The 106,580-nt window shown below is 44.2% G+C and overlaps 5 protein-coding genes across 8 annotated transcripts; all 5 read left to right on the top strand.

The window, feature by feature from the left end:
* The first annotated feature begins 5,486 nt into the window (after positions 1-5,486).
* LOC123755375 (uncharacterized) lies at positions 5,487-12,893 on the top strand. Its single transcript, XM_045737938.2, has 5 exons — positions 5,487-6,422; positions 7,936-8,132; positions 9,809-9,947; positions 11,104-11,328; positions 11,643-12,893. The coding sequence occupies exons 1-5, from the start codon at positions 6,350-6,352 to the stop codon at positions 12,098-12,100; spliced, it is 1,092 nt and encodes a 363-aa protein (XP_045593894.2). The 5' UTR covers positions 5,487-6,349; the 3' UTR covers positions 12,101-12,893.
* A 4,817-nt stretch (positions 12,894-17,710) lies between these two features.
* LOC123755377 (serine-rich adhesin for platelets) lies at positions 17,711-24,907 on the top strand. Of its 2 annotated transcripts, none has more exons than XM_045737945.2 (5): positions 17,711-18,215; positions 19,744-19,940; positions 21,339-21,468; positions 23,045-23,443; positions 24,226-24,907. In XM_045737945.2, exons 1-5 carry the CDS (start codon positions 18,158-18,160, stop codon positions 24,624-24,626), a joined length of 1,185 nt encoding a protein of 394 aa, XP_045593901.2. In that variant the 5' UTR covers positions 17,711-18,157; the 3' UTR covers positions 24,627-24,907. The 2 variants fall into 2 exon arrangements, with proteins under 2 accessions (XP_045593901.2, XP_045593899.2); XM_045737943.2 differs by having other exon boundaries at positions 18,058-18,215; positions 24,223-24,764.
* Positions 24,908-25,715: 808 nt separating this feature from the next.
* LOC123755376 (uncharacterized) lies at positions 25,716-37,204 on the top strand. 2 transcript variants are annotated; one of them, XM_045737942.2, is made up of 4 exons: positions 25,724-27,443; positions 30,312-30,401; positions 31,276-31,712; positions 36,696-37,204. In XM_045737942.2, the coding sequence occupies exons 1-4, from the start codon at positions 26,653-26,655 to the stop codon at positions 37,046-37,048; spliced, it is 1,671 nt and encodes a 556-aa protein (XP_045593898.2). In that variant the 5' UTR covers positions 25,724-26,652; the 3' UTR covers positions 37,049-37,204. The 2 variants fall into 2 exon arrangements, with proteins under 2 accessions (XP_069183751.1, XP_045593898.2); XM_069327650.1 differs by lacking the exon at positions 30,312-30,401 and having other exon boundaries at positions 25,716-27,443.
* Positions 37,205-50,693: 13,489 nt separating this feature from the next.
* On the top strand, positions 50,694-102,043 carry LOC123755378 (opsin, ultraviolet-sensitive). 2 transcript variants are annotated; one of them, XR_006772504.2, is made up of 10 exons: positions 50,694-51,957; positions 76,049-76,099; positions 81,048-81,387; positions 83,321-83,451; positions 89,682-89,827; positions 92,957-93,035; positions 95,183-95,360; positions 96,814-97,720; positions 98,821-99,205; positions 100,334-102,043. XR_006772504.2 is itself a non-coding variant. In XM_045737946.2 (9 exons), the coding sequence occupies exons 3-9, from the start codon at positions 81,059-81,061 to the stop codon at positions 98,974-98,976; spliced, it is 1,926 nt and encodes a 641-aa protein (XP_045593902.1). In that variant the 5' UTR covers positions 50,694-51,957; positions 76,049-76,099; positions 81,048-81,058; the 3' UTR covers positions 98,977-102,043. The 2 variants fall into 2 exon arrangements, 1 of the variants encoding a protein (XP_045593902.1); XM_045737946.2 differs by having other exon boundaries at positions 98,821-102,043.
* LOC138366744 (putative per-hexamer repeat protein 5) lies at positions 58,522-62,165 on the top strand. Its single transcript, XM_069328021.1, has 3 exons — positions 58,522-58,587; positions 60,151-60,787; positions 61,852-62,165. The coding sequence occupies exons 1-3, from the start codon at positions 58,522-58,524 to the stop codon at positions 62,163-62,165; spliced, it is 1,017 nt and encodes a 338-aa protein (XP_069184122.1).
* Positions 102,044-106,580: the final 4,537 nt, after the last annotated feature.

The raw sequence follows: 106,580 nt of genomic DNA on the forward strand, positions 1-106,580 counted from the left end.
TAGAAGGTTACACTTTGAAAACAAAAGAAACATGCATATCTTACCACGTCCTTTTCAGAATAGTTCAACCCTACTTCAGTATGTCTTAAGTTTTGAACTTGACGTAGCTATGTCCAAAGTCCACCTGTCACGCCGACAACAGTTACAACGACACTTGCTGTGTTACATCATCATCTGCCACTTGGGAACTGTCATATTACACCTTCTGTCACGTCACACCGTCTTGTGTCACGTCACACCTCCTTCTGTCACGTCACACCGCCTACTGTGTGGATTGAAGGATTAGGACAGAGGACTGCTTGAGTCTTCAAGAAGACCTGGACAAACTGAAGGAATAGTCGAGCAAATGGTTGTTAGAGTTTAATCCAAGCAAATGTAATGTAATGAAGAAAGGTGTAGGGAACAGGAGGCCAGATACAAGGTATCATTTAGGAGATGAAATTCTTCAAGAATCAGAGAGAAAGACTTGGGGGGTTGATATCACGCCAGACCTGTCCCCTGAAGCCCATATCAAGAGGATAACATTAGCGGCATATGCCAGGTTGGCTAACATAAGAACGGCCTTTACAAACTTGTGTAAGGAATCATTCAGAACTTTGTATACCACATATGTCAGACCAATCCTGGAGTATGCAGCTCCAGCATGGAGTCCATGTCTTGTCAAGCATAAGACTAAACTGAAAAAGGCTCAAAGGTTTGCCACCAGACTAGTACCCGAACTGAGGGGTATGAGCTACGAGGAGAGACTACGGGAATTAAACCTCACGTCGCTGGAAGACAGAAGAGTTAGGGGGGGGGGGACATGATCACCACATACAAGACAGAACACGAAACAATGAGTATAAATTAGATAAGTTTAGATTTCGGAAACACCTGGATAAATACTGGTTCGGTAACAGGGTTGTTGATTTGTGGAACAAACTACCGAGTAACGTAGTGGAGGTAGGGTCCCATGACTGTTTCAAGCGTGGGTTGGACATGTATATGAGTGGGATTGGGTGGTTATAAATAGGAGCTGCCTCGTATGGGCCAATAAGCCTTCCGCAGTTGCCTTCATTCTTATGTTCATTCATCCACTTGTACACCTCTATCATGTCACGCCTAATTCTTCGCCTTTCTAGCGAATGTAATTTAAGCTTTGTCAATCTTTCTTCATATGACAGGTTTCTAATTTGCGGGATTAACTTCGTCATCCTACGCAGGACGCGTTCTAGTGAATTTTTATACATTCTACAGTATGGCGGCCAAAACTGAATTGCATAATCTAAATGGGGCCTAACAAGAGCAGGATATAGCTGAAGAACAACACCAGGGGTCTTATTTCTAACGCTTCGATAAATATATACCAGTGTCCTATTTGCTTTATTACGAACATTTATGCATTGATTTTTTTGGTTTTAAATTCTTCCTTATCGTAACTCCCTTTCGCAATCCGATTTCGCAATCTCAACACCATCTAGCTCGTATCTTGTAACTATATCGTCATTACCTAGCCTCAAAAACCTTACATTTGTCAGCATTAAATTGTATCTGCCAATCTTTTGGCCATTTCAAAACCCTATTTAGATCATCTTGAAGTGATAAGAGTCTTTATTCGTGTCTATTTCCCCTCCCGATTTTTGTATCATCGGCAAATTTGCAAATATTGTTGCTCAAACCTGAATCTAAATCATTTATACATATTATAAATAACAGAGGTCCCAGGACAGAGCCTTGAGGTACTCCACTTACAGTGAGGCAGTGAAGTTCCTGAGTGCAGTGCAGCAAATTGTCTACTGACAGCAGTATGGTGCGGTAGCAGAAGCCTGGTGAGCCTGTGTGAAGGGACACTGCATAGTAGTTGAGAATCAGTGACGTTCTGATATCGTTTAACTCCCCTTTCGGAATAATACATCGCATTTTAACGCATAACTTCCCTAAGGCTAAGGCTGATGTTCTAATAATCATAGCGGCTTGCAGAATTGACGTGATGTCCGTTTTTTCGTAGGTCCTCGGTTAGGTTCAGGTAATTTTGTACATCGGTTTAGTGACGTTGTGAATGTTCGAGAGGGCAAGCTAGTTTCCTGTAGGGCGAGCGAAAGTTTTTAACTCAATTGAGTGGAATAGTGCAACATCCTGAGTTAGTGTTTGAGGAGTGAAAGAATGGATCACAGTTGTTGGTAGCCACGATTTAAAATTTTCCCCGCAGAAAAACAGTTTCGACGGCAGCCTCATGTTAAGGAGGGCCAGGAACTGTCTGCAGTCAGTCCTCACTATTACTCGGCCGCTAGTAGAAGCAGCGTGTGGACAAGAGCGTAAGTACGAGGCCGAAGCTTCAAGATGAATTCCTTGCAAGACACAAGGAACGGAGGAACAGGTGAGGAGCAGGTAGATGAGATGCAGGTCTACATTGTATAATTCTGAAGGAAGCGAGCAACGGCGGCAGAGCGCCAGTTGTAAAACCTGCTTGATTAAATTTATCCTACTCTCCTTACATAGTTGTAGGCTGCTCCAAAGCACATATAGAAGTTTAGTGTCTTGTGATCATGTATATGCTTTAAGCGACATTGTAAGGTGATTTTCCTGATTACGATATTTCTTTGCAAATGCTACAATTTGTGAGATTAATTTTAGGGAAATAACGTTTTGAGGCCTAATCACTCGTGGAGCAACCCGTCCTCTGAAATAAAATATCGCATTTTGACGTACAAATCCCCTAAGGCCAAAAACTGATGTATTATAAATCACAGTGGCGCGCAAAATTCATGTAATATCCCATTATACTTTTGTAAGTCTTCGGTTAGGTTAGGTTCGGGCAATTTATACATTAGTTTAGTGACGTTGAAAATGCTTGAGAGAACGTGGCGAGCCTTGTGATAAATATTGATGTAAAGAAGTTAAAAGGTTGTCTCAACATTTTGTAGTAGCCTACGCTTTGAGCCGGTTTTAATTAAATTTCACTGGTCGAGTAGAATTCCATGATGCTCTGAAGGAGACTGGCTACTTAAATATGACCAGATTGATTTAGATTGACCCTTTTGGCCGTCACTCGCTAGTGAGGAATTCCTCCCCCCCCCCCATGTATAAAGTATGTTTCATTATTAAAATATTGTATACGCTAGTGTATTTCTGTTCTTCATGCTCTCTGGATGCCTGCCTAGCTCTTGAATTCAAACTTAATACACAGTTTGTATTCAAGAGTATACACTCAAACTGAATACACATTATAAACACTAGTTGTGGTAAACAATTATTCATATATATTGGTTTGGATGAGGCTATCAACCGAAATTGAGATACTAGGCTCCGTCGAGTGCAACAAACAGATCCAAGTAGCATGGGCTATGGTGAGCCCGTAGTGGACTTACCTGGCACAGGAGCGGGGCTGTGATGGCAACGGGAGGAGCCTAGGCGATGTACGTATGACCGGGTTGTTTGTCGTTGTTTAAGATTCGCTACTTGAAACAAAATGTTCCAAGTAGCACGGGCTATGGTGAGCCAGTTGTGGACTTACCTGGCACAGGAGCGGGGCTGTAACTCGGTATGGCCGGGACCTGATCCACGAGGTCAGGCGGGGACCATTCCCGCTCCGACGCTGACAACGTGACCTGAAGCCAGGGCCTCGGGTCACGTGTGGTTTATGTGGTAAGATTTGCCTACGGTGACTGAAATCGCAGGCCACTAATAGCCACCAAATCATATGTAACGCTCACCAACCCATCCTAGATATTATGTTTGTAACTATTTAGACCATATGCAGGCGATGAGTCACAATAACGTGGCTAAAGTATGATGACCAGACCACACACACTAGAAGGTGAAGGGACGACGACGTTTCGGTCCGTCCTGGCCCATTCTCGAATCGACTTGAGAATGGTCCAGGACGGACCGAAACGTCGTCGTCCCTTCACCTTCTAGTGTGTGGTCTGGTCATTATTTAGACCATTGTACACATATTGAAGTAATGGATAATTAGATAGTAGAATTTAGTACTATTCGCTTTATGGAGTCCGGGAAAATTAAGCTCAAACACAAACTTATACATTCCTAGACCTTGTATAGCACATATATGTACTATATTAAGCCTCAGATAGCGTTTATTAGGCCTATGATTGTTAGATTAGGTTTTATTAGCAACATATATACACAACTTTTTCTGTTTGTTCAAATTCATTAGTACCAAATTTTACTTTGAAATTGTCCACTACGTCAATATATGTACAATCGTCCACATCGTACTAAATTAACAGGAGGATGGTCTGAGCTCATTGTCTAGACATGAAAGTAACATGTAGACCGTAGAGGCAATACAAACAAACTCAAGAGTTACCCCACAAATACCGTTTTCTATGAAAGAAACAGCGCTTTAAATATAGAAGAACGCGTCCGTTGGGGGGACTTAAGGATGTCCACAGGTGGTTCCCAGTATAGTTCTTAGGGACTATCATTAAGATAGCGCCCATCCTCCTAAAATGAAAGTACTTATAGTGACTATTTCGTCGAAAGTCCCATTTATGTAGTGATGGACTAGCAAGAAGTTGACCTCTGTATTAATGAATTTACTGTGAATTTAATTTACTGTAAATTTAATCTGTGAATTTACAGAGCTTTAAATTTGCTTTGTATCTAGTGTACTCCAATCTCCCAATCTTTATGTACTTAATCGAAACAACTTTATTATTGTGTTCATTGCTGTCTTGTTTTGTGTGCTAGCTATATGTAAAGTAAAGAAATATGTAATTATTGGGATGGAGAAGTGATCATGTAGTACAGACACACACACACACATATATTATATATATATATATATATATATATATATATATATATATATATATATATATATATATATATATATATATATATATATATATGAAGAACACACAGAGAACATTTATGTATCTACATCCTTACTGTTGCACTTCTCAGAACAACACTTGTCTTTGTGGTTCACATCTCAGTATGTACTTTGTCTTAGTGGTTCACTTCTGAGTATATTCTGTGCCTTGGGCAGAGAAAAAGTCACACTACCTTGACTGAAAATAACTAACTCGACCCAGTCATATGAAAAGATAGTGACACCGTCCGGCCGTCCTGAACTTTAGTTAATTCGCTGCTAAGGAGATGTATACAGAAGGACGAGAGAGAGAGAGAGAGAGAGAGAGAGAGAGAGAGAGAGAGAGAGAGAGAGAGAGAGAGAGAGAGAGAGAGAGAGAGAGAGAGAGAGAGAGAGAGAGAGAGAGAGAGAGAGAGAGAGAGAGAGAGAGAGAGAGAGAGATTGAGAGTGTATAGCCTATAAATATGATGTATAGTATTTGTATAACTATGTATATGTATTTAAGTAGCTACGCATACACAAATCCAATATTCTTGACTAATTCGTCTACTCTACACTGCACAATTTCTCTACACTATAAAATTCCATTACATAAACAATACCCAAGAAATCCCAGTCACAACACTGACGTCAGAAGCCAAGATAAAAGCAGAGATCTTCCTAAGATACAAGGGACTCCTTCCGAAGACACAAGGGACTCCTTCCAAGACACAGGGGGAGTCCTTCGAAAGACACAGGGGAGTCCTTCGAAAGACACAGGGGAGTCCTTTCAAAGACAAAAGAGTGTCTTTCCCAAGATACAAGAGAGTCCTTCTAAGATACAAAGGGAGTCCTCGAGTATTTTGTTATCTGCTAGGCCCTACAGGTGGGAACAGCAGCAGCGGTAGTAAAATCATCAGTAACAGGAACAGTGTTATTTGTAACAGTAGCAGTAGAACACTGGTAGCATCATCAACTAGAAAAGGACAAACAGCAGCGCCACACCCTCCCCACAGGATATCCTCGACGTGTGGGGGGGGGGGGGGGAGCGTGTTTCAGTAAACATGATGCGAGGCTCTCTGGTCTACGGATATCCACACGGTCCTCTCCTGGTCACACAGAACCTCGGTGCTGGTCCTAAATAGTGTCTCCGAGAGCGTTCCTTCGAGAGGTGATGCTTGCACATCAGCTGGTGAAAATTCTTGCAATTCGTGCAGGGAAAGGAAAATATCTTGTAGAAATAACCTGAGGAGGAACAATCCTTTTTCAGAAAAAAGAACCAGGACTTTTTTTTGAGAATAGAACTTCTAACGGGGTCCTTAGTGAGAACACCTGTGGAGTGAACACGATTACATATACTAGAGTTTCAAGCACCAATAGAGGAGAGCGCTCCCTGAAGGCATTCTGTGGATTTACAAGACCAGTGATGTGTTGAACTAGAAAACGGTGCTGAAACCAGAAGTGGTGGTCAGTGTCGTCAGGTCTCATTACAAGGAGACCTCCAACACCTACAATATCTCCAAAAGTGCGACAAGAAAGAGAAAAACATAGAAAATGGTGTCCTTAATCTACCTAGCACCTGTCTTCCTGTCACTCACCATCAACCTCGTCATAACAACGCAACAAGGTGACAGGGTCGTTTAATCCTCTCATTCATCCAAGGATGTCAAGCAATTTGTATTTTTGAGATTATAGGTTATTTATCTTGTAGATATTTAGTGTTTATATAATTTTAAGATATTTAGGCGTCTTATCAATGTACATATTTAGGGGTTTAAATAGTTTTGAGATACTGTATTTAGTTTTTTATAATTTGGTCTAACGTATAAAAATGGACTGTTGCAGCCATTTTCACATTTGGATTATTAAGTTTGTAGAGGGAACGGAAAAAGCCAAAAAAACAATTTTAAACATTGTACTAAATTCGGCCTAAGATAGCCTATGATAGGCCTTGAATTGCTGGGACAGGTTAGGTTAGGCTCTTGAGTTAAATTTCCAGTTTTTTAGTGTAATTTGGGCTAATTTAAAAATACAATACGTGAACCTTTTTTTTCGGTCCAATAGTCAATTTGTTTACGTTTGACTAAATGGTTGCTATAAATACTATGGTTTTAGGATGGGCTGGGGTTAACTAGTAGGGTTAGATCAGACAAAACCTAACCCAGTTAAACCTAACCTTACCTGACGACGTTCCGTTCCGTCGACGATGACGACGTTCCGTTCCGTCGACGATGACGACGTTCCGTTCTGTCGACGATGACGTTCCGTTCCATACCATTATCACGTCGACATTATCAAGTCGTGATAAATAACCACTTAAAAGTGATTTCATTATGTCTATCAACGGTAAATAGTCTATCTTACCATACCATCACATCCGATAGGGTAATTAGACGCAAAATATAACAAAAAGACGTTTGGTTCATCGGTCGGTGGACCGACCATGTTTTGATCCGTTTACTTATTTGTGTGTTTAGCACTGTATGCAGCAAGTGACCCAACCACGTGGCTGAAGCAAGTGACCCAACCACGTGACTGAAGCAAGTGACCCAACCACGTGACTGAAGCAAGTGACCCAACCACGTGGCTGAAGCACCTAACCCAACCACGTGGCTGAAGCAACTAATCCAACCACGTGGCTGAAGCAACTAACCCAGCCACGTGGCTGAAGCAACTAATCCAACCACGTGGCTGAAGCAACTAATCCAACCACGTGGCTGAAGCAACTAATCCAACCACGTGGCTGAAGCAACTAACCCAGCCACGTGGCTGAAGCAACTAATCCAACCACGTGGCTGAAGCAACTAATCCAACCACGTGGCTGAAGCAACTAATCCAACCACATGGCTGAAGCAAGAAGCCCAACCATGTACAATGAAAATAACATTTCTGAAAACAAAATATACACGATAAAATCTTGCCGCGTCCCTACAGGAGGTAATTAATTAAAACATGCAGCTAAAACTTAGCCAACGGGAGCAGAAGTAAGAACACATATACACACAAACATTCAACTTACCTGTTACTATAAAATGGGATTAATCACCTAGCTCTGGACTTGCTTGGGAAGTCCAGAGACGCAGGTTCGATCCTACTGTATGACCATAATAATTTCTTACCTGTTCTATTTCTCCTTGCAGACGGTTCAGTGATGACACGTCCAGGATCAGCGATTAAATACAGACTCAATGAGGCAGTAGATGAATACAACATCTACTTCTGGACTCACTATCCCAATACCAATGTCAGTCTACAGTTCACCAGCATGATGAACTACCTGGCCAACTTCACCATCACTCAGCCCGATGTGTGGCATGTTGGCTACCTTTCTCAACCGGTGAGGACTATGGGAGAGGTTGTGGGGGTGTGGGAGAGGCTGTGGGGGTGTGGGAGAGGCTGTGGGGGTGTGGGAGAGGCTGTGGGGGTGTAGGGATGAGGCTGTGGGGGTGTGGGAGAGGCTGTGGGGGTGTGGGAGAGGCTGTGGGGGTGTGGGAGAGGCTGTGGGGGTGTGGGAGAGGCTGTGGAGGTGTGGGAGAGGCTGTGGGGGTGTGGGAGAGGCTGTGGGGGGTGTGGGAGAGGCTGTGGGGGTGTGGGGGAGGCTGTGGGTGTGTGGGAGAGGCTGTGGGGGGTGTGGTAGAGGCTGTGGGGGTGTGGGAGAGGCTGTGGGTGTGTAGGGATGAGGCTGTAGGGGTGTGGGAGAGGCTGTGGGGGTGTAGGGATGAGGCTGTGGGGGTGTGGGAGAGGCTGTGGGGGTGTAGGGATGAGGCTGTAGGGGTGTGGGAGGCTGTGGGGGTGTGAGGTGAGGCTGTGGGGGTGTGGGTGAGGCTGTGGGGGGTGTGGGTGAGGCTGTGGGGGTGTGGGTGAGGCTGTGGGTGTGTGGGAGAGGCTGTGGGGGTGTGGGAGAGGCTGTGATGGGTATGGGAGAGGCTGTGGGGGTGTGGGGGAGGCTATGGGGGTGTGGGAGAGGCTGTAGGGTGTGGGAGAGGCTGTGGGGGTGTGGGAGAGGTTGTGGGGGTGTGGGTGAGGTTGTGGGGGTATGGGAGAGGCTGTGGGGGTGTGGGGGAGGCTGTGGGGGTGTGGGAGAGGTTGTGGGGGTGTGGGTGTGTGGGAGAGGCTGTGGGGGTGTGGGGGAGGCTGTGGGTGTGTGGGAGAGGCTGTGGGGGTGTGGGAGAGGCTGTGGGGGTGTGGGAGAGGCTGTGGGGTTGTGGGAGAGGCTGTGGGGGTGTGGGAGAGGCTGTGGGGGGTGTGGGAGAGGCTGTGGGGGTGTGGGGGAGGCTGTGGGTGTGTGGGAGAGGCTGTGGGGGGTGGTGTGGGAGAGGCTGTGGGTGTGTGGGAGAGGCTGTGGGGGTGTGGGAGAGGCTGTGGGGGTGTGGGTGAGGCTGTGGGGGTGTGGGAGAAGATATGGAAGAGGCTATATGATGCAATATAGCGTGATGTGAAAAATAATATTTATCTGAATTTACCTGAGGGCCACTAACACTCTAGTGGCCTCGACGAGGACAGGAAGCCGGCGGCCTGTCCAAGGTCTCCATATATGGACGAGAGGTTCAGTTAGCAGTAAATAAACACCTGGGAGTACCTGTACTCTAATGGGATGCACCTTGGTAGAAATAGTCAGCCATTGGCTAGAGAGACCTCGACAAGCCTAGCGGGCTTTCAATCCGTGGAAGATGATGTGGGTGGAGGAGACATGGAGTATGGCATGGCTTCATGGAGGCATCCTTTCATGCTCTCCCATGTCATAGGAGACGTGGGAGAGGATGAAAGGCTTGCATGGGAGAGTGTATCAGTGTGGCTGGGTGCGAGGTGTTGAGGATAGTTCGTAGATATTAACTGAACATTTGATCAACGTTACACTACACTTCTTCCTCTACAGTACTTCCATGTGACCTTGATCTTCCTAGATTTAAAAAGAGTCAGGAAGAGCGGGCCGTCTATGTACAAAAGTGAACATTTGCTATAGACATCTATGTCATATGTGCCGTAATAACAGCCTCTGTCTTCCTCCCGTAGGTGGCAAAGACAGCGGTAAACATCATGATACCGCACGGTAAGGTCTTTGTCAACTTAGACCTCACCAGAGTAAGCAAGGTCACACTCTCCAGCCAGAACCTCGTCTACTGGACCTTCTGCAAGAACCGAGGCATCTGTGGTAAGTCTCTGTCTGTTCGAGGGAATGACTGTCTGACGGGATGGCTGTCTGTCTGTCTAAAGGGATGGCTGTATGTCTGTCTAAAGGGATGGCTGTATGTCTGTCTGAAGGGATGGCTGTCTGTCTGTCTGAGGGGATGGCTGTCTGTGAACAAAGAACACAACTCACAATTTTCTAAAGACAAAAGCAATGAAATTTTTCACTAAAGACGACTCAGCTTTGCAGGCAGAACCAACAAATTTTAACTTTATGTGAGTAGTGTTATTTTCTGACTGCCTGTGCCTTCAAAGTATAGAAATTGGCAATTTCCATCAAACATTTTTTTTTAACTTTGTCTAAGACGTCTTCCCCTAACCTGCCTGAGGCAAAGTTCAAAACAAAGTTTGAGGGAAATAATATCCATTTTCTATACTTTCGAGGCATCAGCAATCAGAAAATAAAACTTCCAAACCTGTTATATCATGAATCGAAATTGGCGCTTCTCCAAATGGGCGACTTTAATAAACTCAAAGTAGGTTACCAGAGATATAAAACTCGTCTGAACTTCACAATTCCAAAATTTTGGAGGTGATTTCAGAAGTGCAATCAACTAAGATGGGTGAGAGTCGGTGAGTGTGAGAGCAAGTGGGTGAGAGGCAGGTGGGTGAGAGAGAGTAGGTGGGTGAGAGAGAGTAGGTGGGTGAGAGGCAGGTGAGTGAGAGAGAGTCGGTGGGTGAGAGAGAGTAGGTGGGTGAGAGGCAGGTGGGTGAGAGAGAGTAGGTGGGTGAGAGGCAGGTGGGTGAGAGAGAGTAGGTGGGTGAGAGGCAGGTGGGTGAGAGGCAGGTGGGTGAGAGAGAGCAGGTGGGTGAGAGAGAGCAGGTGGGTGAGAGAGAGAGTAGGTGGGTGAGAGGCAGGTGGGTGAGAGAGAGTAGGTGGGTGAGAGAGCAGGTGGGTGAGAGGCAGGTGGGTGAGAGAGAGTAGGTGGGTGAGAGGCAGGTGGGTGAGAGAGAGTAGGTGGGTGAGAGAGAGCAGGTGGGTTGAAGATAACCAAAAGAGGAGCCTGTCAAAGCCTCCTCTATATCTAATGTCAAATGCTTCTCAATATAAATAATTTGTAAATCAATTCTAAAATTCCTAATCATTTGCAATAAAAGCGCACTTCTCCACACCTCTGCAGCCCTGACCATCCCTGACGGCAGACACTCGGGCACATATGAATCAGCAGACAATGCCACCAGCACCAACACGACCACCATCGACAACACCACCTACGGCAGGTCTCAGTACCTGCTGGTGGGTCTGCTGATCGTCTGCTTCCTGCTGGGGGTCGTTGTGGTCGTCCTAAGCGTGTTTCTTTGCCGAGGGAGGCGAAGCCAGCTCTTCCACGTATATGAAAAGCCTAGTAAGTTGATTCTTATCGGTCAGCTGCTTTTTAAGAGGCTGGAATGATGGTTTTATTGATAATAAACTGAAAGCTATATTAGTTTCAATTACAAAAGTGTATAAATGACTATATTATATAAATTTTTTAAAATTTATACGATTTTATTCGCATCTTACTGAAAGTTTTGAATTTTTTTTTTTAGCAAGAGGCTCTCTAAAAGGAATTTGTTTACGATGTTAAGTAAAAGGATGATAACATTCTTATATTTATCTCAAAAGACATGAACACGACGTATATAGTTTTGTGCTTAATTCTGTTTCGTTTTTTCTTAGTTCACCCGCCGCTGCCGCCACCAATCCTTCCTCGTATTGTCATACAGAGTGAGAACGACAGCCGTGAGACGCGCGACACCAGCGTCAACGACTCGGACGACGGAGACTACGACCTCCCTTACGACCAGCTGCAACACCACCCCATCAACCTACACCTTCAGCACCAACACGACCGTCGTCTGCAGCAGAGAGACCTCCAGCGCTCCCACCACCACCACGACACCCCTCAACTCCACAGTCAAAGGAAACGTCACCTCAACCAACACGACAACACCCCAAAAATGATCACACGCAAACATGACCTGAACGAAAACGACAACACTCAGGGAAACGACAACACACAGAAAAACGACAACACACAGAAAACCGACACAAGCAACCGTGATGATCTCAACCAGGAACGCGATACGGACGACCCCGAAAGCCTCAACAACCTTTACTGTGTAATTTTAGAGTAAATTTTGTTCTCCGTGAATCAAATTCTGTGACACAGGCACTGATGTGTCCACCCATGATGACGTCACTGCTCACGCCCACCAGACAAGTTGCCAACCACACCCATGTGTGTGTGCGTGTGTGTGTGTGTGTGTGTGTGTGTGTGTGTGTGTGTGTGTGTGTGTGTGTGTGTGTGTGTGTGAGTGTGTGTGTGAGTGTGTGTGTGAGTGTGTGTGTGAGTGTGTGTGTGAGTGTTTGTGGAAGCTGGTCAAAATTGTATTTCACCTTTGTAAACCCACATTAATGAAACTATGTAAAAATACACCTCGAACACTGTTTATGTAGGACATACGTAAATCTGTGTATGTATGTAGGTTAGATTAGCATTTTAAAAGTACTACAACCATCTTCTGTGGTTGATGGTTCAATAAATCACTTAACCATATGTTTAACAGATAACAGATCTCTCACCCTGTACATGGAGGACATAAGAAAATGTATATATGCTGGTTAGCATTGTAAATGTGTGGCCACGTCTGTGGTAAAAATAATAAAATAACATTACACCATTAATGACATCACTGCTGACGCCCGCTAATGTTAGACATAATATAATGGTTTTATGTTATCTAAACATAACATAATGTAGACATAGTGTTAGACATAACATAATGGTATTATGTTATTTAGACATAACATAATGTAGACATAGTGTTAGACATAACATAATGGTATTATGTTATCTAGACATAACATAATGTAGACATAGTGTTAGACATAACATAATGGTATTTAAATATATTGATATGAGTAACATTTTTATTTCATTTAATAATGTTTGAGTTGAATTTTGAGTTACAGTGTATTGTTAAGTTTATATTAAGGGGTGAACTTACACACAGGAAAATGTCTGTGTGTGTGTGTGTCGTTTTTTTTTTTTTTTTTTTTTTTTTTGGTAGGGACGCGAGTCTTATTTTCCTCGGCGTCACCCCTTTTATAATTTAAACTTACACACAGGAAAATGTCTGAGAAGGTAAGCACTCTACCGCTCTGGACGGTAGAGCGACGGTCTCGCTTCATGCAGGTCGGTGTTCAATCCCCGACCGTCCAAGAGATTGGGCACCATTCCCTTCCACCCGTCCCATCCCCAACCCTTATCCTGACCCCTTCCAAGTGCTATATAGTCGTAATGGCTTGGCGCTTTCCCTTGATAGTTCCTTCCTTCCTTTCTACGTGTTCTTAGTTATCAGTGTTTCGTGTTCTGAAGAATGAGTGACTCTCCCTGCGTCTGGGACAGGAAGACTGCACACATTCTTATTAAGGTTTCCGCTAAGTCAACTACTGAACTTTCCCCAGGATGCACTCCACACATAAACAAAGGCCAAAGTCCATTCCATGCACCCGCCAAACCCCCCAGTTTATGAGTGAAAAACGGTTTACACACGACTCACAACTGATGACGTTCGAACACTTCCGGAACAAGTGCTTCGCTGACGACTTTTTGTTCGAACTACAACGCTGTAAATGCTTCACCCACGTACTACAAATACAAATAATCGCCAACAGAAGCCTAAACACCTAACCTAACCTAACCTAACCAATGCCTAAATATGCACAAGTATAATGTATATTAATTTATAATATACATTATAAGTGTATAATAATACTAATTGTGTATTAATAATATTAATACAGTGTATAATATATTAATGTATTATGTATTAATATGTACACATATTAATACACATAATGTATTGTGTATTAATAATATTAATACAGTGTATACTAATATTAATTTATATTTGAGAAAATCCAGTTTTGAAGAACAGCATGTTAAAATTGATGAATGCGTCTTGGGGGTCGACCGCTGGATGGAATGGACTTGATCTGGGGACGGGAGTCCCTTGAGTTACAGTTAGCTGTAACTGTCCCTTGAGGGACAGTTAGTCAGCTGTCACGGACTGCTTCCTGGGGGTGGAGGCCTGGTCGAGGACCGGGCCGCTGGGACACTAAAGCCCCGAAATCAACTCAATTCAAGATAACGGGTTGGCCCACAACAACTGCCTAACTCCCGGGTACCCATTTTACTGCTAGGTGAACGTGACCAATCATTTCTGTCCTGTCCAGGGACAGAACCCAGATCCCTAGGTTGTGAGCACAAGACGTAGACTACTGTGCTACAGGACCAACTAATACTCTGGACTGACCCTGTGGTCAGATGTGGTATATAAACACCTTTAGCCCGCACTACTTCACGGGCTCACCAAAGCCCGTGCTACATGGACACTTCGTTCTGAGTAGCTAAATCTGAAACAACAATAGCAACAGACTGCGTGATCAGCAATTATGGGATATTCATGCCCGTGCCACCTCTTGAAGTGGCTTAATCTTCATCAATCAATCAACTGCGAGGGACGTCACCTCCCCTCAACACAGGGAACCTCTACTGTCTCATATGCTGAATTGTGTCCATTTTCATTCTGCCTCCGAAGATGCTGAAGAAAATGTTATCGAAATGCCTTATTTACGACATGCGTCATGCCCAATAAGATCATAAAAAGACCTTTGGAGAGTTAATTTTTTCAATTACTTCCCAAGAGATGAAAAATATTAGACATATACAGGCGATGAGTCACAATAACGTGGCTAAAGTAAGTTGACCAAACCACACACTAGAAATTGAAGGGACGACGACGTTTCGGTCCGTCCTGGACCATTCACAAGTCGATTGTGAGCCATTCTCACAATCGACTTGAGAATGGTCCAGGACGGACCGAAACGTCGTCGTCCCTTCACCTTCTAATGTGTGGTCTGGTCAACTATTAGACATATAGAGAAGAGTCATGCCTGAATCATTGATCTAACCCTTTCGGTGATATTCAATAAAAGCAAACACACAGACACACACACACACACACACACACACACACACACACACACACACACACACACACACACACACACACACACACACACACACACACACATACACACACACACACACACACACACACACACACGTAGGAAGTTCATAAGAAGTGTCAGAGCGAAGTCATCCTGGAAAAAGGTGGAGAGAAAGCGTGTGTGAACAAGCCCTTGTGACGCGTCCCACTCCGGTCACAAGCTCAACACATCCGGGAGCGCGATGACGACCACTCACCAAGGTTTTTCCACATTTTGAAATAGATCTCAGTTGTTTCTGCATAAAGAAAACTATTCCGGACGTTGCTAGTCTCTGAGGAAGGAGCTGCTTCCTCAGAGAAGAATTGCACGGAATTTGAATTCCGAAAGAATTTTGAATTCCGAATCAAATTTGAAGAAAGAATTTGAATTGCACGGTGCAATTTCTTCATTTGGACTTTGCAAGATTGAAGCGTTCTCATCTTGCTTCACCTAGTTGCACACTCACCTTGAGGGGGTTGAGCTTCGGCTCTTTGGTCCCGCCTCTCAACTGTCAACTGGTGTACAGGTTCCTCAACCATTTGGGCTCTTATCATTATCTACATTTCAAACTGTGTCTGGGGTCTGCCACCACCACATCACTGCCTCATGCATTCAACTTGTTAACACTGACACTGAAAACATTATTTCTATGTGGCTGTGGTGTTCTTTCCTGTGATGAAGACACCTTGGTCAGTGCTTTGACAATATTGTTGAGGTCTCTTTGCCTTGATTGGACTGTTACATCTGCAGCCTTCAGCCTGGTCTAGTGTTCAGTGTTCTTGATCTTAGAGCCCTTCACCAGGCTCTAAAAACAGGGAGGTTGTTAGAGTGAAGCACCACCCTCCTTCCCCTGGCTCTAACTTCAAGGGGCTCTAACTTCAAGGGACTCTAACTTCAAGGGGGGAGTGTGGGACTCCCTTGCGCGCGAATAGTGGGAAAATATCCGCCAGGAGAGACTTTACGGAGGCTGTGCATCATACACTATAAATAATGATAGGGCAGCAGATAGGGGCCAATGGAATACTTGCTTTTAAGAGGTGTTGGTGGTGGCTCAGTAGGTAGATCGGCTGACTATTTCAGTGATATATATATGGTCGGCGGTTCGAGGTTCCAAGTCTCCAGGTGAATGAAATGATATTATCTAAAATATGTATATATATATATATATATATATACATATATATATATATATATATATATATATATATATATATATATATATATTCAGTTGCATATTGTCCTGGGGACCATTCAGGCTTGTTCGCATATATATATATATATATATATATATATATATAATCAAGAAAATATGTACATGTTTAGTGGGTCACAACATTTAGGTGGTACAATAAACCAGGTCTAAGATCTTTTACTGACTTTCATTGAATCTGGTGTACTGAACAACATCTCAACAATTCATCCTGAACAATTTTCTTGTTCATTTTAAAGAATGAAGAACAATTTTATTTATATTATTTTGAAGCTGCATCTCTTATGAACCCCTCCCTGCCCTTGAGTGGCAGTGTACAATAGAAAGTTGCATTTACATACTTGTACATTGAATTGAATTATCAAGGGAAAGCGCAAAGCCATTACGACTATATAGCACTTGGAAGAGATCAGGATAAGGATTTGGGATGGGACTGGGGGGAAGGAATGGTGCCCAACCACTTGTGGACGGTCGGGGATTGAACGCCGACCTGCTTGAAGCAAGGTCGCACTACACTTTAGACCTATTGTCTTGTGTATAACCCTCTGTCCTGTGTAACAGTGAATACCAGCATTATCCTCACTCTAATAAGACTTAATTGAATTAAGATTAGGCAAAATTGTAATTAATATTTGTAAATAAAGATGTTAATAATAATAATAATAATAATAACACCTAGGTACTCAAGGGGTAATTACCACTATGCCACTCAGAAATTAGATCTATCACTGAGCACTAATCAGTAACTTTATCTTCCTAATCATTGTCTTATCCACAAGCCAATTTAACTCGACAAGCCAATTTAAGGAACCCGTCTCAGTGCGGTGTATACAAAATTTACAAGATTTCTTCCTCAAACTTATTCCTCTCCACAACTTCCCTCGTCAAGGATGATCCACTAAACAAAAGGTAGGAAATTGATCTACATCCTCGGCCAACAAATTCCGATCCCAGGGTTCGATCCTCGAGCGAGACAGAAACGTTTGTTCACGATTTTTTTCATCCGATACCTTTGTGATCCAACCACTTGGGCTGGACGGTAGAGCGACGGTCTCGCTTCATGCAGGTCCGTGTTCAATCCCCGAGCGTCTAAGTGGCTGGGCACCATTCCTTTCCCCGCGTCCCATCCCAAATCCTTATCCTGACCCCTTCCTAGTGCTATATAGTCGTAATAGCTCGGTGCTTTCCCCTGATAATTCCCTCCAATACCTCTGTTCACCTTCTAGTAAACAGTTACACGTTAGTCAGCCAACTGTTGTGGGTTGCCTAGTGCCTGGGGGGTGCCAGGGGCTAACTGAGGGTGGCAGTGACTCAGAGTGCCAGGGTAGGAGTCACAGCAGGATATCAGGGCCTCCTCACCTCCGGTCCTGTGAGCTGGCAAGCCCGAGTGACGCTCTTACTCCTGTCACTTCACAGGAATTTGTCTAAGCGTGAGGACAGGATGTTGTAATATACACAATACATAGGTTGGTCAAAGATCAGTCGAGTACTGAGCCAGAATTAGTAAACAGCTCGCGAGTCGAGGAAAGAAAAGTACACAAACGCATGTGTACTTCACTACTAAATACGTACACGTGTGTACGTATTTTTCTTACGAGAAAAGGCGCTTATAATCACATGTGGCATTCCGTGGGTTACTGAGAAGTGTGACAGCAACATACTTGAAATTACACGTCGTCTATTGGCTCAACTTAATCGAAAACCACGTGGCTTCGTGTGGGATATGTGGACTGGTTCGTGATATTATGGAACGCTGAAATATGAGGAACTTCAAGCCGTCGAAGAGTCCAGGTGTACTGGAGGAACTGTTATTTCTGAAGTGTGGCAAGCCAAGAGTGAAGGACGACTTAGGGGGGAAGAGGGGGAAGGGGGCAGGGGGACGTTGTGAGTGGCTGGCGGGACATTGAAGGTGGCTCTATACACTGAGATGAGGTTGTCGACGGTCGTGGTGGTGGTGGTGGTGTTTGTAGCTCTCACCAGGGCAGGTTAGTACGTCAAACATCCATGTTTCTCCTACACCTCTCGTGTGTGTGTGTGTGTGTGTGTGTGTGTGTGTGTGTGTGTGTGTGTGTGTGTGTGTGTGTGTGTGTGTGTGTGTGTGTGTGTGTGTGTGTGTGTGTATATGTGTGTGTATGTGTGTGTGTGTGTGTGTGTGTGTGTGTGTATGTGTGTGTATGTGTGTGTGTGTGTGTGTGTGTGTGTGTATATGTGTGTGTATGTGTGTGTGTGTGTATATGTGTGTGTATGTGTGTGTGTGTGTGTGTGTGTGTGTGTGTGTGTGTGTGTGTGTGTGTGTGTGTGTGTGTGTGTGTATGTGTGTGTGTGTGTGTGTGTGTGTGTATATGTGTGTGTATGTGTGTGTGTGTGTGTGTGTGTGTGTGTGTGTGTGTGTGTGTGTGTGTGTGTGTGTGTGTGTGTGTGTGTGTGTGTGTGTGTGTGTGTGTTCACCTAAATCTATCTACAGGATCGAGCTAGGCTCGAAGCCCCGCCTTCCGAACGTTCTTAGATTAAGGCAATGACTCATTTCTCACGCTTTTATTGTATTTACATTTACAACTTTGAATCCAATTGAGCTTCAACATGTACATCTAACTTATTCCATTTATTGACAGCTCTAACACTGAAAAGTTCTTTCTGATGTTTCTATGACTCATTTGAATTTCCAGTTTCCACTTCGATCCCTTGTGCTAGTTTCCACTTCGATCCCTTGTGCTAGTTTCCACTTCGATCCCTTGTGCTAGTTTCCACTTCGATCCCTTGTGACATTTCGATCTCTGTTCCTAGCTTTGAACAACGCTGCTTTCTCTACTTTGTCAATCCTTAACATGTCCCTCCAATCTCTCTTTTGCTCCAGTGTGGTAAAGTCCAGTTCTCTCAATATTTCCTCATAGCTCAGGAGTAAATGCCACTATGTGATGGAGTGCGAAAAGATACGTGAATTCAGAGAAAATTCAATAACAAATGCTCAAGAGATGTGTAAACATTTCATTCAAAATGATCTGCTGACAGAAGTCTTGGCCAAATATTCCCAGTTTATTAACTGTAGGTAGTAACTGAGTGAAAAATTGATTGTTACCTATCCACCGCTTCCCACTGGATAGGGGGGGGAGGGGGGGTTCAGGACAAACATATCAATTGTGACACTAGCTCACCTTATATGCCAGTTGCTTAATTTAGAAACTGTACTTGTGTTCGGTCTCGAGCCCATTGTTGATGTGAACGTTGTGTATTGAATTGTGTAACTAGCTCATCAAGATTGTAACTTGCTTAGCTAAATGAACTGTGGGGTTCAGTCCCTGAGCCCATTATGTGCCTCTGTAACCCTTTCCACTACCGCCCTCAAGATGGGTATGGGGTGCATAATAAATGAACTAAACTAACACACACACACACATCTCCATGATGCAGGATCTTGCAGACACAGATAGTACATACACACGCACACATCAACATGCCATCATTCCCTGGCCATTACCTAACAATAACTGCTTCTACCTCTCCCGGTACTACCAGAGCGGACGTCAGAGTGGCATCCTATCATCTTCAACGTGCCGTTCGGTCAGGCAATCTCCCGGCTGCTGGTGTCGACCCAGGCGCCCTCCGCAGCCGCCTACGTCGCCTTCTTCGTCAATGGTCACGGGTGGACGTTTTATAAATACTTCACCATTGCTGGAGGTCACGACTGGCACATCATCGATATAGTCCAGCCGGTAAGCTGACCAACTCAGAGGCCTGAGTTAATGGTGTAATTGATGCTGCTATTGATGCTGCTACGGTTAAAGCCACATAATGGCTTTTACAGTAACCTTCCACTACAATAAGGTCAGAATGGGATGAAATTCATACTATTTTGACCTTTATTTTACCTGCTACTGACCTCTCTCCTCACTCTCTTATCTTATATATTTGCCTGTACCTTCCTCTCTTCTTTACGGGCTCACCATAGCCCGTGCTACATGGACATTTCATTCTAAGTAGCTAAATCTAAAACAACAACAACAAATCCTCTCTTCTGTTACACGACTTGATACTGGTCCGAAACGTCGTCATTTCTTCACTTTCAGGCGGTTTGGTCATCATAAGGTCTAGGGCTTTTCATTTTCTAGTTGGTTCTACTATTTGCTGGCTTAAGGCAAATCTGTCACACATCTGCAAGAGGTCATTTGTGTGTGACTGTTTATAGAGATTGCTTCCTGGGAGTCTCTCCCTCTGGTATAACTATATTTGACACAGCCTTCCATTTTAGGATACCGTAGGTTGAAGTCACCAGGCAAGATGATGTTCTGGGCTGGGTTTGTGAGGTTTCTAAGCTGTATTCTATTTTCATAAATTGGTCTTTGAACTGCCTAGGATTTGCATCTGGTGACTTATATACAAGGACAATAACCACACTTAGGATCTCTATTTTGATTATCAGAACTTCCACCATATCATTCGTGGAGTTTAGCAACTCAATGCAGATGAGTGTATCCTTAATGTTCAGGCTGAGCCCCACCCTGTAGCCTGTGTTTCCTATCACATCTCAAAAGATTGAATTCTGGTATCCATATCTCAATGTTATAATTGTCCTTTGTGTGTTTCAGTTAAAGTTGCAAACATTTCATTTGCCTCATTTAAGAGACCAGTTATAAAGTGAACTTTGCTTTGCGTGTTGTGATACTTTGTTGGTAATATGAAAGATGTTATATGTGTGTGCAGGTTATGTAAATCACTGATTTGATATCATTTAATTTAGGTAATAATGAAATAATTTTGGTTTATTATGGTCAAAATAGACCTGCTTATAGTTAATTTTTAATTTAAACATCTTAAAATAAATAACTAATGACACGTATGGTATTCAATAGCATATAGGAAAAATAATAATTTTACCGTAATTTAAAGGTGAACGATTAATCCGCATTACCACAGACAACCTGGAAAATAATATGTGTACTAATAATAATAATAATAATAATAATAATAAATAATATGATCATAAAAATAATGACAGAAACCCAGATAATTACAGTAATAACAATTCTTACTTTTGTTTTTCTTCATATACATAACACCATTTCTTTTGACCTTTCTCTTGCACCATTTCCCAACTTCGTCCCTTGGAGTAGAAGAACTCAGCGACGGTGGTGATGGGTCCTGTAGCGGGTATCAACGAGGAACTCAAGCCTGGAAGACTTGCCCATGTGGCCGTCAAGAGCCGGGAGCCTGTGCACTGGGTCTTCTGTTCCTACTCCTGCAGTAAGTGGGTCTCCGGCAGCAGGTGGGTGGGTCTCTCCTGCAGTAGGTGAGTCTCTCCTGCAGTAGGTGGGTCTCTCCTGCAGTAGGTGGGTCTCTCCTGCAGTAGGTGAGTCTCTCCTGCAGTAGGTGGGTCTCTCCTGCAGTAGGTGGGTCTCTTCTGCAGTAGGTGGGTCTCTCCTGCAGTAGGTGGGTCTCTCCTGCAGTAGGTGGGTCTCTCCTGCAGTAGGTGAGTCTCTCCTGCAGTAGGTGGGTCTCTCCTGCAGTAGGTGAGTCTCTCCTGCAGTAGGTGAGTCTCTCCTGCAGTAGGTGGGTCTCTCCTGCAGTAGGTGGGTCTCTCCTGCAGTAGGTGGGTCTCTCCTACAGTAGGTGAGTCTCTCCTGCAGTAGGTGGGTCTCTCCTGCAGTAGGTGAGTCTCTCCTGCAGTAGGTGAGTCTCTCCTACAGTAGGTGAGTCTCTCCTGCAGTAGGTGGGTCTCTCCTGCAGTAGGTGAGTCTCTCCTGCAGTAGGTGAGTCTCTCCTGCAGTAGGTGGGTCTCTCCTGCAGTAGGTGAATCTCTCCTGCAGTAGGTGAGTCTCTCCTGCAGTAGGTGGGTCTCTCCTGCAGTAGGTGAGTCTCTCCTGCAGTAGGTGAGTCTCTCCTGCAGTAGGTGGGTCTCTCCTGCAGTAGGTGAGTCTCTCCTGCAGTAGGTGAGTCTCTCCTGCAGTAGGTGAGTCTCTCCTGCAGTAGGTGAGTCTCCTCCTGGTCTATGTATCACATAACTTGGTGGGACATAGTACTGACCCATGTGGGACTGACCCCTGTGGGACTGACCCCTGTGGGACTGACCCCTGTGGGACTGACCCCTGTGGGACTGGCCCAGGTGGTACTGACCCCTGTGGGACTGACCTCTGTGGGACTGACCCCTGTGGGACTGGCCCAGGTGGTACTGACCCCTGTGGTACTGACCCCTGTGGGACCGGAGCTCCTTTTCTCAATTTCTTCGTAAAAGAAAAGCAATTGTTTTGCCTAACCAGAAACGTACGAACCCAACCAACCCACCTAACCTATCGAGGCCGATTCACAGACCACGTCAATAATACGATTCTTCCATTTTTACAAGTACGTCGCATTTGTTAACGGATTGGTCGATTCCGTAAAGAAATGCGACGTATTAGCCAGAGAGAGAAAAAAGGGTCGAGTGTTCACACATGTCGCCATTGATGTGTTTATTAATATATGAATGTGTTTATTTCCTCACAATTGCATGCAATCAATTAATAATTAAAACACATTCTGCATTGGAGAAGTTTACTACAATTCCATTGTGTTTGAAGGTGAAGAAAGGACCCGATACTTGTGTAAGTTTACTATTAAACCGACTATTTACTAGTTTACTATTTTCGGATGAACCTGCATCCCTATCAGTGTTTACACCACCTAGGTAAAGGATGGAGGTTTATCCGAAAATTCGGTTTAATAATACTTATACAGGTATTGGGTTCTTTTGTTCGCCTTCCTATTCTGGATGTTATTAATGGAATTACAGCCTGGATAATTATGGTGTGTTATATGGTATGTTGTCTTGGTGTTGGTACAGCTCTACCACCACTACCACCATCACCGGCGGCGCTGTGCCCCACCACCACCACCACCAGTGGGGGGAACTCACTGCTTATAGCCACAACCGCAAGCAGCACCAGCGTCAGCAGCAGCACCAACAGCAGTAGCAGCAGCAGCGTCAGCAGCAGCATCAACAGCAGTAGCAGCAGCAGCGTCAGCAGTAGCAGCATCAACAGCAGTAGCAGCAGCAGCGTTAGCAGTAGCAGCACGATCGTCAGCAGTAGCCGCACCAGCAACAGCAGCGTCAGCAGCAGCAGCACCATCACGGCACTAGGAGTGCTGTGTGTCCTCCTGGCCCTCACAACAATAACTCTCGTCGTCTATATCTGCTATTTCGGCGGAAACACACCAAAGACCCAGCAACACCGCCTCACCGGTGAGTTGAGCAACGTCGTGAAACACTTAATATAAACAACACCTTCTGGCCTCGAACCCGCCACCAACATGTGTCTCAATGCTTATTTATGTCTGCAATTTCGAATAATAGCATTGTATTCCTTCAAGTGTGTGAGGGCATGTAAGAGAGTTCACATATAAGTACTTGCAGGGCGAGGTTCAGCTCCTGGGCCTTGCCTTTCTGTAGCCGGTCTATTACAATGGCTCACTATATAAGTCCCAGTTAGCGTATCTCTTTTTGAAAATATGGATAGAGTTAGCTTCAACTCACACCCTTGCTCACTCTACTTCTTTAGTGTTAGAGTAGTGAAGAAGTGTGTCGAGACATTCTTACGGTTATCTAAATTTCTGCTTTTCATCCATGTTCTCTGGTCCTCCGCCTTTTCACGCTCTGCCTTATATTCTCGAAGTTGCATTTTATCCTTCTCTCTTCAAGCGTAGTGAGATCTAATTCCTTCAGCTCTCCCTTGTACTCAATGAGTTCTGGGACCTGTCCTGTAGTTAATCTTTAGATTCCTCTAGTATAAGTTTGGTATTTAAGTGGAGCTTGTAGACTGGGGGTTGTAGACTGGGGCTTGTAGACTGGGGTTTCTACACAGGGGGTTTGTCATTGGGGCTTCTACACTGGAGCTTCTACACTGGAGGCTTCTACATTGAGGTTTCTGCTATAGCCGTTCCTTCCTCATCCTCCATTCCCTTTCTGTCTTCCCCTCTCTGCTCTCCCCTTACTACCATCTTCACAATATCTTTCTCATCCAGCAGATTCTCCAAGAGGGGTAACTTCCCAAGACTCAAGACATCCCCTCAGACAGAAGCACTACTCCGGAGGAGAAGGTCTGGGAGCTAACTCTGGTCAAGGAACTAAAAGTTGCCAAGGCGAACATGAAACAAATAATGTCTACAGCCAATATACCGAACTAGGAGCTACTTGTGCGAACAGTGAAGTAGAAAGAGGGTACTTCAACCGAGCAATAAATGAAGGCGATGATGACATCAGAAGGACTGATCACGGCCTCCGTGGAAAAGAGGAAAGCAGCAGTAAGCTTGGAGAGGAAGAGGGCGGAACGGAAGGCTGCGACAACCATGGAACAGTAGCGAGATACTCGAAAAGAAGTTCTCTCCGTGGGAGCGCTGACAGTGTGTACGATGTTGCCTTTCATTGAGGTCTCATGCTATCTCTCTCTCTCTCTCTCTCTCTCTCTCTCTCATCGACATGTGTACCTGCGGCTACAGCTGTATTCGAAGCTGTAGCTCAAAGTGACTGTAAATTCCTCAGTTGCTTACGAACCTGCGTCTCATGAACCTCTAACTCCTAACTGATCTTGTGCATCTATGACGACGCTAACATTTATCTGGGCTTCACAAAACAACGAATTACTAATATATTATAGCTTAATTACACTAAGAAAACGTTTTTAACTGTTTAATAAAAAGAAAAGAAAAATTATTTCTTAATTTGTCCTCCTTTTTCTTACATTTTTAAATTAGATAAATTTAAGGCCGTATTTTTTTCGAATTCTGGATGAAATATGATGCTTTACTAGTATATATATATATATATATATATATATATATTATATATATATATATATATATTATATATATATATATATATATATATATATATATATATATATATATATATATATATATATATATATATGTCGTACCTAATAGCCAGAACGCACTTCTCAGCCTACTATTCAAGGCCCGATTTGCCTAATAAGCCAAGTTTTCATGAATTAATGTTTTTTCGTCTACCTAACCTACCTAACCTAACCTAACCTAGCTTTTTTTGGCTACCTAACCTAACTTTACCTATAAATATAGGTTAGGTTAGGTTAGGTAGGGTTGGTTAGGTTCGGTCATATATCTACGTTAATTTTAACTCCAATAAAAAAAAATTGACCTCATACATAGAGAAAAGGGTTGCTTTATCATTTCATAAGAAAAAAATTATAGTAAATATATTAATTCAGGAAAACTTGGCTTATTAGGCAAATCGGGCCTTGAATAGTAGGCTGAGAAGTGAGTTCTGGCTACTAGGTACGACATATATATATATATATATATATATATATATATATATATATATATATATATATATATGTGTGTGTGTGTGTGTGAGAGAGAGAGAGAGAGAGAGAGAGAGAGAGAGAGAGAGAGAGAGAGAGAGAGAGAGAGAGAGAGAGAGAGAGAGAGAGAGAGAGAGAGAGAGAGAGAGAGAGAGAGAGAGAGAGAGATTTTTTACATTCTGAATTATTTTATACTCAAACAATATTTATGTGAGGAAAATATAATAAAAAGAGAATATCCCTACAATAGAACTTTTCGGTCAACAAAAGGGAGAAAGAAGCAGTAGCAACAAGCACCTTAACAAATGATAACATGATAACTTTATCAGTAAAGAGGTCCACAGATACTTTCCGCCCTTTATCAATGTGTTATCAGTAATTGCGGAGGGCATCGTCCATACCCCAACCCCCCTCCTCTACACCCTTGCAGCGGACAGTGGTGGTTGAGAAGTGAGGTGGCGACGACTTACTGGCGCTTGGAGCCTGTAGCTACCCTGTAACTACGGCTATAATTAGTGTTAGTTGGAATCTGGAACACTTCCTCGCCTGTGTATCGTTCTGTGTTTCGTTTAATAAATGACACAAAGGTATATTGTAGCAGTGAGCTTTTTTCTGGGCAGTCTAAGGCCTTGATCTAGCCTGAACCAGGAGCAATACATAGCACTCCTCTCAGACTCACTGTAGCAGTATTGCTTGGCCCGGCGTAGACCAGCAATGGACAGTTTATTGGGATTTATAGTGCCTCTAGACAAGCCTGAACCTTCTGTGTGTCGAAGGAAGTTCTCCTTGCCATACGTCTCACCGCCTCGTCCTGAACATGATGCATACATGAACCTGAGTCTTGAAGGACAATGGATCTTCCTCCTCAGTTGTTCCTGGAATTCATGTTCATGGTGCTACACTTCCTAAGATGGCAACTAAGTGCAGTAAAGTTAAACGGATTCGAGTGATATTAAGTACATACTGGTTGACAAGTGCACTCAGGCAGTGGGCACTGAGGAAGACCAGTCTCTGCGTTAAATATTTATATATAGTGTCTAGCGTTGGTTGCGGTGACGTCTTCCGATAATAGCATGATAGGAAACATTATCTTGGGATTCTTGCAGCATCGAAGATGGACGTAGTGTTAATTTTTTATTTTACCAACACCACAATTGTGCCTATGAGAACAGTTTATGATTTCATGTCCAAGAAAAGATCTGAACGATGTTTTGGAATTACAGCAGATCATAATTTAAATATTTATTCAATCCAATCTGAAGAAATTCTAATTCAACTCGCATGGCCCTCAAAGGCACGACAAACGAAGGTTACAAGCCTGACGCATGTCACTCCAGAGTCCAGTCTGGCGACGAGTATGCTTGGTACGACGCCGAGGCCGGACCTTGGGATACTGCAAATAGCGCGGGGAATCTTCGCGGGAGGAGGATGGCGCCAGACGCTCGGCGCAACGTCGAGGCAGGACCCTGAGACTCTGTACATGACGACCATCTCGTCCTTCAGGGACGTCGCCGCTCAGACGGATGAAGTCCCTCGTACCCTCAGTTCCTGGAAAATCCTGAAGACGGAGACCTCCAGTGACATGAGTACTTCGGTGTCCTCGGCTATATCAGACTACATCATCATTGAGACTCGCTCCACGGGGTTCGACGCCTCGACGCAAACTCGAGACGCGCACTTATTCCGGTACACCGATGCCCAGGTGTCTGATATGGTGATGGCGTGGAGGATGCTGACCATCTTCATGCCCTGTACGTGGTACTTGATCATGTACGTGGTCGACCAGTTGACCACGGTGATAGTGGCTGTGGATTTCTGCTCTACGGGCCAGAATTGGTGGTGTGGTCTGACGGTGTCATTCCTCATCCTTCCTAGCTTGATTATCAATGCTTACGCCTACGAGCAGTGAGTATACATTAGTTCTCTCATGTTGTGAGAGTCTGTGTAGTTCTTGTGTTGGGTTTAAGGCCTGCCAGTTTCTGGAAGGTGATTAAGGTTTACCACAATTCCTTACTGACCAATCAGCAGGTATACTTTGGACCTCAACATAATCAGGACTCAATCACCTGTATATATACACCGAGAAGCTGGGTACACTTTGGTATTTATATATAATCACAATATTAAATATTATTAATAGGAAGCTAGTGGTAAGCAGGTACCGTGGTGCCCTGGGTCCGTAGTACCTTGGTACCTTTATACCTCCGGTAATATGGTACCCTGGTATTACAAGACCCTGACACCATGTACCCTGGTACTCCAGTACCCAGTATCCTCAGGGTATCCCTGTACCCCTGGTACTTCGAGATTCTGGCACCTTGGTGGGCTGAGGAGATAAATATGAGATAAGACTAAGATATACATCATCAGTGAGCAATGTCCGGAAATTGCCGCCAATAACAGCATCTACGAATTTCTCTGTCTGTCTACCTGTCTGTCTGTCTGTCTGTCTGTCTGTCTGTCTGTCTGTCTGTCTGTCTGTCTGTCTGTCTGTCTGTCTGTCTGTCTGTCTGTCTCTCTCTCTCTCTCTCTCTCTCTCTCTCTCTCTCTCTCTCTCTCTCTTTCTCTCTCTCTCTCTCTCTCTCTCTCTCTCTCTCTCTCTCTCTCTCTCTCTCTCTCTCTCTCTCTCTTTTAAATAAGACTAGGGTCCGTTAGAAATGTCAGGGAATATTCCTCATGAAACTACAAGCAGGAGCTGTTAACTCACATCTGCCCATCTGAAGCCTGCCCCGAGAGACTCATTTACTTCACGAGACTATTATTTGAATCCATTAGGAATAAACTAGCTTTAATGCTCAGTAACTGTCATACAAGGAACAGGTTAAACCAGGAACCACCGGTGTAGCAGATCTTTCATATGCTCACTTGGCTTGATTTCATCTGTATTAACGTGTTGAGCGAATAAGTTCCAGATGTGAGTTGTGAGCCCCTTGAAGGATGTGTATGTAATAAGAGAGGGGGAAGGGGAATTTTCAGGGGGGAAAACGCCAAGCCATTACGACTATATAGCACTGGGAAGGGGTCAGGATATGGATTTGGGATGGAACGGGAGAAAGGAATGGTGCCCAACCTTCTTGGACAGTCGGGGATTGAACGCCGACCTGCATGAAGCGAGACCATCGCTCTACCGTCCAGCCCAAATGGTTGGTGGGCAGAGCTACTCAGTTCACTTGGGATGTATATTGCTATCTTATTAAGCTAACTTGAGTCAGCCTAGGAATGAGTGATCGCTGATGGAGAGAGATTATTGAGAAAGCATTTCCAATAAATGGTTGATGGCTGAGCGCCTTGTGTTATGGGTGCCTACTTGTGGCTGTCAGTGAAGATGGGCCAGGTCTTGCAGCTGTTGGCACTGATGTTCTGACCAGTGCAACCAGAATGCATTAAGACTAGAGACAGCCTTCTTGCACGTTTCTCAACGTTGTCCAAAATTCTGATGAATGATGGGGAGGGGAAGAGAGGGGCTGGTATTCTAGGATAGCAGTGCAGACTCAAGATACATCATGTAAGGGCTTGCAACCCCTGCTGTCGTGAAGGTCTGAACTTCAACATAAGACTGTAAATCTCTTGGCTGCCTTGCTTGCTAGGCTGAGCACGTGCCTTTTCATGGTCACTGAAGCGTCAAATATCATTCCCAATATGTCGACTTTATCACTAACCACTAGGCTTTTGCCACACATTTTATGCTCGTTCGGTTTACAGTATCATGTTTTTTTTGTTACGTCAACTGTGATTCCTCAGTTGCAAATGTGACCGCCATTATTCATAGAAGATATTCCTGAAAGTTTGTGATTAATGACCTTAATATCACTCGGTATTTTTTATTTTCCACATATAGAGGTTAGAATCCAATCATCAGCATAGGCTTGACCTTCAGGAATGAGGTGTAACAGATCATTAAAAGAGGTATTACACAGGAAAGGACCAAGCACACTACCCTGTGGTACGCTGGCACCAATTGAATGGCTTTCAGATTCTATCCCATTGAGGACTTCTCTTGATATCCGTTCTTGAAGGTAGTTCTTTATTAGCTGTAAAATGGGGCCTGAGATGCATTTTGCTTGTAGCTTTGCTAATAATCCAGAGTGCTATATCCGATCAAAGGCATAGACAATGTTCAGTGCATCTGCACAGCTGATCCAGCGACTGATGCCGCTCAGTGAAGAGATTTACCAAGATATTAACAGCAATCCTTCCCCCTCTCTCAGTCTCTATCTGTCTCTCTCTCCCTTCTATTCTTCTCTGCTCTCTCTCTCTCTCTTCTTCCTTGCACAGGAGTCAAGAAGAAACACAGATGTCAATGAGAGACAGGTATTTAGGTCACGTACAGGTGTTAAGAAGTACAGGTGTCAATGAGAAGTACATGTTTATAGAACATGTATCAAGAACACATATATCACCAGACCGACCCCTAACCTATGTCACCGACAAGTTAATTCGTAGTCAACAGTTGTCGCCACAATGACCTCAAGTTATATGTGTCAGTAGGCTGACTTTCGTCTACTTTGATCGCTAGAGTGACACTAAGCGCTATATGGTTATAACCTAACCTAATCTAGTTGCATCTGAACTTAGTTACAACCTAACCTAGTTGCAACATAATCTAGTTGCAACTTAACCTAGTTACAACCTAACCTAACCTAACCTAATTACAGCGTAACCTAACCTAATTACAGCGTAACCTAACCTAAGTTACAACCTAATCTAACCTAACCTCAAGATAACCTCAAGATAACTTTGTTACAACCTAACTTAAGCCATAACTCTCGCCAGACTGACCCGGCCAGACATCGCCAGCGTGGCTCCTCTCAACAAATGGCTAGCCAGGGTACTGTTCCTGGGCCAAGTCGCTCCCCACTACCTGTAAGTAACCCAACAACTTGTGCTACTGAGTGCTCCATGTCTGTGTTGTGTCCCACTACCTGTTGTTGTTTTAGATTCAGCTACTGGGAACCAAAAGTTGCAAGTAGCACGGGCTATGGTGAGCCCGTAGTGGACTTACCTGGCACAGGAGCGGGGCTGTAACTCTGGCACTACCTGATTGTTGATTGATGAAGATTAAGCCACCCAAGAGGTGGCACGGGCATGAATAGCCCGTTAGGGTACTACCTGTGATACAAGGGTTGAGAATCACTGTTCTAAACTGACATAAGTTATGACCTCCCCGTTTGACTTCAAGTGACACACTGACGTCTAGCCGGGCTGAGGAGCACCATTCCGGTGCCTCAAGCCTGTCACGTGACCCCAAGTCACACACCGATTGGTCATTCCCGGGCTGCAAGCAGCCAGTCATCTGCCCTTATCACATCCGGGATACATGCAAACCCTAGCATGACTGTTGGCGCCAAACTCGCTCACGTGTAACGACTTTTCTCAGTCGTCATGCTAGATATGGTCGACAAGGCTTCTACCTTCCTTTTCACAAAAGATACATTATTCAACACATTTAAAACTAGACATTCTTCCTTCGCCTTCCCTCCCAACACATTCCCGTCCCTCCTCATAGAATACATCACCTCCTTTACTGCAACACAAACCTCTCCCTCCCCACAATATACACCCCTTCCTCCCCACAACATACACTCCTCCCTCACTCGTGGCACTGAACAGTTTCCCAGCAGATCTGTATGGCAGTAACTGCTAGGCCACAGAGGGGCAGTGAACTCAATGCAAAATGAAACCTGTGTGATTTACCCAACAAAGGGATAGTTTTCATTTCTGTTTAATCTTTTCCCAGAATCAGCCGGAAAGTGACTTGGTGTTTCCGTGCCTGGCGAGCCCAGAGCTGGCAGCAGAGGAAGCAGCTTCATCGACATCGGAATCAACAGCAGCAGCAACAACAGCAGCAGCAGCAGCAACAACAGCAGCAGCAGCAACAGCAGCTTCATGATAATGTACTGCAGCAGCAACATCAGCAGCTTCATCAAAATGAACAACAGCAGCAACAACAACAGCAGCAGCAGGAACAGCAGCAGCAGCAGCAGCAGCAACAGCAGCAGCAGGAACAACAGCGGCCCTTAACGTTACGAAAGTCTCCCAAAGTGTTGTGGGAGCAAGCGATGGCCGACACCGAACCAGCAACAGTGAAATGGTTCCACTCCTTGCTGGAGTCGGTGCCTCAGCTCGGCATTCAGTCCTACATAATGATGGCAACACTGCAATCGAGCACGCTAGGTAACTCACTATTCCTTGATTCTGGAAGCGATGGTTATGCTCCGCGTCACTCTATTTTCACTATAGGGCATCATGAGTGTTGGGTAGAGCAGCAGGTGGGTCGTACAGTGAGTCACTATACTCCAGAGGTTCAAGAACAGTTCTTGGACACTATAATGATGGTGAGAGAGATATTTTCACCATAACTCCACTATTCCCTGAGATTATGTAGTCACTATCACCTGACAAGGAGGAGGGGGGGGGGAGACGTCAGCACCTCAGTATCTATCAGCAAATATGATAATGTTTTATTTACAATGATCAAATAATTCATGAGCTCACTAGCACTACGAGGTTGTTTATGACAAACAATAACCTTTGGGTTGTGAAGCTGGAAGATGTACAGGTTTCGTAAATGGCCGAGTTAATGCTTGATAAATCCTGGCCGTGATCTCTCTGCACATACACACTTCACACAGGTCTTGTGACGCTTGGAAGATAAATAAGGTTTACATTGAAATGGAAAATAGGGATCAAAACTGTATATTTAGAGCTGAGGTGAAAGACCTCGCGAACACTGGGACTTCTAGACGACTGATATTAGGGGTTGATGCACGAAAATAATATTATTTGCTTGAAAAATTCATTGTTCCTGTATCAAACCGCGAGCTAGAGAGAGAGAGAGAGAGAGAGAGAGAGAGAGAGAGAGAGAGAGAGAGAGAGAGAGAGAGAGAGAGAGAGAGAGAGAGAGAGAGAGAGAGAGAGAGAGAGAGAGATTATCGACAAACAGAAATAGAGAGAGAGATTATCGACAAACAGAAATAGAGAGAGAGAGATTATCGACAAACAGAAATAGAGAGAGAGAGATTATCGACAAACAGAAATAGAGAGAAAGAGACATAGAAACAGAAAGAGACAAAGAAACAGACATAAATGAGGGTAAAAGCACACACACACACACACACAGTAACTTACTTAACTTACCTTGTAAGTTACAGTGTTGGTACAACGGAGGCCTCGCCTCATGCAGGTCGGCGTTCAATCCTCGAAGGAGCCTTGTCCTGATATTCTCTTCCAATTGTTATTTTTGAGGGAGCCGGTCGGCCGAGCTGACAGCACACTGGAATTGTGATCCTGTGGTCCCGGGTTCGATCTCGGGCGCTGGCGAGAAACAATGGGCAGCGTTTTTGTACAGTCAGTATGGTCTAGTTGGTATAGTACTGGATACGCTAAGGTTCATGGAGCCCTGACTGTCTGGTTTCGAATCCTACAGGGGTGAGAGGTTTGCGGCTATATATATTTTTAGAAGGTGGTGGAGGCCAAGACCGTCAGTAGTTTCAAAGCATTATATGACAAAGAGTGCTGGGAAGACGGGACACCACGAGCGTAGCTCTCATCCTGTAACTACACTTAGGTAATTACACTTAGGTAATTACACACACACACACACACACACACACACACACACACACACACACACACACACACACACACACACACACACACACACACACACTCACACACTCACACATACAAAACAAAGACAAAACCATAGTGACAGAGCCAGATGCCTTGAAATTCTATTTGACGACAGTCAGACTTGACAAATACACAAGCCGAGGATCCTCTTAAATGTTGAATGGTTTACTCTCGAAAATATTTCACGTGTTTTATTTTGATGTACCATGAAAACATCTGAGATACCTCGGGTGTATTTTGAAAGGGAAGGGGGGAAGGAAGGGAAGGAAGGGAAGGGAAGGGAAGGGAAGGGAAGGGAAGGGAAGGGAAGGCGAGAAACATTTCTAGCATAAGAGAAACTATCTAGGTGATTGTTGTAATGCTATCCAGGTGATTGTTGTAATGCTATCCAGGTGATTGTTGTAATGCTATCCAGGTGATTGTTGTAATGCTATCCAGGTGATTGTTGTAATGCTATCTAGGTGATTGTTGTAATGCTATCTAGATGATTGTTGTGAAGCTAACTACGTGATTGATGGAACACTATCCAGGTGATTGTTGGAACGCTCTCTAGGTGATTGTTGGGACGTTATCCCACTGATTGTTGGTGTCAAACCGTTAGTGACAACTGTGTCTCCGTAAGTATAGTGACTATGGTGTCACTATCGGCACTGCAGCTTGTATTTCGAGAAGCATGACAGCGATGGTGTACCACAGTGTATAGTGACCATGGTGCCTACGAAGGCAAGGTGGCTATGGTACCTCTCCACGTATGGTGATCTGGGAAGTGACTATATGATGTCTCGACGGGACGGATGAGTATGGTGAGCTAGACCTCACTATCGCGTAGTCACTGATAGGTAAAGTAAGGTCACCCAAGAGGTGGCATGGGCATGAATAGCCCGTGAGGCAGGCAAGTATGGTGTGTCTCTTCCAGGTATAGTGATTATGGTGTTTCCCCCCCCCCGCAGGTTCGTGGCAATGCTGCCTTAGCAGCCAGTGTGGTGCTCAGTCTGACGTCTGCTTCATCTGGTCTGGCGTCTGTGCTGAGTGACAGGGCGTGGGAACGCGTGGCAGCATCCATGGCTATCTTCCTCACGCTGGGTGAGTCTGGTGAGGGAGCAGACGAGGAGTCACACTAACGTGGCTGAAATATGTTGACCAAACCACACACTAGAAAGTGAAGAGACGACGACGTGTTTCGGTCCGTCCGGGAAACATTCTCAAGTCGATTGTGATAGGATTGATTAGCATAGTCGATTGAATGACAGGATTGATAATCAACTAGAGAATGGTTCAGGACGGACCGAAACGTCGTTGTCCCTTCACTTTCTAGTGGCTGGTGAGTGTGTATGTGTGTGTGTGTGTGTGTGTGTGTGTGTGTGTGTGTGTGTGTGTGTGTGTGTGTGTGTGTGTGTGTACTCACTTCACCTAGCTGTGCTTGCGAGGGGGGGGGAGGGGGTTGAGCTTCGGCTCTTTGGTCCCGCCTCTCAACTGTCAATTTTCTGGTGTACAGATTCAAGAGCTTCTCGAGCTCTATCATATCTACATTTGAAACTGTGTATGGAGTCAGCCTCCACCAGCCTCCTCCACTGCCTAGGTATGTGTGTGTGTGAGCATTGAGATATTCCGTTTTATTTACCTTATATAGTCTTAATATCTGCAGGAAATAATACCTTTATCTACATAGTATAACACCTTTATCTACATAGTTATTATATATCTTATTCTGCACACAATAGAATCAAAACAACGTGATATATATGTATGATCATAATCTTTGAATTTCAACTGTCTTGTTCCGTATAAAGATTAAAGCTAAATTATTAAATTATTTCAAGTTGCAACAAAATTTCTTTGTGAATGTATGCTGCATATAATGATATGTACATACGGTGTTCAATGCATGACTTCTCGCATGTGAGTATGCGTATATTTACATATGATGATGTGATATACGAGTTTAGTGCTCCAGCAGACTCATCATTATTGAAACATTTATGTTTCATTACCTACGACTATACAACTCATTGGAGGGATATCAAGATAGGAAAGTAGCTCCCAGCTACTTGTCCTCATATCCAAGCTCATTATTTTTTTCATATCCCAGTTCCTTGTCCTCATATCCCAGCTCATTAATTGTTCTCATATCCAAGCTCATTAATTTTTCATCTCATTGTACCCATATCCGTTCCATATACTGTATAGCCATATTGGCTAAGCATTTTCTAGGCATATTGCTAAGCATATATATATATATATATATATATATATATATATATATATATATATATATATATATATATATATATATATATATATATATATATATATATATATATTATTAAATATGACCGAAAAAGTAAGATTAATAATTCTAACACGAATTTTCTCAATCTTTCGTACATTTCTTTTCACTGTTGGAGGTAAATCAAAAATCAATTCTCCAAAATTCATTTTTATTTCTAGTCTGACGCGACACGAGCGCGTTTCGTAAAACTTATTACATTTTCAAAGACTTTAGTTCACAAATACACAACTGAATAGAACTTACGCATCTCCGATTTTATATCTACATTTGAGTGAGGTGGAATGGGTGATGTGGCATTAACACAAGACAGAACAAGATGTGGCATTAATAGGGTATTCATTTCATCAACACAAGACAGAACAAGAGTATTAATAGGGTATTAATTTCATCAACACAAGACAGAACACGAAACAATGGATATTGAATAGAAGTGTTTGTAGAAAGCCTATTGGTCCATATTTCTTGATGCTTCTATATTGGAGCGGAGTCTTGAGGTGGGTAGAATATAGTTGTGCAATAATTGGCTGTTGATTGCTGGTGTTGACTTCTTGATGTGTAGTGCCTCGCAAACGTCAAGCCGCCTGCTATCGCTGTATCTATCGATGATTTCTGTGTTGTTTACTAGGATTTCTCTGGCGATGGTTTGGTTGTGGGAAGAGATTATATGTTCCTTAATGGAGCCCTGTTGCTTATGCATAAGCAACAGGGCTCCACCTCACTCAAATGTAGATATAAAATCGGAGATGCGTAAGTTCTATTCAGTTGTGTATTTGTGAACTAAAGTCTTTGAAAATGTAATAAGTTTTACGAAACGCGCTCGTGTCGCGTCAGACTAGAAATAAAAATGAATTTTGGAGAATTGATTTTTGATTTACCTCCAACAGTGAAAAGAAATGTACGAAAGATTGAGAAAATTCGTGTTAGAATTATTAATCTTACTTTTTCGGTCATATTTAATAATATATGTCTACAGGAAAGACTGCTACCAAAATATACTAATATATATATATATATATATATATATATATATATATATATATATATATATATATATATATATATATATATATATAATGGATGACTCTAGCACATACATCTCCGCATTCTTTTCTCTCTCTGTCTTGTTTCTATATTCATCACATGTTCTCAAATACTTCCTCTCTACTCCACCCCTTCCCCCTGCACACCACCACCACCTTCACCACCTACGTCATATATTTCCTCCCTCCCCGCAGGTTCCCGGGTGCTGGTGTGTGGCGGAGTGGGCACCATCCACCCGGCCCTCTGGTTCGCCCCGGTAGCCTCCGCCACGCTGCTGGGCTTCGTCACCAAGATCTCGGAGTCCAAGGAGGTCACCCTCGCCGCCATCGTCACCAAGATGCACAAATACGCCTTCGAGGCCTTCGTGATGGCGGCGGTGTGTCCGCCCTTCAACGCCGTGGGGCTGTTCGCCTCGGCTCCCTACGTGCTGGCTGGGCTCTGCTTCCTCCTCCTGGAGCCCGGAGAGTTTGTCAACATTACTGTGTTCATATTTTCTATCCTCGGCCAGAGTATCTGGCTCGTTGTTGGCTTTTTCGTTACCAATTGATATTTTGCTCTCATCCGTTTTTATGGCTTTAAAGCTAAATCAATGTTTTTTTTTTTGTATTCCTGTTTGCTATATATAAATAAAACGTGTTCTTGTTAGCAATTTAACCGTCTCGAACTCTTCGTAAATACTATTAAACTATTTTTCAGCTAAAAATTGGTTTTTATAATAATATTCTTATATTTTAAACAAAAGTGGTCCACTGATTTAGTATCTTGCAAATATAATCTATATCTATAAAACAGACTGAATGTCTGTTTTATATCTAAAGCTCGAGGCCTGACGCTTGGAGCTAGCTTCACCCAGGTTCCCCAGGGTAATTGATGACGGGTATGTGACCAACATGGGCGGATTGAGGTTGACCCTTACTAACCTACTAAAAGTAGGGGGGGGGGGCTACCATGGTTGACCACCACGAGATCGGTGAAAAGTGGCTGCTCGAGTCTCCTAGAATTCATATTCTTTTACTTATAATAAGTAAATAGGTTCTAAGTTCTTTTACTTATAAAACAACACATAAGGTGTGTTGCCAATAGCTACACCCAGGGTTTACTTTGCGGGTATGTTGATGGCTACAACCAAGGTTTACAGTATTGCTATATTACCAGCTACAACTAAAGTTTACTTTAAAGCTATACTACTGGCTACGAGGAAAGTTTACTGTATGCCACTGCCACTGCCTACAAGCAGCCACTTTAATATGTAAAAAATATGCATAAATTGCATGAAATGTATGAAATCAATATGTGCAGGAAATGAACGGGTTGCAGGCCCGGATCACACGAGCCAAAACTGAAAAAATATTGCAACATGCAAATCCAGCAGTGCAGTGACCACCTTCCGAGCAAGAAGGACAACCCAAAACTCTGCAGCAAGAAGGTTCATGCATCAGAAAGGTCACCACAGGCAAGACGATCATGGAAGACGGTAAAATAAAAAAAAGGAATTCAGTTTAAAATGTAGGAATACATTTTAAAAAAGTTCAAGGAAACGTCTTAAATATAGAAACATTATCGTAAATATAGGAATATAGTCTTAAGAATAGAAATACAGTCCACATTTAGAAATACAAAGATACAGTTAGCGTGTCAGAAATGCAGTCTGACCCTCTAAAATCACTAATGTCTAAAATGATGAAATACAAATACTGGGGGGGTGTCAATCACTCAAACACCCAGCAGTAACTGCCGAGTGTACTTGGTGATTGTAAGTGATTAAGAACATAAGAACAAAGGTAACTGCAGAAGGCCTATTGGCCCATACGAGGCAGCTCCTATCTATAACCACCCAATCCCACTCATATACTTGTCCAACCCGCGCTTGAAACAATCGAGGGACCCCACCTCCACCACGTTACGCGGCAATTGGCTCCACAAATCAACAACCCTGTTACTGAACCAGTATTTACCCAAGTCTTTCCTAAATCTAAACTTATCATATTTATACCCATTGTTCGGTTGATTGTAACTGTCCACTAACTCACTCCATTCCTCTGCTTTTCTCCTGTCTGCAAATTTACATATTTACAGATACAGAGCATTGCAAACCCATATTGATTCCGCAAGTAAATAAGCCTTTTTGAATAAAACAGAATTCACAGATGATTATAAACTCATTACAGTTAGTGTCGTATTAATTCGTCGAGGCCTCAAAGGTATAATCAACAAATTGCTAACTCCTGGGATTGCAGCTATGATAATCACATGCTTTCATTACAGAAAAATACTGCTATGTTGTTCAAAGTGAAAGCCCAGGTTATGCTGAGCAGGATAATGCTCTTGTGAAGCCCGGCTGGACGGCAGCAGGCCAGGACGGACTGCAGCAGGCCATGGTGGCCGGCAGCAGGCCAGGACGGACTGCAGCAGGCCATGATGGCCGGCAGCAGGCCAGGACGGACTGCAGCAGGCCAGAATAGACTGTAGCAGGCCATGGTGGCCGGCAGCAGGCCAGGACGGACTGCAGCAGGCCATGGTGGCCGGCAGCAGGCCATGGTGGCCGGCAGCAGGCCATGGACGGACTGCAGCAGGCCAGGACGGACTGCAGCAGGCCAGAACGGCCGGCAGCAGGCCAGGACGGACTGCAGCAGGCCAGAATAGACTGTAGCAGGCCAGAGTGAAAGGCAGCTCAATGTGTTTTTCATTTACAACAAAGGAAGGGGGGGAGGGGGAATGTTGGCGATTGAATTAACGAGCAATTAGCCATTGTCTACAACCCTCCCAAGCAAATCTGTGCTTTAACTGCCGCCGATGTGATTGGCAATAACGTGGGTGAAGACATGATGACCAAACCACTCACAACAAGATGCACGGGCTCACCATAGCCCGTGCTACTTGGAACTTTTTGTTCCAGGTAGTGAATCTTAAACAACAACAACCACAAGATGGAGAGACGACGACGTTTCGGTCCGTCCTGAACCACTGTCAAGTAGGGTGATGGAACGTAGAGTGGAAGAGACAAATTTAATTGATTTTTCTTCCTTTTTTTTAACTTTTTCTTATCCTATTTTTATCTTTTTCTCATCCTATTCCTCTTCCTTTTTTTCCTTAATTCTTATCTTTACTTTACCCAAGTTTCTTACTCTTTCCCCTTTTCTTTTAGTCTTACCTTCCCCCTTGTTCTTACCTTCTTATTCTTTCCTTTCAAATGCCCAACCACTTGGGCTGGACGGTGGAGCGACGGTCTCGCGTCATACCGGTCAGTGTTCAATCCCCGACCGTCCTACAAGTGGTTGGGCATCCATTCCTTTCTCACCCGTCCCATCCCAAATCCTTATCCTGACTCCCTTCCCAGTGCTGTATAGTCGTAATGGCTTGGCGCTTCTTGGTTACAAGTGCTGCTGGGAGGTAATAAACCCAATAGTTAAAGAATGTCATATCTGTGGTACAGAAGCAGAGGCGCCACTATTACACTACTTACTGGAATGTGAAGCTTACTGAAGCCCTGCGCATCAAACTACAACATTAATCCAACGACATGTCGAATGCTGTCATTAGCAGCATGCTGCTAATGATAGCAGCCTGTGGAATGTGCTGGCTGCACATTCCACAGCCACTACAATGATTAGAAAAGCTGTTGAAGAATGGGATTCACTAGTGAACATTCTGAACCTACATCCGCCATCAAGATAATGTTATTAAAACAAGAATAAAACAGAAGCGAAAAAGAAACAGGGAAAAAGGAGGAAACCCCACCTCCATTTAATACTTTAACCCAAATATCAGAGTAACAAGGTTATCGCGAATAACCGAACTCAATTACGGGCTCACCATAAGCCCGTGCTACATGGACATTTCGTTCTGAGTAGCTAAATCTAAAACAACAACAACTCTTTCGATATGGGCTATTCATGCCCGTGCCACCTCTTGGGTGACTTAATCTTCCTCAATCAATCAATCACCGAAACGTTGTTATTTCTTCATTTTCCTGATGTGTGGTCATGGTCACTTGTGCTTTAACAATTCATGAAAATTTTTTGTGTTCAATGACATCAAAAGATTTGGAAGCATCAACAACAGTGATATTTTTCCTGCTCTGATAAAGTAATTTTGGGGTAGCTTGTAAGAAAAAGTATTTGTTTACGATACTGCCTGCATGTGGATGTCGGATGACAATATTGACAACACGAGTTTGGCTTTGATGTCCTCGGGAGACAATAATCAGACGGCGCCTCTGAACGACTCACGCGAGAGAGAGGAAGATTAAGCCATCCAAAAGGTGGCACGGGCATGAATAGCCTGTAAGTGGTGGCCCTTTTGAGCCATTACCAGTATCAATAGATGATACTGGAGATCTGTGGAGGTGCGACTGCACCCTGCGTGACGGGAGATGTCTCCCGTCACGACTCACACGAGTGGTTTCTACCTTCATCACTTTACGGGCTATTCATGCCTGTGCCACCCCTTGTGTGTGGCTTAATCTTTATCAATCAATCAGCTTCATCACGACCTTCAAGGCCCAACCCGACCACTGAACCAATAGATTGCGTTGCAGGCGACGAGTCACAATAACGTGGCTAAAGTATGATGACCCTACCACACACTAGAATGTGAAGGGACGACGACGTTTCGGTCCGTCCTGGACCATTCTCAAGTCGATTGAGAGCTATCAATAGATTGCGTTGTTTACCATATCGCAACCAACGTTTCAAATGCAATCGATTCTTTAGTGCGTCGGACTCGACGGGTCGAATAGGTTGCTTGGAGTCGTACGTTTCTGGTTAATATTAAAGGATGGATTAAAGGAACCAGGTAATTGGTTCCATAAATCAACAATCCAGTTTCCAAACCAGTATTTACCAAGTAACATCAGGTCTGAAAATCTTATCTAATGCAATAATCACAAATGCAATTCGTTCCCATTAAAAAAAAGTCTTCTTAGATTCAAGTATATCTTAAACTAGACTTATACTGTCAGATGAAGATTGCAGTAAGGAGACGGGGGACTTATACATCTGACTCTCCACCTGTATATGTGGAGTTCACGTGTTATATGTGTATCAGTTCATACACCTGCATGTTAATACATCCCTGCCCTTTCATTCATACATGTCAAAACCCACATATGTTTACACCTGTAGCCATATTTTTATCTATACTTCTATCAATATCAATACCAAACATGTGCACTGTACTGTAACTTACCACGCGTCTACACCTCTGTACTGGAAATGTGTCTGTATCGCTGCTGTATCACCTGTACCTTCGTCTGTAATTAGGCAAATGCAACTTGAATTTGCAATAAATTCAAGCTAGTGTCTCCTGTGGAAGTCCAACGAGACTATTGCATTAGTTACTCACATGCAAATGAACCCAAATTATAATTTCAGATGGAATAAAAATCCAGTCGCATGCTTTGAGGCCTGTGTGTCTGATGTGCACCCACCCACCCACACACGCACGCACGCACGCACGCTTTCAACAGCACTCTCACACACACTCACTCACACACTTTTTAACAGTACTCACGCACTCTAATTTACCAGCACTCTCACCTTCTTCCTCGCCGTTGAACTCACTTGCATACTCACACACACACACTCTTTTTCACACTCAAGCACTAACGCACACTATTGCATTAGTTTGCACTCACGCTCGCCGAACAGTCCTTCAGCCTCTGTTAACATGCAATCAATTTCACACTCTGCCACTCACTCAACGGTAGAGCGCACGCAACCTTCCCACACACACACTCGCAGTAATGCATCTCTCACTCGCATGTACTTTAAACACTAATATATTTGTTTCTCTCTGTCTCTCTCTGTCTCTCTCTGTCTCTCTCTCTCTCTCTGTCTCTCTCTCTCTCTCTCTCTCTCTCTCTCTCTCTCTCTCTCTCTCTCTCTCTCTCTCTCTCTCTCTCTCTCTCTCTCTCTCTCTCTCTCTCTGTCTCTCTCTGTCTGTCTCTCTCTCTCTCTCTCTCTCTTTCTCTCTCTCTCTCCCTTCTCCCCATACAATGCAGAGTTACCTTTGAATTGCCTAACGTTATCAGCAAGTTCACGAAAATTCACTCATTAAACTGAATTTACATTTATTAAAATTTAATTACGACTAAGGAACTTTTTGGAAACCTTCGTGACACCCTTTCGTGTGTATGCAGCTCTGTCGTAAAACCCCATCCTGAAAAAGCCCAAAACTAAACTAGAAATATTTTAGAGGTATGAAACATGGTTCGTTCTCCAGGTGAGGAAATTGAGTTACGTGAAAATACTAAAGGAACTTTGGAAACAGAGGGGACATGATAACGACGTATAACATTTTAAGGGTACCTGATGAAATAATGAAAAAGATAAAGAAGCAATGTTCAAAAGTGAGGAACAACAGGGGAACAAAAGCTAAAGATATATATGACTCAAATGCCAGAACAAAAAATTATACAAGTTCGAGAATTACATAAATGTAGAAAGTTAGGAGTAGTAATTTATTGTACAGATTTAGGTGTAATAATGATAACAAAATATGAAGTAAGAGTTATTTATAAAAGACAAAACAGAAATACAGAGCTTTAGAGCTGGTGTTGGCTCTGCAAAGAATAGTAAGTTGACAACACAAAGCAGCCTTGTATAAAGCTAAGAATATCAATATGAGAGGCATAGATGTAAGCTAGAGATACAGAAAAGAACGTTCTTTTGACTATGTCGTGTCGTAGTCGTCTAGAGCACCTGGGAATACCCAGTGCCTCACGTTATTGTGCCTCATCGTGTGCATATATATGTATGTATTCTCCATGACATTCACCTGGGCTGTATGGGGTCTCGAACCATGGACCCCCACGGCTCCTTTTTGAAGAAACGTTCCTTTTTTAAGACTACTCATAGCCCAGTCGATAGAGCTCCGGCCTCACACGCCTGGGGGTTCGAGACCCATACAGCCTAGGTGAATGGAATGTTTATTTCCACGGAAGTGTGGATGACAATTTTTATGTATTCTCCACTTTCCTCAGTGACACGTCCAGCAGTTACATTCTGCTGTATACCAGCTTGCTCTTATTGTCTTTTCTCCCAATGCTGACTTCATTGTTTTCAAGCCAATTGGCCATTACTGAAGCCTGCCTGCTAGGATACACCGCCGACATGCGAACAAATGCTACAAACACATGTGCTCACCATTCTCCCCCCCCCCCCCAAGTCGATGAGCCTACAGAACACGTAAAACTTTTGATCAGTCCGGCCTCATCAACAAAGGCCAAATGTGCGTTCATCCAACCGCCAAACCCCCCCTGTTTATGAAAGACAAACCTTACACATACGACTCCAAACTACGTTCGAACGGTTCGAACTTTTCTCGAACACGGCTTCACTCTTTTTGACTGTTGAATTTGCACTTCCAAATGCTTCGCCCACGCAATGCAAATACAAATGTCAGTAGAACCACTACACCTAACCTGACCTATGCTAGACTTAACTATACACAAGATCATAATATACATTAAGTTATTTTATATAAATATCGGTTTTGATTAGACAGTTCGTTAAAAATAACGAATGCGTTCATAGAGTCTGCTACAGCTTGGAAAATCATAGCCAAAGGACGGGTTGTTTTTTCTCTATTCGAGAATTTCTCTTGTGTTTACACGTCGATGAACTGTAGAAAGTCCCCATTGCATTTCAATTGTTGCAACTTGACAATACTTGCTCCACGGATTTTACACAGGCGAAAAGCCCAGAATTATAGCCAAAAAGGCATCAGCATTCTCCTGCTCAAGGACATCAAAGTAACTGAAAACACAGCCATTAAGGCTTTCAGTTTGAAGGTTTCATACGATGTCTGTTGAGAAATATAACTTGGATTTTATGTTAGCCTTTGTCAGTCTAATTTGTTGAAGTTTATTTCGGGGAAGCGACCAATCAAGGCACGTCCATCTCCACTTCCACCCTACTTGTATCCACACACACACACACACACACACACACACACACACACACACACACACACACACACACACACACACACAGCGACTGCTATACAAACTTGAGAGGCAGGCAGGAGTAAGCGGAAAGGCCCTAGTATGGGTGAAGAACTACCTAACAGGAAGGAGCCAGAGGGTAATGGTAAGGGGCGAAAAGTCGGACTGGCGAACAGTAACAAGTGGAGTACCTCAAGGATCGGTGCTGGGACCAATCCTCTTTCTAATTTACGTAAATGATATGTTTACAGGAGTGGAATCATACATGTCAATGTTTGCAGATGACGCAAAATTAATGAGAAGAGTTGTGACAGACGAGGATTGTAGGATCCTCCAAGAGGACTTACACAGGCTGCAGAGATGGTCAGAGAAATGGCTACTGGAGTTTAACACCAGTAAATGTAAAGTTATGGAAATGGGATCAGGTGACAGGAGACCAAAGGGACAGTACACAATGAAGGGGAACAGCCTACCTGTAACGATTCGAGAAAGAGACCTGGGAGTGGATGTGACACCCAATCTAACTCCTGAGGCACATATAAATAGGATAACGACAGCAGCGTACTCTACACTGGCGAAAATTAGAACTTCATTCAGAAACCTAAATGAGGAAGCTTTTAGGGCGCTTTACACTGCCTACGTGAGACCCGTCTTAGAGTATGCCGCGCCATCATGGAGCCCCCACCTGAAGAAACACATAAAGAAACTGGAGAAGGTTCAGAGGTTTGCGACGAGGCTTGTCCCAGAGCTACGAGGGATGGGATATGAAGAGCGGCTGAAGGAACTGAACCTTACGACACTAGAGAAAAGAAGGGAGAGAGGAGATATGATAGGGACATATAAAATACTCAGGGGAATTGACAAAGTGGAAATAGATCAAATGTTCACACGTAATAATAACAGAACGAGGGGACATGGGTGGAAACTGGAAACTCAGATGAGTCACAGAGATGTTAGGAAGTTTTCTTTTAGCGTGAGAGTAGTAGAAAAATGGAATGCACTTGGGGAACAGGTTGTGGAAGCAAATACTATTCATACTTTTAAAACTAGGTATGATAGGGAAATGGGACAGGAGTCATTGCTGTAAACAACCGATAGCTAGAAAGGCGGGATCCAAGAGTCAATGCTCGATCCTGCAAGCACATATAGGTGAGTACATATAGGTGAGTACACACACACACACACACACAGGGCACACCTGTGTTCAGGTTAGTTCAGTATGCAGCCGCACAGCAATGGTCCGGAGTCGTTGCTATTTAGCTGTTGTTATAGTGCCACTTGATGGACATTAACGTAACGTAAACTCGATGTTGTAGTAGTTTATTTATTTAGTTAAGTGAGAAGGTGGTGGAGGCCAAGACCGTCAGTAGTTTCAAAAGGTTATATGACAAAGAGTGTTGGGAAGACGGGACACCACGAGCGTAGCTCTCATCCTGTAACTACACTTAGGTAATTACACTTAGGTAATTACACACACACACACACACACACACACACACACACACACACACACACACACACACACCAAAGCTGACTAGAATGATAAAGAATGTAATATTCCTGAAGGAATAGCAAGAAGACAATATGACAAAAGTGGAAATGGTGAAGTGGCACTGCTTATCAAATTATGTAAAGTTTGAGAAAATGAAAAGAACTTGGCAGGAGCAAATAGAAATGAAAACTGCATTACAGAAGTAATAGAAAATGGCAGAGGGGAGAGAGGGGCAATGTGCATGATGTTCTGTAGAAAGGTAATGTATATATAAATACAAAAATCTACAAGAGTTCTTTCATTCTTGTACAGCCACTAGCACGCATAGCGTTTCCGGCAGGTTCTTAATCCTAATTTAATTGCGTTCCCGCTACCCACACCACGCGCGCCCCCGCCGCCCACACCACGCGCGCCCCCGCTACCCACACCACGCGCGCCCCCGCTACCCACACCACGCGCGCCCCCGCTACCCACACCACGCACGCCCCCGCTACCCACACTACGCGCGCCACCGCTACCCACACCACGCACGCCCCCGCTACCCACACCACGCGCGCCTCCGCTACCCACACCACGCGCGCCTCCGCTACCCACACCACGCACGCCTCCGCTACCCACACCACGCAAGCTTCCGTCCACCTCAACTCTTCAAAAAAAGGCTGGACTCTTCCTGTTACTGCGATCCAATTAATCTCGCTTTTTCACCTTCTTTTCTTATAATAGTCGGTAAAGAGAGGACAGAGAGAGGTGCAGTGACACCTGATGAGTAAGTCTGCGAAGGGAGGTCGGCTTGGCGGCAAAGGCGTAGGCTTGCTGGTAAAGAGGAACCGGCTTGGCGACGAAGGAGGTGTCTGGCGACGTAGGGCAGAGGTGGCAACGCTAAAGACGGCACATGTTTGTGCTCTTAGTCGCAAAACACGGCGACACAACAATGGAGTCTTGAAGAGGAAGGTTGCAGACCAACAGGAGCCAGGAGACCGTCGGGTCTAAAGTACAGGACGCTTTGATCTCGACACCCACGTGACTACGAAGACAAAGCAGGCGCTGTCAGGGAACGGAGGCGCCCGCTTGTTCGCCCACACGCTACGGGACTGAATATATTGCCGGCAGAGATGGACACAGGTGGAATAAGTAAGTATCAAAAGGCAGGTGGAAGGAACCACCGCACGTACACGCTGCCCGGGTCAGTGCAGCCAAACAACACCACCGTAATCGAAATCGATGGCAGCGGCTTTTGTCGGTATAATAGAAATCAGGACATTGGTGTCCTATTTTTCCCTTATCTTATGACACAACAACAACAGCGTTATGGCACGCACTCATGACACCTCAACAACACCGTCATGACACTCATAACACCTCTACAACAGCGCCATGACACTCATAACACCTTAACAACAATCAACTGCCTCAGACCCGTTACTAGTCAACAAAATCAGCCATTAGAACCGTGCAAATATCAACACTGTAAATATGCTCAAGATACAAGCACTGTAAATATTCTTTTAACTCTCTATCCCTCTGGATTTTATTCCCATCTTTTCGCCTATCCTAACTCACTCTTCCATCCCATCTTCCTCATCCCCTCCCCTCTCTATTCTTCTTTTCAGCTATCCTTCAAACCTTTCTTACAATCATGCCCCTTCATTCCGACTATTCCTCTCGTCTCGTTCTATCCCTCCCTACCATCCTTATGATCCTTCCTTAACTTTCCCATCAGACCTTCCCTCGCCTTTAAATTGAACCCTCTCTCTCTCTCTCTCTCTCTCTCTCTCTCTCTCTCTCTCTCTCTCTCTCTCTCTCTCTCTCTCTCTCTCTCTCTCTCTCTCTCTCTCTCTCTCTCTCCTCTTTCCCTCTCCTTATCACTCAGCTTCCTTCCTGCTCTTTTTTCCAGTCCCTTCTATTTATGTTTCCCTCCATTTACCTTTCTTTGCCCCTTCCCTCCACCTTCCCTTCCCTCCAGGGAGCCGGTCGGCCGAGCGGACAGCACGCTGGACTTGTGATCCTGTGGTCCTGGGTTCGATCCCAGGCGCCGGCGAGAAACAATGGGCAGAGTTTCTTTCACCCTATGCCCCTGTTACCTAGCAGTAAAATAGGTACCTGGGTGTTAGTCAGCTGTCACGGGCTGCTTCCTGGGGGTGGAGGCCTGGTCGAGGACCGGGCCACGGGGACACTAAAGCCTCGAAATCATCTCAAGATAACCTCAAGATAGCCCGTGAGTAGTGAGGATGTAGACAGAGCCCGTGAGTAGTGAAGGTGTAGAGGTAGCCCATGAGTAGTGAGGATGTAGACGGAGCCCGTGAGTAGTGAGGGTGTAGACGGAGCCCGTGAGTAGTGAGGATATAGATGGATACCGTGAGCAGTGAGGATGCATACGGGACCAGTGAGAATGACGCACAGAGCCCATGAGTAGTGAACACGAAGATGTTAGTCATGCACTTGGGTTCTGTCTGCATCCCCGCTACTATTTCTGACTCTACAGAAGGGTTGACTGGTCTCTGGTAATCTAACACACCATTCTACATGGTGGGATGGTGTGTTAGGTTAGGTTTATCAAAATATTGAAGCTATAAATGGGATCGAACCCACATTCCTGAACCCCTCGGGCATGCACACTACCCACAGGACCATGACGGGGCTAAATAAATATCTCAACCAAATCACACGTCCTTCTACTTTCAATGTGCACTTTTCAGTCATTATTGATTATTAGGACATTAAAGAATGGTAATCAATTGGCTTTCGTTTTCTCTTGTATTAATTAAACAAAAGAGGATTCATTCTCTCAGAAAACTCTATCTCACTGTTTCTTCCCATCCTCAATTCTGAACTTAATATGTAGAGAAACTCCAGTTAGCAAGTAAAATTCAAGCTATTATGACTATAATACTTGGACGAGATCAGGATAAGTATTTGGGATGGGATGGGGGGAGGGGGAAGGAATTGTGGACATCCTCTTGGATGGTTGGGAATTGAACGCTGACCTGCATGAAGCGAGACCGTCGTTCTACCGTCCAGCCCAAGTGGTTGGGTTTATGTTTTGGGAGTCCTTTAATAATAAATGATGAAACTATATGGGCTTAGGCCATAGAGTTTCTCCACATATCATCTCCGTCAACTTCATGAAGCCCCTTTTGGGGGTGGGGGGCATCAGGGCAGATCCCATCCATCTCCCTACACCCACCAGTCACCCTACAAAGTTTGGTGAGGCTAGCCCCAAGCGTCTGGCTTCGATTGATGGATATGGACAGAGACATATATATACTCTTTCATAGTTTTAAAATATGTTTCAGCTGAAAGGTACTCAACTACTTTAACTAGTCAGTACACTGACAGCCTCACTTCTTACAGGCCGCTGTTCGATCCCAGAAAGGTCCAAGCAGTTGGACTCCATTCCTTCCCTCTGTCCTATCCCAGATCCTTATATATCACTTCCAAGAGCTGGCTTAATTAGTGCTTTCTTAAAATTACCTCATCTGAAAAGTTCCATTCAATTTCTCTCCTTGTATCTACGACAAAAATCTCTCTCTCTCTCCTGCTCACAACGCGAGATTTTAATTAATGAATTATTGATAATTTTTCACCGCCGCTTTCCCTGCCTTTTTTTATAAAGTATGGCCAGTGAAATGGCATTTAGGAATGATCCCAGTGAAACTGCCAGCTAACATATGTTATCATCGGTCAGTTTTCCTGAAACCTTATCCTTTAAGTAGATTTATTTCATGAGATTCTCTCTCTCTCTCTCTCTCTCTCTCTCTCTCTCTCTCTCTCTCTCTCTCTCTCTCTCTCTCTCTAGGCCTTCCGGGTCTTGACTTGATCTTTACAGCATTCAAATAATTCAGTTTCAAAACACCTGTTGTTTTCCTACCACGAAAAGCTCTTCCACCCAATTAAACCTTACGAACTTTTTACACGTAAGACGACCGGTGGAGGTGGTAATTGCCTCGTTAAGGTCACAATGGTAGAGCTAAGTTCGTCCTAACGAGGGACACCGACAATTCTCTTCAGATTTACTCTGGAGAGCCGTGTGTGCCATTATATAATCCTGATATTTGAACAGATTTATCAAGGTCGCCTTTTGTTTTAAAATGAGGTCATCTGGTGAAACAAGCAGATGTCAATGGTACAGTCTGGTTTGTTCTCGACTCACAGTCTGGAATTCCGAGTTCGAATCCCGGGCGGGACAGAAATGGTTAGAAACTTTTCACATTCTCATTTGTCAAAAAGCTTGTATCGAGGTCCCCTCTCCAAGGTCAAATTACTGACCCTCCCCAGGATATAACCCCATAACAATTGTCTAACTCGCAGGTACCTATATACTGCTAGGTGAAGAGGTGCATTAGGCGAAAGGAAACTTGCCCACCACTTCTGTTCCTCCAGGGAATCGAACCCAGGGTCCCCGATTGCAAGTCGAAAACCCACAAGACAGCATCTTGCCATGGAGGGGAAAAAGGTTTGTGATAATGGAAGATGGTGATTAGCATGAGATCTTGTGTACAGGTGGTAAGACGGTGTTGCTGGCGACTCCTCTTTCCTTCCTTGAGAGAGAGACAGAGACAGAGACAGAGACAGAGAGAGAGAGAGAGACACAGAGACAGACAGAGAGAGAGAGAGAGAGAGAGAGAGAGAGAGAGAGAGAGAGAGAGAGAGAGAGAGAGAGAGAGAGAGAGAGAGAGAGAGAGAGAGAGACAGACTCGAGGAAGTCACGTGTTATCCTCACTGCCACCGCTGCCAGGCTCACCAACTCTGCCTCATTCAGTCGCTCCTCGACCGTTGTTGAGACTGTACGTCACCTCCCGTCCGCTCCAGGTGTGACTCGTGTACTGACGTGACCTCACTTCTTCTGTGACGTGACATACACTCACCTCTTCTGACCTTAGTTCCTGTGACGTTACAGATTCCTACAACATGTACACTTCTGTAATCTTGGGACGAGCATCTGCCAGTGACCAGAAATTTTCCATATAAATATGACCTTTCATAAGGTCTGATCTCTGTTGGTATGGTCTCTCCTGTTGCTTAATTAAGCTTACTCTCTGTGACCTTTAAGAACTTCCTAGTTTTCAAGCTCTCTCATGTGTATGGTGACCTTTCTGTGTGTGAATTGACCTGATCACGTGTGATCACTTTATCTTTTATCTTGTTAATTTTTCTTGTGACCTAACGTGCCTCCTATGAAGCAACTGTGGCACCTACAAGTTGACCTTGTGCTCCACCCCCCCTCCTGACTGACCTTCGCCCCCACACCCTGACCTCTCCCATGACCTATCCTATATAGTATACACATTACCAAGTACCAGCCAATATAACCCTCTCTTAACCCTCTAGAGTGATTTGATCAGTGTGTAACAAAACACTAACTCATCAATTAACAATCTCAAACATCAACTTTTAAATTTAAAACTACCGTTTTAAAACTACTAATCGCTTTATGGGAATAGTTTCTCACAAATCCCTATTCAAACTACCGCAGATTTCGAACTAAAAATATATTAAAAGGTAATTTGATTTAAACCAAACAACAGTTTTATATTCCAACTTACAATAGTGAATCAGATTCTTGCTTACTGAAAACAAGCAAGAAAAGCAAGTACTCACCTAATTGTGCTTGCGGGGGTTGAGCTCTGGTTCTTTGGTCCCGCCTCTCAACCGTCAATCAACTGGTGTACAGATTCCTGAGCCTATTGGGTTCTATCATATCTACATTTGAAGTGAAGTGTTTACAAACGAGTACTCACCTAGTTGTGCTTGCGGGGGTTGAGCTCTGGCTCTTTGGTCCCGCCTCTCAACCGTCAATCAACTGGTGTACAGATTCCTGAGCCTATTGGGCTCTATCATATCTACATTTGAAGTGAAGTGTTTACAAACGAGTACTCACCTAGTTGTGCTTGCGGGGGTTGAGCTCTGGCTCTTTGGTCCCGCCTCTCAACTGTCAATCAACTGGCGTGTGGGTGTGTGAAGCAAGAGTCGTGTGTTTGTGTCATCCAAACACCGGGGTGGAGGAGGCTTGCTTAGACAGGTGAGTGTTTGTGTACCGCTAAGTATACCGTTATTAATACTGTCCTTATACCGTTATTATCACTGTTCTTATGACGTTATTAACACTCTTATACCGTTACCACTGTTGTTATACCGTCATTACTGTTATACCGTCATTACTGTTATACCGTTGTTACTACTGTTGTTATACCGTCATTATCACTGTTGTTATAACGTCATTACTACTGTTGTTATACCGTCATTACTGTTATACCGTTGTAACTACTGTTGTTATACTGTCATTACTGTTATACCGTCATTACAACTGTTGTTATACCGTCATTAACACTGTTGTTATACCGTCACTACCACTGTTGTTATACCGTCATTACTGTTATACCGTTGTTACTACTGTTGTTATACCGTCATTACTACTGTTGTTATACCGTCATTACTTCTGTTGTTATACCGTCATTACTTCTGTTGTTATACCGTCATTACCACTGTTATTATACCATAATTACTACTGTTGTTATACCGTCATTATCACTGTTATACCGTCATCAGAATAATAACAAATTCTGCTTTCAGACAACACTCAGCCCCCTTGTTTAACTCCCTAAACATGCTAAACATAATCTCACTCCACAAATTCTCTTGTGTCAACTACATTTACAAAACCCTGTTCCTAAATGCAAATCCTGCTCTGAAACTCTCCCTGGACAGATGTAATAGGACCCATTATCACCACACCAGAAATAAATATCTCTTTGATATCCCCAGAGTTGAACTTAATCTGTGTAAACACTCTATGCAAATAAAGGGACCCAGTCTATGGAACTCACTTCCTATTGAATTGAAAAGCTGTCCAACTTTTGCGCCATTCAAAAACAATAATAAAAAGTACCTAATTTCATCTTCATAGTTTTTTACCTTTTGCTTTAAAATTCATTGAATCTAATGCTACCCAATCTCCCAATCTTTATGTACCCAATCCGAACATCTTTACCATTGTGATCATTGCTGCCTTCTTATATGTGCTGTTAATCTACTGTATAGTGTCTATTAATCTTGTTTAAATTACCACTCAAGCTGTCAATGTAATCAATCAGAGCTTTAATATACCAATGTGCTTTAATATACTTACTAATCTCTCTCATCTCATTTTTTTCTTGTAATGTATTTGTTATCATTTTATTAATTCCGCTAGAATTAACCTACTTAAAATTATCTGTTAGATTAAGGACCTGCCCGAAACGCTGCGCGTACTAGTGGCTTTACAAGATTGTAAATACTATGCTATGTATTCTCACAAACCCTATGTACCTTCTTGTATATAAATAAATAAATTACCACTGTTGTTATACCGTCGTTACTACTGTTGTTATACCATCATTAGTTCTGTTGTTATACGTCGTTACTTCTGTTGTTATACCGTCATTACTACTGTTTTTATACCGTCATTACTACTGTTGTTATACCGTCGTTACTACTGTTGTTATATCATCATTACTTCTGTTGTTATACCGTCGTTACTACTGTTGTTATACCGTCGTTACTACTGTTTTTATACCGTCATTACTACTGTTGTTATACCGTCGTTACTACTGTTGTTATATCATCATTACTTCTGTTGTTATACCGTCGTTACTACTGTTGTTATACCATCATTAGTTCTGTTGTTATACGTCGTTACTTCTGTTGTTATACCGTCATTACTACTGTTGTTATACCGTCGTTACTACTGTTGTTATACCATCATTACTTCTGTTGTTATACGTCGTTACTTCTGTTGTTATACCGTCATTACTACTGTTGTTATACCGTCGTTACTACTGTTGTTATACCATCATTACTTCTGTTGTTATACCGTCATTACTACTGTTGTTATACCGTCATTACTACTGTTGTTATACCGTCATTACTACTGTTGTTATACCGTCATTACTACTGTTGTTATACCGTCATTACTTCTGTTGTTATACCGTCATTACTACTGTTGTTATACCGTCATTACTACTGTTGTTATACCGTCATTACTTCTGTTGTTATACCGTCATTACTACTGATGAGGTCTTCTGCAAGGATTTTTATATAGTCCAACGCTGTTCTCAATATGTGGCTTCAGCATGTATATTGTTCAGCATGTTCCTCTGGATACCATCACATGCTGAGATCTCAAAGCATGACGCTGTTGATATGCTTGCAAAGACAGCCTGTAGTAGACACTGATATGGGTGTTTCATTAGCAGTGACAAAGTACTTAAACACATATCTAATGAAAATCTTACTGACCTAACAAATTTACAAAGACTTGAAAGTTGTAGTATTAATCATGATGATAAATATCGTGAGGAGACATTCATATATGGAACTAATAGAGCCAAAATACTCGACAATGTGATGTTATAGTGGCCAGAATACGCCTGGGATATAGACGTATCTGGCAGCTCTCTCAAAACCCAAATGTCGAGTACACCATGTGTCAACTTTGTGAAAGTGTCGAATACACCACGTGTCAACTTTGTGAAGGTGTCGAATGCACCATGTTTCAACTTTGTTAAGGTGTCGAATGCACCATGTTTCAACTTTGTGAAAGTGTCGAATACACCATGTGTCAACTTTGTGAAGGTGTTGAATACCCCACGTGTCAACTTTGTGAATGTGTCGAATACACCACGTGTCAACTTTGTGAAATATAAAACATACACTCCTTGAACATTATATTACAGAATGTCCCATATTGACTGACTTTCGCCCTCCTGGGCTGAGGTATGCTGAAGTCTATAAATACTAAATGAATACTGGATCACTTTATTATATATTCTGCTTGTACCCAAGATTGACTATGTAATGCATCAGTTATACAATGTTTGTGATGTAACTATAACCTGAGCTTGTAAAGGCACCCTAATCACCTTCAGTGGTTAGGGGCTTAATAACACACTAGTTTCTGTAGCAGCTGTCAAAGTTGGACAGCTTAGCACCCTGTCAAAGTAGGAGAGACATAAATGTATGTGAATGTGTGTGTGTACTCACCTAATTGTACTCACCTAATTGTGCTTGCGGGGGTTGAGCTTTGGCTCTTTGGTCCCGCCTCTCAACTGTCAATCAACTGGTGTACAGATTCCTGAGCCTACTGGGCTCTATCATATCTACATTTGAAACTGTGTATGGAGTCAGCCTCCACCACATCACTTCCTAGTGCATTCCATTTATTAACTACTCTGACACTGAAAAAATTCTTTCTAACGTCTCTGTGGCTCATCTGGGTACTAAGTTTCCACCTGTGTCCCCTTGTTCGTGTCCCACCCGTGCTGAAGAGTTTGTCTTTGTCCACCCTGTCAATTTCCCTGAGAATTTTGTAGGTGGTTATCATGTCTCCCCTTACTCTTCTGTTTTCCAGGGATGTGAGGTTCAGCTCCTTTAGCCTTTCCTCGTAGCTCAATCCTCTCAGTTCCGGGACGAGCCTGGTGGCATACCGCTGAATCTTCTCTAACTTTGTCTTGTGTTTAACTAGGTATGGACTCCAGGCTGGAGCTGCATACCCCAGGATTGGTCTTACATAAGTGGTATACAGGATACATACAGTATGTGTGTGTGTGTGTGTGTGTGTGTGTGTGTGTGTGTAATTACCTAAGTGTAATTACCTAAGTGTAGTTACAGGATGAGAGCTACGCTCGTGGTGTCCCGTCTTCCCAGCACTCTTTGTCATATAACGCTTTGAAAAATAACGTAACAAGTGTGTGTGTGTGTGTGTGTGTATGTGTATATATATGTATATGTACATGAATGTATTTGTGTGCGTGTGTGTCTGTGTGTGTATGTATGTGTATACAGGATATATGGAAGCTCGTCAGAATTGCATTTCACCTTTGTAAACGCACATTAATGACACTATGTAAAAAGACACCTCGAACACTGTTTATGTAGGGCAGATGTAAATCTGTGTATTTATGTTTATAGGTTAGATTAGCATTTTATAAGCACTACAATCACCTTCTGTGGTTGGTTGTTCAATACTTATTGTCTCCCACCTTCACTAACGATCCACAGGTTTTGTTACAATCATCTAGGTCAAGCATATAGGTCAATCTAGGTCAAGCAGGTCAAGAAGGTGAAGCATCTAGGTCAATCTAGGTCAAGCAGGTCAAGTAGGTCAAGCATCTAGGTCAAGCAGGTCAAGTAGGTCAAGCAGGTCAAGTAGGTCAAGCATCTAGGTCAATCTAGGTCAAGCAGTGTTTGTGTTATGGCTGACACAAGTATTAGTCGAATAAATTACCGGTTCATGGTAAGCCTTTTAAAGACATAGGTTACAGTTCCTGGCTAAAGTCGGTACTCTGTAGCTAGGCCCCACGATGAGGAAGTTCACAGTCAGCACGTAGCGCACTTTCTCCACGGTTTCTAATAATTCTGCTTTTGTTTACTCAAAGCGTATTTAAGAGGTAATCCACGCTTGCTCATCCACGCTAGCTTCCAATACGGATTCTTGAGTGTGCAGTTCCTGAAAGACTCGAGTCTTTGACGTCTTCACCGCCACTCCGTCTCCTCAAAGTCAGAATTGAAGGAAACCTTCAATTCAGTCTCCTTGGAGACTCATCTCCCAGGGGCCACTTGCCTACAGGATGTAAAGTCTCTGAGACTGCAAGACTTGCTTTATTAAGCTGCTGCTTACTCGCGGAGGATCTTGGAGTCATCACGCATAGTTCTTCCATTGAAGCCGTTGAAAGACTACGTGTTGTGGGAATCAGGGAAGCAGGAAAGGGGGTACATGCCTTTTCAGTGGACGGAACTTCTTGCTCAAGTGAACCGAATTTGCGACTGAAAGGATGCAAAATGCTTAGTAGATAAAACTGTCAACATTGCTGCATTCAGGATGTAGCTTCGTCTTTGAGAATGTCAGCTTGTGAATTTGAAACTGGAGTACTTTCTTAAACTGCAGGTAAATATACCGACTGGCACTTCAACATACGTGGCAGTTATACATGAATTTAGAACTCTATTTTCCCGACGATTTGTCGACAATCGGTCACAAAGTGGATGATGTCAAAGTGTCACTCATTGTAGCGAGGAAGTTGATAACGTTTCCCCAAAAACAATTCTAAATGAAATGTACTGAAAAAAGTAGTGAACTGTCAAATTAAAATTTCATGCATAAGGTGGCTCTTTGTTGAGTTATAACTAGAAATATGCTCTCGTGGTTGGGATTTATCCAAACAAAACACAAACGATTAAAAAAATAATAGTATTTTTTTCGAAATACCTCCATGTACGAAGAATTAAAAAAAATTTTTAATTCTCGCAGGCCGATAAATCCCTCCCTCCTATTTTTATTAAGTTTGTAACATGACCTGAGGACTACATCTTTCTACTGTCATGCTTAATCAAGCATTTAAACAACCAATTGCGAAACCTGTATATCTTTTCTTAATCGCCGTGGCTTTGCTTACATTTATTAAATAGTTTGAGGTAAGCACTACGAGATTGTTTACAAGTATAATAACCTTAGGGTTGTTAAGTTTCAAACATTTTAAACTGTTCAGAAAATATATACAAACCCACCGTGATTAAGGAAAGATGTACAGGTTCCGTAAGTAACCGCGTGAATGCTTGACGAATCCTAGGGCCAGATTCATAAGGTAGTTACTTAGGAACGTGTACATCTTTCCTCAATCATTGACGGCCTTGGTTACATTTATTAAACAGTTTACAATCATGAAAACTTCCCAATCAACTGTTGTTATAAACAGCCTCCGGGTGCTTCGGAACTCATTAACTGTTTAATAATTGTAAACAAAGCGTTAAAGATGTACAGGGGCCAGATTCACGAAGCAGTTACTCAAACACTTACGAAACTGTACATCTTTTCTCAATCTTTGGAGGGCTTTGTTTACAATTATTAAATAATTAATGAGCTCCGAAGCATCAGGAGGCTGTTTATAACAATAACAACAGTTGATTGGCAAGTTGTCATGCTTGTAAACTGTTTAATAAATGTAACCAAAAGCATCAAAGCTGAGGAAAGATGTACACGTTCGTAAGTACTTGTGTAACTGCTTCGTGAATCTGGCCCGCGGTTTGATAAGTGCTTGCGTAGCTACTTCGTGAATCTGGCCCCTGGTTCCTGTCCCAGGAACCGAGAAGAATTTTGAAGCTGTGTGTCTTGCTGTTGTGAGTATAGTCATTTAGTGCACCCCTTCCTCGCAGAGCTGAGTCTTTGTTAGAGTCTTGTTTGGTAGCTTTGTTCTGATGCGGGAGTGGGGAGGGCTAGAGAGGAGGGGTGGGATACTCTCGGACGTAAGTTCGAACCCTCGTCACGGCCCTTGTATTCACCTAGTTGTATTCACTATATGTATTTGCGGGGGTTGAGCTTTCCTCTTTCGGCCCGCCTCTCAACTGTCAATCAACTGTTTACTAACTACTTTTTTTTCTCCACATCACACACACCCCAGGAAGCAGCCCGTGACAGCTGACTAGCTCCCAGGTACCTATTTACTGCTAGGTAACAGGGGGATTCAGGGGGAAAGAAACTTTGCCCATTTGCTTCTGCCTGGTGCGGGAAATAGAACCCTTGTGGATATTAGTCGCAGGAGGATAGTACGGAATGAGCGTTGACTCCTGGGCCCCGCCTTTCAGTCACCGTATTGCTATGGCTATTAACCCGCTCGGGGTTGGTTTAAAGGAGTCTGAAAATCAAAGAGTTGTCTTAACTACTTCCTTCCCTTATGAGGTCATTCATCTGTCTCACCATTACGGTGGCCCTTGTTGTTCCCTTGATGGTCGCCTGGGTGTCTGGTGTTCAGCTGTGTGTTCTCTTCTTGCCGCCGGGCCTGGTCAACATTTCTTAGTGTTCATTTTGTTAATGGACTTACATTATGTTCATTATGAACATTAATGTTCATTAATGTTAATACTAAGTGTTTTGTTTTGCCGCGCGTGTGTGTGTGTGTGTATTCACCTAGTTGTTTTTACTTAGTTGTCCTTGTGGGGGTTAAGCTCTGCTCTTTCGGCCGGCCTCTCAACTGTTAATCAACTGTAACTAACTACTAACTAATTCCTCCCCCCCCCCCCACACACACAGGAAGCAGCTCCGTAACAGCTGTCTAACTCCCAGGTACCTATTTACTGCTAGGTAACAGGGGCATCAGGGGTGAAAGAAATTCTGCCCATTTCTTTCTGCCTGTTCCGGGAATCGAACCCGGGACCCAGAATTACGAGTACTGCGCGTTGTCTGCTCAGCTACCAGGGGTCTGAGAGCGAGGTAACTTACTAAGTAACCGGTAACTTACTGTCGTGAGTGTGTGTACTCACCTATTTGTGCTTGCGGGGATTGAGCTTTGGCTCTTTGGTCCCGCCTCTCAACTGTCAATCAACTGGTGTACAGGTTCCTGAGCCTATTGGGCTCTATCAAATCTACATTTGAAACTGTATATGGAGTCAGCCTCCACCACATCCCTTCCTAGTGCATTCCATTTATTAACTACTCTGACACTGAAAAAATTCTTTCTAACGTCCCTGTGGCTCATGTGTGTGTGTGTGTGTGTGTGTGTGTGTGTGTGTGTGTGTGTGTGTGTGTGTGTGTGTGTGTGTGTGTGTGTGTGTGTGTGTGTGTGTAGGTATAAATGAAGGTTTCGCCGAGAAAAAACAAAAGGTTAAAAAAAAAACGAATACAATACTGTTATTTCAACTTGAGACAAAGAGGTTTCTCTCTACCTAATGGACTCACGAAGCGCCTTCATACAAATATACTTTTTTACCGTAAGGAATACAAGTTTTTGCCCCTCAGATTAACCAATCAGCTTCCTCTAATGATGATGAGTCGTGTTTGAGGCCACTTAACCAAGTACCTCATTACCAGGGTCGAGGCTCATTAAACCCCCTTGCGAAACCTTTACATCTTTCTTCCACTCATGGCGGCTTAGTTTGCACTTATTAAACAGTTAATGACCTCCGCTAACCATCGTATCAGATGGATATTGATCACATAGCTAGCTAGCTCTTGATAAACATTATATATATCCCTTCATATAGTCAAGGACTATAACGTATAAAATAAAATAGAATATATGTTTAAACAACATTTTTCCAACGAGACTTCGTGACACTTTTCATTTTACTTTTAAGAAACTATATTTCACGTGCGAAGCGTCCCGGAATTATTGATGTTTTTAATTAGCACTCTGTGTTGGTGGCAGTGGTGCAGCACCGGGTACCGTCACTCTTACTCCCACAGGTGCTGGTACTGGTGCACCTACTGCCACAGGTGCTGGTACTGGTGCACCTACTGCCACAGGTGCTGGTACTGGTGCACCTACTGCCTACAGGTGCTGGTACTGGTGCACCTACTGCCACAGGTGCTGGTACTGGTGCACCTACTGCTACTGGTGCTGGTACTGGTGCACCTACTGCTACTGGTGCTGGTACTGGTGCACCTACTGCTACAGGTGCTAGTACTGGTGCACCTACTGCCACAGGTACTGGTGCACCTACTGCCACAGGTGATAGTACTGGTACACCTACTGCTACAGGTACTGGTACTGGTGCACCTACTGCCACAGGTGCTAGTACTGGTACACCTACTGCTACAGGTACTGGTACTGGTGCACCTACTGCCACAGGTACTAGTACTGGTACACCTACTGCCACAGGTACTAGTACTGGTACACCTACTGCCACAGGTGCTAGTACTGGTACACCTACTGCTACAGGTACTGGTACTGGTACACCTACTGCCACAGGTACTAGTACTGGTACACCTACTGCTACAGGTACTAGTACTGGTACACCTACTGCCACAGGTACTAGTACTGGTACACCTACTGCTACAGGTGCTAGTACTGGTACACCTACTGCTACAGGTACCGGTGCAGGTACAGTACTCCCACAGGTACAAGCACTGGTACAAATACTAGGAGAGGTACAAGTATTACTTCCAGTAAATACTAGGCATTAAACCAAGTACGGAGAACATATGTTTTGTATTTATTAATATATACAAGAGTTGTTACATTCTTGTACAAATCCACAAGGGCCGTGACGAGGATTCGAACCTACGTCCGAGATCATCCCAGACGCTGCCTTAATCGACTGAGCTACGACATGGTCAAAAAAAAAAAAAGAGTTGCAACCAGAAGTTCTACTGCCCTTACTTGGATTTGTTCATTGATGCATCACGTTATTGTGACGTCTGTGTGTAATTGTTGCATTCTTGTACAGCCACCAGCACTCATAGCGTTTCTGGCAGGTCTTCAATCCTAATTTTTCCCCCTGGAATACGACCCGCCAAATCGTTTAACAACCAGGTACCCATTGACAGCTGGGTGAACAGAGGCGTACAATTAAGGGTTGGCGCCCAGTCAATCCTCCCCGGCCAAGATACGAACCAAGGCCAAAGCGCTCGCGAAGTGCCGGGCGAATGCTTTAGCACTGCGCCACCAGGACTGCTTACACAGCCCACGAATGATCACCGAAGAGACATAACACGTAGCGAACACGGTGTTCATGTGTTCATGTTCTATGCCGTTAGAACCCCGTTTCTGTCTCTCAGTTTCGTAAGGTCTTACTATTTACAAGCGTCAAGCTTCTAACACTATTCCTAACCCAAAGCCTTCAACCCTAGGTAACCCACGAAGGCCAATGGACATTAGTTCCGGCAGTAAAGATTCCAGTTCCAGAATCTTTGGGACACGCCGTCATTATGACAGCGTGTCCCAAAATGGTAAATTCTAACCTAGCGTCCATGGCCAGCTAGTCCACCGGGAGGGAGGAACACATTCATATCTCACCGGCGATCACCGGAGCGTGTCGAGTACGTTAGTGTAGTAAGGACCACTTCCACGTGTCTGAGTGGGAGTGCCAGCCCCGGGGGCGGCACTGGTGCCACCATTGATAAAGTAAATTTGTTTCTCGAGACACAGGGATGTCCTACTTTTAGAAAGTTTGTTGGTACTATGGTTTGGTGGTGCTGGGCGTGTGTTTGGTGGTGCTGGGCATGTGTTTGGTGATGCTGGGCATGTGTTTGGTGGTGCTGGGCATGTGTTTGGTGATGCTGGGCATGTGTTTGGAGGTGCTGGGCATGTGTTTGGAGGTGCTGGGCATGTGTTTGGAGGTGCTGGGCATGTGTTTGGAGGTGCTGGGCATGTGTTTGGAGGTGCTGGGCATGTGTTTGGAGGTGCTGGGCATGTGTTTGGTGATGCTGGGCATTTGTCTGCTGGTGCTGGGCATGTGTTTTCTGGTGCTGGCGTTTAAATCAATTATTTACTCTCAGTTGCTCGTGGATAAAATGCCTCGATAATGACTGGTAGAGAGGCAGGCAAAAGAGGGATTATCAGAAGCATCGCTGAAACACACTTGACGCCTTTGCTATACAATAACAGTTTTATCCAAGGGATCCCTGGAAGAGAAACAGTGTGGGTGAGCATGGCTGAAAAATCACCTTATCTTCCACGTTCTATATTAAAATGTTGAATAAAAGTTTGTAGACCAAATGATTTGAGTTTGGTCTATCAGTCAGTAAATCTCGGCTATCCTATTCAGTCTTTTATCATTCCTAGATTATACATTCGCGAGTTCATCTATCCACATCAATTATCTATGACAACAAATCCATCTATCCTACCCACTCGGTTTCCCGTCCACAAATCCACCCAGTATATTCACAGCCACCCATCTAGCCATGTGATACAATCCATCTATCTGTTCTTGAATCACATACATATCCACACACTTAATCCCTTCACCTATCCGTCATTGTATTGTTTCCCACCTATCTACCGGCTAGTGTATCCCCTTCCCACCTATCCAGTGTATCACCATCAATATACCCACCAGTCTATCATCATCCACCAATCCACCAGTGTATCCCCGCCCACCTATCCACCAATCTCAACCATGCCTCTCCACACTCTCAGTTCCATGTCAGATACATTTGTCAGCAGGTTTTCCACGGACCTCCTCCATGAGTGTCACATTAAGGCACTTGACATGTTCCTCCCAAGGATGGCAACTTTCTGGAGGACTTTTACTTAGCAGAGAGAGAGAGACAGAGAGAGAGAGAGAGAGAGAGAGAGAGAGAGAGAGAGAGAGAGAGAGAGAGAGAGAGAGAGAGTGACATGTCGTCCTGCATCCTTATCAAGTCCCTGGAAACAATCCTAAGTCTAACGTGCTACCTAGAGATTTCTTTCCACCATCAACACGTGTTCCCAAAACCAACATTACCCAGGACTTGTCTGCTGATGTGGTTATGTATAGAGAAGGGAGATATATATATATACCTATGGGTATACCCATATCTCTTTAGATATACGTAGCCATACGGATTGTGGGGGGATATATTAGATATTGGATAAATATATATATACCCCCTTTTCCTCTTAGGGATACGAAGTCATCCCTGGAGCTGTAGGATAGAGAGATGGGAGATAGCTATATCCACTTATCCCTTGGGGATAGGGCGCCATCCCTGAGGCTGTGTGGGGGTATATACTTGCAGTAGGACGAGAGAAACTCAACACATGTTTATACAACATTGTAAAAGCCTGCATCCCAGGCAGTCTTCCTCTCTGTGTACACAAGTGAATGAGACGAGAAAGAGGAGGCGGAGAGGAAAAGAAAGAAAAGATAGATAAATTGAAATAGGTTGAAAGAGAAATAGGTAAGGGAGAAAGAAATAGTACAGTGTACTGTATACCGAGGGTTTCTGGTGAGAGCTGGACGGTAGAGCGATGGTCTCGCTTCATGCAGGTCGGCGTTCAATCCCCAACCGTCCAAAGTGGGTTGAGCACCATTCCTCCCCCCCCTCTCTAACGTCCCTTCCTTAATCCTGACCCCCTTTCAAGTGCTGCAGTATATACAGTCGTAATGGCTTGGTGCTCACATGTACAAGTTACAGCCCCGCTCCTGTGCCAGGTAAGTCTACTACGGGCTCACCATAGCCCGTGCTACTTGCAACTTTTGGTTCCAAGTAGCGAATCTTAAACAACAACAAGAACGGCTTGGTGCTTTGCCCCCTGATAGTTCCCTTCTTCCCCCTGATAGTTCCCTTCTTCCCCATACAGATCTAATCTTCACGGAGTAGTTCAGGACAGACCAACAGAAGGCTCTCTCCCTCATCTTCATTTTATCGCCGCTGTCGGTAGTAGAAGTTCAGAGTTCAGCCGTGCTGTAGAGAAACAGTGAACGGGAATTGAACAGCTAAAGCCGAATAAATGCCGAGCCTAATCTTACTGTAACTATCAACCCCCACAACAGTTGCCTATCTCCCGGGTATCTGTTTAATGCTAGGTGAACATGTGCATTAGGTGAAAGGAAAGGTGCCCAACCATTTCTATCCCGCCCGGGAATCGAACCCGGTGCCGCCATAATCAACTACTGATATTACAACTATTTCTACGACAATTACTCCAAATAATACACTACTACAACCATTACCACCATCGCTACAACAATCACTACAACTGCCACTGCGGCAACTACATGTAAATTAAGAAAGAACGCTAAATACCATACCTAATCACTCCTAACTACTGACCGCTACCACGGGGCCTAATTCACGAAGCAATTATGCAAGCACTTACGAACCTTTACATCTTTTCTCAATATTTGGCGGCTTTGTTTACAATTATTAAACAGTTAATGAGCTACTAAGCACCAGGAGGCTGTTTATAACAATAACAACAAGTTGATTGGGAAGTTTTCAAGCTTCTAAACTGCTTAATAAATGTAACCAAAGCCTTCAAAGGTTGAGGAAAGATGTACACGTTCTTAAGTGCTTGCGTATAATTGCTTCGTGAATATGGACGCAGGTCGGTGGGGAATGATCCCCGGGATATGCGATACGGTTTTGAAATACAAGAATCAATTGATAATTTCAATGTTGCTTTTTATCCAGTATTATCCAAACTTCCGGCCTTATCGTTGCTATGTAAGGATTGTATTGACTAGGGAGCCGGTCGGCCGAGCGGACAGCACGCTGAGCTTGTGATCCTGTGGTCCCGGGTTCGATTCTGGGCGTCGGCGAGAAACAATGGGCAGAGTTTCTTTCAGCCTATGCCCCTGTTACCTAGCAGTAAATAGGTACCTGGGTGTTAGTCAGCAGTCACGGGCTGCTTCCTGGGGGTGGAGGCCTGGTCGAGGACCGGGCCGCGGGGACACTAAAAAGCCCCGAAATCACCTCAAGATAACCTCAAGATAACATGCAAGAAGCTTCTTGCGGCTGCTTCTCAACGCTATCTTGCCTGGTGCATCAATTGACATTTCCTCTTTGAGAAAATACGATTTTCTTAATATTCGTAAGGCTTGAGTTACGTTTTCTAGTCGTCTAAGCAGCCTTAAATAAATTGACTTCGTGTATTTCTTCGTAGGGTTTATTTTCTTAATGAATAAATTTCAGAGAATCCTATTTTCATTCTGTATCCTTAAGGCTTGTGCATTCTCTATAGCGTTAAAAATAAGCTTAATTATACGTTTTTCATTAACAAACTCCACCCCCAAACGTCCCCACCACTAACAAACTCCACCCCCAAACGTCCCCACCACTAACAAACTCCACCCCCAAACGTCCCCACCACTAACAAACTCCACCCCCAAACGTCCCCACCACTAACAAACTCCAGCCCCAAACGTCCCCACCACTAACAAACTCCAGCCCCAAACGTCCCCACCACTAACAAACTCCACCCCCAAACGTCCCCACCTCTAACAAACTCCACCCCCAAACGTCCCCACCACTAACAAACTCCAGCCCCAAACGTCCCCACCTCTAACAAACTCCACCCCCAAACGTCCCCACCACTAACAAACTCCAGCCCCAAACGTCCCCACCACTAACAAACTCCAGCCCCAAACGTCCCCACCACTAACAAACTCCAGCCCCAAACGTCCCCACCACTAACAAACTCCAGCCCCAAACGTCCCCACCACTAACAAACTCCACCCCCAAACGTCCCCACCACTAACAAACTCCAGCCCCAAACGTCCCCACCACTAACAAACTCCAGCCCTTGATTCATTAATGGTTTCCATTTCCTGTGACAGTTATACAAGATAAAAATAAATACATAATATACAATTTTAGTAATATACCGAAATATATTGAAAGTTATTATAATGTACAACATAATCCTGAACTGAACTTTGACCTCTATGAACAATGATTACCCCCACACAAGGTTAATAATGAGTATTCATTTTTTTCAATTCACGTAAAACATGTATTTATGCATGTGGTAATATAGAATACCATACTCTAGCCTACGGTAATGGCGTTCACACTCTTACTCTCCCTCATCAGGATGCTGGTTCGAGTCACCCCATTGCCTCAAAATGATTTTCACTGATACATTACGGCATTGTGATGAAATTGAAATTGAAATTGAAATAAGTTTATTGAGGTAAAATACACACAAAGGGATGAGGTAGCTCAAGCTATTCTCACCCCGTTCAGTACATCGTGTTAATACATACATAGACACACATCACAAACAATAAACATATTACCAAACATTCTGAGAGGGCATTGTGATTTCGTTGCAATTTGATGTGGGGGCGCAAGAGTGTTAATGTCATTACTGTAGGCCAGAGTGTGGTCGGGTTGACTGTAAAACCCTGATTGGGCTCCGGTGACGAGAACCGTATTGCAGAAAATAAGTCGCAATAACATGGAAGGGATAAAAACCCTCACATGTGAAATAAAAGATACGACGAGTCGGTCCATTCCCGCCAAACACACACCGAAACTACGACGCTGGTACAATGATCGAACAAGTTTCAACACTTCCTAACCAGTTATAACAACCAATATAGCAAGTTGTAACAACGTTCTAATACGTCATAAACACGTTAAGCCAAGATGTAACAACTTTATTACAAGTTGTTACAAGCGGAAAATAGAGACAGTTACGGGTTGTGTGTCCAGGGTTACGACTTGACCCTTAAACTGCGCCGTTATTTAAAAGTACAACATCGATTAGCTCATGACTAAAAATAGTTAACGAATCCAAAAATTAGAAAATGGGTAATAAATGAAAATGAGAAAAACGTATATGTGCGATTGTAGCAGTGTAATGGTTAATTTCTTTTACTAATTACATCCGAGGTAATTTTCCCACTGTGCTTCAGCTAGGAACGTCGCGAACCAATATCCTGTTTAACTCCATTAGGCTCTAGTGACGATGATCCGTATCTGCATGATCTACTCTTGTGAGAGTCGTGCACTCTCCCTTGAAATATTAGAGGCATAACTAGCCGACCTCTCACAAGATAAATACTTTCACATTATGTCTACTCGACCAGGCTGTGATTCATACGTCAGACTGCGAGCAGGGGCATCTAACAGCCTGTTTGGTCTGACCACCAACCAGGAGGCCAGGTCAGAGACAGGTCCGTGGGGACATTGATCCCCGGAACCATCACACACTAGGCACAAGGTAGTTTGATCATAAATTACTGATATATAATAATGTGTTATTCATGAAGTGAATGGTTGTGAGAACTGGTTCATTAACTTCCCGCGTATTAACATACGTATTTTTATGGTAATAATAAGATGCGGCTCAAAAGGACTCTGACGTCACTTCCATCATCATGCCGCATGACACGTGGCAGCCAAAGACAAGGGGCTGACATCCTGCTGAATTCTGACTGGTTGAGAACCCGAAAAATTAGACCAGTGAGCGAAGTGCTCTATGATTTACTAACAGAGCCCTTCACCCTGATTGGCAAACGAGGAGCTGACTCCACTTCTAACCACTTCAAGAAGAGCACGTTCGACTTTGTGTCTTTCTCGCTCTCTCTCAGTCTCTGTCTCTGTCTCCGTCTGTCTCTCTCTCTCTCTCTCTCAGGGAAGAGACACATCACTGAACTTTTCAATACACACAACAGTAGAAAAAGAAAATATTTTCTTCCTCGTGCTTGTTCTCACATCGCTGTTAATCCCAACTTTTCTCTCGCGTCTCACGGAATGTGACTCCGGTATCTGAAGACGGCATCACTGTCTCCTCTGACCCCAGAAACCAGACAACCAGAGACACTACAAGAAGTTACACCACCAAAGACCACATTCACTCCAAACATCTGTACCACCTGCGGAGCTACTCACCCACCTCTTGTGGTGGCTTGATCTTCAACAACAAGTCTCTTCGGAGGGTTCTGACCGAAACACAGCCCCGCTCCTGTGCCAGGTAAGTCCACTACGGGCTCACCATAGCCCGTGCTACTTGCAACTTTTGTTCCGAGTAGCTGAATCTAAAACAACAACGGGTACTGACCCACTACGCTCCTACGCAGTCTACACAGCTCCTAAACGGCTCAGGACTACATCACAGGACTATCGTCAGGGTAGACGCCATCCTTGGTTGGGAAAAAATATTTGATACTATTCCTCACGAAAGACTAATGTGTGTATGATACATAGCCAAGCGGGGATAACTAGAAATGGGGAGAGGGGAGGGGAGTACCTAACAGATAGGAAACAGATGATCACACAATCGGCTTGAGAATGGTCCAGGACGGACCGAAACGTCGTCGTCCCTTCACCTTCTAGCGTGTGGTCTGGTCAACATACTTTAGCCACGTTATTGTGACTCATCGCCTGCAGATGATCACAGTCAGAAAGATATCATACCGTATAGACATTGCCACCAGGGATCGTCTAGGCTCGATCCTGGACTGGTTGCTATTCATAATCAATGTGCACGACCTACCTGAGAGGGGGAGTTTTTACAGTGGCAAGGTTTGCAGACGATGCAAAAATAATGAGCGCAAAACCTAAAGAGAAGTAAAGAGTGCTGCAAAGAAACCCTGAAACACAACATGAGTGGATAAACAGATGGTTGCAAGAGTTCAACCCCATTGATTGTAAGTCACTGAAGATGAGGACTGGAGGCAGATGGAATCAACACCATGAGAAAAAGTTTAAGAACTCCTCTAGAAACACTTTCAAACATTTACTCTGGAAACACACAAATAGAATAACATTGGCAACATGAAGGAAGAGGCAGACTTAAAAACAGCTTTTACATTCCCAAGCAAGATATTTTCAATATAATTTACACAACCTACATCAGACCAGTACCGAAATACGCAGCACCGGCATGGAGTCCACCTCTTGTTAAAGACAAAAAAAAGTCCAGGTATTTTCAATAAGACACAAACTAATGTACATATTAGGTGGCCTAAACTATGCACACACGTCAAGAAACTCAAATTTAACAACTAAAGGAGAGAGACCAGATGGGATATGATCACAATGTAAAAAATACAAATGGGAATAGTATAGACAGGTCTATCTTTTCGAATTGAAAGAACAAACCATAAGTGAAAGCTGGAAAATCAAATCCTAGAGGTATAACAAAACACTCATACAGGGTGCGGGTGGTCAACAAATACAACAAATAACTCTAACGTCAAGAAATATATAATCCCAAGGTACAAGTAACTAGGACATGAAGCTGAATCTTTTGCTTCACTTGCTGCTATTATTGCTGTTGCTATTGTCTCTGCAGTTACTGCAATCGGAGAAAAGTTCCACCTCTTCTCTGTGTGTATCCCTTTATTTCCTACCTGGCTCCCCTCCTGCCCTCTACCCCTTGTCAGACGTCTTCCCCCATTGTCTCAAGTTTGTTGTGTCCCACACAGCCTTGCAACTTTTGAAGGCCACGGATATGCCCACGCTTGCATACCACCCATTAATGTTTTCTCTCTCTCGCAGCACGTGCAAAAATGTGTTGTGTTGTGTTCATAGCTGTCAGCGCCTCAGGTGATGCTGTGATAGTTGATATTATGTTACTGTCCGTTAGAGAGAGAGAGAGAGAGAGAGAGAGAGAGAGAGAGAGAGAGAGAGAGAGAGAGAGAGAGAGAGAGAGAGAGAGAGAGAGAGAGAGAGAGAGAGAGAGAGAGAGAGAGAGAGAGAGAGAGAGAGAGAGTAAGAAAGAAAGAGGAGAGAAAATTAGACTGTGTGAACCAAACAGTGAAATTTGCCAGAAATGCTGTAACAAAAAGTGTTCTGTACCTGGGTTTGTGTCGACTGAATACGTGTTGACTTGGCACTGGCCTGGGGAGGATGTTGGATTAATTTTTTAATTTTGCCCCCGAGGGGTGAGTTTATTGGGCAGCGCCACTCAGGATGTTGGATGTCTGGCATTTTTGGTCTGGTGGAAGGATCTAGAGGAGTTCTGTTTTTTTTTGTTCCTTATCAGGCCTGGGACCCGAACCCTTGTGCCTGATGGGTTCCAGCTGTACGTTCATTATGCTTCCACTAGTGTGTGCTTGCACTGTGTTGCTTCTATGTGAGCTTTACTCTTGCATTTCCCGGAACGTGTGACTGTTAACTGTCACCTGTTCACTCCTTCCTCTTCCTGCCTAATGCTCACGCTCCTCTCTACATTCCGTCCTGCCCCTTCTTTCTTCATTCTATTTTCTCCTTGGTCATGTAATTTTCCAAGTAGATTAAACCCTCTTATTGTTCTGAGTTTTGCTTTTATTCCTCGTCAGGATTCTCGGAACGGCTTTATTTGTAAATATCAACTTCAGTGGTCTAGTTCTCCAGTCTTCTCGTGGTACAGTATATGACCCCAGCCTTTACACTTCTACCAAATTCCTCTCGGCCTCTCGAAGGCGCAGCCCTCTCAAGAGCTCTCAGACAGATTCTCTCTCCAACTGCATAAGGTCTGCCTTGAATTCTGTTCTTATCTCAGTCTCTGAATGATTATCATTATCTCCTTTTGAATTATCCCTCCTAGTGTGTTCCTTCATTGACTGTGAATTTACTATTTGGAGGGCAACATCTATCTTTCTCACTGCAGTGTTACTATTGATTATTTGGCCCACGTGGTGCCTTTCACAGGGTTCAGGCTTTTAAGTGAAGCTTCAATGGTTGCTAGTTTCTCCTGCACAGGCCAGCATTGAGCTGTGTGTGTGTGTGTGTGTGTGTGTGTGTGTGTGTGTGTGTGTGTGTGTGTGTGTGTGTGTGTGTGTGTGTCTGTGTGTGTGTGTATTGTGTGTGTGTGTGTGTGTGTGTGTGTGTGTGTGTGTGTGTGTGTGGCAGAGAGCCACCATTGAGCTGTGTGTAAAGAGTGAGACAGAGCACCTGGGAATAGTCAAGTACACATCCCAACCTGTGCTCTTTCTCGTGCTCTATGTCCTCTACTATTATTCTCATTCTCTTTCTATTGCACTGTCAATATTTTCTCCATATTCTCCTCTAGTTACTTCAATTTCCATCCCTTCCTCCCCTTTCCACCTTCCCTTTCTCCCAATTACGGGGCTATTCATGCCCGTGCCACCTTTTGTGTGGCACGGGCATGAATAGCCCGTAAGAGATTGAACCTGTGCCTTGAATCAATCTGTAAGACTCAGCAGCGACTTGATAAGGGTCCAGCTGAGCCAGGATTGATCAACCATTCACGTAAGCACTAACGAAACCTGTTCATCTTTCATCAATTATGACGGCTTAGTCTGCTCTTCTTAAAAAAAATGACAAGCTACGTCGAGGTTGTCCATACCGATGATAACCTTATCCTGAACGATTTAAGAACTTATCATTTTACCAACTTGCAATGTATGAAGGGAAGAGTCGACGACGCGACCCGCCACAAGCTGAACGATCAAGTCTAAGAGCCAAATATCTCTAAATTTGCTGCTGATGCAAAATTAGATGAGATCTTCGGATCTGGCGACTGGGCGCTCACACTCTGGAAAACGAATTTAAATGGCTTACCAGGATGTGGTTGTGAAGGCTGTGGAGCACTGGGGAGGGTGTGGCAGAGGGGGGAGGGGGTGTGGGGTGTGGCAGAGGGGGGTGAGGGGTGACAGGGAGGAGGGGGGGGGGCCTGTGATGGGGGAGAAGGGTTGAGTGCTTGACGGAGAAGGTGGGGAGTGTGTGACGGTTTGGGTGGGGAAGGAGGAGGATGAAGCTGTATATTTTCCAATAACCTCAAGATAGTGAAATATTTGTATATTACACACTCACACTCTGGGCGAAGCTTTCACGGCGTTGCGATTCGAACAGAGGGTGTTCGCGAAGCACTGTTCGAGAACCACAGAGTCTATCACAGGTTAAGAAAGTAATTCGAAATAGAGCAATGCAGAAGATATCCAGTGACCAGAACACAACAGTTGCAACATCAGAGGATCTGCCGGTTGGTACAAGAGTTCAACCGACTACGAACCACTTAGTTTGATTAAAGGGAGCAGTAGAACAACAGGGGTACACTTGCATCGCATCAGGTCTCGATACCCATGTGCATGGGAAATAGGCTTACAGGTTCCGGAAGATGAGAGGAAATGTCAGCACTGTGGAGAAATGCCCGACAGATCACTGGAACATTATCTAACACAGTGCACAGTTACAACCACAACAGATCACTGGAACATTATCTAACACAGTGCACAGTTACAACCACAACAGATCACTGGAACATTATCTAACACAGTGCACAGTTACAAATCCAATAAGATTTCCACTAAGATTCAACAATGTAGAAGAAGTTGTTAAACACACTGGACATAATCTTACTGAAGCGACTATACGAGTCATAAATACTCATACTCCACCTAAGACAGAAACAAGAAACAATTAACACTTAGTGGACCAGCCAGAGGCTTAGGGCCCGCTTAGGAATAGCCCTACCAAAAAAAAATTGTGAGTTGTATGTAAACTGTTGTTCATTTATAAACCTGGGGTTTGGCAGGTTGGATTAACGAGCCTCCATGATTGAGGAAGGATGTACAGATTTCGCAAGTGGTTGTGTAAATGATTGATGGATGGTGGCCCGGAAGCGCTTGAACCTAGGCGACCCCACCTACCTAGAAGAACCCCTTTCAATCTAATTAAACCTAATTTAAATTTAATTGTTTATAAATCAGATGCTTGTCAGGTCGTCAGGTAGAAAGGCATACATACAGTAGCTGCTATCACCCCCAAACATGTCCCCTGAAGCCACATCAAAAGGATATCATCAGCGGCGTATGCGAGGCTGGCTATCATCAAAACTGCCTTTAGAATGTGTGCATCATTCAAAACATTGTATACCACATATACAAGATATATGTGGTATACAATATACCTTGAGGTACAAAATACCCCCCCCCCCCACCCAGACTAGAACTGCATACCCCCCCTCCCCCCCCCCCTGGAGTTCTAGCGTGGAATCCATATCTTGTCACGCACAAGACGAATTTGGAGAAAATTCAAATGTATGCCACCAGACTAGTTCCAGAACTACAAAGCATGTGATACGAGGAAAGACTACATAAAGCGAACCTTGTTTCGCTCGAAGACAGATGAGTTAGGGGGAGATATGATTACCACATTCAAAATTCTCAGGGGGGAATTGATAGAGTAGATAAACACATTATTTAGCACGGGTGGTACTCGTGCAAGGGGACACAGGTGGAAACTGAGTACCCACAATGAGCCACAGGGACGTTAGAAAGAACATTTTCACTGTCAGAGTAGTTAATACATGTATGCATTAGGAAGCAGTGTGGTGGAGGCTGACTCCATACACAGTTTCAAACGTAGATATGATAAGAGCTCAATAAGCTCAGGAACCTACACACCAGTTGATTAATGGCTGAGAGACGGGACCAAAGAGCCGAAGCTCAACCCCGGCAAGCACAATTAGCCGAGCACAATTACACGAGTACACACTCCTATAGGACAAGGTCTATGAACACATCGTTCAGTTCACACTGGGAAAAGGGATATGAACACCCCCCATCCCCCCTCACACACACTGGAACAAGGGATATGATCACCCCCCCCCCTCACACACACTGGAACAAGGGACATGAACACCCCCCCCTCACACACACTGGAACAAGGGATATGAACACCCCCCCCCTCACACACACTGGAACAAGGGATATGAACACCTCCCCCCTCACACACACTGGAACAAGGGATATGAACACCCCCCCCCCCCTCACACACACTGGAACAAGGGATATGAACACCCCCCCCCTCACACACACTGGAACAAGGGATATGAACACACCCCCCCCCCCTCACACACACTGGAACAAGGGATATGAACAAGGAGCAACAAAGGAGCAGATATTCGCCAACGCTTGAGCTCTCGACCGGGAAGTAATTTTCTTGAGAAGTGGAACATTATGAATGGGAGAGATGGTGGGAGGAAGAGAGCACGGAGGGGAGGGAAGGGAAGGAAGGGAAGGAAGGAACGAGAGAAACAAGGGAGGGAGGAAGGGAAACATGGGAGATAAGAGATGAAAGGGAGGGGGAGCAGAATAGGAAAGGTGAGAGATGGGAGAGGAAGAGAGGGAAGGGAGGGAGAAGGAAACGGAAAGATGGAATAAATATTAAAAGAAAGGGAGAAGGAAACGGAAATATTAAATAAAAATGGAATGGAAGGAAAAGTGTAAAGGGGGGAAAGGAGAGAGAGAGAGAGAGAGAGAGAGAGAGAGAGAGAGAGAGAGAGAGAGAGAGAGAGAGAGAGAGAGAGAGAGTGAGAGAGAGAGAGAGAGAGAGAGAGAGAGAGAGAGAGAGAGAGAGAGAGTGAGAGAGAGAGAGAGAGTGAGAGAGAGAGAGAGAGAGAGAGAGATATATATATATATATATATATATATATATATATATATATATATATATATATATATATATATATATATATATATATATATATATATATATATATATATATATATAACAGCATGGCCAGCGAGTCGACGTAAGCTGGAGTCGTAATATTACTGTAGTTTGAAACTCGTATGTAACCTCGACGACGACAATAAGCTGGTATCAAGCTTTAAGTTTAGCTGTGCTAGTGAGGGCTTTTAGCCTCTAAACAATAACTATCAAGCTGATTTCCTGCTCCTGTACCCTTCGACGTGAGAGCATTAAAGTTTAGACTAAGCTTTACAAATGTTTTATCAGCATCATGTTTAGTGAAAGGTGAGAAATGTTTTTTTCAGTGCTCCAGACATGACCGTATAAACAGCAGTTTTATACAAAAAAAAACATTGATCGAACGATATCAGACAATGGGGCGCTGTGAAATGTAAACACAGGGCCTCATATAACTCCTGTTTCTTGTCCTCTAGGAGGTCGGCATTCAATCCCCGACCGTTCAAGTGGTTGGGCATCATTCCCTCCCCCCGTCCCATCCCAAATCTTCATCCTGACCCCCTTCCCAGTGCTATAAAATCGTAATGGCTTAGCGCTTTCCCTTGATAATTAAAATTAAAATTGTCCTCTAGGGCTACAAGATCTAGTTTCATTGGTGTATCCTCGTAGCTTAAACCTCTTGGTTCTGGCACCGGTCTTGATGCAAATCTCTGTACTTCTTCAATATATGCTTCATAATGTGCGGATTCTTTACCAGTGCTGCATATTCCAATATTGGTTTAACAAAGGCTGTGTTGATTGCATTGAAAGAGTCCTGATTTAGGTTTGTAAACTGTGCTCTAATGCTTGCCAGCGTCCCATATGATGCTGATGTTACCCTGTTTATGTGTGTCTCTGGTGTTAGTGTTGGAATAATATCCTCTCCCAAATTATTAGATATTTCCGATTCTTGTAGTTACCTTACTCTTGCGATGTAGATGCCTTTTGGTCTCCTTTCTCTCTTTCCAATCTTCATTATCCATACACTTGTTGGGACTGAATTCCAGCAACCATTTGTTTATCCACACCAGAAGTTACTCTAGGTTCTTCCTGTTTTCTCTCCTACTGGACGTGCTTCTGGCTCTGGTACATTGTAGATTCTTCCCTTTCCATCTGAACCTTTTTTGCTACTTCAGCAAAAGTTATATCTGGTATTGCTGACCAAACCACACACTAGAAAGTGAAGGGACGACGACGTTTCGGTCCGTCTTGGACCATTCTCAAGTCGATTGTGTGTGGAAGTCGATCCCCACAATCGACTTGAGAATGGTCCAGGATGGACCGAAACGTCGTCGTCCCTTCACTTTCTAGTGTGTGGTTTGGTCAACATATTTCAGCCACGTTATTGTGACTCCTCGTCTGCATATCTGGTATTGCTCCCCCATATGTCACTTACATTTTCTACTTGTCCGATTCTCTCTGTTATCCTACTCACTACCTTTACCCTACCTCCTCTTCCACCACTTTTATTGTCCTGTAGATCATTCCCATTTACTTTCCTTTTCAGATTTGTCCTTCTACTTGCTGCAAGGTTGTTATCCCGAGTTCATCACTCAAGGTAAGTTTTATCCTGACAGTGTTGTTCACGATGTCTGATCATCCCACGATGTCTGATCATCCCACGATGTCTGATCATCCCACGATGTCTGATCATCCCACGATGTCTGATCATCCCACGATGTCTGATCATCCCGCGATGTCTGATCATCCCACGATGCCTGATCATCCCGCGATGTCTGATCATCCCACGATGTCTGATCATCCCACGATGTCTGATCATCCCGCGATGTCTAATCATCCCACCATGTCTGATCATCCCACGATGTCTGATCATCCCGCGATGTCTGATCATCCCGCGATGTCTGATCATCCCGCGATGTCTGATCATCCCACGGGGGCCTTTATTTGTCCAGTCTATTACTCTGTGACTAGAATCTCTCAGTATTAGAATTTTAGCTCATGTTCCCTTGCTACTGTGGCTGCTCTTGTCATTACCTTCATACAATTCTCGTTGAATTTGTCGTCGTGTTCCCTCTTGTCCTCGCCTGTGTGATAGAGGAGCTGGTGTACAGGTTCCTGAACCTCTGTGTGCGTTTTTGTGTGTGTGTGTGTGTGTGTGTGTGTGTGTGTGTGTGTGTGTATGTGTGTGTGTGTGTGTGTGTGTGTGTGTGTGTGTGTGTGTGTGTGTGTGTGTGTGTGTGTGTGTGTGTGTGCGCGCGTGTGTGTGTGTGTGTGTGTGTGTACTCGCCTAGTTGTACTCACTTAGTTGAGCTTCGGCTCTTTGGTCCCGCCTCTGAACCACCAATCTACTGGTGTACAGATTCCTGAGCCTATTGGGCTCTATAATATCTACATTTGAAACTGTGTATGGAGTCAACCTCCACCACATCACTTCCTAGTGCATTCCATTTACTAACTACTCTGACATTGAAAAAGTTCATTTCTAACTGTCTCTGTGGCTCATTTGGGTACTCAGCTTCCACCTGTGACCCCTTGTGCGTGTACCACCCGTGTGAAATAATCCATCCTTGTCTACCCTGTCAATTCCCCTAAGGATTTTGTATCATGTCTCCCCCGAGCTCTTCTGTCTTCCAGCGACGTGATGTGTGTGTGTGTACTCACCTAATTGTACTCACCTAATTGTGCTTGCGGGGGTTGAGCTCTGGCTCTTTGGTCCCGCCTCTCAACCGTCAATCAACTGGTGTACAGATTCCTGAGCCTATTGGGCTCTATCATATCTACATTTGAAACTGTGTATGGAGTCAGCCTCCACCACATCACTTCCTAATGCATTCCATTTACTAACTACTCTGACACTGAAAAAAGTTCTTTCTAACGTCTCTGTGGCTCATTTGGGTACTCAGCTTCCACCTGTGTCTCCTTGTTCGCGTCCCACCAGTGTTGAATAGTTCATCCTTGTTTACCCGGTCGATTCCCCTGAGGATTTTGTAGGTTGTGATCATGTCCCCCCTTACTCTTCTGTCTTCCAGTGTCGTAAGGTGCATTTCCCGCAGCCTTTCCTCATAACTCATGCCTCTTAGTTCTGGGACTAGTCTAGTAGCATACCTTTGGACTTTTTCCAGCTTCGTCTTGTGCTTGACAAGGTACGGGCTCCATGCTGGGGCCGCATACTCCAGGATTGGTCTTACATATGTGGTGTACAAGATTCTGAATGATTCCTTACACAGGTTCCTGAACGCCGTTCTGATGTTAGCCAGCCTCGCATATGCCGCAGACGTTATTCTCTTTATGTGGGCTTCAGGAGACAGGTTCAATGAGACACCCTCATTGTGTGTGTGTGTGTGTGTGTGTGTGTGTGTGTGTGTGTGTGTGTGTGTGTGTGTGTGTGTGTGTGTGTGTGTGTGTTTACTAGTTGTGTTTTTACGGGGGTTGAGCTTTGCTCTTTCGGCCCGCCTCTCAACTGTCAATCAACTGTTTACTAACTACTATTTTTTTTTTCCCCACACCACACACACACACACACACCCCGGGAAGCAGCCCGTGACAGCTGACTAACTCACAGGTACCTATTTACTGCTAGGTAACAGGGGCATTCAGGGTGAAAGAAACTTTGCCCATTTGTTTCTGCCTCGTGCGGGAATCGAACCCGCGCCACAGAATTACGAATCCTGCGCGCTATCCACCAGGCTACGAGGCCCCCCCCGAGGTGTGTGTGTGTGTGTGTGTGTGTGTGTGTGTGTGTGTGTGTGTGTGTGTGTGTGTGTGTGTGTGTGCGCACGTGGGCACGTGTTTGTGCTGCCCGCCTCCACATCAAGTGTGCTTGTATAGCTTAAGTGTATTAAAGGTGATGGATCCTCCTTCCCTACCCCTCTCCCTCCCTCCCTCCCTCCCCTCCCCCCCCCCTCCCTCTCCTACAACTCTCTTCTCCAAGTTACTCTCTCCCTCTCAGGTCTCTCTCTCTCTCTCTCTCTCTCTCTCTCTCTCTCTCTCTCTCTCTCTCTCTCTCTCTCTCTCTCGCTCCCAACACCCTCATTACTCTCTCCTGAAATATTTAGAGAGAATAATAGAGAGAAAGATAAAAAAAGTTATGCTCCTATTTTCTCTCTTCCTTCCCTCCCCCATCATCATCATGAAGTCACACAATTTAATACAATTAATGGATTAAAATTTATTAGAAATAAATCCACTAAATATTCGCTCCCAAACAGCGTAGACGAAACGAAACTTTTGTTTTTGTTTCGAGACGTCAACATGAAACAACTTCGAACTTCGGTGTTCAATTTGTTCAATTTGTTTTATTTTCAATTTGTTAAATTTGTTTTATTTTCATTATTGAGTATACATTTATCTACCGCTTAACCCAAGTTAATTTGTACGGAAGTTCATGAGAAAAGTATGAGTCTTCGTGGTCCAAGTATTAGTCCTTCCTTCCTACCCAATAGACACACAGATAGGAGAGGGTGAGAGAGTGAGAGGAAAAAATAGACGTGAGAGAGAGAGAGAGAGAGAGAGAGAGAGAGAGAGAGAGAGAGAGAGAGAGAGAGAGAGAGAGAGAGAGAGAGAGAGAGAGAGAGAGAGAGAGAGATAATTAGGAATGTTCTGGGTGATCTGGGAACTATGTCAGAGCCTTCAACACCGAACACGTCTCGACGGCCTAAGTTTTATGTATGTTTCAAAGTTCTCCACCTGGCCCAACTTCGTGTGGAACCAGAAGACGGCAGCCACAACACAAGGCGCTCAGCCATCAACAGCCACATACTGGCTGTGCCAAACTCAAGAACCTCGCTCCGCCGGCGTGGTGTGTTCTTGAGCACAGGTCGCGCGCATTTTGGCTGTCTCCATTAATGCTTCAGATAGACCTATAGCATTTCTGGTGTTTAATGAAGCGCCTTGGTTCAAGCAGTATAGTGATGCTGCAAGGTACAGTGTAGGTTGTGTCGGCAAAGAGATATGCCGTATTAACATTTACTTGTGTAGAGCAAGCTTAACATGCCATCTCAACCTCATGCCTTGTGGTTGCGGGAAACGGGTGTCCTGAAGCTATATAAAACCCCTACAACCCCTGAAGAATTACGGGCTCACCATAGCCCGTGCTACATGGACACTTCGTTCTGAGTAGCTAAATCTGAAACAACAACAAACAACCCTGAAGTACAGTTACAGCCCCGCTCCTGTGCCAGGTGAGTCCACAACGGGCTCACCACAGCCCGTGTTACTTGCAACTACTTTTTGTTGCAAGTAGTGAATCTTAAACAACAACAACAACAACTCCCGAAGTACCAAGGGAAAGAAAGGGGGTTGACTGTGGCATATTGCCCCTGACACTTCCCAGGGGTCGCCTCAGGTCCGGCCACCGCCGAGGCACGTTCAAGTGCGTTCATTGAGACAATAAAATAAATCTCGAAGGGCTAGAGAAGCTTAGGCTAGTTCTACCCTCCTAACCACCGAGGCCACCAGGGGAAAGGCCATGACGTCACCAGACCCACGTGATCTCTCTCAACCTAGCAAAAAGTTTGCATACATCCACGTCATTGAACGTTTCCTGATTGGTTGAAACAGTAGACGAAGCCGTGGATGTAGCGGGCACATCTGTCCAAACCACTCCCGCCTGGACTTTCGTCAGCGTAAGACGTGCCTACAACTATGCTACAACATATACAATCAGATCAGGATAGCTATACTAATATCGTCTATGTCCTCCGGCACCGTCGAGTTAACTGTACTGTTAGTCAAATACATCTGCAAGAGGCAATTAATCCCGCGGTGAGAGATAGTTTAGGCAATCCGTTGTGAAGTGACGAGAATCGAAGAAATTGCTACAGTATGGTTCAGATGCAACAAACTGAGTGAAGTGCCTGAATTTCATCACAATTCATCTGTCCGTTCGATTCAAGTCTGCTTACGTATCAACTTCGTGTGACGAATCACGTGTCTCACGTACTGAAGCCTTAAATGTTCATCTTGCCACACTGTAAAGAGAGTGTAGGAAGCTGAGACAGGAAGTAGATAGCATCGCACCAGCTAAGAGAAGAGAAGGAATGTCAAGTGGATGTCATACTGAGCCCCGCCTGAGGAAGACACAAGCAGCTAGGACAATTTCAGCAATCTATACAAATGTTATAAAACTGCGGAACCACCCTTCAGTAACTTCAGCAATTATACTATACACAACATACGTCAGACCAAGTCTGCAGTTGTAAGGAAAAGAACAGACCGAGCACATCTTCATTCGTATTAAAACCCTTACGCACAGAGGACTGTTATGACACAAACTGTTCATACAGATCTTGAGCCATGACAAAAAAAATCCATAATAAGTCTTAATCATTATTTGATGACCAAATCTGTTGTTGCTTATTATACTGGGCCCAGGAGCTGGAACTCATTCCCCAGAAATATATTTGGAAAATGTGGTTATTGGGTACACGACCCCAAGACACCTAACCAAAGTCACACAGCCACAGGAGCAGTAAGCCCCCATGTTACTTAGTCTTCCTAATCCCTATTTCCCTCCCTCTAATCCCTCTCCTTCCTTCTTCCTCCAGCAACGTCGTAAATGAACGTATCGAGTCCGGTCGGGGTCGCGGAGGAGCCACCGCCGCCGCCATCAACAGCAGCAACAACAATACACCCGCCGTCAGAAATCCTGAATGACTCCTCACTCTCAGACCACCTCCCTTCTGGCCCGTTGATGGACTCGGTGATACCGGAGGGTTTGGGTAACTGGTCGTGGGCACGGGAGATGGGGGCGCCGCCCCATTGGCTGGCCCACCACGCCACCACGCCCGTGTCCGCCGAGCTCCACCTCCTGGTCGCCGTCATCCTCACTACCATCGGCATCCTTGGCACTGCTGGCAACGCTGTCGTTGTCTGGGTCTTCACCAGGTGACGTTGATGGCCGACACTCACCCACCTAGGAACTGGTTCACGAAGTAGTTATGCAAGTACTTAGAAACGTGTACATCTTTCCTTCGATCTTTGACGGCTTTAGTTACATTTATTAAACAGTTTACAAGCATGAAAACTTCCCAATCAACTGTTGTTATTGTTATAAACAGCCTCCTGGTGCGTCGGTGCTCATTAACTGTTTAATAATTGTAAACAAAGTGTTAAAGATGTACAGGTTCGTAAGAGCTTGCGTAACTGCTTCGTGAATCTGGCCCGTGTTCACCAAGTATTCACCCATTATTCACCGAATAGTCATCCAACTCTATCTTTTTACATTAAGTTACAAAACGTCATTTTAGTACAACTTTGATGATTAATTGGTGCATCCTCACAGAGCCGCGAACACCAAAGAGCCAGTGGCGGGACCAAAGAGCCAGAGCTCAACCCCCGCAAGCACAACTAGGTGAGTATACCAGCCTGTTCTCTCTATCTGCGACTCCGTAAAATAATCAACCTCCTAACCTAACCAGCAACGTATGAACCCAAGCAACCCACCTAACACATCGAGTCCAATACATAGAACACGTAGATACTTGCGAGCCGCCACACTTCCCATAGAAGGTTGCATTTGTAACGTTCGTTACCATAATATACAAAAAAAGATGGACTAATTAGTTGAGAGGACGGGTGCTAACACAGCGTTTCATGCAAGGGATTAAACAAACTGTCGTGACAATAGTGAGCTGTTTATACACCGTTTAGTTTTAATTTATAACACCAACTTGAAGGGAAGGTAGATTGATGTTGGCATAATAATAATAATAATAATAATAATAATAATAATAATAATAATAATAATAATAATAATAATAATAATAATAACAATATATTTAATGTTGATAGGATGAGCTGGACTAACAAATTAGGACATACATCAAACAAAACAGAAAAAACATCAAACGAAACAAGATATCCGTCAAACAAAACAGGATATACATAAAATGAAATACGATATACAGCAAAATAAAAACAAAGATATACATCAAAGTAAACAAGAAATGCAGCAAACTAAACTTGATACGAATCAAACAAAAAAAAGATATACAAACAAAAGCAAGATATACACCATACAATAAATTATATACATCAAACACAACAGGATATACACAAACGCAAACAAATACAATTCCCCTACCACTTTCACCTCGTCCTTAAAGTCATCAAAATTCCTTTGTCTCAATTGAATTCCACCACCTTCCTCTCATCAACACCTCCTGCCACCCCCCCACCCCAGACCACCCTGTCTCCGTCTGTGTCATCAACGCCCTCTCCACCCAGTCTGTCTCCGTCATCAAAACCCCTACCCTGTCTCACACCACCCACCTCCCATGTCATTCTCACCCCCCCCCCCTTTCTCCCACCTATCCATATCACTTTTATCTGTCAACTCGTTTTCCCCTGTCCATACAAACCTTCCATCTTGCCTCCATCACGTCCCTCTATCTACCTTTACCAGCCTCTTAACCAAATTTTCTCCTTCACTTCCCTCCCACCTCCATCACCCACCTTCTCTTTCCCTCTGAATTAAGGGAGCTGTGCTACAATGGCAAGCAGGCAGGCAAAACTAAACATCATAGCCCTAGAGAAGAGCAGGATGATAGGGAACATGATCACTAGATGCAAAATACTGAGGGAGGCCCGGTTTATGTACCTGACTTACGGGATCAAAATAGGTTTATATATATATTCCTACCTTGCTTCTTGTTTACCTTTCTTGACCTTCATTATCTAATGAATTGCTTCACCCCTCCCCCTTCCTTCTAGCACCTATCTCTCTCCCTCACACCTGCCTCGTCTTCATCACACACCTGTCTCGTCTCCCTCACACACCTGTCTCGTCTCCCTCACACCTGCCTCGTCTTCCTCACAGGTTCCGTCGACTACGGAGTCCGGCTAACACATTTATCGTGAACCTGGCGGCCAGCGACCTCCTGACCTCAGTCCTACACAGCATGGCCGCCTACTCCTCCTTCAGGCACCAGTGGGCCTTCGGCAAGCTCGGTAAGTGGGAGGGAAAGGGAGAGTGGGGAGGAGGGGGGGAGGGAGAGAGAGAGGGAGGGAAGTGAGAGAGGAGGAGGTGGTAGAGGAGGACTTAGGAGAAAGAGGGACTAGGAAAGGGAGGAATATTTTTGGTGTTTTAATTATTTTTCTACCACAGATGTGGCCACACATTTATAATGCTAACCAGCATATATATATATATATATATATATATATATATATATATATATATATATATATATATATATATATATATATATATATATATATATATATTCTTCTGTCTGTCCTCCATGGACAGGGTTAGAGATCTGATAAACATATAGTTCAGGGATTTATTGAACAACCAACCACAGAAGGTGATTGTAGTGCTTTTAAAATGCTAATCTAACCTATAAACATAAATACACAGATTTACGTCTGTCCTACATAAACAGTGTTCGAGGTGTCTTTTTACATAGTGTCATTAATGTGCGTTTACAAAGGTGAAATGCAGAGGGAGTGGAAGGGAGGGAGAGAGAGAGAGAGAGAGACTGGCTGCAGGAATGTATCCCACTAATACAAAAAGTCACTAAAATAACTGGATGAAAATTGCAACGCGACAGTTCACAACTAAATATATATTAAATAATAGGAACAGTGCTTCACCAGCCTAAATTACCCGGAGCTCCACGTAACATGTGTATGAGTATATTGGACATGTATATGAGTGGGATTGGGGGGTTATAAATAGGAGCTGCCTTGTATGGGCCAATAGGCCTTCTGCAGTTACCTTTGTTCTTATGTTGTTATGTAACAAGGCATGTTTCTATTTAACAACCGTGTGTCACCACCAGCAGGAGCCAATTGGGCCATATTTACCTGAGGGGGCCACGAAGGCTAATGGCTTCGATGAGGACAGGAAGCCGGCAGCTAATTGAAGGTCCCCGACCCCATTTGCTTTGATATTTTCCAGTTGGATTTTTAAAATGTAACAGTTTTGGTATTAACGGCTTCGGCGGGTAGGCGGTTCCATTGGTTAATAACCCTGTGGGTGAAAAAGCATCTCCTGTTCTCAGTCCTACACTGTTAGGCTTATCAAGGTTCCCATAGGCTTACGACTGACCTTTCCCAGGAGGCAACCCACAACAGTTGCCTAATTCCCAAGTATCTATTCAATGATAGGTAACCAGAGGCATCCGATGAAAGGAAACTCACCAAAACCTGCCCGGGTATCGGACTCGGGGCCACACCGTTGTGAAACTACTGCCGATTGTCGCATACTCATCCCTACAACATAAACCTTTTTAATTCTGAAATATCAAAATTTACGAAGCCTGCGGGCCGCTCCAAGCAACAGCCTAGTTGACCAAACTCTCACAAGTCAAGCTTGGCCTCGGGCCGGGCTTGGGGAGTAGAAGAACTCCCAGAACCCCATCAACCAGGTAACCAGGTATCAACCAGGTATCAACCAGGTAACCAGGTATCAACCAGGTAACCAGGTATCAACAAGGTAACCAGGTATCAACAAGGTAACCAGGTATCAACCAGGTAACCAGGTAACCAGGTATCAACCAGGTAACCAGGTATCAACCAGGTGTCAACCAGGTATCAACCAGGTAACCAGGTATCAACCAGGAAGCTTTGCTTTAATTTCACTTTCCACAAAACAACATGCAACAGTTCAGTTAAATTCCTAAACTTTGAGTTTGAGTAATTTCAACATAAACAAATATATCAAACTATGACACATCCAAATCCTGAAACTACTCGTCCAACATCATATTTATGGCCGAGACTTGCGGCTGCGGAGCTGCATCTCAACCTCATTGATTAATTAACTAATTAATGACAGGTAAACAAATTATATTTTTTTTGATTAGATAACCAATATATTAACTATTCTAGCGAACATTATGATAGAAAAGACCACTGATAAACGAGACATTAGGGTAGAGGAGAATACTGATATAACGAACATTAGGCTAGAGGAGACCACTGATATAAGGAACATTATTTACAAAACTGGCTCTACTACACGATAATATTTAGCTTATACACAGCAGGAGAGTTTCATAATTAGCGGCCGGTACTTTTGCCTATGGCTGATATAAAAACATTGATTTAGAAATATTGATCTAGAAGCATCGATTTGGAAACATTATCACAGAGAAAATAAAACGATGTCATTACAGCATACGAACATTAATTTACGTAAAACTTCCCCCATGATATTACACATGCATCACACGCTAAATTAAAAAAAAACGTGGTGGTAATCTATTGTAATCTGTGGTAATAAACGTTGTGGTAATCTGTTGACAATTATATTTCACAACAATTCAAAACATTATCTATACTATAAGAGAGAGAATGTGTGTGTGTGTGTGTGTGTGTGTGTGTGTGTGTGTGTGTGTGTGTGTGTGTGTGTGTGTGTGTGTGTGTGTGTGTGTGTGTGTGTGTGCGTGTGTGCGCGCGTTAGAGAGACACGAGTAGAAGATATGATAGAGAAGATTAGGTCTCCATCGGGGGCCCAAAGGCGGGGTCCAAGAGCTAACAGTTCGATCCTGCAGACAAATAGTAACTATAAATAATAAATACACAACACACCAACCCCCTCCCCCTCTGTATTCCTTCAGGAAATAAAATAAATAAAAACACAGATTACAATTAAAGACAAAGCTGACTAGCCAGGATGAGGATCACTCGCGCTAATACTTCAATAATGAATCCCAACCATTGAGCGCAGCCACCAAGAATTTCATTATAAACAGCACCAGACAACCACCATTGTACTCCACACAATTAATTTGGCTTTTACGAAATACCACTAACCAGAGCCAGAGCCGAAATACCACTAACCAGAGCCAGAGCCGAAATACCACTAACCAGAGCCAGAGCCGAAATACCACTAACCAGAGCCAGAGCCGAAATACCACTAACCAGAGCCAGAGCCGAAATACCACTAACCAGAATCAGGATTCACTAACCATTTACGCAACCATTTACGAAACCTGTGCATCTTTCCTCAGTCATGACGGCTTTGTATACATTTATTAAACAGTTTGCGAGTACTGAAGCGCTACGAGCTTATTTATAACAATATTAACATTGATTTAAGAACTTTCATTGCTCGTAAACTGCTCAATAAAAGATCAATCTGTCATGACGGAGAAAAGATGTACAGGTTTCGTAAGTGAAAGGATAAATGCTTGACAATTCCTGGTTCGCAGCGTTTGGTGTTCTCTATAAAATAAGGAAACTACAAATGCACTACAAAATATTAAACTTATATCACAATAAATGTTTCCGATCAAGAGCTCAGAAATTCTTTATTAGTAAATACGACTTTCACGCGGGACTCAATCTTCAAAAAGGTGAGCTAAATATAAAGCTCGAGTCGCCGCTAGACCAAATGTAACCAACTTATATATCATTATATATCATTATCAATTAATTAAAAAAGGGGGTAAATAAAAATAGGAGATGCAAAAAAAAGTCGAGTAAAAAAGTGGGAAGTAAAAGATGGGAAGTAAAAAAAGGGAATAAAGAAGGGGAAATAAAAAAAAGTAAAACAGGGGAAATAAAGAAGGGGAAATAAAAATGGAGAATAAAGAAGGGGAAATTAAAATGGAGAATAAAGAAGGGGGAATAAAAAAGAAATAAAAAATGGGAAGTCAAAAAGGGGAAGTAAATAGGGGAAGTAAAAAAGGGGGACGTAAAATATGGGAGGGAAGTAAAAAAAAAATATAAAGTGGATAGGAAAATATTTATTATCAACTAAAAGCTAAACTACCACTCGCAGCCAGGTAATCTGATTGACCGACTGGTGACATTTGGGCACTCTAACCGGCACTAGTGCCCAATCAGTGTCATTACCAACCCCATTCTGCCTGTTCAATTCAGATAGAAAACACCAGAGACCATTGAAAGGTTCGAATTGCTCGTGTCATCGTTTCAGAACACCGCAGTTGAGCTCCTGTGTGTACGAACATTTTAACTGTTAAGTGGTAGTAAAAGTCCCTATGAACATTTTAATTGTTAAGTGGTAGTAAAAGTACCTTTGTGTTGCCACAACGGACAAAATAAGGGGTACTAAAAAGCGTTCGAACCCAAGCCACAGGTGCTATGTCCGTTCTTTCGATTGAAGTAACCCATCTAATCTATCGAGGCCGAGGCATAGAAAAGGGTTTAATATTACGGTGCTTTAATATTTACGAATACGTCGTATTTTTAACGGATTGACTGGTTCCGCTAACACGTGGGTGTATTAGGTGAAAGGATACGAGCCACAACCAGGAGCATTTAATACAGTAAAATAATGTTTACATTTCATCTGTTAAAACGAGTATTAATATTAACACTATTTAGATTAATAAAAACTTGAAAATATTTTACACAAACTTTAAGAGTTTAAACTTAAAAAAAATAAAGGAAATTCTTAAGGTATTAAATTGTATTTCCAACCCTCCCATTAATACATTTATTGAAGTACATGTCCGAGTGTATAGGTGTGACCAATAGGTATCCAAGTGTACAGGTATACCATTAGGTACCCAAGTGTACAGGTATACCATTAGCTACCCGAGTGTACAGGTATACCATTAGCTACCCGAGTGTACAGGTATACCATTAGCTACCCAAGTGTACAGGTATACCATTAGGTACCCGAGTGTACAGGTATACCATTAGGTACTCAAATGTACAGGTATACCATTAGCTACCCAAGTGTACAGGTATACCATTAGCTACCCAAGTGTACAGGTATACCATTAGTACCCAAGTATACATGTATACCATTAGCTACCCAAGTATACAGGTATACCATTAGCTACCCAAGTGTACAGGTATACCATTAGGTACCCGAGTAGAATCTCGAATCTGTAAACCAGCAAGAAAATATTCTTTCACTTGACGATTCGTTTGTAAAGGTCTGGAACTCAGCTGGAAGGGAAGGAAACTATCAGGGGGGGAAAGCGCCAAGCCATTACGACTATATAGTACTGTGAAGGGGTCAGGATAAGGATTTGGGATGGGACGGGGGGAAAGGAATAGTGCCCAACCACTTGTGGACGGTCGGGGATTGAACGCCGACCTGCATGAAGCGAGACCGGCGCTCTACCGTCCAGCCCAAGTGGTTGGGAGCATCTCGCGACGCTGCGACTTGCTCTGTGTGTGTGTGTGTTTAAGGTACTGAAGCGCTCACTTTACCTTCCTTGCTCTTTGGTGTTACTACAAAGGAAAAGGAGAATATTTCCAGGAGAATATTTGTGTTGTGGACCTTTTTCAGGAAGTCTATTATTCTCGTCGAGTAAAATGTATTTGCTAGTCCTCGGACTCTTGGTAAATTTAATGAAAGTTTTTCCTCCATGGGGATGTATATGTGTGCATTTTCTATTTGCACATGCAGGATTGAGATGCTAGATCTTGGGGCCCCGCCTTCCTAACCTTTGGTTGTCTAATGTACCGACATATCTACTACATATATTTCTCCCATGTGTCTGTTTGCAGTTAGGCGAACAGAGGCAACCGATGAAAGAAACCCCCTGCTCATTTGTTTCTGCCTCAACTGGGAATCAAACCCGGGCCCTTAGGACTACGACCCCAGGGCGCTGTTCACTCAGGCGCGAGGCCCCTGTGGGTGTGGGGTCAGATAAGTATTGCATTGAGTTCTCGGAGTGTTCAGTAGACCTAACGTATTGATGACGGCCATAATTATTTAACATGAAAAACCAAAAGAAACAGAGAAGGCCCAGCCAATCAGTCGCCTTAACTACTTGCTGTAGTGCTACATAATTCCACAAGGAAGTGATGGGCGAACCCCACGGAGAACTGCAGGCTTTCGCCTCTAAAGCAATTTGGAGTACGGTGAAAAGGAAAACAGATCTTTGAGGGAACGCAGCTGTTGGAGAGGGAGTAGGGGTTGTGTAGGCAAGTGGGAGAGGAGAGGGGTTATGTAGGGAGTGGGTCATGGGCCATGGGGCACCTGGGACGGGCAGGAGCATTAGCAGCTTATGTGGCAGATGAAGGAAATCTTTCCTGGACATTGAATACAGAAAAGAAACGACCCATTAATACACCAAAAGGTAGAAATGTAAGAGAACATAAGCACGCAGAGAACCACAGGTGGCTTCTAAAGCCGTAGGAAGCAGCCCCGGACAACTGCTCCAGAAAACAACCTCCCTCCCACCCCCTCTCTCTCCCACGCTATACAACCCCCATCTCACCCACTTTTCTGCACCCCGCCGCAGGGTGCAACATCTATGGCGGAGGGGTGGGCCTGCTGGGGCTGGTCTCCATCGTCACCCTCTCCTGGATAGCTGTGGAGCGCCTGATCGTCCTCCGCACTACCTCCTCCTCCTCCAAGTGGCGCATCACCCGCACCACCGCCAGGAAGGTAAGCTCCTTCCTCCCCAAAGCACATACCGCTAGGAAGACTAAGACTCTCCCCTTCAAAATGTACCACCACCAGGAAGGTAAGCCTCCCTTCCCTTTCCTCAGAGAGCACTACCGTCAGGATGGCTCGCCCCCTTACCTAAGAAAGCACTACCGTTAGAAAGGTAAGCCTCCTTCCCTCAGAGTGCATCCCCCGCCAGGAAGGTAAGCCATCCACCTCGAAGTAGAACACTATTAAATAAATCATAGCTAATAAAAGGTGAAATTTGTTTTCCTCGACAGTAAACATTGGGTTTCATTAAGTAATTAACAAAAGAAGACACCAAGTCAGGGAGACTATGTAGCACCATCAGAGTCGCTGGATATTCAAAAGGCGCTAAATATCACCGAGGATGCCAATACGAGAACAAAAGCACATGAGACAAGCGATATCAAAGTCATCAGATTCATCAAGGATTTTGTCGAGGGACATTAGGAAAGCAAGACATACGCTCATCCTGAAAATCGGGACATTCCACAAGGAGGTGCACGACTATAAGTGGGACAATGCAGTTTGAACAATAAGTAGCAAGGGCGGCGTTCTACTAAATGCCTATGAGTTAAGCGTATGTGGTCAATACATCACCTAGCCAAAGCCATTTCTCACCGTCAATTACAGTGGTAGGAGGAAGGCCAAGGGGATACGTTATTGTTAAGAGTGCGCAGTCTGATTACCTATAATCTCAGACCAACGACCTTGCCAGTGGTCTCTAATTGAGGAATGAATGACTGGTGGAAATCTGAATAAAGAATGACCTTGTTGTTAATAGGACAAGGTACGTAATAATCTGGAGAAAGTGCTAAGCCATTACTACTATGTAACTCTTGGAAGGGATGAGGATAAGGATTTGGGATTGGACGGAGGAAAGGAATGGTGCCCAACACTTGGATGGCCGGGGATTGAACGCCTAACTGCAAGAAGCGAGACCCTCGCTCTACCGTCCAGCCTAAGTGGTTGAACAGGTGCAGAGTCTCCTTAGTGGCAGTGTCTGTACGTTCATTAAAGGTAACACCAATATGGCTGGGAATCCAGCAAAACTCAACTGTCTTAAATCTGCTAGAGATAAGAAACAGCCAATGTTGAATTTCGATTACCACAGGATACATAGGGTTAAATGACTCCAGGGTCATGAAGGCACTGCAGGAGTCGACCATGATAACAAAGGAACGTTGGCGTCGGAAAAGAAGTTCACGAAGTGCATACAAGTTTGCATAAGTTCTGCCGTGAAGATGCCAGTTTCCAGAGACAGGCGGCACATATAGATGCGGTCAGGAGAGACAACAGAGTGGCCTACACCTTCAGCAGAGTTCGCTCATCTGCGAGGATGGCAATGGAGTGCGAGTGCAAAGAAATATGTTGAAGGGAATGGTGTTGCAGAATATGTAGGAGGGGTAGAAGCCTTTAGAAGCCTTTTCCATGCGAGTCAAGGTCTTGCAATAGGGTACCCTCCATGAGTGCAAGGATGGAACGACACGAGGAAAGACATTGCTAACATGAATTGCGAGGGGAATCGTACATGCGATATATCCGTACAGAAAAAGGAAGGTGGTGAAAGGGAAGAGGGGCCCACATGAGGGGGTACCAGTCAAAACACAACATAAGTGAGGGGGGGTTGCGGGGACCGCACAAGGTAGTGAAGGTAGTAACAATCAGTATGATCCTGTAGAGACAGGACTCCGGTTTCAACATACAGACTCAGGGTAGGGATGAACAAAAGGCACCAGAGCTGAGGCATAACCCAGTATGGTGCAGAACATCAAGACAACGAAGAGTCGAAGGAGAGGTGAAGGAGTAGGAGGGACAGCCATAATCGAGTTTAGACAGCAAGAGAGACGAGTTCAGATAAATGAAAGTGCATTTATCAGCTTTCCCATGAAGTACGGGACAAGACTTTAAAAAAGGTAAGGACCTTAGAGTATTCAACATGGAGGTATGATATGAGGTGACTAAGACAAGCTGGAGTCAAAGATCAATCCGAAAGTTTAGCAAAATCTTTATACAGAAGAGGACTACCATAGAGCGACAATGGTGGACGAAAAACGTCCTGGTTCCGAGTAAAAGTCATTGCACAAGTCTTAGTTGTAGAGAACTTGAAGCCATGATCAGTGGCCCAGGACGACACAGCATCGATCTCAAGTTGAAGCTGTCGTAGGAGGAAAGGGCCGTCATCACCCCAACAGCAGAGAGTGAGATCATAAACATACGGGGCCGAAAAAATGCCAGAGAGAAGAGAGGAAGGAAGACCATTTAGGGCCACTTGGAAAAGAGTAATACTCAGAATACTACCTTGGGGAACACCTTCATATTGTTGAAGCGATGTCAGCTAACTCCATCTCCAAGATGAGAGGAGATGCAGGGACAGGGGGGAACTGGAGAGCGGGGGGTTAGACAAAAGCCTTCTGTCCACTGGGGAAGAAGAAAGAAGAACCTGACTTCGTATTCTCACCCAGTGTCACTGCGAAACACAGGCGTGCCACTAGCAATGTACCGTGCGACAGCCTCATTACAGTTTCAGGTTGTGAGGGAGAACGAGAGCGGACAACACTAGGATGTCTGTGAGGAGGATGGATATCGGGCAGGATAGACAGTTGTCGGGAAGGGTCAAAGGACAAAAGGGAAGGCTGAGAAGAATATGGGGACTGAAAGTTAAGGTCACAGTGGATACAGAAGAGGGAGAAAGTGGAGAAGTTACACTGAGACGAAGGGCAACAGAATACTGGAAAGGAAGGGTGGAAATACCGGTTGGTGGATCATATCATGAGGAACACCCTCAGTTTCAGACAGCAGAGGAGTAAAAGGCGGGGAACTGGTGGAAGTGTCGGGGTTTAAGGCCTCGAAACGACGCGGGACGGATAAATGGAAGAAGGGTAGGGAAGAGAAGTGCGATGTCATGCACGAGCATACGTCATGTTGAAGAAAGGGTTTCTCAGACAAGACAACGAGGTCTACTACCTTTCAGATGTTATTAACAAGAACGTCGTGAAGGTTTGCTACCTTTCAAAAATACCCTAAACAAATTTGATCCTCATATTCAAATTTTGTTTTAATGAAATTGTTATTTTTGTTCAAAATTCAAATTTGTTTCCACAGCTGATCCTGGTCGTCTGGGCCTACTGCAGTGTGCTCGCCCTACCGCCACTCTTCGGTTGGAGCGCCTATGTTCCTGAAGGTGAGAGCGGAACCTCTGTGAGTATGCCATTATGCTAAAAATGGTACCCGGCGTTGCCTGGATCTTGATGATATTTCGTATTATTTGTCCATGTATTCACAGGCTTGTATTCCAAATTACCTGAATCCAGAGCTCGTATCCCTTCCCTTCGAACCTAATTTTGTATCCCCCACCACTGACGCCAAGCTACTGTGTCCTTCCATGGACCCCAAACTCGTATCCCCTGTTCTGGACGCCGGAGTTCCATCCCAGCCGTGGTGGAGGAAGAGTGCATCTTGGAGCACTCTAGAAAGTTGTGAATTTGTGATCCAGTGACTTTGATGGATGATGGACAAGACGATTCCAGGCCTTCAAGTTCAAGTATGTTTACTGAGACAAGAAAGAAACACATCTCAAAGGGATAGAGTAGCTTAGGCTATTTCTACCCCCATTTCCAGGCCTTTTCGGATGGCAATGACCAGGAGGCAAAAAACGGAAAACTGTGCACAGAGAGTTAAGTGATACTGACAGTGATGAACGACCGAAGAAGTGTGGTGATCGTCGACAGACGGGACCTGAGTTTCAAAGTTCTATACAAACACAGGAGGAAAATCTCACCGGAAGGATGCAACAGGACCACACACAGCAAGAGGCACACATTAATGGAAGGAAGCCGCTGTTGCAGGCGATGAGTCACAATAACGTGGCTGAAGTAGCCTGCTGCAGTTCTCATTACTACTATCCCCTACACCTGACTTTCCTCCTCAGCTCTCTCTTGCCTATTTAATGCCTGTCCCTACCTGTCCTCATCACAGTCGACTTGAGAATGGTCCAGGACGGACCGAAACGTCGTCGTCCCTTCAATTTCTAGTGTGTGGTCTGGTCAACAAGCCGCTGTTATTTCCCTCGACACGTCAACTAACTTTTCATCAGAAGCTGTAGTGGACCGTTCAATTGGCTAATGAATTTGGTGAATATGAACCATTATTTAAGGAGGGTGTTCACCGGCCCTACATAACAGTTGGGACAGAAGAGGCAGTAGAACATCTAATGACTGACGGATTAAAGAATAGTTTTGGTTACTCCTAAAGTAGGAATAATTTACACTAAAGTTATTGTTTTTAAGTATCCGACATACTTGGATCCTGAATTTCTTTACCCTAAGAATGAAAGTGTTGGGTAGGCTAAGAGGACCATTGAACATGGTGAAAAATAAAGCCAAAGTGTTGCCTCATTAATGGGTAAGGCTCCAGAAAGACTTTTTGTGCAAGCACTTGGATACAGGACAGTGGCAAAATTAAAAAAAACAATTGAGGAGCCTATATTATGTATGAAGTGTTCTCGTTGGGGACATATGGCTTGGAAATGCCAGTTTGGCCCCAGATGTCGGTACTGTGGTAAGACTTAAGCATGACTCGCGACAGTGTATAGTCAGGATTGACAGATACTGACAGGGGGTGCTGACATCACCAGTATCTTCCTCGTGCATGCTGACATCACCAGTATCTTCCTCGTGCATGCTGACATCACCAGTATCTTCCTCGTGCATGCTGACATCACCAGTATCTTCCTCGTGCATGCTGACATCACCAGTATCTTCCTCGTGCATGCTGACATCACCAGTATCTTCCTCGTGCATGCTGACATCACCAGTATCTTCCTCGTGCATGCTGACATCACCAGTATCTTCCTCGTGCATGCTGACATCACCAGTATCTTCCTCGTGCATGCTGACATCACCAGTATCTTCCTCGTGCATGCTGACATCACCAGTATCTTCCTCGTGCATGCTGACATCACCAGTATCTTCCTCGTGCATGCTGACATCACCAGTATCTTCCTCGTGCATGCTGACATCACCAGTATCTTCCTCGTGCATGCTGACATCACCAGTATCTTCCTCGTGCATGCTGACATCACCAGTATCTTCCTCGTGCATGCTGACATCACCAGTATCTCCTTCAGAGGTGCTGACATCATAGAGTATCTCCTTCAGCTGACATCAACAGTATTACACTCACGGCTACTCATGCCCATGTACTTCCCCCAGGGCTACTCATGCCCATGTACTTCCCCCAGGGCTACTCATGCCCATGTACTTCCCCCAGGGCTACTCATACCGTATGTATTTCCTCCAGGACTACTCATACCCCATGTACTTCCTCCAGGACTACTGACATCGTGTTCGTGGGACTACATCAGCAGGACTAGGAGCAACCGGGGCTACTACGTGTACCTGCTGGTGGGAGGGTTCCTGCTACCTATCGTGGCTATCGTCTGCTGCTACTCCTACATCCTGGTCGCTCTCTTCCAGCACTCCCGCCTCCTCACCCACGCCTCCTCCAGGTAAGCCAGCACCCCGCAGTCAATATGTAAGTCAACGCTCCACAGGAAAGTCAACGCTCCACAGGAAAGTCAACGCTCCACAGGAAAGTCAACGCTCCACAGGAAAGTCAACGCTCCACAGGAAAGTCAACGCTCCACAGGCAAGTCAACGCTCCACAGGCAAGTCAACGCTCCACAGGTAGGTCAACGCTCCACAGGTAGGTCAACGCTCCACAGGTAGGTCAACGCTCCACTGGTAAGTCAACGCTCCACAGGCAAGTCAACGCTCCACAGGCAAGTCAACGCTCCACAGGCAAGTCAACGCTCCACAGATAAGCCAAATAATTACGGTAAGCACAGTAATAATAACGTTTTCTATATATCGACCTCGACTGGTTAGGTGGGTTGCTTGGGTTCGTACGTAAGACAAAACAGCTACATTATTTACGGAGTGGCGAATGAATGAATGAATGAATTATCATGGGAAAGCGCCAAGCCATTACGACTAAATAGCACTTGGAAGGGGTCAGGATAAGGATTTGGGATGGGACGGGGGAGGGGAAGGAATGGCGCCCAACCACTTGGACGGTCGGGGATTGAACACCGACCTGCATGAAGCGAGACCGTCGCTCTACCGTCCAACCAAGTACACCATTCATTAGAGACAATTAGAGGATGATTACAGCCATGAGAGGATCACAGGAGTTAAGCCTCACGTTATCACACCAGGAAACAATGCAATCACAACATTCATTTTATGTTTTAATATTAATGAATTTTGTTATAACGTTCCGCCGTAAAAAACTGGCAGGGGAACGTTTAGGATGTTGTCAGGAAATTCAATATATGTACCTTTACCTGAATAAAAAAATTCTAATCTAGATTCACTTTTTCATATAATTCATGTATAACAATTTATATTTATTATGGGGGACAAAAAAGATGGAGCTCAATGAGAGACTGTTATCACTTGTGTCGTCACACCACTTTACTTGCCTAGGGCAATGGGAAGAGGTTACACTAAGGCTCACTATGACTGGTTAATTTTCCCCGTCTAAGCCAATCAGCAAAGCCCTTTGTCACTTACAGCGGGACCCTTGCGTTTGATTGGTGCTTGAGCAGCCAATTCTCTTAATTTGTCACATCCTACATGATACAAAGTTCTAACCTAACCAGAAACGTACAAACCCAAGTAACCTACCTAACTTTACCAACCAACGCATAGAAAACGTGGATATTTGTGAGGCGCTACTTTTCATAGTATTTTATAATGATTTCTTCCTTGACTTCTTACGGGCTCACTATAGCCCGTGCTACATGGACATTTCGTTCACAGGAGCTAAAACTAAAACAAAACAACAACCTTGATTTCTTTCCTGGGTGACCCCTCCTGTGACCGACTTGCTCAGTCTATCCATTGCTCCCTCTCCCTCAACCTCTGCGGCTGTGTTAGCTACTCCCTCTGCCTCTGCAGGACACTGATGCGTCGCAATGACCTGCGGACGGCGCAGATGGTGCTGACGCTCATCGTGCTCTTCATCGTCAGCTGGAGCCCGTATGCCGTCATCAGCATCATCGGTCAGTTCGGCGAGGTGCGGCTGCTGACGCCCTGGGTGGCGACCCTGCCCGCGCTCTTCGCCAAGGCCTCCGTCATCTACAACCCCATCGTCTACGGCATGAGCCACCCACACTTCCGTTCCTCACTCCAGCACTTCTTTTCCAGCGTGGCCGCATCGCAGCAACAGATGCACAATAAGCCTTCGAACGCTGCTCAGCGTGTTTCCGTCAACTCTATTTTAGCACTGCCCGATGATTCGCCGCACCAACACTGGCACTCAGACGGCGCCCCATCCCCTGGATACTTCACGGGAGTCAGCACCAGGAATAACTCCATAGCGGCGATAACCGACACTGGTGAATCGTGCGACTGTTTGCTAGTGCCTGACATCGGCATGATCGCCAGTGGTGACAGCGCTAATATGTCAGAACCTGATCTTTTGCGTCACGACGATAGGATCATCCCTGCCCACTTTATCACCTATCTCGCCTATCACAGGGAGAAGCGAAGGTTCCTGCGCTCGGCGCTCTTCTGCTCGGAATCGTCTCTAGAGCGGTACAACCGTCGGGGGCAGGTGCACCGTTGCCCACGACAGATGTACCTGGGGGGAGGCGGGGGGCTCATGCGCACTACCACTCCGAATTGTGTGCTGAAGCAGACGGGGCCATGCACGTGGGACCATGTGGCCCTCCTGACCCCCTCCTTCCCCCTCCACAATGACTCCAGCAACGTCTCCGTGCGCTCCACCTCCCCCGATCCTCGCAGAGTTTCCATTGCCACCACCTGCTCCAGGAGCCCCAGACTCTCCCTCTCAAAGCTCAACGTAAGTACTCAGCCTCCTCGCTTGCCCTGTATGGGGGAAAGTATGACGGGAACTATCAGGGGAAGTGATAAGCCATTACGACTATATAGCACTGGGAAAAGGGTCAGGATATTCGGGAGATATCTCCCGTCACGCTGGGTGCAGTCGCACCTCCACAGATCTCCAGTATCAGCTCTTGATACTGGTAATGGCTCAAAAGGGCGTGTGTGTGTGTGTGTGTGTGTGTGTGTGTGTGTGTGTGTGTGTGTGTGTGTGTGTGTGTGTGTGTGTGTGTGTGTGTGTGTGTGCGTGCGTGCGTGTGTGCGTGTGCATGTGTGTGTGTGCGTGTGTGTGTGTGCGTGCGTGTGTGTGTGTGCGTGTGCATGTGTGCGCGTGTGTGTGTGCGCGCGCGTATGCGCGGGGGTAAGGTAGCAGAGGGGAGCTTAATAGGCTTCCTTTACGTAATACTCTAATTGCACTCACCTAGTTCAACTGTATAGTCGTAATGGTTTAGTGTTTCCTCCTGACAATTACCTTACCTCATGTATGCACAAACAGAGCTTCAGCTCGGAGCCCCACCTCGTAACCATCTGGCGAGATGTGCCGACAATCCCCAGGTTCCAACACAATGTACACTTCAATAACAATCATAAAGGAATATGATTTAGTCCAGAAACCAAGTACTGGACAGGTTAGTCATTGTGTAATCAGCGCTGAAGTGCTGTAACACATGCAGGATTTAGTGTCTTTACAGAACTGCATTCAGGATTTGTCAGGTCATTTTCTATTATGCTATTTCTATTCAGTGATCTGTGCTTCACCTAAGCATATCCCTGCCGTCCCTGCCGGACAGAGAGATTTGCTGTGTAAGGGTCTATGTCCCTGCTATTACATGGCCACGGTCAAACATGACGCTAGTACATGACATGTGTATATGTATTTATACCTAGAGGGGGGGTTCATGCATACAATCCTTAGTACTGAAAATAAAATATATTGTTTCATCGCCTGACAAATTCTACTTTGGTATCAACATGTTCTCGTAAGTGTATGGACCGATTCCGTTTTTTTGGCATTTGATAAAGTGTCCACGTTCCTATATAAGCTCTCGTCTTCCCCAGGTAAGCAAGACTCAGCGCCACATTAACTGCTGCCAGTGCGCGGCGAGCGACTTGGCGCAGACTGTCACTGTCGCCACCATAAACAACAAACGGCGACGCTCCTCAACCATCCACGTCTGCCTCAGGGGCAACTTGCACCAGATGAACGACGTCTAGGACCTTCTTCCATTCCTCAATCTGTCGCAATAAGATCCTTCGCCAGGGCCCTTAGCGACACAGGTCTTTGTATATCACAGAGCATTGGGGGTGCAGCAACGGATATCTTTCACACATCTCGGGACGGAGTATGATCTTGTGTACAATGTGACTTGTATCCCTGGCGTTACAGGGATACAAGATACTTTACAATACACGCATCGTTTGATCGTCTAGGACTCGGTTACAGGTAAAGTATATTTGTACAAGTACACATTCACAGTCCGTGGTTCACACACAATTATCTTCGCTTATATGAAGATAAATTTCATATTTAACAATTTTGGGATCTAGTTTCGCCAGACGCACACTATCCCCAGAGAATACAGATTTCCTCAGTCAGATAAGCTCAGAAACATTTCAACTCTAAAGCTGGTCTCGTACATTCTGCTAGCAGCGAGTGTATACCGACTACATTTGTATTAATTTACCTTATTTTATTATATACATTTGTATTATCCGCTCATGATTATTAATATTTACTCATTGTAATTACTCATTCACTGTACGACGAGCTTACTCTTTTGAATCTCTCAAAAGAGCCCAGATACTGCCTGGGTGTTCTTGGCAGATGTTACGATAATGTTCCAAATGTGACGGCATCTGCCACATTTTGTGTATTTACAACAATGAATCGAAAGAGATATGACTCCAACGCGACATATATGTGTCCGCTCGTGTCACTTGTAGTTCCTCAACTAGCTTATTCTAAGAAAATAACAAATGTAAATACCGGCTTTTCGCATAGACTGGAAAAAGCATAAAACTTTCAAATATTTTGTAATAGCCAGAACGTGGAATTTTTAATACTCTCAAGCGTTCTTGAATGGGCTCTTTACGATTGGTGTGTAATAGGATTGGTGTGTAGTTTAAGACTGGTAGTATGTATGTGAGGTGTAAATATTAATTTATGTATATATCCCTGTAGGCATGTATGTGTTGTACATTTGTGTTTGTAAACACAAGCGCGCACAGTACTCACAGTGGTGAGTACATGAATAAAGATGCTAACACACACACACACACACACACACACACACACACACACACACACACACACACACATACACACACATACACACACACACACACACACACACACACACACACACACACACACACACACACACACACACACACACACGATATCACTCACACAATACTCATCTCAAGGTAACCACACACAAACAGATATACACACAAACACACACAGACAAACCCACCACAGTCTCAGAATGGTGTGATGTCACTAGCGAATTCCTACAGAGTTCTGTACTCGGACCTATCTTGTTTTTTATATATGTAAATGATCTTCCAGATGGTATAAACTCATGTCAAAGTTTGCTGACGTCAAAATTATGAAAAGGATTCAGACAGAGGAGGACGTCATGAAGCTACAAGACGACCTGGACTAACAGAAGGAATTATCCGACGAGTGGTTATTAGAGTTTAACCCGAGTAAATGTAAAGTAATGAAGATAGGTGTAGGAAGCAGGAGGTCAGATACAACGTAGTTGGAAGTTGAAATTCTTCAAGAATCAGAGAGAAAGACCTGGGAGTTGATATCACATCCCACATCAAGTGGATATCATCAGTGGCATATTATGTTGGTTGGCCAGCATTAGAACAGTCCTTCAGAAACTTGTGTAAGGAATCATTTAGGACCTTAATTACCACATATGTCACACCAATCCTGGAGGATCCAGCTCCAGTGTGGAGTCCGTATCTGGCCAAGCATAAGACCAAATTGGAGGTTCAAAAGGTATGCCCCTAAACTAGTACCCGAGCTGAGGGGTATGAGTTACGAGGAGAGACTACGGGAACTAAACCTCACGTTGCTGGAAGAAAGAAGAGTTGGGGAGACAAGATCACCACATACAAAATCCTCAGAGGAATTGATAAAATTCCTCTGAGAATTTAGAGGAAAAAAAGTAGATCAAAAAACAGTAGATAAAGACAATTTATTTAGCACAAGGGGGACACAAGTGGAAACCGAGTACCCAGCTGGGCCACAGAGAAACTAGAACTAACTTTTTAAGTGTCAGAGTAATTAACAAATGGAATGCATTAGGCAGTGATGTGGTGAAGGCAGACTCCATACACATTTTCAAATGTAGATATAACAAGAGCCCAAGAGATTCAGGAATCTGTACACCAGTCGACTGCCGGTCGAGAGGCAGGACCAAAAGTCGAAGCTCAACCCCCGTGAGCACAATTAGGCGAGTACAACTAGGTGAGTACAAAAGAGAACCCTATTCAGACTCATTGCCAGACAACAACCATTTCTCATGAAGCTGGGCCAAGAAGAACCAATGAACGGGATTTCTATAATACAAGCCACTAGTCAGCTGCTGGAGAGGAAAAGAGCAGTAGTAGTAGTAAGCATTAAGGAACAAGAAGGCTCCAGTCAGGCAGAGTAGAGAGGGTTAAGCTACGAACATAGGATAATGATACTAAATCTCACAATCTTAGAGGATAGAAGGAACTGAGGGGATATGATCACAACTTATAAGATACTGAGGGAAATAGATAAGGTAGACAAGGATAACCTCTTCAGACTGAGAGAAAGCAGGTCAAGAGGATACAGATGGAAGACGGAAGTGCAAATGAGCCAAAGGGACGTAAAAAAATACCCGTACCCTGTACGGGTACTTAACATGTGGAAAGCTCTTAAAGAGGAAGTTGTGGAAGCCACCTCCATCCACAACTTTAAGGTAAAGGTAAAGGTAAAGAATCTGGAACTCAAGAGTAGTCAAGATGAAACGCAACAGGTACAAGGCTAGTAGGTGGGACATAAAAAGCTACACCTCACTCTCCCATACACACTGATAGGTACAAGCACAAACAAATGGACAGAGTTTCACCAGACGCCTCTGTTCACCTAGCAGTAAATAGGTACCTAGGAGTTGGATGCCTGCTATGGACTGAATCCTGGGGATGTGTGTGTGTGTGTGTGTGTGTGTGTGTGTGTGTGTGTGTGTGTGTGTGTGTGTGTGTGTGTGTGTGTGTGTGTGTGTGTGTGTGTGTGTGTGTGTGTGTGTCATAGGATTAAGCAAAGTAGTAACGTTATTCCTTGTATAGTGGCAATGTGTCACACCCAAATCACTAGCACTGACCGCTCATGTAAAAATGATTTGCTCAATAAAAGGTTAATGTATCATAATCAATGTTTCATTTGTTCTCCGTCTATCGGGGGTCAGGGACCCCTGTATGGCTGATCGAGGTCCCCCTCCCTCCCCCCTACGCCTACACTGACTGGATCTCTCATCAGATGCAACCCACAATAGTTGACTAATTCCAAAATATACATTTACTGCTAGGTGAACAACGGCATCAGGTTTAAGGAAACGTGTAAAAACGAGACAAACGTGAACCCAGTCCAATGTTTTGTAAATCACATCCTGCTCCAATCTGGGATAACCTAAGACGAGGGTTTGATCCCACCATCCTGCTCCAAGATTTTCCCCAAGCTAAAAGGTGTGTTGAATTCTCACTAAGACTGCATCTAAATTGAGTTGCTTAAGTTTCGTGCCATTGTTTGTTCTTGCTAAATCAAGCAAGCAGAGACAAATAACAAACAAATACAGAGAATACTAGCAAAGAGTAAGTAATTATCAAAAAAAGGCACCAAGGCTATGTAGCACTACTTGCAAAGGAACAAATAAATCTTGTGTAGTACATAAAAAATGGTTGAAAAGTTAACACGATTTTTATATTTATTGTTTTTAAAGAGACATAATAAAAAAAAAGTACAGTTCCGATTCTTGCAGCAGCTGCCGGCTATAATTAACATGGTCTGATATAACATTAATGTGGGTATGAAATTATAAAATTTTTCGAATATGATACTGTATTTTGCTGCAATTTCCTGTACGAGTCGGTCACTTATGTCCATCATTTTCTCTCACCCACTCGCTCCCTCTCTTCCCCCCCCCCCTGGCTGGCTGTGTACTCACCTATTTGTACTTGCGGGGGTTGAGCTTCGGCTCTTTGGGCCCGCCTCTCAACTGCCAATCAATTGATGTACAGATTCCTGAGCCTACTGGGCTCTGTCATATCTACATTTGAAACTGTGTATGGAGTCAGCCTCCACCACATCACTGCCTAATGCATTCCATCTGTTAACTACTCTGACACTGAAAAAGTTCTTTCTAACGTCTCTGTGGCTCATTTGGGTACTCAGTTTCCACCTGTGTCCCCTTGTTCGCGTACCACCAGTGTTAAACAGTTTATTCTTATCTACCCTGTCAATTCCCCTGAGGATTTTATAGGTAGTGATCATGTCTCCCCTTACTCTTCTGTCTTCCAGTGTCGTGAGGTGCATTTCCCGCAGCCTTTCCTCGTAACTCATGTCTCTTAGTTCTGGGACTAGTCTAGTGGCATACCTCTAAACTTTTTTCAGCTTCGTCTTGTGCTTGACAAGGTACGGACTCCATGCTGGGGTCGCATACTCCAGGATTGGTCTTACATATGTGGTATACAAGATTCTGAATGATTCCTTACACAGGTTCCTGAAGGCTGTTCCGATGTTAGCTCAGCCTCGCGTATGCCGCAGACGCAATTCTTTTTATGTGGGCTTCATGAGACAGGTTTGGTGTGATATCAACTCCTAGATCTTTATCTCTGACTGTTTCATGAAATACTTCATCTCCTATTCGGTATCCTGTTTCTGGCCTCCTGTTTCTACCGCCTAGTTTCATTACTTTGCATTTACTCGGGTTAAACTCTAGCAGCCATTTGTTGGACCATTCATTCAGTCTGTCTAGGTCGTCTTGTAGCCTCTTACTATCATCCTCTGTTTCAATCCTCCTCATAATTTTAGCATCATCAGCAAACAGGGAAACGAGTCTATACCCTCTGGGAGACCATTTACATATATCAGAAACAGTATAGGTCCAAGGGCCGACCCCTGCGGGACTCAACTGGTGAGTGGTGACGTCTCGCCAATCTGAGACCTCACGCCTCACAGTGATTCGCTGTTTTTTGTTGCTTACGTACTCCCTTATCCAATGGAGTACCTTCCCTTTCACTCCTGCCTGCAGCTCCAGTTTTTTTTTCCAGCCTCATGTGTGATACTGTGTCAAAGGCTTTCTGACAATCCAAAAATATGCAGTCTACCCACCCCTCTCTTCTTTGCCTGATTTTTGTTGCCTGGTCGTAGAATTCAATTAACCCTGTGAGGTAGGACTTGCCATCCCTGAACCCATGTTGATGCTGTGTTACAAAGTTCTTTCGCTCTAGATGTTCCACTAGCTTTTTTCGCACAATCTTCTCCATCAGCTTGCATGGTATGCAAGTTAGGGACACTGGTCTATAGTTCAGTGCCTTCTATCTATCCCCTTATCTTGAGGTTATCTTGAGATGATTTCGGGGCTTAGTGTCCCCGCGGCCCGGTCCTCGACCAGGCCTCCACCCCCAGGAAGCAGCTCATAGCAGTTGTTTAACTCCCAGGTACCTATTTACTGCTAGGTAACAGGGGCATCCTGGTAAAAGAAATATTTTGCCCATTTGTCTCTGCCTCCACCGGGGATCGAACCCGGAACCTCAGGACTACGAATCCGAAGCGCTGTCCACCCAGCTGTCAGGTGCCCTTTCTTGTATATCTCGACTACATTAACCGCTTTCCAAATTCTTGACAGTTACCCTGTTGCCAGTGATTTGTTATACATTATGGAGAGTGGCAGGCACAGTGCTTCTGCTCCTTCCTTTGGTATCCATGGGGAATATTCCATCTGGGCCTATAGCCTTTGTCACATCCAACTCTAGTAAAAGCTTCCTTACTTCTCCACTGGTAATCTCAAACTCTTCCAGAGGTTCCTGGGTTAACTATTTCCTCTCTTATCTCTGGAATTTCTCCTTGCTCTAAGGTGAAGACCTCCTGGAATTTCTTATTCAGTTCCTCGCACATTTCCTTATCATTTGTAGTGAGTCGTGTGTGTGTGTGTGTGCGTGTGTGTGTACTCACCTAGTTGTGCTTGCGGGGGTTGAGCTCTGGCTCTTTAGTCTCGCAAATTTATGTGTGCGTGTCTTCCTCGTAATCACTCCCTCTCCCAATGTCTGTCTGCCTATTTGTTTGTCTCTCCCTTCCTATGACTCCCTTCCACACCATTTACCCCTGCCTCTCCCTCCCTCCCTCCCTCACCCCTCCTTCACAATGTGGCAAGGCATGTTTAATAGCCGCTGTTCAAGCTAATGAGAACGAGACACGATACTGCTTTTGCGTGGTACGTGTGTATGTGTATTGTTTTGTATTCTTGTATTCGTGGTGAATGGGCTTCAGCTCCTGAACCCACCTCTTAACATTCCATCGACTGATGTAGTTTTATACGCATTCGTATAAAACTGTATGGAATCCTATATTACTGGTTTGAGTCTTTTGGAAGCTACACAAAACTAAATTTAAGTTACTCCTGATAGCTCCAAGACTCGGCTATGTTCTGTTTCCGTGTTCAGTGATCCCGGACACTAATTTCAGACAATCTGACCTTGTCCACCCTCTCTAAATTCCGGAAGCTTCAATAGGCGATTAAATCCCCAATTGGTCTGCCACAACCAGTCCTCTCTCCTAGTGCGTCGCATTTTCGAAGTAATCCACCAATTCATTCAAAATACGAAGTATTGGAAACGCGCAAAGCCTCGTGATGTTGGCGGTGTCTTTGTTTTGTTTGGTTTTCCGTGATGTGGGGAGTTAGGCTGCACCATTTTAACTTCCTTCGCAAGTGAAGAAAAATGTATGGAAAATAAAGGAGATTCGCGCTAGAATCGTTGATATCACCCTTTCGGTCACATTCAATAATATATATTATATATATATTATAAATATATATATATATATATATATATATATATATATATATATATATATATATACATTGTTACACACAAAAATCACAATTGCGTGATGCATCAAAAGAGCAAATCCACAAGGGCCGTGATGAGGATTCGAACTTACGTCCGGGATGATCCCAGACGCGACTTAGGTTCGAACCCTCATCACGGCCCTTGTGGATTTGTTTATATACATTGTTATTTATGATGGCCGTCTAAATGCATACCTCGCCCACACCAAGTCATTTATCGCAATAAAATCCTAGACGGGACAAAGAATGCTTTATGTTCCTAAGGAAAGTACTGGGGGCACGATTTTGAGGTGAATGTCGTTATAAAGGCTGGGAAAGGGAGACGCAGAGAATTGGTGCCACGAAGCAGGTAAGACATCAGTTTTTGCAGAGTGCGACGGCGTCAGCTTTTAATGAGCAGCCTGAGGGCGGTAATATTTCGGGAACATCAACAAAATCTCGCAGACTTGAGGCTAAGTGAAATTCACACCAGTTCCTCCACCTATCATCATTCTATTATGCAGGAAGAACCGCACGTTTTATGGGTCATCCAATAAGGTTAGCAGACTTCTAGATGTTACCACTGCTAGGCTTAGGCTCGGCTACAAGTACCTCTGGGAGTTTGAAACATTTGCTGATGTAGATTTGACTAAATGTAAACTCTGTCAGCAGAACTATTCGCATATTTTGCGTCATTGTAATGAAATGTGAAAAAATCGCAGAATT

Source organism: Procambarus clarkii, chromosome 20 (genome assembly GCF_040958095.1).
Source record: "Procambarus clarkii isolate CNS0578487 chromosome 20, FALCON_Pclarkii_2.0, whole genome shotgun sequence".
Classification (NCBI taxonomy): Eukaryota; Metazoa; Arthropoda; class Malacostraca; order Decapoda; family Cambaridae; genus Procambarus; species Procambarus clarkii.

Excerpts from the sequence above, each read along its gene's own strand:
- LOC123755375 (XM_045737938.2), top strand. The coding sequence starts at position 6,350 with ATGGTGTCCTTAATCTACCTAGCACCTGTCTTCCTGTCACTCACCATC. Across the intron at positions 8,133-9,808 it reads TTGGCTACCTTTCTCAACCG|GTGGCAAAGACAGCGGTAAA; the intron begins GTGAGGACTATG and ends TTCCTCCCGTAG. Across the intron at positions 9,948-11,103 it reads CAAGAACCGAGGCATCTGTG|CCCTGACCATCCCTGACGGC; the intron begins GTAAGTCTCTGT and ends ACACCTCTGCAG.
- LOC123755377 (XM_045737943.2), top strand. The coding sequence starts at position 18,158 with ATGAGGTTGTCGACGGTCGTGGTGGTGGTGGTGGTGTTTGTAGCTCTC. Across the intron at positions 18,216-19,743 it reads TGTAGCTCTCACCAGGGCAG|AGCGGACGTCAGAGTGGCAT; the intron begins GTTAGTACGTCA and ends CGGTACTACCAG. Across the intron at positions 21,469-23,044 it reads CTTCTGTTCCTACTCCTGCA|CTCTACCACCACTACCACCA; the intron begins GTAAGTGGGTCT and ends GTGTTGGTACAG.
- LOC123755376 (XM_045737942.2), top strand. The coding sequence starts at position 26,653 with ATGGACGTAGTGTTAATTTTTTATTTTACCAACACCACAATTGTGCCT. Across the intron at positions 27,444-30,311 it reads AATGCTTACGCCTACGAGCA|ACTGACCCGGCCAGACATCG; the intron begins GTGAGTATACAT and ends AACTCTCGCCAG. Across the intron at positions 30,402-31,275 it reads CAAGTCGCTCCCCACTACCT|AATCAGCCGGAAAGTGACTT; the intron begins GTAAGTAACCCA and ends ATCTTTTCCCAG.
- LOC138366744 (XM_069328021.1), top strand. The coding sequence starts at position 58,522 with ATGAGCGTTGACTCCTGGGCCCCGCCTTTCAGTCACCGTATTGCTATG. Across the intron at positions 58,588-60,150 it reads TGGCTATTAACCCGCTCGGG|GTGCTGGTACTGGTGCACCT; the intron begins GTTGGTTTAAAG and ends TTACTCCCACAG. Across the intron at positions 60,788-61,851 it reads TGCTACAGGTACCGGTGCAG|AAAGTTTGTTGGTACTATGG; the intron begins GTACAGTACTCC and ends TCCTACTTTTAG.
- LOC123755378 (XM_045737946.2), top strand. The coding sequence starts at position 81,059 with ATGAACGTATCGAGTCCGGTCGGGGTCGCGGAGGAGCCACCGCCGCCG. Across the intron at positions 93,036-95,182 it reads GAGCGCCTATGTTCCTGAAG|GACTACTGACATCGTGTTCG; the intron begins GTGAGAGCGGAA and ends TACTTCCTCCAG. Across the intron at positions 95,361-96,813 it reads CTCACCCACGCCTCCTCCAG|GACACTGATGCGTCGCAATG; the intron begins GTAAGCCAGCAC and ends CTGCCTCTGCAG.